Source organism: Apteryx mantelli, chromosome Z (assembly GCF_036417845.1).
Source record: "Apteryx mantelli isolate bAptMan1 chromosome Z, bAptMan1.hap1, whole genome shotgun sequence".
Taxonomy (NCBI): Eukaryota; Metazoa; Chordata; class Aves; order Apterygiformes; family Apterygidae; genus Apteryx; species Apteryx mantelli.
In genome coordinates this window covers 40,789,166-40,931,312 of record NC_090020.1, presented here as the reverse complement: position 1 = coordinate 40,931,312, position 142,147 = coordinate 40,789,166, and the positions used below count along the sequence as shown (strand labels likewise).

At 38.5% G+C, this 142,147-nt stretch overlaps 1 protein-coding gene across 1 annotated transcript; it reads left to right on the top strand.

Annotated features, from left to right (window-relative positions):
• The first annotated feature begins 20,458 nt into the window (after positions 1–20,458).
• Positions 20,459–104,244, top strand: SNCAIP (synuclein alpha interacting protein). Its single transcript, XM_067316013.1, has 11 exons — positions 20,459–20,535; positions 55,820–55,922; positions 61,556–61,628; positions 71,462–72,324; positions 73,973–74,152; positions 77,433–77,546; positions 83,168–83,293; positions 87,264–87,433; positions 93,540–93,632; positions 96,113–97,175; positions 103,675–104,244. The coding sequence occupies exons 2-11, from the start codon at positions 55,866–55,868 to the stop codon at positions 103,678–103,680; spliced, it is 2,745 nt and encodes a 914-aa protein (XP_067172114.1). The 5' UTR covers positions 20,459–20,535; positions 55,820–55,865; the 3' UTR covers positions 103,681–104,244.
• The last annotated feature ends 37,903 nt before the right edge of the window (positions 104,245–142,147 follow it).

The window sequence follows — 142,147 nt, the reverse complement described above, 5'->3', positions numbered from 1 at the left end:
TAGAAGTGATAGCCAATTAAATATTTTGCAAATATGGAGTATTGTTTGAGAAGGAGAATGGAAATTAAGAATACTTGATTGTCAGCAAGCTTTTGCCAAACACATGCCTTTTATCTTTATCCATATCACAAATTCTTAATTCCAATCTATGTATCTGTGCAACATTCTAGGAATTATAATACTTACCAAAATGTAGATACTCTATAGCACTAATGTATTTAATATCTATATTAATATTTAATATAAAGCAGCAATGCAGGCTGCTTGAAAAACTTCAGGTGAAAGGGATCACATTGTTATGGAAAATTAGGCTTGCCGGCCACCATAACAGAGTCTGACCCTAGGTTCCCGCAGAGGCAGAAAGTCAAAGTCAAATTGGAGCAAAATAAATTTTAATGATGCACATGTGGTAATTACAGCTCGAGCTGGGTATCTCCAAAGAAGGACCCTGAACAAAGAAATCCCTGGGCAATTATACCCTTACAATCTGAATTCCCCACCTCTCATGCGATAGTTCAGACCAGTCATGTTTAGACCTGGGGTCTTCCCCTTCTTCATTGGTCCCTTCGTTGTCTCTTAGGCAGGCTGCCCCTTGTCTTATTTTCAAGGTTGCAGCTTCTGCTGTTGGTCATAATTTCTCTGTCTTTCTGGCTTGAACCAGCTCTGGGGCCCTCCTTTACTTAACTAGGTAAAAGTTCATCATATTATCTAAGTGCTGCCTAAGGCTTCAGCAAATTTAGCTACTCATGCTAAGCAAGTTTATATAGGTAGTGTTAACTCATGCTTACATCAGCTTATGTTTGCATAAGTAAGAAGGATCCATCTCTAATACACTTCTACAGCCTAATGCTAGCAATTAACCCTAGACAACTCCTGTCCAATGTTCTCTAACAAGATAAACACCAAGTATTATTTGCTATTGTCAATTTGATGCCTTAGAAATATTTTTTCTTTAGTCATGAAAATGTTTCCCTAAAATATGTATTTTTTATTAATCAATCATTGCTAAAAGCCAGTAAATATCTAAACAGAAAATCACCCAGCTTCCGGATTTAATAGGTATCCCTCTGTATAGCATAAGGTAATGCACAGCGGTGGCATGTATGTGTTCCTGTGTGTGTGTGTTTGTGTAGGTGTGTCTATTAGGCAAAGAAGGGAAGGAAGCAAAAAGTACTTTAAAAATGCACTAAGGACATGAAACACATGTTTTGTTATGCAAACGTGTGTATGAAATACTTCTTCTATGTATTTGTATGACTTTTGTTTCAACATCTTCAAGGTTGCTTGATAGTTAATTTACTACTTTGTCTGAAAGGTCCTCACAAACAATTATGGGTGCAACACAAACGTGTCACTCTAAAAGCTGATACACAGTGGCAGGAAACACCACAAGAATGGACTTTATCACAAACAAGGACTGGGTGAACCTGGCAAGTAGCAAGAGATCAGTAGCCAAAAGATTATCATTCCTGAGTGGATTATTTTCTACAATACGAACTCCATTTCTTGTTTGTTCTGTTTGAACATGAAAGATATGCCGTTGCTGGGAAGGGATACTGTAGTTTGAAAACAGGGACAAAAGCTCTATGGCAAACAAAAGAGTGTTTGCTGAGACTGAGTCTTGGTTGTCTGAAGTACTCCAGGAGGGTCTGATCTCAGCTCGGTCACTAGTGTGCCATGTAACATTAAGGAAATGTAGTGCTTCAGTTTCCAAACAAGATACTGCTACTTAGCCTCTTGAGTGATGTTATTTCACTCTCAGGCATGCACATTAATGAAGCGATAGCTTGCAGAAGTTCAGTTTACAGTGCTGCTCTTGTTAGCCACAAAGCACAACAAACTAAAATCCAACCACTTTCTGGAGTCATTGGAATGACCTTTTCCATTCTTTAAGGCCTTGCATTTTATCTGTGTATCTGTTGTGCCTTCATGTAAGTCAGTCTTTGCAAGCAGAAACTAGAGCTGAAATCCTGGCCGTACAAGCTAATAAAAATTTTGCCATTGATTTTGTTGGAGCCAAAAGATTCTGGGGCATTTACATGGCATAGTTTTCTAATTGACTTGTACTGTATTCACTGATTATTCTGTGGACATTAAAATAATATTCTGTGCTTCCAGCAGGAAAGCAGCTGTCATTTTCTTCTGTGGCAGTGTTGCAACACAATCTTGGATCATCACACAAAAAAGTTATGATGTGTCACTAATAAATGCTTAAATGGCACAGATCTCTGCCATTAGATCTGTGAAACAATACCCGTAGCCTGCGTATTTTTGAAGGCTCAAATTCTCCTTGTTTGGGTGCGTCCATATTTTTTGCCATACCATTTCAACTAGACTTTTAGAAATTGCTGCAACTATCCTACCTCAAAGACATGATTTATTTAGCTTGATGGATGGCTTAATGTAGTGAGTTCTTGCCTAGGTGAATACTTTGTTCCTTTAAACCACAAATTCAAATTCTAATAGCACCAATTCACCTCTTCATCCTTCCAAATCAAAACAGAATTTCATGGCCTCTCCTTTGTTAGAAGGATATGAGTTATATTAATTATTCTCAGGCATTTTATGCAAGATGAGATTTTCCAGTACCTTTGATCAATCTTCCTTTCTTCTCTTTATTGCCTAACATGTTTCATGTGAGTTACTTTTCTCTCCTTCATGGCAAACTGGTGATGCTGTGCAGCTATAATCCCTAAAGTGCTTTGTAAATAAAACACAAACAAAAGAGTCAATGCTATGTGAAATAAATGCAAAATACCGGTCTCTTTTAAAATGGTTTCATGGGACAATAAGAAGCTTCAGAAAGAATATTTTTCAAAAGCAAAGGAGGAAGAGGAGTGGTCAAAGATTATCTTGGTGTTCTCCCAATGCACCAGTACCCTTTGTGACTCACAGCAGCCTGTAAAATATAGTTCTGATTTCATCCTTTTTATTATTTTTTTTATATTCCTAACTTACCAGTGCACATAGAAACTGTATTCATTAGAAGCTTGGAAACAATAAGACTTGTATCCCTCTTAGACTTATACAGTGTTTATGCTATCTTAGAATGTTTATCCAAAACATATTTGTTTCCACAGGATAATAGCACTCTGCCCTTTCTTCAGTGAAGTGAGCAAACCAAACAGCATAATTTTTCAAGAAAGCAGGGTCAAAAAAAAAAAAAACAAATGTTCTAAGGAAAGTACCTGATTTCACTGTTCAGTCACACTGATTATTTCCTTTTAACTTTCCATCTCTTCTGATTTAAAATTATGTCTATTAGGGCCTCAGTTCTTTGGCTCTCTCTCTCTGTTGAGACATCAATCCATGAGCAAATGTTAGCACAACAGAAGTCATGACATATTTCCTTTATATATAGTGTTATGCACTTACATTAGTCTGTCATATTTGACACATTCTGTTTGTGGTATATGAATAATAAGTTTTGTAACTGTGACTGATTATGCATCTTGCAAACTTTCAGTAATAATTATTTCGAAAATAATTCACAAGGAGAAACTGCATTTGGAAACTGTTTCAGGTTTGCTAGATGAGAATTTAAATTATTGCAATGACCCTCATTTAAGCTACAAGGCATATGCTGCTATCTTTACTCCTACTAGTGTTTTCCCCTAGAGTGACAATGGCATTTTTGTGTAAACAGAATCAGACTTACTGTGTAATTATTTAGAGAACTCAGTGCAAAAAATAATTTTTTCATCTTATTGTGTAGATTTAACAAATATTATCTTATATGTTGCAATAATTATCATTAAGATATGCTGGCTGATTTCTCCTGTTCTGCAGCTACTTTGTGTCAAGTTACTGATAGAGAATAGCTCTAAAGCTGCTGTAGTTTATCACAGAAACCCTACTTCTACTATCTCAGAATGATAGTCAAGACTTGATATCATCATGGCCTGGATGGACCTAAAATAGATGAACCCAAAAAGGCAAAAATATTTTGAGTTTGCTTGCCAAAAACCTCTCATATCCAGTATTTAATATTTCAGGGTCTTGTGGCTAAAGAAAATAAACACAATGTCAGAAACAATGGCTTTCCATTTCGGAGTACTTTTAAAAAATACTAAAATGGGAAAAGATATGTCAGGCTGGGCTGCTTAACAGCATCCTTTTTCATGACAGCTCAATTATCAGAAAATCCACCAAGATACAGCAGCTCCAGATTCAATCCCTTCCTCTGCCTTTGGGGATGGAAACAAACAGCTCCCTTCGGAGTATCTCAACCACTGTGCAATACAGTACCTGGGAAGGTTGGAAAAGGTGTTGTGATCTGTCTTATTTTAAAGTGTTCCACTTTGTGTACAGCACTAAATAACTGCAGGAAGGCAAAGATTCTTCCTCTCGAGAGAACGTCAAAGCAGCCATCATGGGTAGGGCAGAGCCCAGCTCGAGGCTGCCTCACACCAGGAATAGGTGGGCAGCCAGGGGGGTCAGAGACAGATACAGAGCCCTGGCACCGGCTGAGGGAGCAGCAGGGGTATCAGCCAGAGCTGTGCAGAGGATCCCTGAGAGGGGAGCAGCCCTCATTAAGCTGGAGATATTGGGGGGCCTAACAAACACCTTTCATCCTTCCCCCCCCAGAGACAACGGCAGCATCTGACGGAGCCAGAGAACCCCAGAAGTACCCCTCCTCACTGCCTCCTCGCCTGGGCTTTAGGGGTAAGTGAGCTCAGGGCAAAGCAGAGTCTCAGTGTAACAGAAAGTTGTTGCTATTGCTGCACGCTTCCCGCCCCATCTGTCTCCTCTTCTTCCCCTCTCATCCAGTACACGTGTACCTATGGCTCTGTCCCTGGGATGGTGGCACTGTGGGATTTCTGGTCTGTGCTGGGTCAGAGACACTAAAATACTACAAATAATATCAGTATAATAAAGAGCTGAGTACCATGAACAGGAAGAAAGAGCATACAAGTAATATAATGATTGGTACTGAAAGTATCTCAGTTAGGATGTAATTTTATGTAGCTTATGTACTAAAATATCTAGCAAGAGCAGGGTGAATTATGGCTGGTTTTGCCTTTTTAAGTTTAAATGAGACAGTTAACTTTAATTGCTGTAGTTTTTCCTTACTTTGGAACATAACACTAACAGTAAAACAAAAACAACTCCTGTTGATGTTGTACCACTTCCAAAATCCAAAAGGATCAGTTATATCCATAGAAAGCAAAGCCCCTGCTACTGACACCATATCCTGCCTGCAGCTTCTTTGGATCTGATATGTCTGTGGAGCCATTACAATGAGTGCATTTTATGAGACATTGCCTCTGATATTATTATCAGGCTCTCCAGACATGATACCATGAGAGAGCTGTCAGTGTGGTGCTGTGATACAGTATGTCACTGAATTTTTCTATAATGTAGCTGAAACTGTCACAAGAAACAGCTTACTACGGGTGGTATGTGAGTGCACACAGCTTGTGTGCTGGGGCAATTGTTTATTTTAAAGTAGTGAAAAGCATCATTTCATAGTAAGAACTGAGGGACTTAGTCTGCATTTCTTTTATTGTTGCCAATGGCAACTTCTTTTATCCAAAGAGAGTAAAATATGCTTTTAAGTGCTTGCAAAGCCCCGGAATGTTTGGTTTACAACAGTATTAGGAACTGACCTATAATTACAACTAGATGTGGCAGTAGTAATTTATTTGGTAAGCTCCTGAAGTGCTGACTATTTCATTCCTTCTTATAGATTGAATTTAGGTTGTACAAAAGCAGGCAAAGCAGAGGGACGTGGTTTCCCCTCACCTCCCCTTCCCCCAGGAATTCTAACAAAGCATGCTGTTTCTGGACCCAGTCTGGATCTAAATGTTTTCTTTTCTTCTGAATCCATGGAACTCTAAAAGTAGCAGCTGGAAGTGGAAGATGGTTATACTGCCTGTTAGAAAGGAAGCTAGAAGTGTGTCTTCTTACACAGGTGTAAACTCCACTGCTGGTGCCCAAAGCTAGATGGAGATGGGTCTGTTCCAATTTGGAAGTCATTTTTGTGGTGGTAGTCAAGTGCTGTAACTAATTCAGTAGGGCCTGCTGAGAGTTTTGCTGAAAGACAAACATATTATCTCAGGCCCACTGCCATGCCAAAGAACTATATAGCTTCAGCTATCCAGAGTAAGCAGAGCAAATACTGGTCTCCTTGAAACCTCTAATACAGACATGCTTTCAGAATCGAACTCAGAATTTTAATTCTAATTTTGCCATTAACTTGGGGTTTTAGCCTTAAGAAATTGTAACTATTCCATTCTAGACTTTCCCAGGAATAAGAAAAAAACAGACAGAAGCCATTTGAATATTGCAGAGGGTTTACAGAGAATAATTCAGGTTGGAAGAGACTTTTGGAGGTCAACATGAAGACTTTTTTAGGCTTGTCAGCTATTGAGAAATACCTACTCTAGATCAAGTGATTTGGACATACAGCTAGGTAGACATAGATATGTATATTTTAAGGAGAAGAAGCAGAAGAAGGGGTAGAAAGGTCCAGTGAAGTGTGCTGTCCACCATAGCAATAGTAAGACCATCTACCCCCAGTCTTTGGCCAGAGGTATGGCACTGAAAAGACAAATCAAGAAACGTATAAATTGGTGAGTATCTCACTCAAAAATGACCAAACATCTTCAGTAAAGAGTAACTATTTCCATGAATGTGACAAGGGAAAAGTTAATTTACGTTTTTCTATACATCTTTTTTTGAATTTTGCTCTCAGTGGTTCATAGCTTTCTATCTCTCTCAGTTGAGAAGAAGAAAGGTGCTTTTGATTCTTGTATCCACATAATTGGACAGAATATAGTACCTTGCAGAAAAAAAGCCAAGGAAAAGCATGTCATATTCTTTCTGATACTTCTTTATCTATACTTTATCTCACTTAAATGCTCTAACCTTCCCTGTGAATGAATATAAAAGGCATAGTCACACAACACCTGAAAACAAAGACGATACCACAAAACTGAATGCACTGATTACATAACTCAAATATCAAACTGTGCCTGTCAAATGCTTACAGCAGTCTTCACAGAGATCAGTTTACAGGTAAGCTCTTGGCTGTAATATCTTCCTACAAATCATTTGACGTTAGGTATTGCCTGAAATAAGTATATTCACAAAGGTTTTTTAATGAGAAATTCACACCAACAAAAGAGAGCTAAATTTGAAGGATAAATTGTTTGTTATAAATAATTAATGTAAATTGTTCTGCCAGTAGCAAAGGAAAGGCAATCTTCCTCACCTTTGTTGTATGGATATAAAGCACATAACATGGCCATCTTTAAAGAAAAAAATAGATCACATTAAATTTCCAATAGTAAATGAGAAAGTAACAGGAGAGATTTAAGTTACAAAGAAAAGTTGTCAAAGATCTCTAGAAAGAAAGAGTTTTAGGTTCTGAAATATGGAAGAGCCATACTCATTCCAGTTACAGGCATGAGGAAAAAGTGGGTGACAGGAATAGCAAATTTACCCATGAAATTTCCATAGCTCCATCTAGAATTATTTCAGGTACCAAAGGGTAGTACACAAATAGCGCTGTGAATATTTTTACCCCCATGTTATCTAACTTTGCTCTGAGCTCTTTTATAATGCATTTCTTATTTGGTATCTTTTCCTTCATTTTCCTGCCTGTTTTGCCTGTGTCCTGCTTACTCTGGTTGGTTATCCCTTCAGTCTTCTGCGTTGCCCAGTTAATAGAGAGCCCTTCTTCTCTATGCTAATAACCTAGTTGCGACTGTACTTCATGGATCTCACTTTGAATCAAATTTCATGGGAGGATATAGTGAAAGATACCAGTGGCTTTTTGGACAGTGTTACTGGATCTTTTCAACGTATACTTTTCATTTGTGCTGTGGTGATCACAAGGGACAGGTGAACTTGCCATCATTGTATTTTTTGTTTTCCAGGGACACATCATTTTGTTGTTGTTGTTATAGTTGGCCAGGAAGTATGTAAATTCTGCTGTGTTTTCAACAATTCAATACACTCAGTGGGATCATAATATTTGTGGGGGGGGGGTGTCTGTTCCTCTTTCCCTTTCTCACCACCCCCAATAATAATTTACACAATGCATGGAACCATTAGGGTCTTCAAAATTTTCCACTTATCCTAGAGTACAAGTGCTTGAGTTTGCTTTTCTTATGTGCATGTACAATTTACCACACCAAAATAGCAGGTTGGTGTGATGTTGTTTGTCCTTTATTTGCCACAAAATTTTCTTTGTTAAAAAAGAATGTTGCATGCATGTTCTAACAAGAACTGATAAATCTTCCTCCTGCCCTACTTTTCAGACTGTGCTAGTCTCCTTGAGTGAAAATCTCATATGATAAACTTTTCATGAATTGGACTTCCAGGATTATAACTGAGAAAAACACTGACTTATAAAGGTGTTCTTTCATGCATAAGGAGAAAGGTTTATCCAGCTTGATCCTATTATAGACTCTGTTAGCACAGCTTATACTATTACCGTGGCAGTGCTCCTTAATATCTCTGAAGTTAAAAGTCTGTCAGCATTTCTTCAGCACTCTCTTTGAACAACACCCACTCTTCTTCTGCCTCTCCTAAGCTGCACAAATATATGTGCTTTAAACAATCTGTTTTGCCTAAACAAGGCACATAGATATTTATAGCTGCTGTTCTGTGAGATTGTAGGCTGCATTATGTACACTGAAAATGGGCAATCACATCAAAGGCATGTGAAAGAAAAAATAGAATGGTGATGAACTTACTCCATGGTTTTAAGAATGACAGCTTCATGGAATAAAGTAGTGTCTATTTCCATCAACTATCTCTATTTTTGTGTTACCGTACAAGGGCTTGCCTGAAACTAAAAAAAACAAATCTAGGCTTAAATTCCACTGTAAAATAAAGCATTGTTTTTAAAACTGTTTGCCTAGCAGAACTGAGGGATCTGATACTTCAGGACTGATCTGCAATCTAACTCCATTCCTACAATCCTGAAAGTATCTTGTTATTTTAAACAATGAGAACAGTTTCATTATGGAAGTATAGAATTACATCAAATAAAAGACTTCCTATATAAGCAGTGTTGCACTCTCTGGCTCCCTCAGAAGCCAGATCTGACCTTTAAGACTCTGCCTCTAAGGAGATGCAAAGAGCAAACACAGGATAAGTGGCAAATGAGTTGACTCCTGCAATATGGAAATGTGGCATCTTTGAAGGTAAAATCCTGACCAGAGTGAAGCCAGTGGAAATTCTGCCTTCTTTTCAATAAAGCCAGAATTTCACTCTGCATGGAAGTTTGCAATACTTTGACAAGCTCACTTTGAGCCCTGTACATCCTTTAAAAAAGAGAGAAGAGTCTCACTGTAAAGGATTGTTTTAACTTAGTTGACCCACTTCTTTTCACCACTACCCACATATGAAGTGACAGTAAGTAGTTCACTCTGAACAACTGTAGGATTGCTCCATACCTTATTAAAGATGGAATTATGTGATTGTGTGTCTCATTCACAACAAACAGAAATGAAGAACCTGTGTTCTTCATTGCAGTCAAACTCTTCCATCACCTTTGAGCATTCAGAAACAGTGAATTAAATTCACTAACTGTGGATAAAGAGAATTCAAAAAACCTTTTGTATACTTACTCTTATCTCGAAGTCTTAAAAATAGTAAGGTTTGGGTAAGCAACCATAACTCTGACACTAAATCCCCATCCACTTATCTTATGGGATAGTATTTTAGTGTATCAGGAAGTTCACAATACATGTAATAATTTCTATATTACTGACTACTTATTGAAAATTTAGTTTGGCTCTAATTCAGAAAGAAATAGTAACAATGGACAATGCTGCCCAAAAGACAAATGTGTTGAAAATATGAGGAATTTGCCTTGCCTATTGTTGATGTAATTGTTGAAATAGCAGGATAAAAAAATTCATTCCACTGCATTATGTTCACCAAACACTCTAGTACATTTCTCTTAAAGCCACTGTTCAGTTAGAATGAAGCAGAGATTCAGCTTTAAGCAGAATACGTACTTTGACATTATTTCCCATATCATCATCATGTGGGAAATGAAGGATAGATATGGAATGAAAGTATGGAAATGCAAGTTTCCACAGCTGAGATATTGAAATAAAAAGAACTAAAGAAAGAGAGAAGGGGTGATGAATAGATCACATCCACCCCAGAGAAATAAGATGTGGCAAGTAAATTTCTTATTTCCTTTAGACAAGAATTACCTATGTAGTTAGATACAGGATTTTGGTTTGGATGAGGTTGTTTTTGTTTTTTTGCTGATGCTACTCTTGTTTAGGTTCTTGTTGTTTATCCTTGGTTAGTGTTACATATGAAAGAATGACATGAACTGAAAAAAAAAGGAGCAAATAGAGCAAATGGAAGACATGTTGGGTCAAGGATATTTGATGTAAAATAGCAGCTGGCTGAAAGAACACTTAGAGAGGCAAAGAACAATGTCGGAGATATGCATCTTGGTGCTGGGTCAGAATTATTTCGTGTCCAACTGCTTGGAATGTTTTATTATTTCCTTAAAGTCAATAAGGCATTGAAAAGCCATCCCAGCAGTCCAGGGACACGTGCTATTTCTATGCAACATTTGAACAGATGGTTAACAATGACTTGTCATTGGGAACAAAATTGGATCTGTAAAAAGACACATGAAAATAATACATGAATTTCTTTACCTTATAAATGTCACGTGGGCATCTGTTTGGGCACTACTTTCTGTTGTCCCCAACAGAAGAACAATACCTTTTGTAATTAGTTCATATGACTGAAATTCCTTTAAGGTATTTCACTAAGAGTTAACGCTACTCTGACCTATCTTATCTCTGGATCTGCCGACTGTCTTCCCCACCTTCTTATATGTCATAATCAAATTTTCACCCTCTTATACTTGATGCCCTGTATAATTCCTCTTCTGTCTGTATCTTTGCTATCAGTACTTCCTATTTCTCTCTATTCGTTGGTCCTTCTTTTTCTGCCCTCAGTTTCTGCCCGCCTTCATGTTCCATCATGCATTTGGAAAAGCTTTGTGAACTCTGGGTGTTTAACCTTGACAGATGCTGAGACTGCAAGTTCCATTGCCTTCCCTAAATGGGGTGGCTTCAAAAGAAAATGCAGGGTTCAGGCACTTACCAGTGTCAGGATACAGGTACTCTCTTAGTTTTGTCTATTTTATTCTAAAAATTCACAAATCCTTTCTTTTTTAATTCATTATTATCTCCATTGTCTCCAATATTTGAATTATTGTTTACATTTTGCTTTTGCTCATATCATCCTTAAATGATAAAAGTAACCCTTAGGATGACTTTAGACTAGGCCTTTTCATGCGTTACTATTACTAGATATCATAAAAGCAATAGCTGGCAGAGTACCTTGATCATTGTGGCTGGCCAGGAGACAGCCTGTTTTGGCAGATGGAGATTTGGCTAGGATAATCAATGAGTATGTGAGCTTCCATTCTTCATTATTGCACTGTACCATATCTGGCCTAGAATAATTTTCCACAGGGTGAAGGATGTGACAGCCTATCTCAGTAAAACAGGGACCTAACAAACTCTGATAGTGCAGATACAGCATCTGATCCAATAGGTTTCTGGGTTAAACTCCAAGTTCTTGATTCAGATTTGCTGAGGCATTCAATTTTGACTTGGCAATCACATAAAGGGGTGTGTGGGGAGGAGGGCTGAATAGCCTGATCCTTGTGTTGGTCCAATGCCAGTTCCCAAACAGTTTAAAGCGATCAAAAGGCATTTCTAAACTACACCAGCTGCTAGCAGCTCCTGAGGAGCCATCTGCCAGGTTAGTGCATCCACAGCACAAGCACAGTCTGGTTATGCAGCTTCCAGTTCCTGCACAGGGAGTAGAAGTTGTATGCAAGACACCAGCTAGGCATTAACGTAAGGCTTCCTTGGACATCAGGCAAATTCTTACCTGCCAGATGACAAGTTTCAAGCTCTTTTGCATTGTTCTAGAATGGCAAAGATACTAGATAAAGGAGAGAAAATGTAATTCCATGTCTTGTTTTTCAAAGCTCTCAGCAACCTAAGTATTCTGGAGTTCCCCTCATTACTCTGACACACCACCACAACAATGACAATCTAGGACAACGGAGTTGTCACTAAGAGCAGAGGCTGGTACTTCTATGGTGGCCCATGGGTGTGGAACACTTTGCCAAAAGAGATTCAGATAAATTAATCTGTTTTCTTCTGGAGAAAAAATTGGAACTTATTCCTTTGCCAGTTCAAATAACAATAATAGCTCAAGGGAAAGACACAAAAGAAAGAGGAGAAGAAAAGGAAATGCATCTGGAGAAGACAGAAAAATAACTCTAAAGCAGTACACAAGGATAAGAAGATAAAGACAAAGAAAATATGAACACTGCATAAGATGTATTATCGTTGACTACTACTATGATCCTTATAGACATATTGGAAAGAAGAAAATGAACCATCAGAGATAGAATCTCCACTGGTGTAAACCAGCAACATTCTTCCTTGATTGCAAAAAGCTATGCCAATTTAGAACAGCTGTTATTTGGCCCATACTTTTTTTTCTGGTTTTATTTTTGTAAATCACAGTGATGATCATGGGACAGAGGGTGGATTGACAATATGAGCTGTGAATCTCTTGGGACATGTCTGCTGTTTTGAGTTTTCAAAGCCTTTTGAATGCTTAATGCAATGCTATTTGAATAACTAACAAAGTTTTCTTTGGCAGAAACCCTATTTGGTATCAGAACAACTAAATGATGACTTCAAATGATAATTACCAGATCATGTTGTTGCTGTTTCATAATTGCATGTTTGTGTGTTGGGAGAGGGAGAAATTAAATTCTGTATCATTGACCATGTCAGGAGAATTGCTATTCTGAGTTCGGAGGGAGTAAGTTTAGACTTAAACTGAGCTTTTCCTTTGAAAATATGCTTTCTTCTTAATGGAGAACAACATGTTGTTTCTTAATTAGATTTTGGTCTGTTTTGCCCCCAGTCTTTATCCATTTGTCAAGTATATTTACAAAGAGTACCACAATCCAACAAGATTTTACAATTGTGATTTTTTTACAGATGAGTTATTGCAAACAAATAGGCTTGCGTATTATTCAGCAGCAATGGCAGAGTTGCAGGAAAAAGAGCCTAAATTATTTCTTCTTTAGTTCACAGACCTTTTAAGTAGATGTGAACTAGATATCAGAGATGACAAACAGATAAATAATTAAAACGGAGAAGGGAAACAACAGCGAAATACAACAAAGCCAAAGGAAAATACTGTCTGAAAAGATGTTGTTTTTAAGTAACTCTATACAAGGAGAAGAAAGACAGGCTTTCTGTAGAGAGCCATTGAGTATAGGTTCAGTCAGTCTGAAGATTCACAAAATAATTTACTTTATCCACTAGGAATGTATGCCAGTCCTGACTTAAAAATCTGTAACTTGCTGGGTTAATTATGGTAAATGAAAATATGATTCTCCTGTGCTTTTCTTTGTTCATATTACTATTTCAAATTGTATCATATGGAAGTTCAGGCAGGGAGGTGTTTTAGTAAGCTCTGGTGTGCTAAATAAGCTCATATGAACTGGGATTTTTTTTTTTTCTTAACAAGAGCTCCAATTATGTTCAGAAGCATCTTGATATTGTCAGCAGTTGAGGAAGGTGAAAACCCTCAACAGGTGACCACAAAAATGAGACTGCCTTTTCCCTGATGCTACAGGTGAACTTCCTGGGACAAAGCAGCATCTCTAGAGAACACACCCTTAGTCTCTTGGCTGTCGCTCATCTGTGAATGCCTCTATTCTACTTCTATGCAGCTGCCACATCCATCTGCTACCATCCCATTTCTGAAAGTTTGTTATTATTTTTACCTACATATTATCTCTGACCTTGACACGAATGTTTTGAGAGATTGTTTAAGAAGGGATCATGATGAGAGTGACTTGTAACTCTGTAGTATGGGCACTATATTAGCACCCTTACTTCTTTAAGAAGCGAAGCAGACTACTGCTTAATGTGTCTTCCTTTGAGTTAACCCAGCAAAGAATCCTTCTGTCTTCTAAATGATTCACAGAGAATTAAGAGAGAGAAAGAATTGGTGTTTACTGCCAAGAATTGATTTTCAGGGGCTACTTTTAGCTATCAGTGTGACAGGTTCCTTTCATATATATAGATGGATGTGTGTGTGTGTGTGTGTGTGTGTGTGGTTGTCTGAGATCCAGCTGGCCTAGGAAAGAGAAAAGAGCCACCTATCCCACCATTTAAAAATTCTTCATCTCGTTTCTGTGGCCCCCAACCTGCTTCCCCTGAGACTGATTGCAGAACTCTTGATTTCAGCAGTGAAGTACCAGGTTGACTCCTGAAGTTGAAGCTTTTTCACCCTACCATTTTAATAATAAATAGTCCTCCTCTCTTGTGTAGAGATTCATTATGAAATAGTCGAGAAGTCTTCCTTTGCCTTTCTCCTTGGCCTGTATTACACAGTCAGTTGTTTTCCAGAGATTTCTCTAGAGTGTTTTTCATATTGTTATTTGAGCAATTACTTAAAGATTGTTTGAAATGTCTTGCTTTGACCTAATTCAGGACATAGAGCCTTCTGTCAAGTAACTAACAGTAAGTGTGGATTTAAAAATTCTTAGAATCATGTAATTAACTGGGGCATCTTCAAGATAGTTTAATTAGCAATGGTTTAATATTGATTATAGTTTATAAAATTTCGCATTAATTTGTAGGATTACTGTGATTAGAATTCACTTCTAGCTCTTAAAATAAATTTATGATGGTGCAGCTTTTGCTTAAGGCCCAAGTCAAACACACTGTTTGGTTTTAATTCAATTAAATGTGTTGCACAGTCAGGATTTCCTCTAATGACTCATTCATAGCCCTACTGAATTGAAAAGGATATGTGTAAATCGACATTGAACTTAAACTCCAAGACTTTTGACTTCTTATCTTGCCTCTAAATTGGCACCATACACCATGTTTATATTCTAGTCATATAAAGAAACAGCTCTTCCTTTTTTCCCCCTTGTTTCTCTTCTCTAATGAGGTCATATCAAAGAATGCAGGTCATACATACAGGATGGGAGGAAAGCTGAATGTAAAACTTGACAACGACCTGCACATGTATTCCCGGTATAACCTAGTTGCTAAGTGAAGGAATTCCCACGAGCTAGTTAGATGCCATAAACTAATATAGGAACTTACAGGATTCAGCTGCTTTGCAAGATCTGCTTGCGTGTGTGCCCTTGTTTTCTGGTAAATGCAAGCCCACCTGCCCCTTGGCGAGAGAGCATTCCCATAGTGAGCAATCTGGGTTTACAACTGGAGAGAGAAGAAGCTACACCAGGAGAGTTACGGAATAGAAGATATGATCTGTTAATTCAGGGTCCAGTCAGTTTATCTTGTGGCAACCTGTTTGTGTGGCTGTATCCACATGTGATCTTTGTATAGCTAGCAGAGGAATATCAAATAGAAGAAAGGAGATATGTTACTGTCTGTAACTTGTTTTGAGGACTACACTTAAAACTTTTTCCAGTTTGTCAAGATTTATTTTCCAAATGAAAATCTGCAACTTCAAATATTCACAAATTCAAAGTTGTGGGCTTGTCAGTCTCAGGAAGTTCAAATGAATAATTTACTTGTCTACCCCAAAAACTTTTGAAAGGTGGCTTGAAGATATACTGGAAATATATGAATGGTAAGGAAATTCTTGAGAACAGAGTTTTGTTTTTACAGTAGGCAAAAGTGTAACTAAAATCAGTGTCAGAGTTTTGACTCAAAGAGCCAAGCTAGAAATTGGACCCAGCATACATAATTTAGCAGTGAAGCTAATTATCCATTACAACAAAGTAGTTAGGAGCGCAGTGATCAGGATTAGATCACTTTCTGAAAAATATTCTCTAGTTCAGACAGGAATTATGGGCTTTTATGCCAGAAGCTAGAGTAGCTGATTATGATAATTTTTTCTGACCTTTTGATCCAGTAATGCCATGTGCTAGCTTTTCAACCGTATGTATTATGTTCAGTTCTCCTGCACAGTTCTGCTAAGTGTGTGAGCAGGAGCTTGGATCTCATGTTGTAAAATTCTCTGTATGATTCACACAACAGAATATGTCAAGTCAGTAAATATTTAATAAAACCCACGTTTGAGATTTCTTCCCTCACGCTAGTTGCCAAGTAAATGACCTCTTAAGATTGCAGAAAATACCTTCATGCACAATCCCAGAAGCAAAGCTGTATGCATTAAAAGATGCTTTCAAATTAATTATTCAAGTTTTCTTAATCCCATTTTTCCTTATGAATGGGGATCCACCCTGCATTCTTTTCAAGGCAGCTTCTTGCTCTCTGAAATTTATTGACAGCAGATTGCCTCAGTGTGGGCTAACAGATCAGGTTCAGACATTATGAGCAACATGAAAAATAGTACAAAAACACGGCAGAAAAATAATTCATTTTTATTGCAGTCCCAGATACATAGTCTCATGGTTCCTTCAGATGTAGCACTTACATGCTGAAAAATAAGTCTACCATCAGATTCATGAAATGAGACTGTTTGTTGTAATGTAAGCTAAACAACAGCCAGTCAGTACTTCTAGTAGCTTATGACATGTTTTCTTTGTTCTCTTAATCAAACAGAACGATGCCTCTACATATATTTGCTGTATGTTTACATGCTTTTCAGAATGGAAATGTCTTTCCAAACTGAGTACAATATTTGATGAAAATATTGAAATGAATGAAAAAAAAGTATGAAAAAAAAAGAAGGTGGGAAAAACTGAGAATTACTTTTGGAAATTTAAAGTAAGATTAACTGGGATCTGTGTCCCATTTATCTCTGCTCAGAAACTGAAGGTAGGAACAATGCACCTGCTTTGGGCTCACTGTTTTGAAATGAGTACATAAATTGTGTAATGCTTTCAGAATGGGAGCTATTCTTACTGACCCTCATAGCTGGATGGGATCTTATTTAAAGAGAACATTTAAATGCCACAATGACTGCTCTAAATGACCATAAGTCATCATAGATCATCATATGACGAAGTTAAAATTTTGCTCTTTGTCATTTCAGCAGATACATGGTAGTTGCTACTTTTCACTTAATATGATACTATAGGTGATGTTCTTTAGTGGGGATATCACACCCCAGCAATTCTAGGTCACCATCTGGAAGTCCACAGGCTGCCTTTGTATATGAAGTACTTGAAAATCCCTAGGGCTTTAGTAGCTGTTTACCTATACAACAGAACGCTGATTCCCAGCCTTGCTGTAATCAAGCTGCACTGAAGAAAAGTGGCCATGTACTGCACCGTACAGGGGTCATCTCTTCAAGGTCCAGCTGCCTCCTTTCCATTCGTCCTCACCTTTGCCACCTCAGGATTGCTGCGCATTTCCAGAAACAAATGTAGAGGAACTGGAGTTGGTCCTGCACAAGAATAGCAGAGCTCTTGCAAGACATTTCTATATGGGCTTCGCTCCTTAACCGAAATATGCTCATGCCTTCATGGGCAGTATTAGCAAGCAGTACAGCATTTGCTGTTAAATCTACTTCAAGGTTGTCTCTAATAGGAGTTTCAAAACTAATGGACAGTTTTCCCTACTTTCATTAATATCAGTGGAAGGATTGCTGTGATTGCTACCGACTTCCATTGGCACTTGACGAGGGCCACAGAGTTCAGTTCTGCAAGGTGGTGCTTGTCTGCAAAGGATCTGGCTTTTCCTGCATGCATCCAACCACAAGCTTTATAGTTATGCAAATACCAGCCTCAGCTTCATTGGGTAGGAATACTGAGGTTCAAAAACCGTGAAATGATCCTGGAGAAGCTTTCTGGAAAAACAATGTGCAACACATTTTCAATCCGTCTTTCTCCTTTGTGAATAAGGTTACAGATGAGAAGATGCTTATATTTCAGCAAAATTTTGTATCTATTTGTGCATGTGGTAAAAACAGAGCTAATGTCCAGTGATTTTCTTTTAGACAAAAATAATGATGGTGCCATGTAATTGGCAGTAAAAATAAATACATCCTGAAATTATGATGTACAAGAACTGAACTTGTATATCATAATTTACTTTTTGTGCAGGCATATAGCCTAATCAGCACTTCTTATTCAAACAAAATTTCCAGCAATAAGTTCAGAAGTGGATATATAAACAGGGGTATCAGCTCTAATTGAGATACTATCATAAATAACACATACAAAGACACTTGGCAGGCTTTTATCTAACAGGCTGTATTTGCATATGGATGGTATTTATAGCCTCTAAATTAAAATAAGGTTTTTCTGGTTTTGTTTTTTCATCAATGCTGTTCTTCAAGCAGGCCATACTCCTATATGACATTGTGTTCTGGAGTTGACCTGCATTCCTATCAAACCATTTAATCACACACAGCTGACCGACATTCCTTTAGAAAACCACCTAATCAAATGCATTACAAATACCCCAAATGGTTACTTAATCTCCATATATGTACAAGTGTGAAACATGCAGTGTCCAAATATACCCTCTCATAAAAGCAAAAGACATAAAAGCAAAAGACATTTCCAAAATAAACCTTTTAACCTCCTCAGCCTCAATCAACATAGACCATTTTTATGGTGCTTAAGATAGTGCTGTTCCCTGTATGCTTGCCTGGTGTAGGTGGTTAGATTCACTGTAATCCACATTCAAGTTTCCTTTTAACACATCTTAAAAATGTGGTTTAAGAAGAAAGAAATATAACAGCGTTTCCATCTTTGGGCAAGGTATCAAATGAGCTGAAAAATATCTGAAAATACATGAAGTTGCAGTGCCTAGATAGCTCGAGGGAAATACCACGAAGTACTGTGTTGCCTTTCATCTCCAAGTCTCTGGGTTCAGATGAACGGTGTCTCGGGGTTGTTACTGTCTAATGACTGTGTCTCAGGATTAAGTGGAAGTGGGAGTTAGCGATTGCTTTTTTATGCCCAACAGGCATGCTATGATTAGTGGCTTCATTACAAATCCCCATAGGAAGGACAGAGACCCAGTGAGTTGGACACTGAAGTGTTTTCCCCGTTTCCGGAGATATTCATCCAAAACAGTGTTAGGAGCTGACTGATGTGGGCATACTTGCAGTACTGCTGAGTGTGCTGTATTTGTTCTGTGGACAATAGTTCTCCATAATGCCGAACTAGCATAAATTCACTTTAATTTACTACTCACATCTTCGGGGGGTTTTTTGCAATATTTGCTTATCAGAGAAAAGACAATCTAAGAGGTTCCGATTTATCTTTTGAAATGTAAATGCACACAAAAAGGGGGAGGGGAAAAGAGAAGGAAAGGTATAAAAAGGGAACATTTAAGAGGCAGGACGGAAAATGTGCATAAGAACACGAGGCGAAAAAAATCCCCGTTAATGCTGTGAAAACACGGCACAGAAAGGCCAACAGTGAATTATGAAAACGAGGAGAAACGCATGTAAAAGACCCTCCAGCACAGCCAAAGGTTCGCTTTTCTGCCGCTTTCCCGTTCCCGTCAGACGTCGTGGTGGCAGGACGCTGCTCGGGTGAACATCCCCCTCCCGCAGCGCTGCCGCTGGAGGCACCTGGCTCGTCCGCGGCAGAAGCCCCAGCGCGGAGCAGCGGGTGCAGAAGCCGCGCAGAAGCCGCGCTCGGGGCCGCGCTCGGGGCCGCGCTGGCCCCGCAGGGTGAAGCGCAGCCCGGCTTTCTCACAGCGGCAGGTAGGACGAGGCCGATGCAACGGGTCGTGCCGCTGCCGCCAGCTAGCTCCATCCGCACGAACTGGAAGCGAGCAGAGATGTGCGCTTTCCAGGTTTTATAGTAGACCAGAAAAGCAAGGTTTTATTTTAAACAGATGTGAACGAACTGAGCTCAATATTTTCAGGTATTTTTAGTGCAGCGCAGTGCCGTGTGCTTAATATTTTATACAACAGCATCGTATTTTCGCGTGTTTGGGGTGGCTTTTTACACACGTATAAAAAAAACGTGGGATGTTGCCAACAAATTGCAGCACGGGAGGATACACCTACTGCTTTTAGCACGTTTTGTTAAGTGCCTTTCTTAAAAGAAGAGAGCGCCGCTTCCTCGACAGACCCGAGGGCGGCACGAGTGTGGCGTGCGGGCATCGAGGCAGGGCGGCCCCCGCCCCGGGCGAAGGCGGCTGCGGGCCCCCGGCGACCGTCCGGCCCCGGCCCCGCTCGGAGGCAGCCGTTACTGCGGGGGGGCGGGGGAGCGCCCCGGGCACAGAGCGAGGGGGCGGCCCAGGGGGGCGGGGGCCGCCTCAGCACGGCGGAGGTGGGAGGGCGGGGGGAGCGCGCACTCCCGCCCCCCGCCCCCAACGGCTGCGCCTCGCGCGCTGGTCACGTGGAGGCGCCCCCCGCGCCCTCCCCAGCGCCCCGAGATCCAGGAGCACGGAATGGCCGCGGCGTTATTGTGACGCAGGCAGCGAGGCAGCCGACGGCCGCCTCACGGAGCCGCGCCGCGCCGCGTCCCCCCGCCGGCGTCCTGCCCCCCCCCCGCCGCTGCCGCCGCCGCCGCCGCCGGAGGAGCGAGCGGCGGCGCCGCCTGCCCCGCGGAGCGCTCGGCCGGCCGGCGGGGACGCGGTGAGTCCCGTCCCGCGGCAGCCCCGGCCAGGCGGCCTCCGCCAAGTTTGCGGCGGGGCCGCTCGCCGGTGGAAGGGGTAGGGGCTGAGGGAGGGGCAGGCGAGGGGCGGCACTCCCCGCCCGCGGGAGCGTAGAGGGGAGCGGGGCGCTGCGGAAGCCCCGCACCGGAGGGGAGCGGCGGCGGCGGCGGTGGCGGCGGGAGGCAGCCGAGAGGCGGCACCTGGGTCCTTCTCCTTCTCCATCACCCAGCGGCTGCCGTTAAACGGCCGCGTCCGAGCGGCGCGGCGCGGCGCGGAGGGGTGAGGTGAGGTGAGGGGGGAGGACGGCGCCCGACCGCGGCGGCGCTGCAGCGGGGCGGGCGGGGGGCGCCGGGACCCGCGGCGGCTGCCCGCGGCGGGGGCTGCGTTGCTGCCGCCGACGCCGTCCCCCCGGCGGGGCGCGGAGCGCGCGCCGCGTGGGCGCCGCGGAGCCCCGCGGGGGGCGGGGGTGCCGGCAGCGGTGACCGTTGGCGGCCGGGGCGGGCTGGGCTGGTGCCCGGCGCGGTAGTCGGCTTTTCGTGTCAGGGCCGTTCCCGTGGGGCAAGGGCGAGCCGGGCTGCCGCGGCGGCGGCAAGGGGAGCCCGGCCGGGCTGGGGGAGCGAGCCCCTTCTCCTGACGGGGAGCGCTGCCAGCCGGCCCCGGGGAAGTGCTTTCCCAGTGAAATCAGGGCTGAATGTGAGGGATTTTATTAGAGCTAAGTATATACATGATGTCAGTTCTCCGAAGTGCCACTGTAAAAATCATTCTAGTGCAGCTTCTCTGTGAAATCTGAAGCCAATGCAAATTTATTTCTGTTCTGTTCAGAGCCAGACGTCTCTTGTGGGGAAATAGCCTTAAGCACCGTATGTGTTTCACTAGCGCATATTAAATTTTAAAAGAGAATTAAGTGGAAGTTGCCTGTTTATAACTGCAGGGAAACGTTAATGGAAGCAAATACTAAGTTACCTGTTAGAAAAACTGCGTTTTCGGTTACACTTTGGTCAGTCCAGGAGTTTGTTTTTGCAACACCAGAGATCAAACCTCTTTTTCCTACTGATATCAATGAGAGTTTTTTTTATGTGAGCAGATGCATTTTATATGAAGAAAAGCTTCAGGATCAGAACCTGATTGTTCTGAATAGAGATTAGTTCCCGAATAGTCTCAGGTTTCATTGTCAGTGTTATCACCTCATGGGATTTGCGATGTTTGGCTTAAAGCCACAGCTTTAAGAGACAGATTAATCGGTCACAAGTGCTTCTCCAAAAAAAAAAAAAAAACCAAAACAAACAAAAAACCCACAAAAAACCCGCCCTCCTAGTCCTTATGGTTCCATAGAAAATCTTGGAAGCATGGCCTCATTGTCTACCTAAACAATCCAACCACAAAAAGTAACCAGAAAAGTTAAAAAATATTCTGAAGCAAATCACAGGATTGTTGGACCCATTCATGATATTTAAAAAGCTGAAGAGAGGAATACAATCATAGCATTGGAAAATAAAAAGGATTTTCTGTCTTGTGCAAATAGCTCTGATCCTGCAACTAGTAATTATGTTCAATTATGTGCATGTTTTGAAGTCATTGTACAGTGTGCTGTTGCAGACTTTCATGGGATCCTCCCCTAAGCAAGTTCAGTGAGTATGTGTACTGTATATACTCCTAAGGAGCCACAAATAATATGATTCATCACCTTACTACCACCCATAAACGTGAGCTCTTTCAGCCAAAGATCCCCTGCAAATAGCTCACGGAGCTGCCCGGTAGCATGGTAAGCCACCCAGTTTTCTCTTTAACACTAAGGGTGTGAGTATGCCTGTGTGTGCTGTATCTGGGGCCACACTTTGAGGTTTTTGCAACTAAACTTAAAATCTGATTTTAAGAGCAGGGTTGAGGTGTCCCTCAAGAGGGAGTTTAGACACATTCAGAAAGACTTTTTATGTGAATAATAAAATTAGAGTTTAAGCTAACTTATTGTCAAAAACCCCTCTATCTCACCACTGTAGTTATGCTTTCAGTATTATGTCTTTTTTCCTTTACACATCCATTCAGTTAGCACAGAGGCTTAGCACCCATGCCTAGTGTAAAAAGGAATAATTTTCAGCACTCTTCATAAATTGTGGTATATTTAATTTCTGCACATTTTCGCATGTCAAAAACTGACCTATGCAAACAGGGTCATCTTTTTCACCCAATCATTAACCACATCATAACCCAGCAGTTCAGTCATCTTTCAGATCTTTATGATTTCTAATCTCTGTCCTTGACTCAATGTGCTGCAGAAAGCAAATGTGGCTTGTAGTTTGGCCAAAAGACAGATAAAATAGAACCACTTCAGAGGAGCTGGGCAGTGGAGAGTGATCTCCTAATCTGAGGAGACTCTAAGGAACTGGCCTGTTAGGAACTCCTTGCTTGAGTGAGTGGGCTGTGCTATTTTAAGTGGCGTTTTAGAATAAGGAGATAGGCAGTCTTTCAGATAAGCAGATCACATAGTAGGTAGTAAATTTATATTAAACAGAAACTTACCAAAATTTTTTCTGTAATAAGAGAAAATGACATAGTAAGTATGACTTGATTTCTTTTGAGACCGCTTCTAAGTTTACAAAAAGCCACATGTAAAAAGATAGACCAGTTGGACAAGGTGACTGAATGGTGTCTTTGAAGATGCAGTTCCTCCTTTGAGTGCGGGGAATAAGTGATTTATTTTTTCTTTATTTTTTTTCATGATTCTGAAACCCATAATAGTATCACCTTGGCACCAAATATCTTCATATTATGTAATCATTTCTGACAAGGCATCACCAGAGTTTCAAGGAACTGAAGTCTCTCTTACTGCGCTTCTGCTTCCCAATTGTCTGGTCTTTCTGGGAGCTGAAACCTGTCCCCATGGTAAAGTCTGTAGCACAAGGTGGCTCTGGTATGTTGGGATCACCTCTTCCTCCATGTACCTGAGGTATGATACTACTCGTGCTGGTATGGCTCTCATTCTCACACAGTCCTCTTCCAGGACTTCCTGGGCCTCTTGTATCCACATCCTCAGCAGCTGTGCCCTGCTTGAACACTTTGCTGATCTGAAGCAGGAAGAGGAAAGCATGACAGCCCCGCTGCAATCGTTCTAGTTTCTGTCCTCTGAGATGGAGACGTGCAGGTAGCACTCTGTCGGCACTGAAGAGATACTAGCAAGTCATGGAAGCACTGAGCCAGAAGCAGCCCTGTGTGGGGGGCACAGCTGTCACAGAGAACAGCACAAGAGTCATACCGAGAATAACGCAGAAATATTGGTACATGCAGTTGTGCATCATTTGGCGTTGTGTGTAGTTGGAATGGTGATACAGATATCAGTATACTGTGCGTCACTGGCACAAGGAGGATTAGTTCCAATGGGCTTTGTGGGCTGCAGCGTATTTTCTCCCCTTACCCTATTCTTAAACACTTCAGCTGACCTGATGGGACATGCAAGTAGAGCTTTATTTCCACCACTGTCTGTCCCTCATTCCCCTCTTGAAGCTCCAGGAGCAATCCATAAATTGCTAACGTGGTTACAGGAGCGAGGAGAAAAAGCGAGGGGAGAACCTACCATTTTGATTTCAACTTTATTAGAATAAACATACAACTATTTCAGGGTACAGTTAAAAGTAAAATTTCAGGTTCTTCCCTCTCTCCTCCTCCTTCCTCTTGCAACCATGTTAGTTAATGTTAAGTAAAATAAAGAAATTTTTATATTTTTCAGCTTAAAATATTTGTGAGGAACCAGTTTGCCCATGCTTTACTGTATATGACTTGGAAAATACAGTGATTTTATACAATTGAAATGTATATTTTCACTGGTAAGATGAAAAAAATATACTTCTCAACAATTTTTTTAAACATGAGATCTTGGAAGGGAATGTAGTTGTTCTTTTCAACCTCTGTCAAAAGAGGACCATAACTAAATTAAAGGAAATAAACACGTTTTCTTAGATATCAGCAAGAGGACTTGGAGGGTTGTGTCTAGGGTTGCACTTTTTCTGGCAGATGTATTTTGTCTCTCAAAGAAGGCAGAGGAGATAAGCTTACATGGAGCAGGTGCATAATAAACACAAGGGAATTCTCTTTGAATGCAAATGTCGTTATGTAGTAGATTTATTTGCACAGTGGAATTATTGGAAACATTAAAATAGAACATATGCATCAGATAACTTATTGATTTAAAGTCCCAAGAGAGTTTTTAACTGAGAGAGAATCTATCAATTACTGTAGTAGAAATATCACCAGCTGCTTACCTGTCTAAGGTGTAATTGTAATTTCATCTTCTAAGATAAAGTTGCAAGTGCTTCCTTCACAGGTATGAAGATTTTACAGTTACCAAAGAGAAGACAAGTACAATCTAGCTTTCATAGTTTGGTAGTTGGGATAATCCTTCATTAAGCATATTTTTTTGTATTTTAAGGAGCATTTACAGAAGTTTTATTTGGAATATGAATTTGGTGGATTTTCAGTTTGTAAAGAATAACTGAATAACGCTTGAAAGTATGCTTGTTTTTCTGGCTAAAATGTTTGTAAGGTTTGCTCTAAGCATTTCCTTTGCTTTCCATTTCCTCCCCAGTTCTTGTTTGCAGTCAAAATGCTGGCATTATTTTTTCTTCGTTTACGCTGGAGAAAAAGGCGTTGTCTCACTTTATCTTTTAAACTCAATACAATGTGTTACATGGCCTCTCCTAGTGGATAACTCCCCCTTCTTCCCGTGTGCACATGCGCACACAAGCGTGCGCGCGCACACACATACAACCCCATCTGTATTATTGTTTTTCTGTCAATCTGGGATTTACCCTTTAAAATGAAATTACCATCAGGAACTTAACACTTCCCTTCAACTCTCCCATTTTAACAAACTTGTTTATATCTGTGAGTAGAAATTAGGCTCTTCTGCATAGCTTTCTCACACGTGCATGACAGCACTATACACAAGATTATGTGTTGTAGTTATGTTGCTCCATGGTTATTCACCCATGTAATTCTTTTGCAGGATCTAGCCATAATGGCTGGCATTTTTCTTAAGTAATGGGGAAATACATTAAACAACCCAGACTAAAAAAAATAACACTGCTGGCATATTTATACATACATGTACACATCTCATGTTCTCTTTTATAAAAATCTGTTATAGAACAAGTTGTATTTTAGTACATATTCTGCCTTTAGTATGCTACACTGGGAGTTCCAGTGGTAGTCACAGTAGTAAACTTATGAAGAGCCTAAGAATTACTTTCAAATTGGCTCAAGCTTTTCAATATTGAAGTTGCCAGCATAGTGAGAGATTTATTAGAATATATGTAAATGTTGTCTATAAACTTTTTTTTTAACTTTTTTTTACATTTTTAAAAAGGAAAACCAAACTTGGAAACGTAGGGTACTCAGAAGAAAAGAGTGCTAGCAAGGTGTACAGACCCCATATATTCTTTGACCCACACTTCTATTGTGCTTAGACTAACTATACTCAATAGATTTTTTTCTCCTCTTGTACATTCAGATAGTCTTAAGGTACGTGCTTTAATTATGTTGAATACTAGAATAGTATCATTTTGGAAACTCATATTTTGAGCACTGGATAAAGTACAATATTTGTCCATGTTGCTAGGACATGGGCAAAAACTTGTCTTGAGTTACAAAATGGAATCACCAGGAAATAGAGATATACTTACATCATTAATTATTTGCTTTTTATTAACCTAAACCAGATTTTAAATTAGAGGTAAGGGAATTTTATAGTGGCTGAATATAAGCAACTGTGAATAAGTACTGTAATCTTGAACTCCATCAATGCTTTTTACTCTGTATCTGTAGAATCGTGGTTGCCTGGACCCCTTGGCTGACATTGTTCATGTTTTGATTAATGGGCATTCTAGTGATAGATGTGACTAAAGAGAGGCAGTGTACCCGCAGCACAAGCAACAGGTTAGGAAAAGAAGGCTTCAGCTATTCACTGCCCTTTTGAATGTGATACATTCTAAAACATCTTGATGCAGTATTTGCTCAAAGCAATTTGATGGCATAATTTTCAGGAGGCTGAGTTTGTTTGTATTTTTCCATATGCATGCTTGTAGTTATCTGTGTATGGTGTATTGGGTTATCCTTAGGAAAAGGAGAACTGCCTTTTAAAATCCAATTATGATAACAGGAATAGACGTTATGATTGAACAGTCCAGATCTTGGAAAAAAAACACTGGCAAACTGGTTAGCCACAGGTAAAAAAAGTACATTTGTGATATACTGTTATAGAGTGGATGGTGCAGTTCCAAAAGTTAAAGTTTGGAGGTTATGCATGTAGTTTAATACATTTATGTTGGCTAATTTTCATTTGTGTTAGCGTATCATGTTGTATTTTTGGTGAATGGTAGTGATACTACTTTAGGTGATACATTGATTCTTTAATTTTAGATTCAGGATGGCTGTATACAAATAGCTCAATACAAAAATCTTTGAAACAGATATTTTGGGGAGCGTGAACATCTCAGGATTAATATAAAGTTGTCATTTATTGTTCAGCATTATGAATCTGCACTTGGTAAGTATGACCCAAATTTAGCAGTTATCTTAACTGCTCAGTAGTGCTTTGAAAAGCATTGATAATTCCAGTTTAGTGGATAGATTTTGACACCCTACTTGGTACCTAGAGCTGTCATTCTCCAAGACTGAACGGAGATAATTATTAAACTCTTACCCACCTCCTTACAGTTGTTCTTGAGGGTCGTGAATGAAGCACATTTCATTACAAACAACGTAATGAAAATTACTGTTTTGTCTGCGATGTTCCCCAAGTGGATGGGTTAACTTATTGCCTCTTTGCGCTTCCTATTAAAGCACTTGGTGAATCAGGTCTTGAAGGCATTCCATCCAACAGCATTTCCTGAGTGTCTGGACTTTCAGCTGTGATCATGTGCTGAGGTGCCTGGGTCTGAACAGCTAAGCAGAGCATGACTGTGCATGCACTTAGGCTTTCTGAAGAGAGAAAGAAACACGGGGTTCTTATCCCTGCTCCCAGAACTTTCTGTATTTCACTAGCCCGCTTCTTCCCCGGTAGATTAGCCCATATGTAATCCTGGCTGCTGTGGGTAGATTGCTACCAGAATTTTAATTGTTTGGGTTAAAACTAGCTTGTGTATTTTTATATTTTCCTCTTAAGGCAGTTAAACATGCTGAAGAACTACATTCCTTCTGAACTTGTGCTGTGGTCATGATTTAGCAAAATGCACACAAAATCTCCTTTGAGCAAATCACTTGGTACACACTCAGTTTAAGAATGTGCATAAATCCTTTTTGTCACTTGCTGGACAAACTGTGATAAACTGTGGTTGAGGGGCCTCTGTGACTTCTCTGTGTTTGTGGCTCCTTGTACTGCAAACCAGTTGGCACCCTCCCGCATAAGAAAGTAAGTTCAGTGTTGCTGCTGTTTGTTCCTTAAGTGATACTTGGGTGTTGTGCACTGATCCCAAAACTGCTATGTGCTGAACACTTTTATACTGCTATTTTATAATTGCATCACTGATGAATGAGAGTAGGAGAACAACAACTGGGTATGATGTTTGTGTTTGAGAAGGTGAGGGAGGGGGGTGGGATGACAAGGATATTGCATATGCAGAAATGGTTTTCACAGCTGTGAGGGACTTTGGCTCTTGTCTTCTCACTTTCAAGCTGATCTAAATTTGATAAATTTGGAGGTGAAGTCCTGAACTTAAAGGACTTATCATCAACTGCTGGGTCTCTGCATCACAGTAAGTTCTGCCCCTATTAACAACAGTAGTGAATGAAGACATTATTGATATCTTGATGTTCTTCTGAAATAACTGGCCTTGAAACAGTAGATAACTAATGTGTCTGCTTAGATTAGGATTTAGGCATACAGCATTAGCGTCTCATGAAGATGAATGAGTGCCATTTACACTTCCTTTAACACAGTTGCCTCCAACTGCCTGCACAGTATAACAGTGTCTCTTATACAATAAAGCTAGGTGAGTCACTGTACCTGCACAGTCAGGTTAAGCTGGCCTGGCTGCGTGAATCCCCACAGAAAAGGCCAGTGCTTGTTACTGTGTTCTCCAGGAATACAGGGGAACAAAGTTGTGCAGGGAGAGGAATTAGCCCAGCCAATACAGTTTACTGAAATGGACACACTCTCAAGCATATGTTCCTCATCAGGTCCCCCATATGCTTTGCATGTATGTTCCAAAGCTTTTCTATTTGCAAATACAGATTTTAGATGACTGTAGCTACAGTAGCACAGTTCTCTGGATGTGTACACTGCAGTTGAGATGTGTGACTGCAGCACATGTGGACAGATCTATACTAGCTTTAATCTATAAGTGATGCGAAGACATGCCCACCTAGACTTAAGAAAGGGCTGTCCAAGTCTGCTGGACAGATTGTTAAGCCATGCTGAAGTCTGCTTTCATCTGTCTTCACTGCTGTTTTTAACTGTACTATTTAGATTACCACTAACATGGAGATTCCTACACATGCTGAAATCTATTCATGACTACACGTCCACTGCTCCCCTACTAGTGAGCTTAGTTGTTTATGCCGGAATTTGTCATCTTGTTATCTGAATGATTTGGGACAACAATCTCACCTTTGAATGGAATTATAGAAAGGGTGCCAGAGCGTGGGAGAGATTTCTGACCGTTTCCCGCTGCAAAACTCATGTTATGATCTGTTCCCAGAGTGATTATTTAGTTCAGCCTTACAGAACCTCCAAACCAAGGCCACAGATTTTTGCAAGAGCTAAAATCCAGGTAAGAGTCTAAGTTGACTGAGCAATGTTATAAAGCTAGCATTTTACAATGGTCTTTGAATTTAGAGCACAATTATGTGAGAAATTTTGCAAAATTATGTGAAAAATATCAGAAAGGGCAGTAATGTGGCTACTTGTGAGTTTATATAAAACGTATTTGTTCTATTTAAAGCACAGCTCAACTTTATTGAAGGACTTGTATTTATTTTTAAGAGAAGTTATCGTGTATTTTTTTTCTGTGTTTTTCTGCTAAGAACTTTCCTTGAATTTTTTGTTTGTTTGTGTTTGGTAATGGATGTAATAAGGGTTAGTTTTGCTTTGTCAGTCAGATTAATTATTAAGTTATTCCACGGTCCTGCCTATGAAGTATGCTTATGATTAAGATATTGTGTTGCAACAACTGTGTCTGACCACAGCAAGTACACTTCCCCATCAGCTTTTAGTATCTTTTTTTTTCTTTTTTAATTTGGAAATATACTTTCCCTTCCTCATTTAAAAAAAGAAAAGAAGAAAAAAAAGAAAAGCTAATCTGTATCTAAGAATATAGTCTGAAAAGATCTGTTGAGTATCAAATTCTTTGACTGTGCAATTTTCATGCTATTTAACAAAGGCAAGGCAGAAAAATCACTTAGAAAATGAAGTTAGGGCATAGAAAGATGAATTCATGCAAATGCTTTCATGCCGCAAAAATATGTCACATAAATGTGATTATTTTCAAACAAAGAAAAATAGAAAATAGACTATAACAAGGCATGTTTCTGTGGCATAAGACATGTCATAGAAAAAGGTGAAGCTGAGCTTTTCAGTCTGGTAGAATGTTGCAGCTTACTTATCTGCCAAGAAAATATTTTGTCTCTAGATAAATGGACTGAAATAAATAAAATATTCTCTCATCTTTTCTTAAACTGTTCTTTAAAAAAGTATTTCTTATGACTGAGCTTGACACCCTCATGAGGAAAGAGAGCAGCCTTGGTACATTGGATGCAGCACAAGAATGCAAGTATATAGCTACAAAGCCTGATTCTTGCACCAGGTGATCTTGAATAAATTATCTTTTTCATTTATCCACCTAAAAAAAATGATGATAAAAGATTTTAGAAAGCTGGGGTAGCAGATATTTTAATAGCAACATTCTTTTTAAATGCAGAGATCTAACAGTGCGTAATGCTTTTCATCATTAGAAAGACTTGGCCCCTTCTTAAACAGCTCCAGCACCTTCATAGTTTGAAGCAGATAACTGGTAAAATGTTTTGAAGTCCATAATGTTATTTTCCACCTTTTTTGCATATAGATTCTGTGGGAAGCTACTTTTGCTGGATATGGGACAGTTTTCTTGTGAGCCGGTCATTAATATCCATGGTCTTCAGACTTAGGCTTGCAGAGATTACCTCCCCTTGTGTACTTAGCCTTCTTCAGTTTCCTCTGCTGGCCTGCGTGATGCTAGGGGAGCCTTCCTGCAGGACTCTGCTCTAGACTGAAAGCTGGTTATGTGCTGGAAGCGGAGAACTTGCTGTGTCTTGTTGCCAGTCAAACTGTTGAAGAAAAACAGCTACCATCAGCAATAACGTGAGTGCTTTAAAAGACTGTTATGACAGTTATGAGGTTAGGTACTCTTAAATTTAAAAAATGGGAGAGGTAAAGTTTACCATGCAACTTTATGCTGTCTTTACTCATTCCCTTTCTGGCAGGTTGGGTTGTGGTCAGGGATGTTTAGCAGATATCCTTGACTCATCTGCAAATAGTGCTAGAAGGCACATAGATACCAGAGTAAGCAACACTGGGAAGAGAAGAAATGACATTGTAATTAATACAGGCAAGTCAGCATTGATCAGTTAATATCCCTGCTTCTGTGATGGTGTTCTTGTATGATACTAGGCAAGCAACCCAAACCATTGTGTGGCAGGTAGCTACAAAAACTGTATGCTTTCACATTTGGGGTGCCTAATCTGATACGTAGAAGAAAGGAACACTCATAACTGCAGCTGAAGCCAGTGAGAGTTGACTCGCGCTCCTTGCAGTAATCGATAGGGTCTGGAGATACTGACAGATATGCAGGTACCCTCATATGCTGTTTCTAATCCTCGCACTTCTTCTGTGTCATTTGGTGGCTTCATGTGAATTCCTATGTCTCTGTTTCCATTTTCTAAATAGGGATAATAATACTTTCTCATCTTGCAATGGAGTTTATGAATAAATTAATGAATGGTTGTGAAACACCCAGACAATATAGATGAGCATCCTTGAAAAAAGCAGTGAGGAAATAAATGATCTTCCATTCAGTGTACGGCTTACATAGACTAAAATAAGTAATACAAGCTAGCTAAATGTGGGATGGGGGGGAGAAAAAAAACACAAAAATTGGAAATAACAATCTAATTTTTGAAGTATTGATTATGCCTTGCATGAGGCAGGGATCCTTTTGTAAAACACTAAAATGCAATCATGCAATTAGATTCGGTATCAAAAGGACAAAGAGGTGAACAAAGGGATGTCCCATATTCATAAATCTTATAACTTTCTAGTTTTTGATGTAGTGACATTTATTTCTCTAACAGAGTTTCAAAAATGTAGTTTAATACTTGTAAAATGTTTTAGGAATCTCTAAGACAAGGCTCTGCAAAATCACAGCTTAAAATAATATTACTGCTTTTATAGTTAGTATTTCTACCATCAATCTCATCCCATCCTTTGGTTAGAGCATTAACATCTGTACCACTAAGTGCTAATAGTGAGTCATATCTGCTGCTTATATTGTTTAAAACAAATAGTATTGGTATCAACATAGCAGTGCTCTACATGGTATAGTATTGTCTAGGTGCAGAAGTTCAGTTGCAGTCTACTTCTGATTTCTGTAATTAAAAAAGTTGATGACAGTTTCAGAAGTCCACATTCTGATCTCAGTGTCACAGATGTAAATCAGGAATAATTTGACTGTTCGTCACTAAATTTTCCAGTTTCCACCAAAATTCAACTGAAATCGAAAGTTCTTGCTATCTTTATTTTTGACAGTGTTTGAATTTACCACAGTTTACACTGTTTAACTTTAAAGAATTATAGCAAAAAACATCATAGGCTTTGTCTGTAGAACCAGATATGAGAAATGGTCACTTTTGTTTGTCCTTTCTTCATTTTAAATTTATCAAAATATTTATCAAAATAAAGATATTTGCATAGATGTTAATAGTCAAGTGCCAGGACAAATTATGAAAAAAAGTGAATAATTTAATTTGCAGTAAAATTGTTGAACTGCTTTTTAATAATATTCATTGGTTTTAAAAGTATATACCTGTAATAATACTTGTATACAACCACATTTATGTAATTCATTAAGTAGTCTCAAATGAAAGTGGGCTGATTTGCGTGACAAGAAAAGTGAGGTTTTTGTGAAAGAACTTCTAAGTTCAAGTTATGTTTTTTTGGCCCATGGCCACAATATGCTTAGACATATGCTCTTCATAACGTGCCCTGCCTGCGGCTAACTCACTCTGAATAAAAATCTGTTGCTGGTTACTCACCGATGCCCCAGATCCCGAGTATAAGTAAAACCCGCTTTACATTGTTGAGAAGTTTCACCTTTAAATTTCGAGTATTTCAATTTGTATCCCTTTATATTTTGCTTGTTAGAATTTATCCTTTGAACCATCTAGCAAATTTTGATGTGCAAATGGTGGGGCAGTAGACTGGATTATCCAAAGGTTTAAGAAAAAAGCCAGGGCAGAGTGAAGACTTAATAATAGAATACTGAGGACAGAATAGGAAAATGGTTCAACCCTGGTCGTGTTGCAGAGAAATAGTCCTTTCATGTGTGAGCAGGGAGATGCAAGATTTTATGCAAGTGGTGGATACACCTGACATACTGTGACCCTTGCAGGGAGTGTGAATTGCGTAAGACTTTTCCCTTGAATTTGTAGTTAAAGCTAACATGAAACAAAAATTCATCATGGGACTAAATGCAGGATATGTGTTTTGGCAAGCAAATGTAAATGAGGCAAGTTCTAAATTACTAACTTTTAATACAACATTTGAATGTTATAAACTTAAGTGAATGCCATTTGGCATTAGTTCTTTCCCAAGATGTTTCTAAAAGTAATTGCACAAACCACTGTGGGATTACAAGGTGTTGAATTTCTAATGGATGATTATTGAGTTTGGGTTGAGGAATTTAAATGAGAAAATGAAAGATGCAGGGAAGTGTTTGAAAGATGCCTTTTTGTGATCTTAAAAATCAAAAAACAAAACATGACCTAACAGATGCTATCAGCATTCAAAATATATTGAGCAAAATTATCTCAGATTACTTAGTCTGTTGAAACAAAAGTTATAAATGAAATGTGTTCTTCAATGAAACAAGAAGCTTAGGAAGATTTATGGGGGTGGTATACTGACTAAATTAATTCCTCTTTTTTCTCTGATCAGTGCCAATGTAGGAGATAAGGTTAATAAGAGTGTTGCATGGCATTAAGGAGACCAAAGCAAGGATTTGAGCACTGTATTCGCAAACCAGCACAAATGCTGTGAATTAACTGAACTGGTTTTACTGCAAGTAGATGCCTCTTCTGAAAGATCACTGCCCCCATGGTGCTGTCATTGATTCAGTGGAAAAGCGAGAGACCTCAGTTTCTGATTTAAAATGAGAGTGCAGTGAGTCACATCTGCTTTATTAGAGACCTTGACACAGAATTCCCCACCTCCTCCCAAACCAGCACATGGTCTGGAAAGACTGAGCTCTGCTATGCTTGATTTCACCCTAGCGTAAGTGCTGGAGCTTACATAGTAGTGGTAGTTGCAGTAAGCCCTTTGCTGCTCTGTCTTATTTTGGGGCCAAGTATCTGGTTCCTTGTGGATGCCATTACTAGGGTGTATTATTTTTGGATTTTTACACAAGAACTAGGCTACCAAAAGAAGGCATCTTTTTTTATTTCTGTAGTTCATGAACTTGTAGCAGCGCTACAGATGTCGAATATTCATTACCTTTGCCAAAATACTTTAGAAGTTGTGAAAACTTTTATGGCACAGTACTTTTCAGATTGTACCTGGAGTAAATTGTGGCTAAAGCTAAATAACATGCATGTCCATATGCATCAGTTTCTTCTCAAGTTGATTGGAAATGATACGTAACCATTAATTTTCTCAGTGTTATGTTTAATTTTCCTGAGAACTTGTGTTTCTGAATTCTTGCTCTAGTAAATATAAGCAGTGTGTGTACACTCACGCGCGCCTTCTCAAGTGACCTTTCTTTGCTTTGGTAAATTTTTAGGTTATCATGAAGTGTTTTTAGGTCATGCCTGGGCTATGCATTTTCAGCAGCATTCAGAATAAAATGGTTGAATTTTTGTTTTCCTGTACGTTTTCCATACAGGACAAGTAGTGATTGTTGTTCTGACTAATGGTTCATAATGGAATCATGTTGGAATACTTGATGGGAAATGTGTATATGTGAAGCAAGACTTTGTTAGTATTCAAATAGTTAATTCCCTCTTATTTGACAGTGTAACTAAATAGCTGCACAAGGCTGTCTTGTTTCTTTGCTTACATTAGCAGGATACAGACCGTGTCAAATAATTTAGGAGCACCGTAAGTTGATCTCCCAATTGTCATTTAGTACTTTGCCTCCTGAATTAAGCAAAAGGAATAAGCATCGGTTTTCATGTGGAGTGCACTGTATTTCAGTCACTAGTATTCTTTGAAATAATAAAGTGAACTGCAAATAATCTTGACATGAAATAGCACAGCATTTTATGTCTCTCTTTCAGTGGTCCAAGCAACCATGACTTGATTCGTATAAGTCTTTGGTTCAGTCTCAAATCGAAGTTTGATGGAGGATTTACAGAACTGTTGGACAGCACTAGTACTTGTACATGATTGATGCAGTGTTCTATATATATTTTACAGTTCTGCATTATAAATTATTTGGTGTTTTAGTATTAAAAACAGATGACAACCTATAGCTTTAGTATTATGTATGCATGGAAGATGGATATATACCCCTATATACTGTCTGTATTTGTGATTGCTGAACCTCTATACTGTATTAAAATGTATTATTCATTTCTGCCAACAAACATGAGTCAGTGGAAACTGATGGGTGCAATCATTTGAAAAATGCGCATTCACAATTTGCCTGTATTCATCTCAAAGTTCAGGCTGCAGATGTGTAACCATTCATTTTACTCTTCTCAGTGATGCGTGTAAGCCTCCTGAGGATTCACATTTATGAATTTCCTGCATTGTTATTGATATTTAAAGTAGACCAGATAGGTGACATGAAATAAAATTTGTGTCTTACTGATATGAGAAGTAGTTGTAAAAAAAAACAAAAACAAAAAACCCTCAATCTGATTTTGTTAGTTCATCTGCTGTGTGTTCATTTGTAAAGTTAGAAATTTAGTTTGCAGTGGTTGTCTTTTAGTAATCACAAATACCACTGTATATGTGTTTTCTCCAAGGGCTCACACTTTGCAATAAAGTGTTGGTCGTCTCCCCCCCTCCCCTAAAATTCTGTAGGAAGTAGAGAAAAAAGATGGGTGTCTTTTAAGCTTACTTTGCTAAGCGAGATTTTCAGGTCAGAGTTCACATTTCTAAAATGACTGAAGTACAGATTTGCTAATTCGTGATGTTTCTACTCAATTTTTTGTCATACACAATCTTGTGATCTGTATGTGAATGTATTATTTTAACCTAGGTTTAGTGTTGTAATTAAATTACTGATATTCAAAACAAATATACTTGAAGACTTCTTTGGGTAGCTCTGTTTAAGAAAATATTTTCATAGAGTATAGGAGGTACAATGGACTAGTTACTAGCTGTCCAATTTAAACAAGAGACTTTGTACGTTAATTGCTCCAAAATACATTAATGGCAGAGATCCCACTGTTACGCATGTTCTATTTTATTACTGATTGATCCAGATTGTGCTTCTAGTCTAATTTATTCCTATTCATAGCTTGATAGGAAATCTAATTATTCCTTTCCTTGGTTCAGTTGTTTTGTTTAGTTTTAGACCATTCGTTGATCTCTCATCCTTCATGTATGTTCACCACTTCAAGCAAAGAGTTTAAAAAAAAAAAAAAAAAAGGTCCCATAGACCTTCTTAACAGAGCTGCTCCTTATATGTTGTTGAGACCTTGCAATTTCAGAGCTTTTTTTATTGGGCCAGTGCCATGTGGTTAATCATAAATTCAATGTTACAAGAACTTGCATAAGAAAGGATTGCAGTATCAACCCATTGCTGTGATTTTGGCTCCTGAAACAGAAAGTTGGGACCCAGGAACAAGTTTTTTTTTTTTTCTTCCTTTTTAAGTTTAAAAGCATATGAAGATTGATTGCTGTGATGGGAAAAAAAGTGAAAACTCTATTTTAGCTACAGTGTAATAGTGTATAGTGTAATATAATGTCCCCTGAGTGTGTTCTAGATTTGCAATTGCAATGTGAAAAATAGTTTTTGTGGGTTTTTTTGTTGTTGTTGTTTTTTGTCTGTTGGTGCTGGTGAAACTTATTTTTCCCTAAATGCAGTGGTTTAAACCAAACAGGATGCTTGAAAAATTACAGCATTTACAAAAACTTCTAGAAAAATTTGCAAATCATAATCTTTTCTAGACGTGGGGCTCCCAGATGGGAGCATAATACATAATCTGCTTTGAGGGAAATGGCTTCCATAAAGCTGAAAAACTGAAAAAATAGCCAATATTGTATTTACCTCACCATAATTCCGCAGAGAGAAGAAAGTCATTCCCTTTCTAGCTCTGAAAACTAAATTTAGTGTATGTTAATGAAAAGATAGTCATCTTTTTTTATTACATCCCTCACTCACACCCTATGGAATACTCTGAAGTGCCCTGTCCTGGCTGAGAGAGATGGTGATTTGGAGCCAGTGCAGCTAATGCCAGAACTGCTACTTCATTCCTTGGCATAAATACAAGGATAATCAGCACCTACTCTCTTCTAGACTCAGAGGTAGCTTTTCAAAGATCTGAATTGAGAAGTGCACACATCTCACATCTTTTAGGGTCTCAGTTCTCTGCCCCTGAGTTCAGTTTTTAAGATTTACTGACTTGACAGCACTGTTCTTCAGTCCAGTAAGTGAATCTCAGCTACTTTAGCAGCCAGTCCTTTTTAGCTGTTTAGTGTAAATCTGAAGTTTAGTCTCTGTAGCATATAAGGTGGTGCATGGTATTCAGTAGAATTTCTTGTTACATGCATTCCTGTTTTCCTTATATACACAAACATACAACACTATTTTCTGTCATAGTGGGCCTGCCAGCTGATTCTAAAAAAACACATGGATCTTAATTAGATCCAGTTTCTTCAGCATGGAAATAACTGCTTAAATGGTCCTGCTTTATTTTTAGAGAATTTGCACAAGTCTTGAGTAACTTTCAGGCAAATGGAAAGTCGGGTCATCTTGCAGAAGAGAATGTGATTTAGTAAGTATTTTGGTGATGGGCTCTGTTAGTGTGTGAATCTATCAATTAGAAAGACACATTATTGTCTTTAACATTTATGGTTCTACAGATGTGCCTAATCTCTTATGGAAACTCTCCCATAAGTCCCTTAGTAGTAATGGTGTTTCTTTGTGTGAATCTACAGTCAAGTAGTCCCTTTAGTGGAATTGGTATAATCTCTATGAATTATAACTTCTTTGCTCTGATACTGACCTGAGATGCATATGAAAGAAACTGCTTTTTTATGGTGTATTAAATATGAAACTATTACAGTTTGGTCATGAAGTAGTTTTACATCAGAACTCCATCTGAAGGTGGACATAAAACACCTGACCAGACAGTTTCATTGAAGAGTTTTTCTATCTGGAGACCTTGTTAAAATCTTGTTGTCAACTGGTAAACCACCTATTTTGAAAAAAATGATCATCTCTAGCATTATTTCACAAGAAGGTCTTTGTGTTAAATACAAAAGAAAGAATTGAATTATAGGAAGCAATTCTGTGTTTTATTGTCTTCATAGATACTAATTTTCTCTTGTTATGTTAAATATAACAGCTTTTTTTACTATTGTTTTTGTGGTACTGAATTGGTATGAACTAGATGGCTTTGTCCTTTCAGACTGCATACCATGTTTTGCAGTGATGTCCAGATTCATCCCACTTAACTGAGATGCCTAAGTTAGAACTCATGTAGGGTTCCTCTATCACAGATAACTACAAATAGGTGGACACCATGAGCAAACAGCCCACCTCATTCAAAATCTGAATTACCTGTGGATGCCTGCCTTGCATTTACTATAGAACAAACCTACTGTGATTAGCTTCCTCATGTAAACTTCCCAGTTGCCTAAAATGAGGTGGAGTGAATCCATGCCCAGGGTTCCCATAGTGCCTTGGTTTTGCTTATTAAGGTGTATGTTTCTGTAACAGTTCAATGATAGAATACTTGCACTGTGTTCAAACTGCTGTACCCAGTAGTGCTTCCTAGCTCATCTTGTAGATCAGTTGTATACCCACCCAGCTTCCAGGTCTGTGTGAGCGAAAGACCCCGGCTCGCGCGCTCCCTCCCATAGTGACTGGCTGCTGTAGACAAAAAGCCCAAGTGTTTGGGCAGGAAGAATGTAATGCTGAGCTCTAGCCAGTTCACTGGAGGAGTTCAGGAGAGCTAAGTTCACAGAATAGCCTTCAGTTCTCCCATCAAGGGACTGCTCCCACCAGGCAAAAGGAGGAAAACTTGCATGTGGCTTGCAATTCCTACTCAGTCCCAGGTTTTGCAGGGAAAAATAGCTCATGCCTAGCGCAGAGGTACTAAAAAGATTGTCTTTCCCCACAGTTCATCTGATTGGTCTGCTTTTGTATAGCGTGGTTCCTCAGAGATAGAGCCTCCTGTTTCTGGTGTTTTGCCTTCTGTTCCCATCTGAGTTAAGACTCAGTTAAGAGCAGGGTGTTAACTATGTGGCAGTAGAAGTGTAGTAGTTCTTCATGTGTATCATTGTAAATCCCACTGTTAGGTTGCATATGCCTCATGTATGTGTGATCCAGGTCTTTTGGAGCTGCACTTCCTTTGCTTCCGTGTGCTTTTCTGCAAATCCACAGCAGATGTTACTGCTACAAAACTCAGTTTCTCATCTGCGCCTGTGACTGTGCTGGATCTCTGAGCATTTGAACAGCCGCTGTTGCAAGTGACTAAAATTCTTCATAAACTGTCAGAACATTCAGAACATGGCTGGTAGCAATAGAAATTGTGTTGGGTCCAGAACCTTGGGCAGATTCAGAATTCATTTGCCTGTGTTACTCTACTTCTCTAAATTCAATATAAATTGCTTTAAAGCAAACCTTGCAAAATATACGTCTGAATAACAACCTATTCTGTCCAAGATGTGTAGTGTAGTTCACATAGGAAAAACCCTATGATATTGTGACTATTCACAAGAAAGAACTGATGGTGGTGACAAAAAGAACATGAACATTTTATGTGAGCTTGAGTAGCCAATTAGGAGACTGAGCATGCTGCAAACTAAGTACTCTTTTCCTTGCCCAGCCAGGGCTCTTCATGAATTGTAAGGCCTCGTATCTTATCTCCTAGGACTGTTCATAAGAACTGCAACTGACTTCTGACTAGCAAGAGCCTACATACTGGAAGACAGATTTGCTAGATAATAGGCAGCCTAAGATCATATTTGTGAGAAGCAGTTAAGTGCTGAATTGACATTGCAGTCCTGAGTTCTCTTCCAGACTGTACAACTATGATAAAGATCAGTGAATCATCTGTAGAATTGAAACTCCATATGAACATCCTGGACCAGAGAAGGTTCCCAACTGTGTTGCAGTGTTCCATAATGCAAATTCATGGATTGGCAACCTTTTCTTCTGTGTAGCAAGATATATGAGCCAAGAAATCCTTGTTCCTCCCTGCTTACCAGATGTAATACCCCCTTTACCTTGCAACAAGTGAATGGAAGAGGTTGAGGCTGGTTTGAAAGGAACAATCTCTTAAACAGCTGCAACTGTCACTGATTTGTTCTGAATAGTATTAAAGCTGTCATCTCCTGCTGGAACTGGGACAGATCCTACCTGGAGTGTTGTTGCTTGTTTCAGTTTACGTGTATGGGGAAAAATAGGTAGTAACAGGAATATTCCTTTGTTGGAAAACTTGAATAACAGTCTTGTAACATTGCCTAGCCAACTGCACTTATTTCCAGTAAAGCGACTACACTTGTACGTTGGTCACATGCCAAGACAGATGATGTGTTTTATAGATGCCGAAAATTATGTTAATAAAACTAGAAATTATATAATGCTACTATCCCCAAACATAAACTTTCCTATGACAATATTGTTTACTTAAAAACTAAACATTATAACATTAATGCTTAATTATGTGCCCAGATTTTAAACTAAATCTAACCAATCAGTGTTTCTGCTTACTTGTCAGTTGCAGATAACTAAATATTTGCTAGTGAAGTTAAGCTGCTGTCTGCCAAATGTTCTCAGTTAGACTTTTTTCCTCAGTAAATAGATGTATTCCCAGTTTCTCGTTTTATTCTTTTATGCCCTCCTAGGACTAGAAGTGAAATGTTACTTGTAATTTTTAGTGGAAAAAATGGAGATTGTGGTATTTGGACATGCATGCTTTCAGTAATTGCTGTCAACAGATTGTACTAAACATAACAGCTGTTCCTGGTAGGCCCAATAGTCATTACTACAGAAGAGTTCAAGAGTGCAGTGCAGGCTATCTCAGTGGAGGTGGAGGAGTTGGAGGAACTGGAAATGAAGATGATAGCTCAGGGATAAGAGCTTTCTGTATGATAAGCAACTCAGGCATATAGTTTGCGTAACTTAAAGCACATTCCCTTTCAGAGCTCCTCCTGTGCAATACGGTTGCCTAATTTTGCTTGTGAAGGCCAGAGGCTAGGTAGGAACTAGAATTTGAAATCAGCTAACACCTGCTGGAGATCAGAGCCATCTGTTTTTAGCACACTTTCTTGTTGCATTGAGCTGAAATGTCGTAGCTGTAGAGGAAAAATTAAGCTACTGATAAGAGGAAGAACACTTAGTCTTACAAATCCGTCACTTCAGAATTATATCTCTGTTGTCCTTTTTTGTTTTTTCACTTAGGCATGTCTGTCCTTCTCTATTGTAAAACTACCTAGTTCCCACTCTCTAGCTCGCTATTTAGTTTGATACCTTTATGAGTGTGACATTCCTTATTCAGTGAAGTTTGAGTAGAATATATAAAAAGAAAATAGAATGCGTCTTTTACAGTTTTGAAGGGTTCATCCTTATTAATATTTTTGGGTTTTTTATCAGTTACCTTCAAAACTTTGAAACCAATACCCCAATTTTTTCCTCCATTTGAGACTAATTTTTGCGCCATTCAGCTTCTTCATATGCTTGAACAAGAGGCACTTGACTGTTCCTTTCAGCTGCAAACATTTCCTGTTATCCTTCTCCAATTTTTCCTACTGTTGTCACCCTTGTCCCTCTATTCTGGTGATTTTCCAGACAGTAAGGCCGCTTTTTGGCTCCTTCGTTTCTTTTCCATGTGTCCTTAATTAGCAGTGACACCCACTGAAGTAGCTGGAGTCCTTTAGGCAGAGCACTTAAAATCTTGGGCTTTAAGGGAGTCACATGTGATGGAACAGAGAAGTCTGAGTAGTTGTCTGGAGAATACAGTCCTGGATGGAAAGTAACAGAAGTGGGAATGATAAGTTTTTCTGACTGTTTGTTTTAATAACTTATGGTGTGGAGTCAAACCCAAGAGATAGATTTAAAATTTAACAGTAGGACATCTGTGGTCTAGTTTTGAACTGTAGTAGCAAGTCATTGTGGCCAACAAGCATCCAAAGAGTTCAAAATACTATTGCAATATTTTTGTATGTGGTGAAGGAAAGCACACTGGTATAAAAGCTAATCTTACCATCTGCAGTGTCTCAACGTTGAGGGCGTCAGTTATAAATTTCTGTACGTTCATTAAAGGTCTGATTTTTTTCTTCTCCTCCTTCTGTAGCTTCTGTATCTTCTGCAGCTATTTCCACTTATACAAAGTGTAAATGAGAATAAAATACCAGTAAGTCAGAATGGAAGAGTTCTACATCTACTTTGTACAAGTATAGTAAATTACGCAGTGTATAAAACAGGAGTGAATCCCCCTTCTTGGTATTTCCTTATCTTTATTGCCTTTTAAACACAGGATGTAAATACAAATAGTAAAAGTTAGTATTGCTCCAGTGAGTGGAAGACTATGAAGCATGCCTGTTTATCTGTGTGAAGTATAGTTTTGGAAAAAGTGGTTAGGAGGGGAGTTGATACATTCTTTCAGAGACATGTACAATAGTCCTAGCAGATTTCCGACTGTTACTTGTTCTGGTTTTGGTATAAATAGATAATTGCAGTAGATGATACTGATCTGGTATGTTCAAGGACCACATATTTAGAATAAAAGTTCAAGATAGTTCTTGCATATTTGTTTTTCTCTGGTTGCATTCAAAATGCTCCCATGTCTCATGTGATCTCATTTTCTTTTTTAATTGAATTGTCTTGTTTGACACTAGAGGATGAAAACTCAGAAAAGAAGTAGTGAAGAAAATATATCTAGGAACTGAGGGAATCATGCTGTCCATTTTAGATTGCAACAAGTGATTACATTGTTCAAGTGGCAGAAATTTTTAAAAATTTTCATAATGAGTGTTCCTTATTTACAAATTTGTGACTTTTATATGTCCCTAATGGCTTATAGATATTTAACTGAAAGACAATTAGTAAAGGAGCTGTGTTGATCTGTTTGTGTTCTTTTTGATATATCAGTCAATAGTAATAAAAAAAAACTGTAAGATCAATTTCAAAACCTCTTAGCAACCACATAAAAAAAATAACAACTTTATTGATTCTCAGATAATTGTTCTGGAAGGTACGGTAGGAGCTTAATGACACAAATGTAATGAAATGCATTTATCAATGGATTGTGTGGTGGTTATACTGCATTAGGAGCCTCCGTTAAGGTACTGACAGTGGGGGGGTCTGGCGGTGAGCTTTCAGGGGCTCTTTCACAGACTTACGAAAGTGGAGAAGTCATGCGAATTGGGGAGAAAACAAATATTGCAGAATACCTGTAGGAAAAGGCAGAAACAGGAGGAAACATAAGAGCTGTGTTGTCTTTATTAATCTAGCAAGTTCCTTAAAAGGGCATGAAACATAGTCTGTTGTACATATGTTCTAGGTTTTATAGGAGAGACTTTGTGAGAAATATTTTCTGAGCCTGCTGGGATGTAGTCAGGATTACGGCAATTTCCCATAAGAACATGTGTTTACCAGCACCAGCTTCCTTTTGAAACGCTGTAAAAAGTTGCTTTCATGAATAGTGTTGTTTTTTTCTTTTTGAACAGGCGAAACAAACAGGATATCTTGGTCATAATGAGCAGCATAATGAAATGATAAGTACGTCCTAATTGCAGCTTGTTTATTTAATGGTTATGCAAACAATTACTTTAATATATATTTCAGTTTCTACAAAGCCTAAAAAGCTTTAAGCAATGTTGTCTCTTTTTGTTCTTTTCTCTGTTAAAAAAATACTGTAATTTTTAAAGAAGGACACTAAAATGAAAAAGCACTGAAATCATGGCAATCTGTAAAAATGTATACAAAATGAAAAATCAGTGATCATTTCTGCCTTAAGTTTAATTGTCAGCATCAGATATTCTACATTACTAGTGTTATGATATCCAGTAAGCGTTTGAAATGTAAACTTTTTTTTTTCACTTTTACATAAATTTATAAGCTAGCAAAATACTAAAAAATAAGATCTTGGAGAAAGCAGTAATGGTTAACAAACACCCACCAGTACTAGTGTGTACACTACATAGTATTTTCAGGTACGTTTCCTGCTCTCATTTGGAATGTGTCAAACAGGGAGATTTCCATTATTTCTTTAGTAGTTTATTTTACAGTCTTAATAGATGTTACCCATAAGATGTTTTCCCAATGTATATTTTTTTTGTTCTTGGAGAAAAATGCTAGCTTGCCATCATCTTCCATCTTAATTAATGACTCTTCTTCCTTGATGTTTATACCTTTAAAATACTTTTAACATTTACTACTTTGATCCCGCTTTGTGCAGTGGGTTTGGACTAGCTGATTTCTGGAGGTCCTTGCCGACCTGAACAATTCTGTGATATTTTGGGGGAAAATGTTGTTCAGTCCATGGGTTATTTCTTAGGGTATATAAAGCTATTAGAAATGTCTTTCCTGATTTTCCCCCCCCACATACACACTTTTTCCTTTTGAGAAAGTAGTGCTTTTCTGAAAATGGATTTTTGTTGACTGAAAAAAATATCTTACTGAAACAAGGTTCGGGGTTAAAATTTCTGTTTGTAAGTGCACTGTTCCACTCATGCATCCTCCTTTTTGAAAGCACTGGAATGTCTCATATGAAAAAATAAAGCGTATTTTTAGGGGGGAGATACTGACTTTTTGTAAGGAAAAAGTGGCCCTTTCATACCTGAATGGTAAGAACATCATACTTTGAGTAGGGGTTTTTTTATATATATATTTTGTATATCTCCAGATGACAATTTTAAATTTACAAGTAGATAATTTTAAAGGAGACTTCAAATTTCTGCTACAGCAGAAATACTAAAACTAGTTCACTACATATTGAGTAAAATCACTTTGTCGTTGTAGTGTCGCACTGTCACAAAATTTTTAGTTGGAAGGCTGAGCAAGTTCATTTTGGGAACAAGTCTTAATTTAATATGACATGATTAAATATATAATAATGCTTATATAGCCTATATAACCATTGATATTAAATATAACATTATGTAAATTATAATTGTTAAATAATATATAATCGTTAACATCATTAATTATGTTAAATGTATAATCATAAAATGGTTTAAAGGAAGAAGCAGAAGCTCATTACTGTTTAAAGAGTCTTTTTTAAATGAAGTGAACAGCCATCCTGCCCAAATAGGATGAATCTTTGGCAGGAGGTAGTAGTCAGCAACTTAGTAGGTAGAATGAAAGTAGAAATGGAAGTAAGTTAAGTAAAACTACAGGATATTTTCTGCTTTTGGCTAGTTTGGTGTGCTTTAACAGAAGATTGCTGAGACAAATGGATAGTGCATTGTTTCATTTTATATTCCCTCAGAGGGAAGTTGGCTTTTTAGGTGGAAAATTATTCAATAAGGAATGAGCATACAGAAATTATTGCTTAAAGTTACTCTGTGGCCCCTGTATGCGGGTAGTAGAATGACAGGTCATAGAGGAGAGGAAAGGATGCTGCTGCGACGCGCTCAGCAGCACCTGTATCGCTGGGCTTAATACCTCCGTGAAAGCACTGCTGTTCCACTGACCTGGCTGGCAGGTGGGTGGGTGGCAGCGACAGACCATGTTCCAGATCTCATGCAAACGTGAAGATTGTTGGAAGCTGAAGGAAATCACACTTCCTCACAGTTGAGCTTGGGATTGTGTCAAAGGCAGCAGTTGTACGTTCCCCTCCACGTGTGCAGAGAATCTCTAGGGCAGACACAGTCTCAAAGACTACAGAAAGAATTAGCTGACTGGAAAAGTTTACAGATATTTTCTGCATCTGCAGTTGACATGAAAATCATCCTGCCTGAAAAAGTTGCCTTACAGGGGAGAGTACAATGAAGCAAGCATATTACTCTGAGTGTAGGGTATTTCATATTATCAGTGAGTAGCTTTGTAGTAGTTCAAAGGGAATACAAACATAAATTAATCAAAACGGCAAATCAAAGGTCAGTCTTTAAACAGATCACTGACCTCTTATTTATTTTGATAGTTTCATTGAGAATACGAGGACAGTGCATTAACTTTTGTACAGTCCTTGAATCATGTATGCTGTTACAGTTTTAAGATAACAAATACTAATTTTCAACTCCAAAGGTTTCTCCTTCAAGGCTAATTAAAACAAACAAGTTTATTTTTCTAGGCCCCCTTCCAAAATGCAAGTGCATGCATTCTGACTTAATGCTTTGAGTCCAATATTCTTTATGCTTGAATCTCAAAGGAACTACAAACTGTGGAGTGGAAAGGATGGCACTTACTAGGAAAAATTCAGAGTTATTCTCAGTGAGCTTATCAGATGTCTTCATAGCTATGTTACAATGCAAACAACTTTTCAGCTAGCACTGAAACACCACTCAGTAGCCTTGAACACTGCTTTCTTTTTGTTAGGTTGTTTTCTTTTGGAAGTGAAGAAATGAATTTAGGTTCTTTAATATTAGAAGTAATGCTTGTTCATGAGAGCACTAAATGGAATAATATTTAGAAAAGCAGGTAAAGGAGTCTGTAGGGAAGCACCCTCTAACAGCCAGATACTCCTTGCCTCAAGGTAAGTAAAGTCTTAGCCACACAGGGATTAATGGCAAAGCTTTCATGTACTTTAGTGGAGCTCAGATGTCATCCTCTGAGCTGTACTTTGCTTTTGGAATAAGTAAATTATGTGGAGTACTATTCAGGGTGCTAAAAAAGCATGAGGAATTGACTCTTAATGAGCATACTTTATCCTTGCTCTGTGCCTCTTGACATACAGATTACTTACAGACTGCATATCATCAGTCATTGTAATTGTTAAAAACATTTGATGTTAACTCAAATTGTGGTGAATTTGCTGTGCAGTTCATGAAGGTAGAAGATAAGGCAGGTGAACCACACAGTATTTCTATCTCCACATGACTTCTTTAAATAATCTCTCTTAAGACTCCATGGAGTCTGAACCCAAGTTGTTTTATGGTCAAGGTTGGATAAATCTGCAATCTTGAGGTCTAGGTAGATAGCTGGGAGAGGTCTGCCTCTGTTCAGCCAGAAACAATTACATTTGTTCTCATCTAAACCCAATGCTAAATGTGCATGGACTTCATTAGGAACAGAATTGGGTTGGGTATTTCTGTCTCTCCAAGGCTGTGGATGGATTGTTTCTGTATGCCCATAACGCAGGGTTTTTTTTCAGGTAAAAATTAAAAATAGCATCTTTTGGTTGTTGGAACAACATTGAGCTTTGCTGCATTCCCTACTCCTGTCCTATCAGTGTAACTTGTGTAGTACTTGTGTGCTGATTAAAAGCAGTGCTTTTACTTTGACTTGATTCATAAGTACCGTACTATTATAAATTGCTGCTGCGAACTTTTGAACTCAGGGAAACTTCTGAATAAATGTGATAAGGGATAAGGTAATCCCAGTCTCAGAATTCATTCCTTCACTGAAATAAATCACATCATTTTTCAGTCTCACTGTTAACTTCACTTTTTTTTTTATGATAAATTGTTATTTCAAATTCATCTTTGCTCTTTAAAATATCTCCCCTCTCCCATTAAGCTTCCCTCCTTTATATTTTTATATTTTAAAGTTGACTGGGCAGATAATTTCCTTTGCGTGATATATTTTTCTTGGCTTACATAAAAAGAAGAAGAGTAAATAAAACAAACTAGTACAAAAGAGGTGCTCAGTCAGTGAGAGAAAATCCAGACATTGAGTGGGACAAGTAATAGAAACAATGTTATTTCACATAGTGAGAAAAAAGGCTCTGGGAGCCCTAGAAGGTAACAAAATTGGTTGAACAGTGCACTGCAGACTGCATTAGAGTATCACAAACCCTCATATGACTTATTAGTGTCAAAATAGTATCACAGTATGTCAGGTTGTCATTTTATTTGAATGCATGAAGCTAAAAGGGAATGCTTCAGTAGCCAGTGAACCTCAGTTTGAGCTGCAGTGTCTCACTTTACAGTCTCAAGTTATCTGTTTGAATATGTATTGATTAAACCCAAGTAATTTCCCCCTTGGAGTTAATAAAGAGAATGTAAATATGAATGAGAAGCTAGGGCTTTGTAAGAGCACCTGTATTTATAGTAGAAAAATTATTGTTCATGCATGTGACATAAAGATGGAGCTTCAAGCTTTCTATGCTTTTGGTGCTGGCTTCTTCTGTTCTGCATTTATGGCCTCCAGAGCTACCATCTATATTTGGTGAATAAAGACGTTTCAGTTGTTGCGTGGATCTTCTGCAAAGCTTCCGATATGACCTTTTCCAAAGACTATTGCAGCATATTTGCATCATGTTTATTGCTTAATTGGATTACTCTTGTAACAAGGAGCTCTGTTCATAGACAAGGATGCAGACTATGTAAAAAAACCAGACAAACATAAAATGATTATATGATCCCTGTCCCAAAGAACATACAGTATTTAGTATGAGGCAGTGCACAGATGAACACCAGGGAGATAAGAAGCGGTAAGACGGTGTATGACAGCCGGAAAGGAAGTGGTCTTTGCCCAGACTAGCTTTGTTAGGACCCGCTGCCCAAGCTTTCTTGCTTACATCAATAGTGCATCTTCACTGTTTCCGAAGTATGGTAGTGGTCCTGAATATATTAGAGTGCTTTCCTTACACTGCGTAGCAAATTAGGGCTACAGGGCCAAATACGTATTTGGTAGAACTCCACTATAATGGGGGAATGAGGAGGAGTGGAGGAGTTGAATTCAAAGTCCCAGTTATTTCCAGCTGCTGAAAGAAAATGTGCCTTCCTGAACTGTGGATTTTAACTGGGTGCTGAACTTTTCACTGTATGCTAAATAGATTTAACATAATGAAAAATTACACTGTTGTATTTGTTTGAACAAACTTGGTTTTATGCTCTTAATATTTCTAATGTTAGTCAGGGAATAAAACTCAGACACTTCCCAGGTTTCAAGCATTGCTTGATACTTCTTTATACTGTATACAGTGCTGAAATTAAAGACGTAAAGCCTTGCCTTTCTGCCTGTAAAGTTTGTTCATAATGAGCTACTGTAGCATCTGATGCTCAAGAAAAGGCAATATGTGTGTGTGTGCGTGTGGGGGGGGTGTTTTTATCTCAGACCTATAATTGTAAAATTTAATGTTATCCTGTAATTAAAAGCTACCATCACGACATTCTGGGATTTAAAGCTTAAAACTTGAATATTAACTGTTGCACATGTGTGCTTAAAGAAACCTAGGCTTTTGACAACCACTATAAAAGTATTTACAACTGATTTACTTTATATTTGATTGAAAGTTTAAGTAGATCCCCAAATATTTTGGTGTAGTAGTATTGGGATGCAGAAAATAACATACTACATGGCATTTAGCAGCATCTTTTTAGAGTGACAACTGAAGTATATATTTAATTGAGCTGATCTTTTTTTTTTGTTCCTATTGTTTATGTATCCATAAATAATTAAAATGATGCATTCTCAGTTACCAGTGGTTAGTTGTTTGGGGGCAGGGGGGAGGGAGGGCTCAATAAATATTTCCCTTTATATACCTCTGTGGATTTAGTCCGTCCTGTGCAGTGCTGAGACCCTTCTTGACTATGATATTGGATCGGATTCTTTTCTGAAGCTACCAGATTCCCTGCATCTTTGCTACAAATAGGTCACTACAATCCGGTTACACTTTTTTTACTCCACAGCATTGCACTGAGCGAACAGAACAAGAAACTGAACCTGGTGCTTATTTGCTTTCTGCCTGCCGTACCAGTGTTTCCATTCGCTCAAGTTAATCAACAAAGAGCAGATGCTCATCTGTATGGCCTTTCTGCTGCCTTAAGTACGTGAGCGTGGCTAAAAGCATGGCCACAGGCTTCACAATACAAGGTCAGTGGCGGGACTGGCTTAGTGTTCCCACAGTCCCACATCGCGTCGTCTTCATCCTCGCGCTGCCCCACAGCAGCTCCTTGGCTTTGCTGGCGTGACTACTCGCGAGGCTGTGTTGAGCCACATTGGAGGCTTGATCTAGCTTGAAAAGGAACCCATGAAAAATGTCACCTGTGGGTAGCGCACACCATCAGTTTACATTGGACTTCTACTTTGCAGAAATTCTGACTTGTTCCCTGTACCTATTACATTGTTGCTTTCTTTTTGCCTTTTACTGTGAATTACTTTACTCTTTTTTCCCTACTCACCTGATTGTATTTTATTTTTGTCAATAACAAGATTTCAGTTCAGAGAAACTGGTTTTAGCTGGGAAGAATAATAGCAGAGGAAATGCTATGTTTTGGGAAAACAGAGCTCATGTTTGAAAAGGAGAAGGTTAATTTCTTTTGTTCTGCTCTGTTTTGCAATCTAATCATTGTTTAGTATCTGTTACAATACGACATATGCAAGATATTATTATACCAGTGCTACTATTACTGCATTTCTGTGTGCTAATTTTTGGTTGGATGATTTCTTCATGATTTCCTAATGGAAATGTGTCATGAAACAATAAAAACACTTTTTCTTGAATACATATGGATGAAGTATTACAGGGTTTTCTCTTTTCAGCTTTGAGGTCTATGAGCAGACAGGATTTCTTTTACCTGTATAAATATATGTGTGTGTGCATCTTTCTCTCCAGGCTGAATTGCCAGAGAGGAAACACATTTTTCTGGCTGAAAATTTTACAGAATATTTAACATCCAGCTTTACTTAGTTAAATATCAGAAGTTTCTGCTAGCATTTTAGAGAAAATAATCTGTATTGCTCTGATGTTGAAAGTAAGTTGTTCATCTGTTGTCATCCATTGCTAGCAGTTGCAAGTTTAATTGCAATTAATTTTATTTTGAATTTGACCAGTTGCTCATGATCTGCTTGTGAATGCTGTTCAGTTTGTTTATACCTCTGGTGATATGCTGGATTCAGCCATTGCAAAGCGCTCAGAATAATCGCAGCTCTGAGTACTATCCTCACCATATGGTTTGCATTATATATAGCATAGTTTTACTATGTTAAATTGTATCAAGAAGCACACCTCCTGAATAAGATTCCAAGTATAGTCATGGGAAATCTTATTTGGTCATAGTATTTGTTCTCTGAGGTGTTGCCCAGTTTCACCACATCAAGAAAAGACTGAAAAGCTTATTTTAGAGAGCAGAATGCATGAGTCTTTTACCCTTTCTTTACACACAACTGAAGACTGTCTTCAGACAGAGAAGTTTTCCATAGAGAAAATGTGTTTGTGTTGGTTACCAGTTTTCTCTTCAGAGTTTTGGCCTTTCTGTGTTTCACATGGTCTTTATATTTTCAGAAGACAGAAGATACCATTTGGGGGGAGGCAGTGTTGCAGGACTATCATGATGAATTTTGTGCATCTCCAGGTGAAATGCAGTCCTGCCGTCAGCCACTGACGGAGGCACAGTTCTTTTGCTTCTGTGGCTTCTTGCATGCTCAGTAGCACCAGCTGATGGAAAAGAATGCAAATTTAACAGCTAAGGGGAAATATTCAGTGGGAAAATTGTTGCCAAAGGTATAAATTCTATACAGCATTTCCTCCTTCTACCCTACTTTAATTGCCATAAGTCAGCTCCTGATGACTGTTTTGCCAGCTCCTGACTTCTAGCTAAGCAGTAGGAAAATGAGAGACAGTTCTGTTCACTTTCACCATCAAAGGGAGAGGACAGTAGCAAATCTTCTGTGTATTTACTGCTGGCCCGTTTTGCCAGGTTACCTCTTCATATTCCCTGAAAACCTCAGAGACAGTGAATTACAAGAGTTGGAGTTTGCAGGCAGCCTTTATTTAAATAAAGAATCACAAACACACTTTCAAATGCACTGGATTTTGAAAAAAATAAAAAAAAATAAAAAAAACCCAAAACTATTAAAACTGTTTTTGAAATATGGCAAACTTACATTGAACCCTCAATTTATTATATTTAAATTAGCAAAAGAAATTAACTAGGCTGTGCCCCCTGCTAAAGTTTTAAAGAAAAATGAATATTTAAACTGGTGGACTTTGCTGGCTAAGCACCTGCAAACAGACTTGGTTGAAGTGTGAAACAACTTTTGACCACAGTAGTTGTTTCTGTACCTTTAGAGAGAGTATTTATTGTGTTTCTGTTTATTTGGGTAATAAAACTCAATGATTAGTTCATTTAAACTTGAGACATCTTGGGGGGTATACAAAAGAGAGTATATTTTCATCTTTCAATTTGGAACTAAAAATTAGATTTGAAAGGACGAAATCTTTTTCTTTTGAAATCTTGAAATGTGTGGTAACCAGGAATAGCCAGTTCTTTTCTGTTGTTAAAGCTATGCTTCCTTTCCAGTTAAATTCCAGTTAAAATTCCAAGTTAAAAACTCAAATTCAGTGAAGCTGCTCTGGCTGTTTTTTAAGCTATTTGTATGTGATATGGTCCATAGATGTCTTTTACCGTTAAATTTTGGTATTTTGATTTTCATTCTTAACTTCCTATATGTACCACCTTGTGGAATGATACAGGGTAGATTCTGAAATCCTGTAATTTGTGCAATACAGCACATATGCTGTTGGCGTTTATTTTACTTCTGAAACTGACTGAGTTTGAGGTTGTATCAACAGCCACAGTGATAAACTGGCAGCTCGTCTGTACATCTATGGAGGACACTTAGCAAGGTTGGTGAGCTATAGAACCCACCTCAAGAGCAGCATTATCCTAAGAAGATCTGTGTGTTCCCACCCCTGCTCCCCAAAGGAATGGCAATGACAGAAAAAAATGAGAACCGCCCAAACTGCTTGTTGTGGGAGCATGTTTTGACAAATGTGCTTGCTTTTTGCAGAGAGTCTATGACTCAATATGTTTTAGTGCATTGGATAATACTGTATCTTCACTTTTTGAAGAATGAGACAGTGGTATGAAAGTGAACTTAAAGCCATTCTCCCACGAAGTACTCTCTGAAAATTGTCTCAATTCTTACAGTAGGAGGCATACAGAAGTCTCAAGTGACAAATCTTAAATAAATATTACTTAAGCAACTAGGATCTGAAATTATGGATCTCTGAACCTCTTGCTCTAATGCAGATGATCACATCCCTAAAATGAGAATGAAGTTCCTTCTCTCATTGCAGGTGTTACTGGGATCATTCTTTTCCAAAGGAGTGATGTTTCTAGGTAGTTCTGGACAGAAGGGCATAAACTCATTTCATTTTAAAGTTTCAGTTTTCTGTAAGTGCAGTTATTATTTGATTGTACTAACTTATATAATTGCATTTTTTTTTAACCAGTAGACAAGCAACTTCTGAAAAATATTCTTCTTCAAACCATTCCCCAACTCTGTCACTTTTACTGATACAGAAATTTTGTATTGGTAATGAAAATGATCGTATTTAAGAGATTTCAGAAATTTTCCTTGTGCAAGTTCTCTAGAAGCCCGTTGGTTACTTTAATGGTGATATAATTACCCTCAGGGGAATAAAGTAGCCTGCTGTGCGTTCTTTTTTCTCCCTGTTTCTCCAGCCTAGTTACTCTTGCATACTCTACCTTCTGTGTCCTTGGGTTAGCCTCTGTTCAAAGATCATGCCTTCACTTTCTGCTTCAAGCAGCTTGCAAAGCTATTACTCAACACATCAAAGTCTCATTTCCTATTTCTCACTGCTCTCTGGAACATAAACTTGGCTAGGTTTTAGGGAGGTGTGTAGTGTACTCTGCAAATACCATTAAGCATGTCCTTGCAGTCTTGTGCCATACTAATTGTCACCCTGTTCCCTTGCCCTAATCTGCTCATCTGCAGGATAAAGAAGATTTAGTAGTTCTGCAGAATCTGTTTCAGCTCTTACATTGCTCACTATCACATGGTTGACAATAGAGGAGAGGTTCTGTATGATGAACACAGTAGATATACATATAGATACAAACAAAGCAAGACTTTTTTTTTTTTCCTGGGTCTTGTGCTTGCAAAAGCAACTTGATTGTTAGTTTTGTGATGGTATAGATGACAGAATATTTTACTACATGTAAGCATTAATGTCACCCCAATACAGCATGTTAAAGCACAAAGTTTAAAATATGCAGAAATTTTATGTTTCTGTTCATAAAGCACAACAGTTGATTCCTTTCACTGCAAGGATTTTGTCTTGATTTTAGTGGTCTCCTCTAAGAATAAACTTGGTATTTGGGGATTGTTCAAAATGAACAGTTTCTAATTAGGTTCACATTATAGCCACTTCTGTTTTCTCATATAAAGTTGGAGTGAAGGCTTTACACTGTTCTTTTTTCCTTTTTGTAGCCATCTCCTTTCTCTCTGCTTCACTCAGATCTAACAACTACAGTGAGAGCCAAAAATAGGTAGGTGAGGTGGTTCTTACACACTGCCTTCCTCCCCAGCTACTCCTTACATTGCAAGGAGGGGAAATATCTAATACATTAAAGAAAAGCCGTGTTTTTTTCATTTAAAGAGAAAATGATACTGAACAATCCTTTATCTTCAGTAATTTGATGAGAAATAAAAATTAGGTTTTCCAGCTTTTGCAGTTCTGCAGCAGAAAGCCTGCTTCTCAATTCTTCTTTTAATAGTTTTTCAAGAACAGCTGTCTTAAGACCAGCTTTGTGGTTGGGGGGGTGGTATGAAGGAGATAAATGATTGAGGTTTTGTCTGCCAATGAATATAACACCTGCAGAAAAGTATTTTCTTCAAAATCCTTATGTTAGGGCATTCTTAACCACATATTAGTGATTCATACAATGATTTTGTTTAGACCTGCACAGCTGAATTTTCATTATTCATAAACATGTTTCTTGCCAGTAGTCATACAAATAAAGTGGGACTGATATTTTTTTTTTCCTTCAGGCATTTCCTTTTATTTTGTACAAGTACTAGAAGGATTAATTTGCTTCCATAATAATACTTCTCACATCATTTAAAAATGCATTATCACCTTTCTTTATTGGCTGACTTTAAAACAGCTTCCTTTTCAACTTTCAGTTCTGTTCTACTTGTCTTTAGTGATAATGCATGCCTTCATTCTGGTTAGGATTGAGAAAGTTATAAATGTTTTATTGTCCTTGATCTTCTGAATTGTTTAAGCTCCAATATATTCAGTACTCTATATTGAATTTTCCAGTCAAATTTCTTGCTTTGCTCCCACGTAGAATTTTCTCTTCTTTTTGCCTTTGCTGTGAGGAAATGATGAAGAGTCCTGAGAACAGTGCACTTAGATATATTTCTGCTTTATCCTTGCTTATTGTTTTGAGGGAGGTGCAGTCGCAGACTGAGGAGAGAGAAATCATCCATCTGTAAAGCACTGTCGTCTTTCCACTCAAGGATGTTCTGCATCGCGTGTTAGTCTGCTTCCGTGGAGAGGTGGACATAAGGTGTGATAGGATTTTCCTTCCTGTGGACAGCATGCTTCTCTCTTCTCTGCCATCCTGAACTATAGTAACACAAACTTTGGTAACACAAGTTGCGACGTTCAGGCCAGTAAAGTAATAGCATCCTTAGGAGAAGGTACATCATTAGTACATCTATAGTTGCAAGTCAGTGAGAGATGAGGGTCCTCAACAGCTTGGATGTTTACACCTATATTGAACTTCTGGGAGGACTGAGGGATGCGGGATCAAGTCTTTATGACTTCCAGTTTAATTACTACATAGTTATCCTCTCCTAATAATTGGAATGGCTTCTTCAGGTATGCAGATTATAGGAGACAAATCATGTTTAGCTTTTAAGATAAAGTTATGAAAGACTTTGCTATGTAAATTAAATGTTTTCAATATTCTAGTAACTCTGTTAAAACATTTCTGTGTGTTTTTGACACTCTAGCAGATAACCCTTTTCTCTTTTCTTAATTAGGTCTTTGCTACTGTTCTGACTCACCCAAAATGTCCATAGAAGAATAATGGAAGCCCCTGAATACCTTGACTTGGATGAAATAGATTTTAGTGATGATATATCGGTAAGTCCAAGTCTTATTTTATTCATTCAAGTTGAGACAATCTTAGGTATCTTGGTCGTGATACAACAAACAACACTTATTAGAAGCCACATTTCTTTTTGCCTCATATATAGGAAAGTTTAAATTGTTTGAATCCAGAATAAAAATAAGTTATCTTCTAAGAGAAGTCTCTTGTGACTTTGGAAGAACTACTTCAGTTAGTAAAAGTTACTTGCAAATCAAATTAATAAATCAGTATTATTTCTGCATTGCTTATGTACTCTGTTGTCTTGAATGAGTTACATGCTCACTAAAGCCTTAGTCACCAAAATGATACTTTGCCTGTTTCTTTTTTAATTGTAAAGAGTTCCCAAAGTAGAAACCTTCCTGCCTCTCTCACCTCAGAATTGCTCCCCCTTCATATGATTTGTTACTCAGCCCTTTTCCACAGCAGCCATCTTCAAATCCAGCAAGGTTTCCTAAAATAGGTGTGATGTTGCTACTTGTGACATTGTCAAGTGCAGCAAGAGGCAGAAGGACTTTTGGGGATTCAGAGACAGCACTGATCCTAGCGTTACACCTAGCAACTGTAATTGTAAGCAAAAATACTGCTCTTGTAAGTTAGTAGTTAGTGCTTCTTATAGGAAGCACTGATACAGTATATTACCTTATTCTTAATAATACTTCTGCCAATGTTTCTGCTTTATTTGTACCAGACCTGCTAATATGTTGAAGGTCTGGTTAACCAGGGACTTGAATACATAAATTAAGTCCACCGTTATCAGAATTTATTAATTCAATCTTCAGGTCTTGTTTACTGTCAAAGACAGTATGACCCTATCTCCCCCTGCATTCTTTATATACATATAAATATATAATATAATATATATTTATATTTTAACCAAAGGACCTTGCTTTCTCTGTAGCATTTGGGACTCTTGATTCATTTTAAAACATTCCAGATGCTTTATTTGCATACAGATTCCTTTTGGAGAGGATTTCACTTCTACCTATTGTAACACTGAATTTTTATGAAAGCGGAAGAGGGCAAATGCCTGAGATATTACAAGACAATGAGCCAATCCTGAGAGGATACCTTATTCTGGGCAACTTTCTTTTTATTGCTGTTATATGGTAAATCGTGTCTTGGTATCTGTTTCTGTACTTAATTTTGTAAAACTCTAAAACATGTTATATGTAACCTCTCCATGTCTCTCCCATTGTGACTGTTGCTGCATACTGGTGGGTTAGGTTACTCACTTTTCCTCTGAACGACTCAGACTGCCTTTTAACAGGCTGTTCTCTGATGTGATGCTGAACCTTGAATTAAAAACTAGCACAAATTATAGAGGTAGCAGTTTTACTCTCCACCTTTAACAGGTAGGGGAACAAAGATTTGTTGCCAGAAGCAACATAAAAAGGGAATTCCTGGTTATTCCAATACTGTCCTCATCTCTTAGTGCATATAATACACAGATACCTGGTCTCCACATTTTACTGTTAGGCAGCCATGGAAAGAGCAGCTGCACAGCATTGGTGTTAGCAATTTAAATTGTTCTTGACAGCCCTCTGGTTCTAATCCATTGCAAAAAAGTACTGACTAAAAATAATGGTGGCAAGAACACTGCTATAATGATGTACTTGTAAAAAGTACATGCATTAGAAAGCCACTGTCTTAGCCCTGATCCTTGTAGACCATTTAAGCCAAAAGGACCAGAATGTAATAATTGTAGAAAATAGACCAGGATCTGTTTTAAAAGGCAAATAGAGACTTAAATGTTTTTGGTTTGGTTTTGATTAATATTGCATTTGTAAGTAAATAAAACTGCACATTTCTGAAAATAAGATGCTTATTTTGCAATCTCAGATGGTGCCATTGCACATGAATCTGATACAGTTGATTTGAGTGTAGCTTAGACAGAATAGGTTTATGGGACTCTTGCTTACATTGCACAGAAATAATCTGTTCACAGTGACATTAAGCAGCCAAGCTGAATATTTTTGTTAATTTCTTCAAGAGTCAGTAACTATTCACACAAAGGAAGAAATAAAAAAATTAAGACCTGTGAGCTGCATTACATGTTAGATACACTTTAAAAGTATATTTTAAACTTTCCCCTTTTTCCTTTCACTGCTCTGATTTTGCACATAAAATTATCCCTGCTCATAAGTTGTATGGTGGTGCTATAGTTACTTTAAGGTTTCCTAATCCTTTTGCCGAAGTGCGGGATCTTTATTGCACTGGCATATTATGCAAATTGAAATGATTTTATTTATCGGTTTACAGAAGTAATACCAAATGACCTATAGCAAGGGCTTCTGGTGCTAGATATTTGTAAACTATTCAGAGCTGAGTTCATAGGTTATTGCTCTGATTATTCAAACAGCTTTGTGTGAATGAAAGACTGGCTCTGCGATGGCAGTGCAGAACTGGACCTAACTTGCAAGTTTCTGCTATTTCTTGGATACAAGTGCATCTTGCACTCGAGCGGTGCTGCATAGAATGGCCTTGCTAGAGACTGATGTTTTCTTCATCATGTGTTATGTTGTGTTAAATGTATTCAGTGTGTTAAAATCTGAGAACCATGTTAAATTTAAAAGGTTGGCATTTTTATTTACTGAAATTCTGTAGTCCAGTTTACATGACTAGTTTTGTTTGACGAGAGAGGTTCAATTCCTCCCCTGAAATGATAGTGTCTGTTGAAGAAAAACAGGTTTATCTGCATTTGCATTAAATACTTGTTACCATCACTTGTCTCTTGTTTGCTGTTATTACTGTTCTTCCACCTTACAGAGTTCCCAAGGGGTTTACTGAAATTCACTATGTCAGGTTGGAGGCATGCTTTAAAAGCAAAAAAACCATCACCACCACCAACAGAAACAAAAACAAATAACCCAAACCCCAAACAACAACCAAAATGCTATTACAAGCATTAGTCTTGTAAGAAGCTCTTTCCTGTTTCTGAATTCCACCGTCGACCACAAAATATTTTTATAAAATAGCAGAAAGCAGAGTATGCATTGACTAACGAAGCAATCTGACGTGCTTATCTCTCACACTATCACTTATGCCTTGGGGCATGGCCCTCAATTCTTTGTTGATGTGGTTACTCTTTCTCTAATGGGGCTAAATAGAATAAACATCACTTTGGAGAAATGGAGCTTAGTTTGGTATGTAAAAATAATTTAAGATTATTGACTGAAAAGTGGAAAATAATTAAAATGCTATTTTAATGTCAGTGAGACCCAAACAGTGTACCAGGGAAGGGTTGTGATTTCCACCTCTTTTGCTGTCACTTTGTGATACCCCTAGCAGTCTTGAAATTTTGGCTTGAAGAAAAGCTAACAATCATTACTGATAGTTCAGAACTGGAGCTAGAGTATGAGAGAAGTTAATTACAGAGGGAAGCACTGGCAATGGATTGTGCTTATGGTTGGGAAAGGTCCATTTTAAAGAGTAATTTCAGTTGCTTCCTGGCATCTTTATAGTGTTTCAACTGAAAGCCAGTCCTCTGTCTTGACCACAAAATACAGATGGCAGAAATGTAAATGTACAAAAGTCTTCTTGAAGACAGAGGAGAGTAGGAGGAAATCTGTTAATGAAATCAAATCAGTATGAGTAAAATGCATAATCAAATTTATAACTTATTTAATAGATTTTTGTTGTTGGTGGGGCTGGTAATTGAATACATTTTAATGCAATGTTGAAGCAGAAAGAAAATTTGTTCTTCTGGGAAAGTATAGAAAAAAGAAAGAAAAATGGCTGTCTGCTTTTGAGGGTGCCTGACAAAACACATAGCAATGGAATACAAAAGGCCTAATTCTAACTGAATTACAGACTGTGTAATAGTTTAAACTGCACCAGCTGGTCTTATGAAGCTACCATATTCCTTGGAGACATGTTCCTTGGATTCTCTTTAAGAATCTTGCTAGACCAGTTGAGCTTTGCCTTCTGAGTTGTTGTGCTGAAACAGCAAGATGTATAGCTTAACAGCTCAATCTTTATTAAACAATAACTACAGTGAAACAAAGCACATGGTGTTTGTGCATGTGTATGTTTAACTTGTATTAATTTGTATTTAGTAGCATCTTTCTCCCTGTCTCCCTTCTTCTGCTGTTTGTTGCCTTAGACTGTCAGATCTTAGAGCAGTCATCACAGCCTTATATTCAGCCCCGTGTTTAACGGGGATTGGAGACACTGGGTAGTTCTGTGGAGTGCTGCTATGCATTTTAATTAATAAATTCAGTGTTAGATACTGGGAATGCTTATGAGAGATTCCTACTGTCATAGCTGAGTTTTCTCAGTATCTCTGTGAATCGGGCTGTCAAAGAGAGAAAAAGGCATTGGAAGTTTTTGAGGCTGAATAAAGTAACTATGATCTGTTGAGTAACAGTCTTACTTAAACTCACTTGCATCAGAGAAGTAAATTACTTCTGCGATTGGTCAGATGAGGTTTACATTATATTATTTTGAAGTAGATTGCCAACTGTTTGTTAGAAGCAAATTAAACTTTGAATGATGAACTGTCAACAAAAAGCCAGGACAATGGATGACTATTTCTTTTTTATGTGGAAAGCTGATGTTTTTATGTATAGTTGTTTTGCTTCACTGGTCAATAGCACACCAGCTAAAAATATCTGCTTCTTTTAAACCATATGGTGCTTATATATTCTTCAAAAATTTTCAGTTGTGCTAATCCTAAATGCTTTTTTTTCTGTTTTTGTTTCCAAAATACTGTTTTTAATACTTTCATATGTTCAAAGCCATTGATTTTTCACACACATAATGATTTTCATTTGTTTAAATGAAGATTTCTGTAAGACTTAAGCATTAGATTAAGGAAGATTTGGTATTAAGTAACTTAATTTCTGTATGTCAGAACTTGTAGTTTTATAGCACTGGTACATGTGCCTTATTCAGGTTATTCCACAGGTTATAAGAGGAAAAATTGCTGTTTGGTATGTATAAGCATATGCCATCCTTGTTCTTTCCCTTTTTAAGGTTGAATTCAGAGAATAACATACTGATCAATATCAGGTGTATCTGTCACACCAAAGTAGTAATGCATATTTGCTTTAATAAAACCTAGGTTAGAGAAAGGAGCCTGTGGCTTGATATGTTTATGTACATGCAGCACACTGAAATCAGTTCTCCAAGGTGAAAATATTCTGCATTACTTTTACCTACTGCTTTGTAAAGGCTTGAACTCCAAGTCTGTTACGCATGAATTATCATGCAAAATAAATGCTGTAATAGGTGCCCAGGTGAGTGAAGTGAGACCCTTGAAGTTTACTGTCTAGCCTAGAGTTATTCTCGCCTTTGATATATCTATGCATCCCATGGAGAGAATGGATATGCAAAGGATATTTGTGACTTGGTCAGTGGTAATCTACAGGAAAGAGAAATCTGAGTTGGGAGGGCGCTCTGCTGTAGCTTAAAAAATCTGTTCGATATCCTTTGAGGTAGGACATGGTTGTGTAGGCCAATGACACCTGATTTCTTTCATGCTGCTTGTGAATGGCATCAGACTGACAGAAGTACCCTCAGCTTGGTAAGTCTAGGCTATGACCATGACATTAGGAACCAGTTGAAAAGTCTTAGTTTTTACCTTTTTAAATGAGTTACTTCATATACATTTTTGCCTTTCTTTCAGTATTCCATAACTTCTCTCAAGACCATCCCAGAATTATGTAGACGGTGTGATTCACAAAATGAAGACAGATCAGGTATGATGCCCACTCCTGTCCACCCATCATTTTCCAGACTACTTTTAACCATGTTCAACTTGGCAACAATTGCTTCTTGGCAGTGTTCTGTTGTTTTGTTTTCTTTCATTTTTGTGCAGCTTTCTGGAAGCATGTTTTTTTTTTTTTTTCAACAATGTTAGTTCATTAGAAGGAAAAAAGTTCCAAAAAAGGATTTGGCTTTATACAGATAAATGTAGGGCTTCATCTCAGCAGCTCCAAACCGCAGTATATGCAACAATTTACTTGAAAACCCGAGAAACCATTGGTGACAAGACGTAATAATGTAGGCGCCAATGAAAAAATGTTGGATACATTTACTACCCATATGGCCACGACTAGTTTGAGGGATGATGTTTTGCCAGAGTCTGAAACTCTATCAAGGATGCTACATGTTAGAATCTACTCAAAGGCATACTGTAATAGTTAAGATTAAAGCAGGGGTTTTGAGTTTAATAGTGTAAACTAAATGAAGAATCATGGCATATAGATGAGAACCAGCTGGGACCCCGCCCCCCCACCCCCCCGACAAAAAGTGCATTCAGTGTTGTTTTTCACTCTGTAAATCAGATTAATCCTCTTTTGTTTTTCTCTTCCCAATGGACCAAAATGAATTGGTGAGAGGTACACTTTTTTGTTGAGCTATGAAAAGTTTATTATGCTTTCATTTGATGCTTTAATTGCACTTCATTAATGTTGTTGAATCTAAGACATTTATAACAGAAACCTGAGACCTGAAATTCGTGGGAAGATAGAAGGCTTTAAGAACTGTGCTGTACTTTGGCAACTTTTATTTTTGTATTTCCTTTCAGAGAGTTGTAAATTACCAAGGTTTGTAACTAAGTTGAAACTTTCTAAGAGCTACTTCTTCTGCCAGAATCATTAAAAGCTAAGTCATCACAGCCCTATGCCGCTGCCCTGGGGAATAAAGGGAAGTGAAGCTTTCCTTAACATGTATACTCTGAATGTTACTGCCTGCACAGGGGTGGGCAGTGATTGCTCACATAGTGCTACCTGCTGCAAGCGGAGAGGCAGAGAAGTGGAAAGGGAGAAGACCCTTGATTTTTTTTTTTCCCCTCTCTCCTATTGCTCTCTCCCCTTGCTCTCTTTCTTTGCGTGCCCTCATTCTTGCTCTCACTCTTTTTCTCTCTCATGCTCTCTCACTCTCTCTTCCTCACTTGCTTTCTCTGCCTATCAGTATGAACAGCTGATTATGTGCTTGTGGGATGTAGATTCTGCAGAAAGAGATAAAGCAACAGATTCACTCAGTTGCTCCAACAGCAAGGTGAACTGGAGAAAGAGGGCAAGAATAGCCACTAAGCCGTTTTTTGCTGGTTGGTCTTCATGAAGGCTGCTAAGCCAGAGTGGCAACTTAACTAAGTCTGCTCTGTTTTCAAGAAGTGTTTAGTTTTAAGAGATTATCCTTAAATTAAAATACAAGCCAAGAGCAAGGATGGAGCGTTGGTTGTGAGCTCTTCTGAAAGACACTTGGACATTGACAACTTATTCTCAATTGCTCAATTGTTTCATGATCCCCTCTGCAGGCAGACATTTTCCACTGATGACTTTAATTACATCTGCATTCATCTGTTGCTTTGAAGAGCAGTTGAGAGAAGTAACTACAGGCATTGCTGGAAGACAGTGGTAACACCAGGGAGTCTGCCAATGAAACTTACTTCAGAGCCTTGTTTGAAATTCTTGAATCAAAAAAGGAGTTTTTAGCACTGATAATAGTTTTGGCAAACTGAAAATAGTACTAAAATCTATTTTTTCATTCTTTTTATCACTTACCCATTTTGGTGAACTGAAAATAATACTAAAATGTATTTTTTCACTCTACTTATCACTGAATAAACATATACACTGTTGAACAGGAAGGTATCACTTTACATCCCTGCTGAGACTTCACTGAAATATCAGTCAAGTTGCATTAATCAACACTCTACAAGGTTCCCATCTTCTGTTTTTCATAGTTGATTTTGATGCAGTCAAAACGATGCATATCATGGACCATTAAAAAAAATCAAACAAACACATTCCCAAAGTTATTGTTGCTATATGCTGTTTTTGATCAAGATAAATTTTATCATAAATCCTTAGTATGCATGGCAGACCTGCAATTGTATATTTATATTACATTCACAATTTAAATGATTACATATAGAGTAACTCAGAGGTTTTACCACAAACTGGTCCAGCCCTCTACTTCATACCCTCTCCTGTTTAGTTAAAGATTGTATTTTTCTTTAAAATAGAGAAGAATGTGGAAGTAGAACTATCCAAGAACTATCTTATAGATGAACTAAAAGTTAAGTGTAAGTTACTAGTAGGACTACATAAGTTGAGGTCCTAATAGCCTTAAAAAATAAGGATCTCTGAGAACTTTGTCTCCAAAGAATATCACTAAGACAATTAAGTCAGAAGTATAGAGAAAAGTTTTAACTTTGTATTTAAATATATATATAAACATGTAGACAACCATATTCATCACAAGATTGTTTGCACTGATTTAAACCATACAGCTGATCTTTGTGGAGTTAAATTTTTTAGTTATCTTACAGATAACATGGGGTCCTTATTATTCATTGTTCACAGTTAAGTTTAGTAAATAGCCCTGAGATCCCACTTGCTTTCTCCATTTCATTGAAATGTTGAATAGTATGTTAATAACATAGGAAAATGTTAGGTTACATTGTTTTCAGATTGCTGTAAGCTCCTTTAATCCTAGGCAAACATATCAGTGCTTACCAGTCAGTCTGTTTTCTCATGGATTTCACATAGACTTTTCAACACACTTTTTTTCCACCCCATTTCTTTCTGCCTGTAATTTTTGGTCAAATTACTTATTCTTTTGGACAAGAAGAGATTAGAAAGTCTGAGACATGATTTCCCTTCATATCCCCTCTTCCTGCTTATATCGATCAGCTTCACATTGTCATCTCCCTTTACAGGAGCAGACTGGTTGAGGATCTGTGCCAGCGGGAAAGTGCTGTATTTCCTTCCTCACTTCTTTACAAGATTTGCATGAAACTCATGCTGTTAATACAATCTCAGTACTGACTTCTCTGTGATCTTCCTTGGATATAGGAATTCTGACTCAGGAAAATTCCAAGGGATTCTTGAGATCAAAGTATATGTCTCACTACCCCCAGGTTACCAGGTGTAAGATTTACAGGGTAGGAGAAAAGGTGTAGGGCAAATGCTGGCTTATTCATCTTACATGGACCATAATGCATGTTTAAGGGCAAGCATAAATGTGAATTAAATATGCATCTAGCTACCTCATTTTTCTGAAACGAAATGACTGACCAGCCTGTCTGTTGATTTCCAGTATTGTCTAATGCAGAATGATGAATTGAAACAGAAATCAATCCTTTATGCCTTTCTTCTTAAGCATGAAATTAGTTGCTTGCTTTCTGGGTAGATTTTCTAAGGGCACTTGAACAAATGGTTCAGGACATCTGTGTTCAACAAGCTTCACTGAACCATATCATTGTGTTAAGGTATATTCTGTCAGTTAGGATGACTTTTGGTTGTCATTTAAATGTATGCCTTGAATGAGGACAATATTCTACTTGAAATCTTTATTCACATGTTGATAAAGTTCACCTTTGGTCTCCAGAAGGTATCCTGCTGTACTGCTTTATTAATTGCCAAATTAACTGTGGTTCACAAAAGTATTCAGAAGGTTGCTTTCCTATTTAGGAAAATTAATCAGTGAATATGGTAATTGTATATTCTCCAGTGTTTCAGGTTGCACACAATTCCTGTCCCAAGCTCTTGGTAGTTTTTTAACTATAACTTAAATTATAGCAAAGCTTTGATTTGGAGTCAGCATTATTTATATAGCATTAACTTCTGAGAGTTGTGTTCCAAATATGTCCCAGGTAAATATGTCTGAAACAATACAAAATTGATTGGGTAGTTCCAGGCTTTGAAAAAGTCGTAGAAGACTGAAGGGTTTTCTCAGAAAAAACAGTAATTAGAATCATGAGTATGCATTGAAACTTGTGATAGCTATACAGACTCTTTTCCTAACTAGTTTTCACATCTTTGCTTTTTCAATTTTACACATTATGTGCCATGATGAGCTCTTCTGATTTTTCATTAGAACTTCCCATGTTAGTACCCATTTATATCCCCAGATCAGTCTGGAGAAGGGTAACACCAGTTTGGAATTGGGAGACCTCAATTTGTCCATTCTGAAAATTTCTTTCCCTCTTCTACATTCGCTACTTTGGAAATGACAGCTTTTACAGTGTTCTTCCTCAAGCCAAGATAAGAAAAATGATTCATTTGCTAAGGCTTGTGTTAATGTATGGATCACCTAGAAAAGGTGCAGTTTGAATTGTTATTTATCTCTATTGCTGTCATTTCCTAACCCTTTCTTTCTTCTTTATAATAGCTTCAAATTTCACTTACAAAAGGGAACAAACCCACTCTGTTCCTCTCTGTTCAGGGTCATTCTTTTTCAGATTCTCGTGCTGTAGAACTTGCATTAAAAAAAACAGAAGTACTCTTGGAAGCTATTAATATATTAAAACTGTAAAACAGTGCCACCTTCAGTTAAAATTGTTAAATATTATTTCAGTGATATTAATGAAATAGTAAACGGAAAGATAGTCAGAACTGGTTTTCATTATTTTATTGATGTGTGAAGGACATCCCTTCCTCCCTCTCTTGGAGTTCCAATACTGCTGCCATTGTTGGAGATAAATCAGTGTTTAAAAGTGTGAGGAATTTTCTGAAAACTTTCATAGTGCAGACAACACCTTGGTGTCTGTAAACAAAGTCCAAGTCACAGTGCTCTAAACGGACCTGGAATGAGTACAAGTCTTAATTGATTCAAGAGGCTCTACTGAAGTCCTATCACAAGGAAGAAGGTCAGGCATTTCTTTTAAAGGACAGTAAAACTCAACATGTGAAACTATGCATATACTTACTGCAGGCCCTCAAATGATTATATGGTGAATTACTGCATTTAAAAATATATTTTATAGACATAGACAGCTGTCAATACTAAGCCCAGGTTTCCTTAATGATGATGGAAAGTGGAGTAAACCCCACAGTAATAGAAATTTTAGAGCAAGGAAGAAGTGTTTCAGATATAGGAAAGTCATTTGAATCCATTCATCTTTCAGTAGTGATGGAGCCAGTCTAACAGAGAATGCTCTTGTTTGTAAACAAACAAAGCCTAAATGGTGAAGAAGCTCATTGCTGTGTTCTTAGCAAGGGTAGGGAATACCTCCCACTGTTTTGTACCAGAAGATTTCTGGGCACATGTTGACAAGTTCTTAGGGTGAAAGCCTTCACCCAGCCTCTTCTCTTGCGTCTTTGCAAGTTTCACACATTATTTGCAGTCTTGCTCCTACCTGGATGCTGGTTGTGCTCTTGTGGGATGGTTACATTGTAATCATAGAATAGCTTAGGTCAGAAGGGGTGTTTGAAGGCCATCTTGTCTGGTTACATCAGGTTGCCCAAGGACCTATTCTCCCTAGTGAATGCTGCGATAAGAAACATTGCAACCCAGTTACTTTGAGGAAGTGTGCTTAGGGAAGCAATTATAGTGCTTCCAGTTCTTTGTCAAAAAGAAATAAGCGTGATTCAACCTCAGAGATTCATAGACATTTGAAAGATCTATTAGGCATGATAAAAGCAGCAGGTGGTTTCATCATATTCTGCAATTGGCTGTGAGCTCCAGGCCCCAAGCAGCATGTTGTTCGCCATTACTCACAGTTTTCCTCTGGTTTGTGACTGCTCAGGTATGGAGTTTGCAGAAAACAAAGGTTGAAATACAGAGAATTTAGAATTAGCACAGTTTGGAGGCAGATCAGGCTGTTGGGCAGAAGCAGCATTAACAGCATCGATGACTGATTCTGACAGCTGTTGGGATAAAAGAAAGTAATCTGTCTTTTCCTCCTGGACAGTGGTTCAGCACAGCTGAACATGAGATACTGCTGTTTATCCTGAGAAAGAACAGGGATAGTAGGCTAAACAGTCTCAAAGATTTCAATGAGGGATACAGTGTAGCAATGGGCTTGCCAGATCCAACCCACAAAAGAACAGGAGTGAATCAATGTTCATTTTTATTCCTGTTAAATGTTGCTGTGTAGCTGTCCCGTGACTGAGTAGAACAACATGACTCAATTGCCAGCTCGTCTGCAAGTGGCTCAAATCCTTGTTTCCGCTGAGCTGCCTGCCTGTGCCACTGCCAGTTGTATGGCCCAGTTGTTGAGCAGCAGCAGTCATGACTACAGAATGTTGGTCAAAGCTTAAACTTAAATGAGTCTGTGGTGATGGTGACAGAAACGCACAGTTAGAAGTTTGACCATTCCCTGAGAACCACAATCAGTCAGTGTTCAGTGACTGGGAATAGATCCCGATTCCTTGTTAGGTGGATCCAGAAAGATCTTGCATTGCAGCATCTTTTCAGTACCACTTTTCAGTATCTTTAGTTCATCTCATCACGGTACTGATGTATGATATACAGCCCTTGCCACCTCCTGTTTGTGTCACAAGTGTTGTAAGCTTCATGAAGCCGTCAGCAATAAAAGGATGTTACTGCACACTTTTGGCAGGGAGGTGACCTCTTGCATGCACATCAGCAAAGAATTTCAGTTGTACGTTTCCTATTGGACTGAGTAAAAGTTGAGTCATTTGTTATCTTCCTTTATACTCAGGGCAATTTAAAGCTATTCTAATATTTGAGCATTTAAACTGTAAGCATCACAGAAACTGCCTGTCACAAGGGTAAGGTTTCATCTGTGTATGACAATCATGATGACTGGACAATGCACAGGCACTCACATACCAGATGAAATCTCTCCCTCTCACCCCTCCACTGCCTGGATTCAAAGATGGCATCGAAGAATGCTCTGAAGTCAGCTGATCCTTCCAGTTGAAAACATAAAGATCTTTTTTAGAAAGTTCCAGATAGATAAATTTTGATTTCTAAAATCAAATATGATGAAGCAATTAAATTGCCAGAGAAGTTGCTTCCTAATTGTCCCCTTTTCTGACTATTCACCCCAAAGCAGCTCTAGGATGCAAAGAAAAACAAACAAACAAACAAAACCCCCTATGAATACACCTACAGGCCTCTTTATTCACTTCTTGTATTTTGCCTTTTTTAAGAGCAGAGAGCACAATATATGGTCAAGAACTACTTTTGCAAATTTGACCCTTGCAGGTTTTTATCAGACACCATTTTCTTTAGTGTTGAGGAAATGCTTTGCCACCTCAGCTCTGTCAGGCAGCATTATACTTCTTTATTATGTCGGTGAAAAGTCTCCTAAGTTCTTCTGTTCTTCTTTCTTTGTACTTGGATGATCCCATGGCTGTGTTGACTAAGTCTCTGATCATTAGTGCATAAAAGTTAGGGTCAGAATTTTGACAACATCTTTGGAAATAAGAAATTTTGTCATCTTTGAAATATTGGTGCACAGAAGCAATATGGCTCATCCAAGATGATATTAGTATTATTTGATGGATTTTGGATTCAAGTTAGCTGCTCCAGGTTCTAGTCCCCTGCCTTAAACACAGACCATCCTGTGCTGTTGTTTATAAAGGAATCAAACAGTATTTATTTGACCCAGACTTTCAGTGGCCCCTGCCTGACTTCATAAGTGTGGAGAGATGAGCAAAAGGCTTTTTCCCCGGAATGACTGTTAGGACTACTTGCATAACAACCCCTGCCGTACTGGTGCTTTGGAGGACATAGGCACTGCTTGCTTCTGCTTCCTCAGGAACAAGCATTCAGGGTTTCAGCCATGCCCTAGTCCACTCTGGCCCATGGTCTCAATCTCGTGTGTAGGGGGAGCCATGCTAAAACTGCCTAAGCTTGGGTGCAGCATATACAGCACCCAAGGAGCAGAAAATAGCTCAAAGAACGATTGAGTCTACCAGTCTGATTTGCATTACTCCCTCTCCTTATGTGGTTAAATGCCACATTCTAATCCTTTATTAAATGCACTGTAAATTCATCATCCTAATTAAGTAAAGAACATGTTCCGAAGTTGGTAAAAATATTGCTAATTGTTCTCAGTGTTCCAGTTTGCTTTCCTAGTGCCAGTGTTTGTAAAGAGTTGCTCCACCAACATATTGGGGAGAAAAGCAACAAAGAAATGTCAGTGCCTTACTCCACTTGTATTGGAAGAAAAGAGAAATACATGACTGTGCCATGATCGAAGACAGATTTGTAACAAAGGTCATTGCTTCTTTGCAGTGTCAAGTTTTACAGTTTTATCATCAGTGGTTTATGTAAATATGTGTTATTAAGGTTAGAAAGTGGAAGAAGCCTGTTCAGCCTAGCAACAGAATAAATGTAAGCTTAAAGAAAGTGACGACAAACAAAATGTTGATGACTTTTTCTTTGTCTAGACCCCTGTGTTGAAAGCAGTGTTTTCATAAAACTCAGAGAGAATTCATTTCCATACAGAGTGCTTAATAGTTCCTGTCAGAACAAAACAGCTGGGAAACATATGGTATCCATTTCCCTGTATCACTTGGAAAAAATTTCACATGTAAATAAAACCAACATAAAAGTGTAGGCCTTTGAACTTAGAATCTTATACAATGCATAAATAAGTCAGTACAATGCGTTCTTTGTATTGGCCCACTGTTACATGCCTTTTGATTATTATTTTTAATTTTTTCTGGGGAAATATACTTCTGAGCACTTTCAAAAGTATTAAGATAATTTTCAGACCATCATAACTACTAAGCTATACTAATCTTTCACTTCAAACATTAATATTTCACTGAAAGTGCCTATATCTGTTTCTTTAGGAAGGTGTTCATGGCAAATTGTGTTTTTTGACCACAAATTAGATCCCACTGATAATGTAGTTAGCGTGTGTAATAAATCTGCTATGTTTAAATTGTCTTCTTGCCTTTGAGAATGTGTGAACTCTTGGTATACATTAAAAGGGCCATAGAAAGGAAAAAGAGACTAAGGGCTTTAGTAGTTTTATTGGAGTCACCCTACTGAAAATAATAAAATAAAGAAAACTCTTTGCTTGTGTGCTGCTGATTATGGAGATCACGAATATCACAGAGTGGGAATGTGAAAGAGAAAAGTTCAAAAGGAGTAAGCATTCAGGTGCATTGAGCTCCCTTCCTTCTCTGCAACTCAGATTCCCTAGCTGAGCTGTATATCCTGCAGTGCGCTGAAGATAATGCACTGGAAGTTCCAGAGCTCTGTGTGTGTGTGTGTGTGTATGTACGTACGTACATTATGGGATGGAAAGTTTGACTAAGAACCCCAAGATACAGAGAAGTGGAAAATGAGACATCATACCTGACTAAATAGGTTTAATTTTCAGATGAAAACAGATTTTCCAGTTCTTGGAAGGAATATCCATCTTCCAGAGAAAACAGGCCGTTAAAAAAAAAGATAATTGTTGCTGTTGTTAAAACAAATCCACTAAAAAAAGTGCAAGGAAAGAGAATTCTGACCAACCCTGTTGTTGACCTCCCAAAAAATCATCCTACTTTTCTGATTATCTCCATGGAATAAAAATAGCCGAAGGCAAATTAACATAGTCTGGCAAGGCTGGCATGAATGCCACTAGCCACCACTCTTACTGGTGTTGATTAAAAATTACTTTTTTTGTAAGTAAACCTTCTTCCTGTAAAGGTTTCTTTTCTGCAGTGTTAATTTCTTCAGCTGTTGTAATAGAGTTGTCATTAAATCTGCTTAGATGTGAATGCAGCATGCTCTGTGATTCTTGTTTCTAGTGTTTGGCCAGGTCTATCTTTAAAGATGCTGTATCATGTAATAATAAACAGTTCTCAATCCCATTGCTCTGTTTTAGTTTCCAGCACCAGCTGGAACTGTGGGGTCTCAGCTCTTATCGGAAGTGCACAGAAACCAACAGGCATTGCAGATATGTGCAACAAATTCAGACCGGTGAAGAGGGTTTCCCCATTAAAGCACCAGCCAGAGAGCTCCGAGAGCAACGAAAGCGATGACCAAAAGAACCAGAAGGGGGAATACCAGAAAGGCAACGATTCTCAGTCTGCACCTCCGAATGATGACCAGAGCCCAGGAGAAGGAGAGAGCCTTAAAAGCAAAAACATTGAGCCTGCTGTTCTGCTTGGGGAGCTCGAGCACTATGACCTGGATATGGATGAAATTTTGGATGTGCCTTACATTAAGTCAAGCCAGCAACTTGTTCCTTTTACAAAGGTGGCTCCTGATAAAAAACTTTTGGGTGTATGTTCAACAGTGAACGGTGTCAGTGGAAAGAGCTGCTCTGCAGGGAACGCAGAGAACTTGCCCGCCGGCATGACACAGTTCTGTGTTCTGTCCCCCGTGAAAGGCTCTCAGCTGAGAAAAACGCAGCCCATTGTCCTTGAGCAACACAAGCATTTAACAGAAGAATTGGAGCTTTCCCAGCCTTTAGTTAAGTGTAGCTCCATCCCTGAATCTGAAGCCCAGGGCAAGAGCTTCCTCAGCAGGACATTTGTTGATCCTCAGGCTCATAAAACTGAGAAGAGTATGCCAAACTGCCATCTGAGGACTTTTCAACTGCAGACTGCAGTGGCAGAAAGCAAGCAGCTTGAGGAACTGAATAGGAACTGGAGCAGCGCAGGGGGCCCAGAAGAGAGGAATGAAGAGGTGAAAAAAAGTAAGAGCATCTTAAACATTGTAAAGGAAGGCCAAATATCATTACTGGTAAGTATCATCTTAATTTCATAATCTGTGTAGGGTAAGAGATTTCAGTGATGTAGTTGATAAAGTCAGCAAAGCTGATGAAGTACATATTTTGTACTGCTGCTCTATTTGTCTGGTATTCACCTTAGAAATTGAGCATATGGGTTTCCAAACAGCAAGGTTTCATCTTTAAATCAAATACGTAGCAAAAACAATATATCCATTTTATGTAAACATGGACAAGATTGCTAGCTCATGCAGTAAATTGATATCATATAAAATGCAGGGTTTTAAAACATGAGATCATTTGAATATCAATTTTAAATCTTAATTGAGTTCTGCCTTTCACAACATTTGTGAATTACTTTGTTTAGTTATTGGTGGTTTACCTCAGTTGCTATTTAGAGGCCGACCATGGGAACAGAGGGGCTTCTGTTGTATTCTGATTATTATTCAGGAGTGTTAATGCTGGCATATTGCAACAGCATTCTCGGGCAGGAGCTCTCTCTAAAGCCTCCTTGGCCTCTGACCCGTATGAAGTTTTTAGTTAGGTCTAGTGCTGTGATCAGACATTATCAGCGATGGTTTCCAAAGTAACTAGGTGCAAGTTAGCACAATGATGCTAACAAGCGATCTCCGCTCAGAAGGGCTGTTGGAGGCACAGTGTATGTGTAAGAACTGTTTTTGTTAGATTTTTGTTTAGCTTTTCTGTTTAACAGCTAGCTCAGGCGCAAAGGCAGACTTATTCAAAGACTAGACAGAGGCAGAAGAGTGTATCAGAGTGCTCAGTAAGAAAAAAAAAACAGAGAAGAAAAAAAATTCACCTAAAAATGGGAATTAAAAAAAAACAACTGAGGTTATCCTAGGTAGATAGATAATACATATTTTTTCTGAACAGGCCAAAACTTCTGACTGAAGTAGACTGAATGAGTTGTGTGCTGGCAAGTCTACGCTACTCTAGGAACTTATTGCTGTTACTCCTTAACTCTGTCTTCCTTCTTCCATTTCCTTTCTGGATTTTCTCAATCCACTTGTTTTCTCTTAAAATTAGATTTGGGCAGGATTATATATTAGGTCATGGTTATGTAGTACTTTGTTCAATATTCCAAGAGAATACTATAATACAAATTTTATTATGGAAACAAACTACCAAATAAAAGCCTTCTGTCTTGTGTTTTAACTATATTTTAGATTGTGCTTAGCACAAGCTGCCACTTTTACAGTGTGCAAAGTATGAACTTTTTTTTAGGAGTCATGGATGTTTTCTGTTCAATTACTCATCAATATAATGCCAAAAAAGAAAGAAAAGAAACCAACTGCAAAATACACAGAAATTACAAAAATGTGGGAGTGTTTGCAGTTACGTTATTGAACACACTGGTATGGAGATGTAAAGCTACACAAGACCTTGTGCTGTTACATGGCAATTACATTATGAAGAGAGAAACTCCACAGTGAATCAAGCCAGTAGGCATCCTTCCTCTCTGTCCTATCTCTAATAGTAGCTAGGGAAGTGGAAAGCTCCTGGTTTTGAGAGTTATAAAAGAACGTGCCTATAGGAAAATATCTTTGGCTTGTATCTTGCACAGTGAGGCTTAATGTTCTGTGTATGTTTTTATCACTAATTGTAACTGATATAATGAATTTTTAACCATTTCTTTTTTAACAGCCACACTTAGCAGCGGATAATCTGGATAAAGTTCATGATGAATATGACAACAATCTGTTGCACATAGCAGCATCGCAGGGACATGCAGAATGCCTGCAGCATCTCACTTCCTTGATGGGAGAAGACTGTTTGAATGAACGAAACATTGAACGACTAACTCCAGCTGGGTTAGCAATAAAGGTGACTTAGTCTCTCTCTCTCTACTGTGATGTGATATAAAGGTGATATAGTCTCTTTCTGTGATGGCTGTAAGTAATACATCCAACAGAATGTTTTTTTTCAAGCGTTTTGTTAAATTAGAGCAGAAAACATTTCTGCCATTGGCTGGTACAACAGAAGCAATTAAAAATGCATTACTGTGCAAGATACAATGTCTGTTGTAAACCACTGGCACTTCATATGTTGTTGTCAGTGCATATGCATTCACTTTTAAATCAGTTAACTGGCTCCAAAAATATTTGCTTTATTTCAAGGAGCTTTTATTTAATTCAGACCTAATCGTTTCTTTAGACAATGTAACAGTTTCTTAGGGTTTTTTTTTTTTTAAACAAATAACTATATAACCTTGAAAGACAAGCGTGAGAATGTATTTGCAAAGCCTGATAACGCTTTGACTGTTTCTAACAATGGTTTTTGTCAGTGTGCCGCATCTGAAGGTGAAACTTCTTGGGAGTCTAGAGCAATTGCATCAAAGTTAAAATTTACATCTTGCAGAACAACCTGTCATAAACTGCAAAAATTAATGCCCAAACTTACAGGAAAACCTATTATGTAGGAAAATGGGAAAATGTACAGTGTTGCTGTGCTATAGTAAAATACAGTGGTGTACCAAAAAGCTGAGATTTTAACCATACTAATTCTGGGTCTTCAGCAAGTAAAATTGAATGGTTGAATGCTATCCCTCAGCAAGAAACAGAAACAAGCGTTTCTGTCTCTTCAGGGTTTTTAATTGTTATTTTAATAGTTATTAATAGTTGTTATTAATAGTCTTTTTGGAAAGACTTTAGAAAATGATGGAGGACTGGTGGATTCCAACCTGTGGGAAATGATTTTTATTCTTTGAGAGGTGTCAGTCATTCCAGTGACATAGTGTCCTAGGGCAGGAGTCAGGGATATATGTATGTATGTGTATGTGTGTGTGTGTGTGTGTATGTATATATTTTTTCTTTTTTTCTTTATTTTTTTCTTCGCCTGGGACAGGCCATATGAATGAGAAATTAAACTGATATTTAGCTGGTCTGTACTACTGAACTGCTGTTATAAAATGAGGCATTTAGCTTCAATATTCTGGCCCATGTCTAGTCTGAAGAGCTATGGTTTGCCAATCTAAAGTTGTTCTACAATTTCAGTTGGAAATGTTTTTTTCTCCTGTTTTTTTTAACCTAGGTAGATGATGTATTTATAAGCTAGTAACATCTTGTATTTTTTCTCCTGAAGGTTGGCTTTCTTAACAATAAGCAAAGGGTTCCTTTAGAGTCTATAACATTTTGGGCATGCTTTCACATTTCTAGAAATTTGTGTAAATATAGCTGAATTCTCCCTGAATGTGATGGTGCTCGGGCACAAGTGTTACTAACAATGACCTGCATGGCCAGAGTTGTCCTGGGTCTTTGCAAATGCTGTCTCAAAACCTTAAAATTATTTGGCAGAAATAAACTTCATAGTTCCTGCTCCTTATTTCCAAAATGCTTTGGGCCCTGGTAGAATCAACTTTATTCTTCTTGCTCTTAGATTATACTGTTATAACTGCAGTGTTCTGTAAGAATCATGAGTATCAGAATGAAAGAAAATTTGTATGCAGGAACATAGATTTCCATGGAAGGGGGTTTCAATAGGCGATTTACTGATGATGTGCAACACTTTTCAGTAAGGAATGAGTTAATTATAACAATCTCGTTTAAATCAGAACCTCTTTCTGTGCTTGAGTTATGAGCTAGAGTGAAAATAAAGCGGTGTGTTATGGCCAGTCATATTGCCATGTTGACAGTTTGTTTTATTCATTTTGTTTATTTAAAGCGGCTGTGGAAAAATCCTCTGCAAATTAGCAAAATTGTGTTATTTAGTAGGTACTTCATTTTATTAATTCATTACCTTAATTTTAAAAGTACCATAAGATTATACTCAGTTGTGATACAAAGGAAAACACAAGGAATATATAAAGTTATCTGTGCTAACTAATATTTGAACCCTGATTTGATGTATGAGGGTTTTTCTGGAGTGGTTAAAAGAACACAGTAGTTTTCGTTGTTTTACTTCATTTTGGAAATTGAGAGAGATAGAAGAAAGTAAGTAAAGTAAAAGTGGTGTGTGTGTCTATGCACATGGCACATATGCAAGGAATAACATAACATTTTTATGTTATTCCCATATCATTTTAAAGTTGGTTAATAATTATTACATTCTTTTGCTTGTTTTTATAAGAATCAACCTGAAATGGAAGTTTCTTTCCTTCCCAGGATATATTTTTTCATTTTATGCATGCAAACAGCTTTATATGTTTCATGTGTTGACCCGTGTGAAGTCTTTATCAAGCACTTGAAATGTTTGTGTTAGCTATAAGGAATAACGTGGCCTTTATGAAAATGACCATAGAAAAGTAAGTAAAAGAAGGCCAGAACGTGGTTATGCCAAACTGCATTTACTCAGGTATCATCACTGAGAGGGGACACTGCAGCAGCAAGAGAAGCTGGTAAAAGCTCTTGCCTTTACACTGGGCCACAAGCATGCTCTGCAGGAGATGTTCATCTGTTCCTGCAGCATCCACATCCTGCTTCATAGTAACTTGCACGCTACTACCAGTGTGCACAGCAGCTTGGGAATCTTGTGCCCAGGCTGTAAAAGGTGTTCAGGGCAAGAACCATCTTCTTGTTTGTGTTTGTACAGTGTCACGGTTAGGTCCTAATCCAGGAGGACTAGGTGTTCAGATACTGCAAGTAATACATAATAATAACCGAGCATGCATTTAATTACTGAACAGTGAAGACTTTAGTGTGTAGGGAGAGAACCTGTTCACTCTAATCCAGCGAATAGTCTCATTTAATCATTGAGCCTTGCTGTATGAGTGATGGAAGCAGAACTATGTTTTTTTCTGAATGTCTGAGAGTAGGGGGCAGATAGTGTGTAATACCATTTCACTGCCTCTTGAACTGGTGTCCCCTGGGGTGCCACTCAGCAAAGGTTCTGTACCAATATGTATACACAACTGTAGTTTTAGGAGGTTAAAGATGGAAAATGTAGGGCAAATTTAAACTGACAGAGTAATATCAATAGCCAAGCTATATTTGATCCAGGACAGCAGGATAAATAAGTGCATTACGTGAAAGCAGATAAAAGAGCACACTTTCAAACAAACTATAATGTTGTAACATATTAGTGGTTCTGATAAACCCTTCCCTGTTTGGTAGCTGTGTTTGGAACTGAAACAGGTGGAATTTTTTACTTTGTTTTTTTCTTTATTTAGAATGGTCAGCTGGAGTGCGTTCGGTGGATGGTGAGCGAAACAGAAGCTATTGCAGAATTAAGTTGCTCAAAAGATCACCCAAGCCTTATTCATTATGCGGGTTGCTATGGTCAGGTATGGCTTTCATTCACTTTTTACAGAGATTGATATGCTCATACAACAATTTCAATTAAAAGCATCTCTATAGCCAAATAAGCATTCTGTGGCTTTTAAATGCAAGTGTTCATAATTATTTCAAAGTAGGAAGATCCAGAAGACTTCAAAGAAAGCAAGATCCTTTCCCATTTAATCTGCTTATTTTTTCAGTATTTTCTCCCTTAGGTCATTTTTTTGAAACTTTAAGTAATGGCAAAGAAAAGATTAGATGGCATATTAGGCTAACCTATCAATCGAAGAACATCGAGGGAGTTTAATCATCTCATTCTGGTCCATAGAGGGCTCATTGGCCACATCAGAAAATCATCAAACACTCTGGGATAGTTCACATTCCCTTCCCAGGAGAGATTCATTTCAAAAAATTTTGGCAAACTGTGACAGTTTAGGAATTCAGTATATTGGCACTGAAGTCAAGTGTGGTGAAACTTGAACATCATCTGTCTAGCTCTAGCCAGTTTTATTGAGAATTACATATAAAAATGTGTTGTAAACCAATCCTGGTCCACACCTAACTTATCTGTAAATCTAATGATGGGAAACCTCAAAAATTCAGCTTTCAGTGCTCTGCTAACATCTGGGGAAACATACACCACTTAATCGCACCACATTCTCTTCCCACAAAGTCTGTTTTTCCTAAACAGACCTTGCAATAACCCCTCTTCAAAGGACCTTCTCCAGGATCTCATATGGAAGGAATAGTGATCCATTATTGTTCTCTAATCTCTTTGGTGGATGGGCCACTTTCTCACCCGATGCTATTTTTTTTCTCTCTTACCAATAAAGAGAGAACAAGCAAAATATAGCCACTCATCTTAAGAAAGTTAGCTTTTTATTGCGACATGTTTCTGCTTTTAATTGGTCCTGTCCAACGATGGGTTTACTGGAGGCAGAGGGAAGGAGAGCAGGCAAGTGTGGGAGGCTAGAGAGCTGGAAGTCCTCCCTTTCTCCTGGTGCTTCCTGAGGCAACACAGACACCCTCATTCACACACAGACCAGAAACCTCTATTCCTTTTCTGCCTCCCACCTACTGTGCATATTACTGGTGCAAATTAGAACCCTGCTGGAGATGCCGATTGATTCTGTCCTTCTGTGGCAAGTTGGCCTGTAAATCTAACACTGAATATAAGGCAGCTGGGTGTCTGGTCAGAACTGGGTTCGAGAAAGGAGTGTTTGTTACTGGGAAGAAAGTTTGGAAGAGAAAACTTAATGTGAACTTAGGTTCATGTCTTCATTTGAGTTAGCCTAATTTTGCCTTCATCTCTAAAGATGTTTACACAAACTAAATCCAGTGAAGCTCTGTTTTTTTCAATGGATTTATGCTGTCTACTGCCAGGAGCAGATCTGGCACACTGTAACTATATTCCGTTCAGAGCAGGAAGGAAGCTCCACCAGTTAAGAAACACCAGCTACAATCAGCCACCCATGAAATTTAAAAAGGTGATATAAAAATTGCTGACAAATTTTCATAGTTCACTGAATGTGAAAGAAAGTTCACATGTATTGTCAATTATCTTTTTTTTTATATGCAATCCATAAATGTCTTGCAGACTTGAAAGAATACTGAGGCTGAAGGGAAGCCAGACTATCTTACCCAACTGTATTAAGAAAAAGTTGTTGAGAAATTCAAATGTAGGGTTGGCGCTAGAAGGTTTAACTTATTTTATCATTACTTACATGAGAGATAATCTGTGTAAACACTGATCTTGGCAGAATTACAAGAGTGCTATTTTTACAAGGAAGACCTGTTGTTCAAACATTTTCTAACGGAGTCAACCCATCCATTATTTCCCAAGGCATTACGCATACATGCCATATTCTTCTTCAATAAATATCATTTAGTATGGGCAGCAAAAGGGAGCTTATTTCAAAGCTCCTATGTTAATCGTGGTCAAACCACAGTCATGGCCAGACTCCAAATACAGCTCAACAATACTGTGTTCTTCATCTCTCTCTTATCTGCTTTTATTCCATGAGAGAGGGACTGTATAAGTTCATGTGATGGGTGAGGAGAAGAGCTTAATGCCAGCCTGCAGCCTGGTCTGCATACCTCCTAGCAGCAGCCTCTTTTTAATTATGGAGCCATGCAACCATGGAGGGATTTGGTGAAGCAACCCGGTTGACAGAAATCCCCGTATCGGGTGTAAGTTGTTGGTGTATTGCAGATCATGGACCAGCTATGTCTGGCACAGGCACCATGTGGTAGGAAGGAGATGGTGCTGCAATCCTAGGTGCACTTAGTAGGTCCTGACTAAGAGCTTCACAGGGATGTAGTTTCTTTCCAACACAGATGCTGCAGTAGCAGGGACTGCACAGGTTAGAGAGAGAGGGTGGGGAACACTGAAGGGTTTGTTACCGCTGGAGCTCCAGTGAGCCTAAAGCTTCAGGGGAACCAGAGCTGCAGCTTGACTGAGAGCTTAGGAAGGGTTTTGTGTGCCTCTTGGGGGTGGTGTAGGGCTGGAGGCTGCAATGGAGAGGAGTGTGTGGCAGTCAGGCACACAAATGCCTAACAATGCACTTCTTTGCACCTCAGGATGTTTGCTTTTCCCTATCCAATGTCATTTTTGCAGGGATAATTTGTGACCTTTTCACTCACCCCATAGTTCTCTATTCAGAACACCTAATACCTACTGTGAAAGCATACTGGGAAAGGGAGCTAATTTAGTCAATATCAAGTAATGGGGCTAGGGTTAGATGCAGAGTCACTGCTTTTCACCATGCTAATCCTTCCATTTGTAGTCCAGTTAGTATTAAAAATGCTCTTTGTTAACTGTTCTTTCTGCTCCAGAAGTCAGCTGTGGGAGCTGAAGTCTGCAACCTGTCCCCAAACAGAAAGAGCATATTGTGACATTTTTTCCAGAGTCTTCTCTTTGGGGACATTTGACTTGTAGCTCCAGAATATGCCAGAGGGTTGTTAACCACTGTTACAATATAAGATAACTGCAGATCTTAAAATTATTAAATATACTGAATAACTTGTCAGTATTTATCAGTTCCTGTTGCATAACAAGTATATGATTATTTTCCATTATCTTAATCTTATAAATGAATTTTCTTACTATCTTTCATTTTGTTTGAATAAATTGAGTTGATGATAATATATCTAAGAACACTTTTCTTCCAAATACATAATGTGGGTGTTACTAAAACAGTCCTTTGATGCATGAAGTTTTCATTTTTTCTATATGTAAGTAAAGAAAATGGTAGTTTTCCCTGTCTATGTCAAGGATACATCTGTGGGAAAACAGTCATTTGAGAGAAACACAAACTATTTTAATGGGCCTCTAAAGTTGTGCCTGTGATCGATTGATGCACAGACACTTCCAAATACAGATGATTTCATTTAGCCATCCAGGCACTTGATTTCTGTGTCTGATAAGATAAATGCCTAGAAAGCATAGTTTGTTCCATGCTGACTGTGGTCATAAAATTACAGACCATGCTCAACATTTTGGTCCCTATTAAATTCTGATGAAATACATAATTTCAAAGCTTTTGTTGTCTTCTCATTCTACAGAGAAATTTCTCTAAAATACTTTTTTTAAAATTATTGAAACATAACAGCAATTCACAGGAGCAGCATAATCCTTCTCCGCTGCTGGCTAACACCACAGACATCTCTAGAAATTGCTCCAAAGTATTTTAAAAGGGATATGTGATCTGAAGTCATCCCTCCATGCTGGCTCTCAGCTGTATTTGGCATTCAGCCAAGAGAAGTATGAGTATCTATCCCTTCACCCCGTAATAAAACCAAAACTACTGTTAGAGGGGAAATACAAAGAAGATAAATTCCAGAAAGACTAACCATCTAAAGTAGTGAATGGATATCAAGCTGTTTGAATGGGCAGAATCATTTGGAGGAGACCTAAGAAGTCTGAGGTCCCATCTTCTTTCCTTGATGTTAAAATTTCCGTGGCCTTTTTTATACAAGAAGGGACTTGTGCCCAAGATACATAGGCAAAGCTTCCTTTCCCCATGTTTATTGTTTCTCTTTCCTACTTGATTACTGTTCAAAATCCTAGAGATGCTGCATTTCAGCACTGTTTGTTTAGCTGTGCCTCAGTCTTGCCCACACATGTGTTTGCCTGTGTGTGAGTATGTACTTATTGCCAAAACTACTGAAGTGCTTAAGGTTAAGTGTTTGCGCTGGTGTTTGCCAGCAGCAGCATCTACAAAGCCATTTGGAGCTAGAGCTCCTAGCCAGTATTGCACATGACAGATATAAATAAATATATAAAAGGCATAAAATAGTAAAAAGATATAAATTGCAGATAATAAAAAAATACATGTTTAGGTAAAAAAAATTGAGATAGAAAGTAATTTATTCTTTATTAAGATGCAAAAACTGGGAACACACCTGCAGTCAGTTATCATCTAAGGGAGCTAACATTTTTATGTAATGCATAGCAGTGTTATAGATTTTCAGTACGTATCACATTCAGAAGGGCACAATCAAATTTAATCTAGAGAAGCATGGAAGCTTGCTAGGGTAGGGAGTAGAACAGTTTTCTGAAGAAACCTACTGGAGAAAATAAGAAATAAAATAAGCTTAGTGCAAATATGTAAACTCTCCATTGTTATAAAGGAAGACCCCTATAAATTGTATATTACACATGTGTGCACACACAAAAAGCAATGTTAGAAAGAATTAAGATGGCAAAGTCAAACTCAGGAAATCTAAAGTCTGCCTTCTTGTGTGTATGTGTATGTTCCCAGTCCCCTTTCTGGCTGGTCATAATTCTTGCCTATGAGCAGCTTCTTTTCAGGTCTCCTTAATTCATTTTCCTCTTCCCCAGATTTTCAGTCCTAGTCTCCTTTCCCATCTATGACTAGATTCTTGCCAGATCCTTAATCTAATTTAATTCCTTCTTCCCATTCCTAGCTACTAGTGCTTCTTCCATATTGCAGATTCCTGCACCATGCAGCACCAGCTTGTTTTCTCTCTCTCTCACCTCAGCTCCCAGGCTTCCACCTGCAAGTTTGTGGTCCAAGTCTCCCCATCCTTCTCAACATGCAGGCACATACGTATCGTCCACTGGTCAACACACTGAGACTGCAGGATAGACAGATTTCCAGCTTTTAGTTCTGTTGCTTCTCCTCCTACACAACAGCCCAGAGCTGGGGCATGATAATAGCTTTGGAGAATCTAGCTGCTCGGCTCTGTGATCTCTGTGCATGCTCCTGTTACAGTTTTTTGAAGGGGCTTATGAAATTTCACCAAATTTTGGCAGATTTTCAGATTGATCTACAGGCTGTTTTGCCTCAGGTCTCATCTCCAACATGAAGACACTCATGCTTTTCAATGTACAATTGTCAAAATGTGTTACGGTGCACATATTTTTCCTAATACATCTTGTCTTAAAGTGAATGAAGTATTTTTGCTTATTTTCTTGAAAGATCCAGCTAGAGTTAGGCCCATGCTACACTAAGTCTGACAAAATTAAGAGGGATTGAAAGCAAGGATTTATAATAGGAAATATGGGACAGATTTAGTAACAGGTGATGCTACCAGTGTTCCTATAGTACATTTAATTTTCCATTATTTCCTTCTTTTTGTGACTTTTCTTTCCCCCTCCCCCTAGGAGAAGATCCTTCTGTGGCTTCTTCAGTTTATGCAAGAACAAGGGATTTCACTGGATGAAGCTGACCAAGATGGTAATACTGCTGTTCATGTAGCTGCTCAGCATGGCTATCTAGGATGCATACAGGTATAGTACTAGCTACATTTACAGCAGAGATCTACTTCAAGTCAAACTTGAATGCTAACAACCTTTAAAATGAATATGGAAGATCTTATAAGTAGGAGAAAAACTTAATACCTTAAAATTTGCCAGAAGAACAAACTTTAAACCAGTAGAACTCAGACTGAAACACCAGAAAGCTCTATATTTTGAATTCTGTTCTCAGTTATGCTGTTGTAAATCTAAAGTAACCTTTGCATTGCAAGAAGAAAACATCGTTATGTTGTTCATACATAAGCAGCCAATGAGTATGTTTTTATGCTAAGAAGGGGTGGCCAGAGTAGATATGCGTACTTTGATATCAACCTTCTTACTATTCTGACATTTTCTTTCTGTCTCTTTTTCTTGTAAATAATTGCAGCTCTCCAGCTTAAAGAAAATCTAACAGTTATGCTTTATTCCATGTTAAAAGATTTCCACTTTGAGCAAGCCATCCTTATCCTTTGAATATATCTGTACTAAAAAACACAGTGTGACGATGATTTCTAATAGTTCTCAGTGAATAACCTTGACCACTGAGAGCAAAATAGTTCTGTTGTACAGGGCTGCTGAAATGGTTAATTTGCCCTGCTGAAAAGGCTGACACAGCTACAGTGCTTTTGGGAGCTGGATCTGAAAAAGCTAGTTTGGATGCCTCTATATAGTACCAGTGTTCAATGTAGACATACCAAAAAAGCTGCAGAGTTGAACTAGATGGCTAGGTCAAGCATCTCTACTTTGCATTGAATCATACAACACGGATGTACCCATTGCTCATGAGAGTCACTAGAATCATTACTCACAGGAATACTTTCCAATATTTGTTGTCATCACTTTGAAAACTGTTTGGAGAAGAAATAATAATAAAATTAACTTAGGTGGTTGCAGAAAAATACTTGAGAAACAAAGTAGTCATCAGAGAAGAAGAGAGAAAAAAGTGGATAACCCCATGGCAGAAAGCCAAGAAACAGAATTCAAGGTGGGATTAAGTCAAGAGGGGGAAGAAAACATGTCCAAGAAGCAGTAGTAATTCTGAGCGTCTGAGACCTCAGGTATATACAGAGACTCTGAGAGCTCAGATAAACATGTTAAACTTATTGCCACACATGAGCTGATAGACAGCAACCCTTAGAGCATAGTGAATGCAGGGGATATTTTTTTAGTTCAGTCTCAAAAGAAATACAGCTAGCCAAGTCTAGCTAGCTAACCTCTTTAGAGAGCTAAAAATATTTGTGTGTGCTGTTCCATTGAATCTACTGATGTACAGCTGCTTATTACTATGGCAATTTATTTATATGCCTGGACACAGAGAAGACCTAATTATATGAAAACCAGTTTGGGAGTCTCACACAATAAAAAAAAATAAGTGGGTGATAACTGAGCTGAAGGAGTAGACTTAGAAGAAAACAGTTGCATAGGTTTGGAGGACATGGCCATCTCTGCATTTTCTCAGCTGATGGGACATCTTTCTTTTAAAGATGTCAGAAATATCAGAAATCCTGTACAAACTCTTATGAGAATCATAGTAAAGAAATCAGCACATTTGAGCTAAAGCTAGTGTTTTTATTATTATTTTCCAGACAATTGCTATGATCAGCTGGAAAAAAAAGTGGATGGAGGAAGTAGTTGAGAGTGCTGTTGTGGTAGATCTGTGTTTAGGGCTGCTAATTTTTACAGTGTCTCTTCAAGATGTGCAATGGATTTGAAGGAGAAATGAGTAAATTGTTTTAAACAGAGTGGTGAATTCTGCAGGCTATTCTCATGGATAAAGCTAAATCAAAAAGAGAATAACCCTGCTTTCCCAGTGAAGAATGAACTTTAATAAATGGCCTAGAATTTGTAAAACTGCTTTACTGTAGATCAATTTGAATATCAGCAACAAACGTTTAGTGTTGGTGAAGCAAAGTCATAGGAAATAAATCATGAAAATATCTATTCACAGCAAGAATATACAGTTAGTGTATGTCACTAACACTTCAGGGTGCTAAGTGCAGCTGATACTCTGTTGTGCTATGAAACAAAATAAGCCCGCTGTCCAGTGAGCTTAACAGTCTAGTTTAAAACAAATCACAGTGAACAACTGGTAAAAAGGAAGAAGCGATAAAGTAGGGGGAATGTAGGTAGCCATACAGAGGATGCAGTGTCATTGGCTTTCAGTGATCCCTCGGCCCTCTTAGTCACTGTTCTTGTGAGCAAGTGACATTCTTGTCTTGTTCCAAATTATACTATTGTTTTTTACAAGGTCATAACTCCCCACTTCTTGATATTCTTTACCAGCAAGTTAACCCCAAATCGCTGTCATGAGCTGCAGTGCAAGACTGTTCAGAAGTTTTCTTTCTATACAGATTCAGTAGACAAGAGAGACTACCATTCCTCTCTCCTGTGAGAAAATGTAATGGTCTCTGTGCCTGCTATTCTGAGTCAACAAAGCCACACTAAACTGTAGGCAGACTACCAACTCCCTGGCTCTGCCTGGAAAAGTCAATCAGGAGCTGAGCCACCCTCTTCCTCTTCTGCATGTGTATATTAATGATGCTGTAGTTGCTGGATACATTATGGTTTTCTTCAGCATTTTTTCCAAAATGCTACAAGCAATGTGTGTGTTTGAACATTACTGAGTACAATTAGGTCCTATTCTAGGCATTACAGTAAAGCAAATAGTATATAACAGTGATTATTACAAACAAACCAGAAAAAGTGAAGGTTTGGTTTGAATTCTTGTTTCAGTTATTGCATCTCTTGAGGTCAGCCTGGCAGAACTTCTTTTTCCCTTGCAACGCTCTGGATTCAAGTCCCAGAGGTCACCCAAATGCCATGCTCACAACCTGAACAGTTCTCCAGAAGTAAGCTGGGGTCCTCCACTAGGACCGTGGGTACCACGGGGTACACATCAGACTGCGAGCTCTTATTTCACCTAAAGTCTGGACGCTGACAAATATTTCAGGATCTTTTAAAAAGACATTAGGGAAAAGCCAAGCAAGTACAAAGCAATGAGACTTTCAGAATCAAAAAAAAAAGATGGAAAAAGTCATTGTACATATTTCTTTCTGCAAAAAGGAAGTTGTGGCTGTGTGACCTACTGGAGTTATTGGAAAGTATGTGCCATGCCTTTCATATCCAAATGTCCCTTGGCTGAGGAATCAGGACATTGAGACTGGTATACTGATTGTTTTAAACACAGGGATTCTGCTGTGGTAGGAAATTGAGAGCTAAACCACAAAAAGAGTCAGCAAATATTGTAGCAAAGGAGTTCCTAATTCAGATTCTTAGGATGTGTTGCAATATGCTGCAGTGCAGAAATCCCCAGATTAGCAGGCACCAGAGCTTGTAAGCATTTACAGCTCAGCATCACCCTTTAAAAACCGGCTAGCAATGTGTTGGTGCTGCCATGGGCCCTGATCTTATCCAGCATGGATGTCCTCTGAATTGCGCTTGCTTGCATCTCCTGTACTAGCATCAGCATGTGCAAATTTAGCACAGTGTTCAGTCATACATAGAAAAGTTTGTCTGAAAAAGTGTATTGTTGTATCTCAATGGAGAATCAATAGATACCCAAATGCAAGTGCTCTCTTTTCATTCAGTGGTCCCCATCACAGTATGAATGGTACAAGTCAGGCTATGCTACACAACAAGTTAGCAGAAAATGCCTTAATTAAAGTGGAACACAGAAGGCAGAGGAAGGAAAAATACAGTTTTTAATAATCATCTGAAAGAACAGCACACTCTGCTGTGCTAGCCTTGGACCTCAGCGACAGATTTTTTGGTAGTGTACGTTGGGAGTTCTGGCTGCATGCAGACTTGTCAGGGTGATTGAGTTTTAAAAATGGTCAGCTTGGACCAATGTTTTCAAACATTTTATTCAGGAGTGCTCTGGGCCCAGCAGTTCGTGTTGTAGACGAAAAATCACAGCAGAGATTTACGTTTACAGCTCTGTGTGTTTCCTTCTGTGTCTTTACAGACGTTGGTTGAATATGGAGCAAATGTCACTATGCAAAATCATGCAGGAGAGAAACCCTCACAAAGTGCTGAGCGACACGGGCACACCATGTGTTCCCGCTACTTAGTGGTTGTGGAAACTTGCATGTCATTGGCCTCGCAGGTTGTGAAGCTAACTAAGCAACTGAAGGAGTAAGTGTTTAATTCTTAACAGAGGGATCGTTGTGAAAACAAGAGCCTGGTAGGTTGAAACACTAAATATGCAATTGCTTGCTTTTACTGTGGGAGCAGTTATTGTGACTGAGCATGTCAATTACCTCATAAGATGAAACTCTCAGAAACCATCAGCATTGACCTAACTTTTGGTTCCCACTTAAGGACATGATCAAGTGCTTTTTGACTACCACAGACCATGAAAATAGCTTTTGAAAATCCCATATTTCATGGTGACCATATCATTTTATGCAAGCAGCATGTGGTTGAAACAACTTTTTGAGTTGCAGACTGCATATCTTGAAAATAAGGGTAGAAATGTTTATTGTTTTTTCTCACTTTTGCTATAAACATGCATATATTTTGTATTGTATTACAACAGAAAGAATATGTAGTAGCAATCTGCTCCCTTGTCATTACAGAATACCTTACTGCATTTGAAGTATGCCTTTTTTTGTTTGTACCTCTAAGTAGTTATGTTATAGAAGCATTTTCTCTAAGCTTCACTCTTCTTTTACGCTTATACTCTCACAAATATGAAACAGTGAAATCGAAATTATCATAAGTTCCACAATTTTGATAATTTTAGTCTGACACAATGTAGTTGGTTCATTTGCTAAAAGACACACTGAAATACACAAATCAGCTGCTATAAAAAAAAACAACAGAGGGTAGGACATTTCCTAAGTAGCCTACGTCAGCACCTGACTCATCTCAGTATCCAATGAGATTTATATTCCCTATAACTTAGCAAAAATAAAAACAAGAAGTAGAACTGGCAACCATGAGTTTTCCATGTTTCAGTTCTATACAGTGCTCTCTCAATATTTGATTTAACTGTTACCTCTCATATGGAAAAGAAAGACTTGTTCTGTTAGTCATGTTTACTCCCATAGACATAGAGCCTAGTTCTGACTTTCCTGACAAGAGCATTAACACTTTTCAAGCCCCCTCTGTCATCTCTTGGGCTACAAGCATAGGAAGTCATTTAAATGGTTGTTATTTGACTCCTGATGGGTTCCTTTGCTTGTCCCAGCTGGAATTAAATCTGCTTCCCTTCAGCAGCCTATTTTTTCAGGCTTCAGATTTAGCTCTGCAAAGTGCAGCAGCTGCCTTTTCTTCCTCTCCTACAAAGACAAAAGGCTGTGAGTCTCTTGGGCAACCCTGTTGCAGTTTACTGAGGCAGTAAAATATTCTATTTTCTGCTTGAAAGAGCAGCTTCTGCATGGCTGTTTTGCCTACCAGCCTCAGGCCCCAAGTAGGCTCTGATAGAAGCAGTGCACTGTGCTCAGAGGCCTGTGCTCAGGAGTCAGAAGGGATGATGAAAGAAGGCTCCTGCCCTGTTTTGTAGCCCCATCAGAGGGAACTACATAAAAATCCAAGGATGTATTCATGGCCTGAAGGAAGTGCTTGGCGCAGTTTCTCAAGGAGCCTTACCTCTAGCACAGTAGGAAGATAGAATGGCCGTAGCACCTCTGAAGATCCCAAAAGTATCAGATGGCAACAGGCAAAAGACCAATCTGCAGTCTAAGGTACTTCAAACTGCTATTGCATTGGAAAGGCTGCAATTTGGGTAGCTATGCTGGCTTTGCTATATTTTCTCCACCTACTTCTGCTAGTGTTAATGGATCTTGTTCTAGAGGCAGAGAAGTTATGGCTGGATCATGACAGATTACTTGACTGTTCAGGACAGCTCAATACGCCCTGATCTGCCTCCCAACCTTTCTTCAGCTGTTTTAAACATGAGAAAAGCTTTAGAGCAGCTGAGTGTGCAGGCTGTCTTTAGACATTTTCCTGGGCTCTTTATCAGCCAGGGATAAGGCCCTCCACGTGGTAACACTGTACATCACCGCAGAAAGATGGGAATCGTCGATGTTGCACTAGAACAGCATCACGCTTGACCATACTTTCCGTAAGGAAAGCACACATCCAGACTGCTTTCAGAACAAACTGCCTTAGACGAGGACCTAGCAACACCTACCTTCAAAGGCCCTAAAACAAAGAAGGGAGCGCTTCTGTGATACTCACTTTGTGAGCACGTCTAGCCATCAATGCAACACTGAACAGTTCTAGAGAGAAATTGTCCCAGTTTATCATGCTCTTTGGAGCCCTTCCTGAAAAAAAGGCACAAAAACAAAATGATAAGATTACAGTCTGACGAAGGCTTCACATCTTGCGACTCCTGATGCAAAGCAACTCAGATTAAAGATATAAGAAAGTATGGCAAAACCTTTTGAGTTGGATCTAAGTCTCAATTCAGAGGGAAAAGCTTTGGTATTTGAGAGAAGGAAAGACATGATAGCTAGAAATGTTCCCTTGAATCTTCACAAGAGAATAAACTGAGACCTTGCCCCACAAGAGAAAGAGACCCAAGAAATTCTTTCCCTAGGTAAAAAGAAAAATACTTCACAAAAGCTGCTCTTACTGGCTCTAGAATAAAAGCTTTGGTTTGCCTCTCTTGCTAAGTATAGAGATTTGGTCAATTCAGTAGGATTTTCAAACTAAAGAGGATACCCAAGACAGTCACACAAGTTTCTAACAGAGCCTACGCAAAACATTGGCTTCCATTTTACTTCCTGAGGTCTCTGTAGGTCTTACAATTTTAGTTATTCCCTCACTGATCTCATCAGTAGCATATTTATTATCTAAAAAAGCCTTAGAGACCAGAGTCGAAAATTCCTGCTTGCACAAATACATGCTTTTCATCACTGACAATATTAAGAGTGATGTATTGTTTAGGCTTTCCTAGCCTGAAGAGATGCAGTCAGAACCAATGACATAAAATAATGCTTCTCTGCACTTCTTTTACAATGCCACTTGATCACAGACCATCCTCCCTGGATTCCCAAAGGATTGGAGCTGAATGTGCAAAGCAATAAATGAACCAGCCCCTTACTGATCTTTTTGATACACTATCAAGCTGAAATCTCTAGCAAGGCAGTGGTCAAAACAAACCTTGAGTCAAAAGATGAGGATCGGAAAGTGGCTGAATATTCTCTTTTGCCATCTTTCTATGTTCTGTAGACAAAATCCATGATTCTCCTGAAACTTTATAGGAATAGCTATACAAATAGCTGAATAAATAAAAATGATTATAGTGGTAAAATATGGTATGTGCATGTTGTTTGGTTTTTTTGTGTGGTAATAAGAGCTATATAAAAGTATAATAAATAAATAAAAGTATAATAAGAAACTCAATATAAACTTTACAATGTTTATCTCTTATTTACTTAGATGAGCTGTTTTATTTTCAGCTATATAGAGTGGTCATTGTTTGTTTCATTTGAAACCAAACAAAGCAGTAAGTCGGAATACCACGAAAGATATTTCATTAGTGCCCAGTGCCTCAGCATGTTTCATGTTCAGTGACTGAACTCCCTGACTTCATTAGGAGCAGGCTTGGGTCTATAGTTATCTAAGGAGACATGCCAAGGTCCTTATATAGTGCTTTCACTGTGAGGGTGACAGAGCACTGGAACAGGTTGCCCCGAGAGGTGGTGGAGTCTCCTTCTCTGGAGATATTCAAAAGCCGCCTGGATGCGATCCTGTGCAATGTGCTCTAGGTGACCCTGCTTGAGCAGGGGGGTTGGACTAGATGATCTCCAGAGGTCCCTTCCAACCTCAGTGATTCTGTGATTCTGTGATTCTTAGTGGGAACATTATCTAAACTAAGTAAGACCTTCAGAATTTGGACATTAAATATCATAAAGTAAATCTGACCCTTAAAGCTACAGTGATCTTCTTACCTACTGAATCTGTCTGTTTTTAACACTTAGCAATATTGCTGTCCCAAGAAGTTGTGATCCTTTAATTTTCGATGTTATCTTAGATATGTATATATAATTTCATATATATTTATTTATATAATATATAGTGTATATATACCTATATTGTGTGTGTGTGTCTATATATACACTACGTGCACACACACACACACACACACACATATATAAAATGTATCTTCAGGGATCATGCTGGAAGGATGTGTGGGTTTCAATGCTGGAAAATATATACTAAATAGTCAAACTGAGAAAATGGAGGAAAATAATTCTTTTAATATAATAAAATGTTTACCTAGAATGAGGGCAGTAACTCATTAGAAGAAGTGTCAAACATTTAAAGGCATAAGAAGCTGTTATCTACCTCTCTGGAAGAATTTTCTTTCACATTAATTCTCACTGTATATAATTACTAGACTTCACTATTATTTAGATATTCAGAAATAGATGTTGAGGAAATCATAAAAGACAAGTAAAACAGATAAATTGTATCACAGTCTAATCTCAAATGAAAATTTCCCTGGCTTTCAAAAGAGAGTAACGGGGGAGTTGCAATATAAGCCAATGCTGACAGATGGTAGGAGTGATTTTAAAATAGTATAAGGAAATGTGTAGGTGAGAGGAAGGAAGAGGGGAAATTAAAGGAAGAAAAGATCTATATAAGGCATGGTTGTGTTCAAAAATGTGATGGCAAGGCAGTATGTCAAGATCCCACCTTTATTTCTTCAGTACTTTTCAAATCCACTTGGATATTTTACAAGGAAAGATGTTTATTTTTTCTCAGCCCTGCGAGTACAACCCACAGCCTAAAAAGTCATCTGGCTTCTTTCTGGTGTTGACGTTGCCAGCTATAAAGACTCTGCATTTGGAACTTAGTTAACTATTCTGCTGATGGTATGTGAGCTAGGAAAGAATCCAGCTCACTGTCGGAGAACTGTATAAGTTCTGCAGGTCTACTAAGATTAAAAGTACTAAAAACATATTACTTCTGCAGCAACAAAAGCAGAGACTGGAGGAAACAGATAAAAAGTCATTTTTACATAGTCTTTTTTTATAATCGGAACCTCACTCAAAATAACACATCTTCATCCATGAATGAAAGACAGGAAGTAAAACTAAATGTGCCATTTGTGTTCCAAGTAAAAGACAGGATATACACAGTAGTGAAAAGCTGGAAGTCTCTGTTTTCCAGTAGTTTCCCAGTACTTGTATCTGTGCAGTGTTTAGAGGTGCTTGAACTTAAAATATGTTGCTAAATGAATAAATGTTACCTGTTGTAATCCACAAGCTAAAGTGATATTTACATCTTAGAATGGAAGGTCAAGATTGGATGCGGCAGGGAAAGGGAGAATTTTTGTGGCAAATTGATTTATTCATTTATTTTCCTAGAACTACCTGAAGATTTGCAGAAGATAATCTTGTTAAACCAAGTGAACTTTTTTCAAATTAACTTTTGTGTTTATAGGTATGTTATCCTTGATAAGGTTATGTTCTGCTAGATTCTGGTGCCAATTTATACCTACTATTATTTTTTTTAAACATTGCTCTCTAAAATTGTTGAACATAGATCACAGCGTCACACTGAAAGTGATAAACTGCAGTACATACAGCACTACTAAATATAAGGTGGGTGCAGAGCACGCATTGGACCTTTGGTAAGATTGTGCAGCAAGCAGATATGTTTTTTCCTACTCTGCTGGAATACAGAAAGGACATACTTAGACCTGTCCTGAAGGCTGAAGCAGATTGAACCAGTCCTACCCAGTGGGCAAAAGCTCCTCTCTGAGTTCATTTGCAGTAAGAAAAGGAGAGAGCAGTTTTGAGAGCCATTGTTCAGCTGAGTAAAGGCCATCCACCAAATGTGGGAAGAGACTTCTTAATCTGTCCCCTTCCCCCTCCTTTATTCAACTGAACAAGAACCAAGCGGCCCTAAGTTCACTCTGACATAACATGCTTGTTTCTGGGATATTAATTTTTGTGAGTCACTCAGTTCCAGCAAATGGCTGCTTATGATCCTACACTTATCCTTGTATGTAGTATAATAAATAATTCTGGTAAGTAAGCATCTCTCAAATGATGTTGTGCAGTGATTACACAATGTGCACAGGGATTCAGAGACAACTTAAAGGAGAACTCACTCCCTCTGTTTATGTTAATATTTAAAATCTGTATTTCCTACTTAAATTATAGGTGAATGGAGCTTCTCTTTTGAATACGAAATTGAACAAATGGTATCATTTATCCTTTACTGTACTAAGGCTGACAATTTTAAGATACAGGTTAAACAATCTTATGTTTTCTTGCAGGCAGACAGTGGAACGTGTGACATTACAGAACCAACTGCAGCAGCTTTTAGAAGCCCAGAGGTCAGAGGGCAAATCACTGCCCATGACTCCAAGGTAACATGACTGGAATTCTCCTGTATCTTAGATTTGAGCAGTTTCATGATATAATTATTATCAGGAGAAGCTGTGACCTGACTAAATATTAAATGTGTTCTGTCAAAGTAAGCGTGTTTCTTTTACCTTATGGGCTTGAAGCTGAGCTGCTAGAATTTGACAGTGCATGAAGTGGTATAAATATTGGACATTTTGAGTATGAAATTAATAGTCCCTGTTCCCCAGAAGAGTAAAAATCAGATTTACAGTGGAACAGAATATATTTTGTATTAGATGAATAGCAGAGAATCGTAGAAACCCCTAGAAAAGTTGTAAAGTTTGACCTTGTGGTGGTCCACCATACGTTCCTGCCAGCTGTAATTTATAAAGTCAGTTACCAACAAAACCTGCTTTCAGATTAATAAGACTCCTTACGCTCATTAAATTTTGCCTGTAGTAGCTTGTGTAAAAAATCAAAGCTCCAGAAATTTTATGTTTCATTTATATTCTGTCAGTCCCAGTCCCAGAAATAGACGCAAACTGAGTAACCTGAAAGAGGAGGAAAGGGACCCTTCCAGTAAAGGTACAGGACTGGAGCCTAAAGTCTCCTGATTCTGCCATAGACTTCCAGTGTGATGTATGTAAGTCAAGTAAGCACACAACTTCACTTGGGTAGCAATCTCAAGCAGATACTGAAAGGGAAAAAGTAACTCAGATGCAAACAGGACTCATTTCACCATTATTTTCTAATTCAGTTTCTCTATCTAAAAATATATATATACAATGTTTTTCCTTGTTTCAGAGTTGTAGGGAGCTAAAGACATGTTAAAGTATAAAGCCAGCACAAAAGCTTCTGCTGGCATCAATGGTCTGAGCTTTGGGCCATCAAGTGTGAATGTGTAGGAACAGTGACTGCTTTCTGTTCTGTTTTTGTTAAATCTAATGCACCGTGTGAAACAAGTGCTCCAGGTTTCTGAAGTAAATCTGTCAGTGCTTCATGCAAATGCAAATCATTACAGAAACAGATGACAAGTAAAGACATTGGGTCTTTATTTGGTGGCTTTATTAAAACCACACTGGGAAGAGTTGTTCTGTCCTTTTTTTAATCAACTCATGGTCTTTGTCTTCCCTGTCTGCCAGCTCAGCAGAGACAATGGGACCAAACGCTGTCTTCCAGCTCATTTGGTTTCTGTGATTTTTGCTGGCTGGAATTTCCAGGTGATTTCACCTCCGAGTAGTGGTGAGCACCAGGACTGTTTCAGTATCAGATAAGGTCAGGTGACCTCTCATCATTCATTATTTTTGTAGAAGCGTAGGTTTCAACACCTTTTTAATTAAATGGGTTAGTCTGAAGATGGTACTGTATTATTTTAGCTTTGATTTCATAGTTGGTTGCTGCCTTTCCTCCCATCTAGAACTCATTCATGGATACGATCATCTTTCAAAGAGGCAGTAGTAGATATAATAGAATCTAACCCTTTTAGTAGGAATGTCTCTTCTAGATACATGTATACTCTTTAGTGTCATCATTTCAGTTTGCATATATTCCCACATAAAAAAAGCTCATATGGATTGAAGATGAAGTGGCTGGTAATATATGTGAATTTTGTACACTGTTGGAACTATGGACTCATCAGAATAGAATTGTCTTGGAAATGGGAGGAAATGAGATTCATGGATTTAGTTGCTAACACTAACATTAATTTTGCCACTTTACTCAGAGGAAAAGTAGTTTATAATAAGAATGTGGAGTATCATGAGCTCTCAGATATGTCATGAGGAAAGAAATGGTCTCTGTAACTTACATTCTTTACAAATCAGACTTGAGACTGCTGTTTCCTCACTTTGTAACATTTGGAGTTCTAAATTTAATTTATTGTTCTAATAGTACTAAATAAAGTCTTGTCACCTTTTTCATGCTTTCCGTATTTCATGTCTGAAAAGGTTTCGAGTGTGAATGACCCTGACTTTTTATGTAGTCTTATATGGCTATTATTAATACCGGATGAAGTTTAAGATTTATGAAATCACTGCTATGCAGAGAGCTGGTATTTTTGCTGTATTTAGAATAAGCTACTTTTGTATTATGATGTGACTTGAAGAGTAGAGCATTTTGCTTTATGTTTTTTTTTTCTCTCCTTTTTAAACATGTCAGCCCTCACAGAAATAAGAAACAGTAGTTCTTCTAAAACTATCCTCAGAAAGTCATCTTTGGTGTTGAAATGACCATTCTAAATTTTGGTTTTAAGGGGTATTCTTTGATTAAAAAAAAAAAAAAAGGAGACTCAAATCCTAATTAGGAATGGAAGCAGGGTCACCTCCTTCATTGTGTAATCTTCACTCTAGCGTCAGAATAATGAATTCCATGTGAATAACGATGAAAAGGATAAGTAACAATAAGCTGAGACAGACGTGAACACTGGAAATGGCAGTTTCACATTTTGTATGTTCATTGATTTGGCTGTGGTACTGAAATTTTCTCCTCCCCTTTTTTCTTTAAGCTCACCATCATCTCCTGCTTCTGGCAAACCTCAGTGGAAACCCTCTGAAGCAGATGAATTGTCTCTACCAAAAAGTAAATTGAACAACCAAGATGGGATTCAGATTCTTGGCAGCCTGGGAACTTCTAGCCGCACTCGGGCCAAGATAAAAGATGAGGACTCAGATAAAATCCTGCGCCAGTTGTTGGGAAAGGAAATCTCTGAAAATGTCTGTATGCAGGAAAAGCTTTCTTTGGAATTTCAGGATGCTCATGCTTCCTCCAAGAATGTGAAGAAGATTCTGCCAGAGAAAAGGGAGCTGAAGTTAGCCAGGCTGAGGCAACTTATGCAGAGATCTCTCAGTGAGTCTGACACGGACTCAGCTAATTCTGAGGACCATAAGAACACTCCTGTGAAAAGAACTGACAAACCAAGGCCTCAACCCATAGTGGAAAGTGTTGAGAGCACAGAAAGCTTGCATGTGATGATTAAGAAACATACTTCAGCAGCAGGGCGCCGCTTCCCTTTCGGAATCAGAGTTTCTAAGCCTGTGGATGGCCACAGTCCTTCCCCTACTTCAGAGAGCAGCGATCCAGATAGCGAATCCCAGTATCAGTCTGGTACTGTATCTCAGAGCCAGTTTTCTGGAGACAACTCTCTATTCAGCTCTGACAGTGCCGCTGCTCAAAAGGTTGCCACAAGCCCTAAGAGTGCTCTCAAGTCTCCATCTTCAAAGCGCAGAACCTCCCAAAATTTGAAACTCAGAGTAACCTTTGAGGAGCCTGTGGTGCAGGTGGAGCTAACAGAGACAGAACTGAATGAGGAAAAGGATAAAGACCGGGGTAAAGCACTTTTGCGGACTCCACCCAGCACTGGAGAACCAGCTGGGGACCAGCTGAAAAGGCCTTTTGGAACCTTTAGATCCATAATGGAGACACTAAGTGGTAACCAGAATAACAACAACAACTGTCAAACAGCAAACCTGATCAAAACCTCATCAACGCTGCCTTTTACCTCATTAGGAAGGAAGACAGCAGACAGCAAGGGAAATCCAGCAACTCCCATGAAAAGAGGAAACAAGACAGTGAGTGCATTGAAAAAAGCAAGGGCCTTTTCTGCTCTTTTCTTTTTAAGTAATGAATAGTTTTGAGAGTGGCTTATTTCTACCTTACTATAGCAAAAGGATACACACAAATACTCTACCGTATTTGAGCAGTGGAAAGCCAGTCCACTCTCTTAATTTTGGAAGGCTTTTTCAAGGAGTGGCAGGTATTGCTTGTATGCAGAGTCTGTTCTCTAGCACACACAGTGCACTTGCTCTCTATCAAAAGCTCTCCACAAAGATGTGATTCATCTGGAATGGATGTTTGGTGTTGTGAGAATGTCAAACTTGAATCCCTGGAATTTCTGAGGAGTAAATAACTGAAGGACTAGCCCTGTCCTGTAGACATGACCAGTGAGGGCAACAGGATAAAAATAGTTATCAGAATATAAATAGGAAAAATAGCAGAAGGGGTCCTTCCTGCTTTTGTGGGAGTTACAGCCATCCCCTAGGTGCCTAAGCTATCAGTGCCCAATCTCTTTTGCCCACCTTCTCCTCACAGTACACAGTCCTCTCTTGGCAGAGCATATGGGTGGTCTGTAGTAACACGTGCTGAACCCAGATCGTCCCCTTAGCACAGGCAATAGAGTGCTCTTTCTAGGATCACAACAGAAACAGGGGTTGCTCCAGTCAGAAAGCTGGCTCTCTGGTCCAAAGAAGGGAGAAAAATTATTCTGAACAAATATCTCTTCCAAGAGAAAGGAAGAGGTATTGAATGAAAACAGAGGTAGGAAATACTGTGAGCACAGTGTGTTTGTGTATGGCAAAGAGGAGAAGTATGGATGTCTGGAGATAGAATAAAGAATTGAGTGAGGGGGAGTGGTACATCATTTAATCCTCTGTGAAAGTGAGGGTGGGAGGGAAGGAAAAGGATGGAAAAACATAAAGTGAAAGAATAATTTCAAGATGAAAAAAAAAGACAGAACATAAAGCAGGCCAAGAGAAGGAGGAGGAATAGTGAATTATATACTGTAAAAAGTATGACAAGGTAATGGGAGAAAAACACAGGAAAATCTTAGGCATAGAGAAGGCAAAATGAGTATGGAAAAGAAAAAGTGGAAAGAGAAAATTAGAAAATAGTGAAAGTGTTTCATATTAATGGATCTGTGGATAGAACAGTGTCATACCAGAACATTAAATGAAAGTAATACTTCAAAGCAGACCTAATAGGCTAGACTGAAGTGGAAGTGCACTTTATTAAGTTTACCATGAATCATAATATGGACTGCTGACTTGAGCCTTTAAATAACACGGATTGTCTAGATGAACTGCCAATTTAACATAGAAATATTTTCATAACATAACAGCAAATTTATTTGAAAGGGTGATTTGTATTTTTTAGTGATAGAAAAAAAGACAATCTGTCTTCAAAGATGTTCTGATAGGCAGTAAGCTCATGAATGGCTTTCATAGTTCCCTAAGAACCTTGAAGAGCTGGGTGAGGGAATTTTAACAGTATTGACACTTGCACTGTAGAATGCATGTTACCTGTGAAAGAGACACATTTGCATGTTACTGTTGTCAAACATCAAAATTATAGAAAAAATAAACTTTCATACCAGCTCAAAGAACCTCGGCACATACCTTGTAGCAGATTTAGCTTCGTTTTATAACTTCCAAAAAAAAACCTGTTAAAAAGTTACTGTGGCTATTTGACTGCATGTTTTAACAGACTTCCACATTATGCATGTGATAAGCTCATTGCATGTTTTCAACTGATTTGTATGTTGTACTTCCTTAGCGGCCTTACTTCAGCTACACCAGTCTTTCCTCTAGCACGTTGAATGAAGAACATCTGTGTAATTATGCTTGGTATGTGCTTATGCATGGGGCAGTTCAGCATCTCTGCCACTTGTTTTCTCTAATTGCATGTTTACTAAAATTATTCATAACTGACATAATAGGATTGATTGATTGATGCACAAGAGGGGAAATAGATGAATATTTAATTCCTAGGAAAATATAAATTTACAATGGATTTTTGCTGATGTTACCAGTGAACTGGCTACGAGATTTCAGTTCTAAGCATGTATAAAAAGTAGTCGTAGCCCTAAATCCACCAGGGAGTTTAGCTCACTTTGGCTGAGTATTCAGCCTCTGTTGAATGGAAGTCAAGTACCAGATGAGAATGGAAATTAAATTTCCTTTCATGAAGACAGCAAAACCACCACAGTTCTTCTCTAACTATAGAGTACAGAAAAGAACATGCAGTGCAATGCTGTTCTTTAAGTGCAGTGCTCTCCTATTTTTGCATGTTTTTCTTATTCTCCCTCAGACTTTTGAAGTTAAATCTGTTTTTAAAAAGTTTGATAACTTTGACTGTGTTTAATCTCCTGAGTTTAGGATGTATTCCATAGGGAGTATCAGGCAGATAGATGCCAGTCTTTCAAGATCCATAAAGACATGTTGAAAAAAACAGTACTTGACAAGGCGTATGTTTGTTTTATAAGCAAATGCTTTATAGTATTTGTCACTTTTGTTCTACTGTAGCATTTCCAGAATTAATGCAATGATGGGTTTTTTTCTGTTAAACTGAGATGTAAATTCTTTCATGAAGCTTGAAAACAGTTGTTGTTCACACCAAAATTACACATTTGAGGGTACTTCTGCAGAAAATTATAAATAAATCATTCTCTAGTTCAGGAGCTTGAATTACTTTGAAGTTATTCTTTTCTAAATGGCTAAGAGATTTCTTTGCTCACTTGTTTTCTGATGCCAGGAACTTCCCATATTTAAAAGCACAATTTTCATCATTCAAAAGGGAGTCTTGTTCTGAAATCATTGACACAGTGTATGTGAAACCTGAAACAAAACTGTAAAGTTTCCGGAGTTTTCATTCTCTCCTGAAAATATAGGGAAATTCCAATGTAGGAAACTGCCTGTACTGCAGCAGTTCCATGTAGCATGTGTGAGCGGTCTCCGGTCAAAGGCCCGGCTCTCCATCCCCACAGTGGGGAGATACAAGATCTTTAATCTCATCTGTATGTTTGAACCATCGCACGGATGGAGCCAGTTCTTGTAATAGGGTGTTGCCTCACATAAATGCTGCTGTGTGAGAAGTCCCTGGCGGCGTGGCATTTCCTCTTACTTTTCATTGTGAGAGAGACTGCGGGTCTGGCTGCGGCTTTCAGAGTCGCCTGCTGGGAAGACGAGGGTCAGCGTTGGGCCTGCGGTTCTAGCCCTCCTGGCAGGCGCAGCTGAGCCACCATGTCCCCACTCTGCTCCCCTTTATGGTGCTCCCCTGGCAGCGGAGAAAATCAAAGAGTCAATTTAAGGGAGATTTCCAACCATCCCCAAAGTGAAAGGACTGGCGTAGGTGGTGGCAGAGAAAGCATCTCAAGAGCAAGTGTGTGCCTGACCCATTCCTCCTTTCCTGTTTAAGGGAGGGGGAAAGGGGCTGAGCAGGACTGTCTGGGACTGTCTGAAGGGAGCAGGAAACAAGCAGCTGGATACAGTGAAAGCACGGCTTGAAGAGGTTCTCTTCATACCCACTTACTAGGACAAAAGTGGGCAAATTGTGTGCAGCACTGTGTAGCATGAGATTTCCGAAATTCACATAAAAATGGAAACCAAACTGTGCTTGTCAGAAGTCAGAACGCAGACCTAAATGTGCTCAGAATTTCCAAGCCAGCTTTTGTGATGCTTTTCAGTCTGTTTCATGGTTTTTGAATAAGCAAAATGGACGGTTTAAATAAGCAAAATGGACACAGTCTAAACTTTTCTCTGGATGGTGTGGGGAGCCTGCGTAATTATCATTTCAGAGCTACTCAAAAAAGAATCTTTCTGCAAAGTGGTGCAGTCTTTGCAGTTTTAAACCTTTGTAGGTGATTATATTGACAGGTTACATTACTGGACACAGTCCCAAACCCATTTTAACTCAAAGCCTTATATAGGGGGTTTTATTAGCGTGTTCTGAAATCTGAAAGCATTATAGGAAATCTACCTGGAATCAAATTACATTCTTGTCCACCAGATTCCAGCTGCTTTTTGTTCAGCTTTTATTTCTTTTGTTTGCTTATTTTTTCATTCAAAATACCCACTTACCTGAAGGTCTTGTAGTTTGCTTTTTCAAATTGTTCATAGCTTAACAGTAGAAAATTACATTAAATTTTCTAGTGTCCTTCTAAAAGTAGATACACCCTATTTTTCGTAAGAGCCTAAGAAAGAGCTGTGGAGGATGGGTTGGGGTATTTTTTCCCCTTTTGGAAGGATTTGCTAGTTTCTTGTATATTATAATTCCAGGCAAATATTTGTAGTTATTTCCATCTTACATGTAAGTGAAAGAACAGTGAACTGTTCTTTCCCACATTTTAAATCATTTGAGATCTGCAGTACATTAAAGTGAGCACTAACTCACCTTATCAGTACAAAGCCTTGTATTAGCTGCAGCTCTCAACAACTGAAGATGCCTAATACTTCAGGGTCAATCAGCAAAATCTGCCATCAGAGTTCTGTCAGATAATAAGCTGGACACTCTTAAAATAATAAATGGGTCTAGTGTAACAGATTTTCCACTGCCAGATCTAGTGCTGAATAAATTACAACTTTGCTCCAAATCTCTGTGCTAGAAAAAAGATCTTTATATCTAATAACATTTTAATGATTCAAACTAGTACAGTATAAAATCAATATAAAAATAATTTAGGCCTTATCCCAGACAACTGATAGTAGTTCTGTTATAAACTCTTATGATTACGTATCAATGCCAGTTGTGTAAGGAGATGGCAAGTACTTACCTGGTGGCACAGGCACCAGGAGATACTAGAAATTTGGTTAGTAATTAATAATATTACTAATGTATTTCCCTCAGGTCAGCAGGCAGAGGGGGCAGTTGTAAAAGGCATGTCTGTTCTGCGTTGTCACCTAGAGATACCTGCAGTAGCTAGAAACAACCCTGTTAAAGATCATGGTGCAACTGCAGGGCTGCAAAATGGGGTGTGTGGAGTGCCAGTGCAGCCTCTGCATGGACAGAGCTATGGGGACTCACCCATAATGTATTTCAGTGCTGCAAAGCTAAGCTCACACCGTAGTTAATGACATTGTCATAACCTTACAAAACATCCTTTAATAGAGCTCCACAATTAACACTTAAATGTGCTGTTGATAACGGCAATGCATGGTAAGTGTCAAAAAGTTATTGTGGCAAAAACTTAAATGCTCCTGTTTTTCTTCCTCAAATTCATTTCTACCAATTCTACCTCATCAGACTCAGTTCTGTGTCTTTTGCACTTACTTTTGGTGTGCAGGCCACAGTAATTGAGATGAGTGGAGGAGACTTTAAAATAAAATGGTGCCTCATGCCTGCTTACTCGGATCTGCAAGTACAGTCTCTGAGAAGGTCAGCTCCTGTTAAATCCTGTAGTAATCACAAGTCTATTTAAGCATACTAAGTATCAGTCTTTTGTGGGTATTTAGCTTTTTGTGGTGATTGTAGACTGGAATAAATTAAAGCAATCTGGTTTACAAGAATCAGGCTCACAAATATGTGAGCTTCAGGCAAGCTTTTTATAGACATACCCTTTGCCCTTTGCTGTGGGTTTTTAACCTCCCTGCAAGATCTGTCCTTTGCAACAACAAACCAGTCAGTCATGATTGTATAGTAGGAGTTTTGCTGTTAAGCAGTAATAACTAAAAATAAGACATTTAACCCTTTTGAAAGTTGCTGTGGCCTGGATGCTTTATCCAAAATCCTTCACCTGAAGGGAAGAGTGGGGAACAGGTTGGGGATTCAGAACAAGGACTTATAAAAGGAACTGAGGAAACTTAGATGTTACAGATGATGAGGATTTGTTTTTTCTACTTTAATTGGAAAGCTGACATTTGTGTCACAGACAGAGTAGATTTTTAAAAAAAACTTACATGGTATGGAAATGAAGATACATTATAGAGAAGGGGTCTTTATCTGTGTATCTAATAAAAATCTTAATGATCTGAATTAAGATTTTATCTAAATTACGATGTTAAAGAGAGATAGGCCCTGCCTCAAAAAGCTTAAGTCAAATTACTGCTTGCTATTTTTCCTACTGCCTGTGCCACCATCTTCTACTTAAGCAGACACATAAGTAAGGCCTACAGATCATTCATTCACCTCATTTGCACCTACAAATCAATTCATTAGTTGTAATGAATCATTTCATCATTATGATACTTTTCACTAAAGGATCTGATAGTTTTTGTACATTCTGTCCATTACCAGAACATTTTGACAGTGTCCTAATTCATGATTTGACTCACAAAGCTCCTGGTCTTTCCATTGGTTTCCAGTTTTGATTGCAGAATAGTAGCTTAAAGAAAGTTAGTAAGAATATACAGTATTGAAAAATACTGTGTGTAGTACATGCCTAGACAAATAAGCACAGAGAGAAAAATTAATTCAAAGTTCAAAATTTGCAAACTGGATAAAACAGAATAAACAAAAACAAGACAAATCCTTCTATATTGTTAGTGTTACCATGAGTAATTTTATTCTTTTTCTCTCCAGGCATGATGACATCAATAGGAAAAGCCAGAAATCTTACAGTCAAAAGAGTACTGAAGAACCAGAGCTGCAGGAATTCTTCCTCTAAACCACATCTCATGATGTCTTACTTTGAAATGCCTGAGATATATCCTTTTGAAAAACGCTAATATGAGACATACCCCTCACCAGCAAAACAGCAAACTGTTAGGATGCCTTAATTTGTAGCAGTTAGACCATATACAAAACTTTTTTATGATATATGTGTATATGTAACTTGTTTGTAAGCTGTACTGTGTAAAGGTATGAGTGAGCAAGAGTAATGGTTTGAAAATTGTTATGACACAGGCAACCCTCCAAAATGTTTGTTGGGCCATAGAACACGTTTTGTACTATCTATCTATTGCATGGATATAGTGTCATATTTCTTTATTTCCCTTTCTCAATGACATATACTGTAAAAGTATAAGCCAGGACTCTGCCTGCTCAGCTCCTCAATGAGACCAAGGCAAAAGCATTGATTTTTTTGAGTATGTTTTGTCTGTTGTTATTTCTATTTTTTGTATAAAGGAAATAAAGACAGTGTAAATAGGATACACTGAGTGCAGATACTTCTCATATTTCAGTCTTCCTTACTTCCATCTTTGGATGGTTTATTGGTCTTTTGGGTGTTCTTTTTGGTGATAATGGGGCAATGTCCAGCACCAGGACTTCAGTACAGAAAATCAGTTGGGTCAAGAATTGCTTTAATGTTTAGCGGTCCTTTTACAGCTTTGAAATGTGAAGAAATCAAAAAATGCATAAATGCAATTTTAAATTACCATTTATTGTCATTTGCTGAACATTGGCAATGTGCTTAGCACTTTTTAAATCGCCTGGTAGTCCTTTAAGACCCAGTTTGATTCCTTCAAAGTCGTTGTGATCCTTTCATTGAATGCACTTGGAACCTTTTGGAAAAAAAATGAATCTTTAATCTCATAGTGAATTAACTCTCTTTCTTGTAACTGTCAGTATTTGTTAGGTCTGTCACACAGCACAAGATCCCAAAGCAGGCTACTAGGCAATTCTTACTTGACATATTTATTTATACCAAATATGTATGTATATACTTGATTTATTTTGATAATACTGATCTGTTTCCATCTGAAGACTGCTGTGGTTTGATGAGAAAGATCCTAATACATAAGAATTTATTTCAGTAACTGTTCTAATAAAACAGAGGGAAATCATAGGAGGTTTGCCAAAGAAATTTTGTATCCCAAATAAAATGTACCACAATTCTGAAATTATACAAATTAAATTCCTACAATTACAGAACTAGTTGTAAATAATGTGGAACCCCAAGAGGATTTTGATGAAATACAATGGAGTCATTTTCTGTGTTCTCTTGCCTAACTTTTGCTTTGTAAATCTTAATCATTGGGCTTCATCTCTAGTCAGTGGGGAGAGGTAGATATTTCCTGAATGTGATTCATCCCCCCTATTTTAGATACCTCATTTATAGAAGTTCTGGTCTGATCCCACTGACTACAGGGGAAGCCTAGGTAGCTAACTTGGAAGAGTTACTTAGCATTTGGATACCTGTAATTAAATGAGAAGACTATCTTTCTTTGGGTCACTCTTCAGAATGATGTCAAGTTTGGCCTTGCAGCTGCCATGGACCAATATGACTGAATGCCCCAAGCACCCTGCTTACAGGCTCTGGATAAACACTGAGTACTCCTGAATGAAATGGAGGCAATTGAGAGATCAGAAAGAAAAAAAAAGAAGTAAAAAAAGCAGGATCTTAGAGAAATGAAATTCTGAGTCTTCGTCCACAGCCACAGTTCTTATCTGTCACTTGGCAATGCTTTGTTTTTTTGAGATAGAAGTAATAAACTTAGCACTCTAGCTGACCCGAGCTGTGTTGTTTAAAGAAACAACAAAACCTCCAAAAATATCTGTCAGCCAGGAACAGCGGTACCTCTAACAGGGCCTCCCATCATCTGTGTGCACATGAGAAATCTAAATGCAAAGCAGAAAGAGACACATGTGCTGCAGTTGCCAGAGTGTTGAAAGAGAGCATGAGGAAAGAGAGATCCTGTGTCTGCTGAACAGGCTCAAAACAAATCAGTAATTTGTGTTTTTGAGAATGTGAAGAGTGTTGACTATGACCTTGTGAATGGCAGAAGTGGGGGTTACGTAAGGGTTTGTGAAGGACATAGTCAATTAAAAAAATCAGATATGCGATATGTTTGAAATGTATTAACACTGAGTTATTGCTAGCTTGTTAACTGCACCCTTAAAATGACTGATCTGAAATTTTTGGCTTGTGTGAGACAGTGGACAAAGGCTTGAAGGACAGTTTGAATCGTAGAGACACTGAGTTGACAAAAAGGTAAAAACAGTGATCTTGACTGACTGGATATGTGTAAAGCCCACCACAGCCATCTGTAATACTAGCTGCAGCAGGGGATAAAATTGAGCTTCTGTGAAAGGATTTGCAACAGACTAAGGTGTAAGTATCATCAGATTCTGGAAGGAGGAGATTGCCTGTTCTGGAGACTGGGAATTTAAAAGTCGCCTGCTCTATGCTGGGTTGCAGTTTCTGCAGAGTATATTTATTCTCTTACAACACATGGTAAATCAAATTATGCAAATTGGATATTACTAAATGAGGTGGGATTGGGATGCCAGATGATGTTCAGGGTTTGTTGTTAAAGATATCCACTAGGTAATCAATGTAGTGTCAAAGACTCCCATCCCAGATAATTGGATAATACAATACAGCTGGAAAGACCTGGATGTTCTCAGGAGAGCGGCACATACCCTTCATATGCTTATCCACTGTTCTGAGCATATTGGGGCAAAAAGCAGTTTCAGGACTGGCTAATGCCAAAGAAAGGCCAACTTGATGTAAATGTGAAATGTAAAGCCAGAGGATTTTATCTCTGGAGAAGATGAACTCACATTGTATAAACTGATTTTATCATTCCTAATTTGTAGTTTGTCTCCTGCCTAGGGCCCCAAAGCCTACAGGCGATAACACTCTGTGATTTCTGTAAGAGAAATGCTGATTCTGTGATCTTCAGCTGTCTGAAATGTGTACTCTGTATTTTTGTATCCTTAGTAGCTATAGAGTCCAGGTGCCATGACTGCTGCTGTTTGGTTTATAATTCTCGAGGCAGATCCATCTTGGCATGAATCTAAGTCAGACTTCTGTCAACAAAGCGTAAGCATTTCCCAGAGGCAGAAGAGCTGAGCAGGGATTTTCCAACAAACATCTTCAGAAAATACTAGTTGATCAAAGCTTTTCAAAGGAACACAAAACCCTTTTGATTACAATCCTGGTCAAAAAGGGTCATTCCCAGTCCACTGGGAAATTTCTGATGGAAAGGAAGCAGTGAAGTAATTTGTTAGTGAACCATTGTGATCCTGCCCTAATAAAACTATTTCCATGGATGCCAGTTTTATAAAAAGTGGCAGTTCACGTTCACTCATCCCCCAAAATTCAGGAATTTTTCTGTGACCCTCTGTCCCATGAACCTCTGTGTGTATGTCCTGTGATTCTGTACCAAAGCCTATCTATAGAGTATTTGAGAGATTATTAGTGAATTCCTAATTTTAGGTAATCTCTAGCTATTCTCTTTTTTGAAGAATGAAAATCATTTTTTAGGAGCATCATATTTCTTGGCTGGCTTATTTTTTTGTTTGTTGCAGGTATTTGGGAGGGTCTTTTTGGTGGACACCGTCTGGATATGTGCAGTTTCAGGACTGTGAGTATGGCTCCTTATTTCATCAGCAGGATGCTGGACTATGCTTTGCTCTGCATTAGTACCTCAGTAATACAGCAGCATTTTAGTAAGCTTTTTGTCAAAAAAATTAGAGATTGAACCTCATTCACTAGGTTACTAATGAATAAAATATACTATATTCAGCATAGCTGGAGTATGAATGAATTGAAGGAGACAAGTTAGACAAACAATTTAGATTTAATATTCATGCCACCAAAGCTGTCATTCAGAAACCTTCTTGTAACATCAAGCTGACAGAAGATCAATGGCATAAGAAAATATGATTGACAGCATAACAGTAAAAGTATGCTCTAGCATCCATTTATACAAAATGGTTACTGGCTTAGAATGTGTTCACTGAGAGCTGATTCATAGCATGTTTCATCACTTACCATTAGAGCAATACCAAAATACAGCCATGCAGCACAGTTGAAAGTAAACTAAAAATGTCATTACATCATGTGCTAAGAACAAATTAGTAGGTTAGTGAATGGATTTCATGCTGAAACAGCTCTTGTCTGCATGTAGACTAGGATTCAGCTCTGAGTACCCCAGATGTATTTCTTAACCTTTTAAAAATCTACTTGATGGAAATCTGACAAAAGGGAGTGTGCAAAGTGTAGTCCCTACATTAGTAGTGTCAAACTGCAAGGCTTAAGTATCTGTCATGAAATAGTTTCTCAATGACAAGATATAATAGGAATCATTTCTGTAATTATGGTGCATTTCCCATTGTAACTTCAGAAAGATCTTTCTAACTGTACATCAACTGTACACAAGTATAGCATGTTATATAATTTGCTTTTGTATAGCCTTGTTTCTGTGTTTATAAATTGTATTTTGAGGTGTAAAGACAAAGTCTCAGGTAAGTGCACAATGGTGCATGAGAAGTAAATAACAAAACTGACATATGCACTGTAACCAAAATGTGTCACGCACAAAAAACTATGTTGAGTATGAATTGCCCAGGTGAAACAAGCGTTAGCACAAACACTAGATAACCCCCAGTTCATCTTTCTCTGCACAGCATCAGTGTCATATCGCCTTCTTGCATACACCAAGTGAATTACCCAACCTCTGTGCACATCTTTTCTCCATTAAATTGACCAGTCAATGTGTACCTTTGACCCAAGAATCACAGATTACCACCAGGAGAAATAAGGTAGGTTCTCATTATGCCAAATTACCTCTTTCAAATAAATAAGGGCTAGACAGCATCCACCATTAATCCTCCTTGCACACAGTTGATAATGCATCGTCAGTTTTCCAGACACTCCAGCCCTCGTAACATCGACTGTTTTTGTCTAACATATATGCACAGCTGTAAACACTAGTTCAAGTCATCTGCTTCCTGAAGAGAACAGTACTGTCTGTCATTGATATCTGTACAGCCACTGCCTTTCCCACTGTAACTGGTAGGTGTTTTGGTTGTGTGCTTACTAGCAAGCAGTGTAAAGAAGGAAGGAAAAGAATTATTCTGGGTATATTTGGGAAATTGATGAGAAATCCTGAGGCTGTTAGAACACAGAGCTACCTTTTATATACGTCTTTTATCAGAGTCAGTAATACTGCGCCAAGAAAAGACAAAATAATATCATGCAAGTCTGGAAGAGGCCTAAAAGGAGTTTACCCTACTTCAAGTGGAGATGTGAGCATAATCTGACACGTAGATTATGTACAGATAGCCACAGAACCTCCAAAATAGAATATAGAATAGAATAACACAGGATTTTAGCAACACAAAAAGCTATGGCCCTGCCATGCACACATGTATCTGTGTATGCAAGCACACAATATATGTACGCACGCTAGCTATCTAAATGGAAGTGTTACTAGCAAGGTAAGACAACCTTTACCTTTTTTTTCTCAGCTGTGGATATGGACAGCAGACTTCAAGAAATATGTTAAACAGTGAAGCACAAATGTGCCAGAGGTCCCTCAGAGCTTTAAAGAAGCACTGGAAAAAATGACTTAATTACAGCAAAAGAGAGAAGATTGAGGAAGACAAGGTAACTGCCTTCCAATACATAAGCAACTAAAGAAGAGGATGGGAATAAATTGCCCCTCTCTATGGCTCTACACATTGTCTACTGTTTGTAGAACAAGCAGCAGTGACTATAAAACTATAGCAAAGGGAATGGAGGTTACATGTTAGGAAAACTTTCCAAGAGTAATGATAGCTCGGGAATCAATAGCCTGGGGGAAGATGTGGAAGAGTCATAATTGGAGGATTTTAAGAACAGGTCAGAGAAGCAACTGTCAGGAATGAGATGCCAGAAACAACCGTCAGAAATGCCATAGGGCAAGGGGTTAAACTTAGATGACCTCCTGAGATCGCTTTCACTCTGCGCTCTCTTGATGGGTCTGTCATTCAATTGTGGCAGAATCAACTTAAGATGTGAAAACTGCTGAGGTCTTTTTGCCAGAGATCTGTAATATGACATTTCTTCTTTGAGAACATTGATCAAATAATGCCCACGTATGGGTTTTCTAAGGAATCTAGTAGGTCATATAACTCCTTTAGGCTCCCTCGAAAATGTCTGCCTAAATTATGACAGCTTCTAAAATAAATTTCTGGTCCATTAAGAAACCAGATAAAGATTTCTTCTCAACAGCACAGGGCTGCCTGTCCAGTTTTCACTGAGTACCATCTTCCTGAGCTGAAAGAAAAGGTTCTTGTCCAGGATCCTCAGACTTCATTGCACACACAAGCTAATGGTGCTGAAGAAAATAGGAGAGAGATCACTCATTGAGAGTGGCCCAGATTTAGTGAAAAGGGAGAGCATCCAGCAGCAAGCAGAGTTGCCTGTTTTGGTGAAGAGAAGCTGCTGTTGCCCATGCAAGCTACAAGGGCAAATGCAGGGTGAGAGGGTGGCAATCCTGGAAGTGATCTTAGTTCTGTATTCAGCCCTTTTTCCTTAGTTCTCTTCTCTGTTGCTGAAATGTGGGTTCTGTCATTCCCCTGCTGGAGACATGGATAAAAAAGCAAGCTAGGGATATCAGCAAGGTAAATGTGGCTTCTCCCAGCAGTAGAGGAAAAAGTTAATTTTGTCATCCCATTGACACAGGGTTGGGTTCTTACCATGAAAAGGGTAGAAAGAAATGACAACACTGGGTCTGAGCACTGGTGGAGGGCTCTTGAAAGCCAGACTTGCTGCTGCTGCCAGATTTTGGGAGGAACAGAGGGCAGGAGAGCTGTATCCTCAGTGACAGCTGCTGCCCTAAGCACTTCTGCCTCTCCCTTAGCACTAGCCACCCTTTTCACTGCCCTGACACTCACAAATTAGCAGCAGGACTGCAGTCATGCTGCTCTTCTTAGGCTAGTGCCCTAGGCAGTAGCCCACTTTACCAACAATTGGAGTCAAAGAGTTGCACTCAGCAAGCATATGTGTAAAACAGGCTGTTGATAGGGCTTTTTTGTTTTTCAGAGGGAAATATTTGTTAGATACAACTGGTAAATCTGTTAGAGTTACTGCTAGCTCTCTTGGGACCTTATTTTGTGGCACACATGCTGCACCGCTCACTGTCTACTGCTACTGCCAGGGGCTGATTCATTGATGTTGCTGAAGAAGGTTTCACTTAGCAATGTACAACAGATGGCTGGTTACATGTTTGTCTCTCCAGGTCCTTTATTTACCTGGGCAGCACCAGGTGTATCAGCCAAGTTCTCTTGTCTTCTGCGGCATGATGCCTGACAGTTCTCCTAGAGGAGACAATAAACTTCATCTCAGAGTGAAGATATGCACCTCAAAACAGTAAGTAAAGGAAATGGCTGAGGCAGCTGCGTTTATATGAATTGCTTTCTCAAATGCTTAATAATGAGCATACCATTTCCTTTAGAGCACCCCCTTACAGATGATATTACAGTTCACAACTGTACTTTAACTTCATAAAATCATAACAATAGGAAGAAACACTTTCAAAATGCATAACCTGTAATTTGTGGATCCCTTATTTTTCTTGGGAATAGGTTTGTAGGAAAACATTTTAAACAGACTGCTTTTTAATAAATTAACAGTGCTTCTGGGTTCAAAGTACTGACTCTTCTCAGCTAAAAGGCGCTTGCATATGTCAGTGACTGTTCCCCAGCATCCTTTCCTAAGTTTCTTCTCTGAAGTTATTTTCTCACTATATTATGAAACAGTTAGAAAACAGTCAGCCATGTTCATGGGCAACTCTAATTCTGATGAAAACCTGATGATGGAAAACTGCCTTCAACAGTGACAGCACTGGAGATAATTTCCCCCCAGTTCTCAGTAGAACTATCTGCTATGTCTTTACAGACCTGTAGGTGCTGAAGGTAGATACTTTAAAGCGTACTTCAAAGTATTAAAAGACACCACCTAAAAAGAAAACTTCCAAAGAAATTCCAATGTATGTATCCACACTGGAAACTTCTGCTGTATTCACATGAATAAAGCTAAGCAAACGCGTAACTGCAGCAACAGAGACCAAAGTAAAAGAAACAGAAAGAAATCCCTTCTCATGCTGTAGCAATAAAAAGCATTCTCCTTCTTTGCTTTTTATTATACTTTTACAGCAAACATAAAATTTGCACACATTTCATGAGGCAACATTAAATAGACAAAACACCCGTATGGGGATCAAATGTTCATATATACTCCAATTTACTTTGAGATTTTGTTTATAGAAGCTCAGTTTTTTCCACTACTAGAAAACTAGTAATGCTTGCTTTTTTAGAATTTCCAGTTTTCTTGGGTAAAAAGAATTGCCACACTGGGGGGTGTGTGAAATAATAGGCATCTTTAAGGAGGTATTGTTTACCCCATTCTAGCTTTTTTAATAATAAAAGGGGAGAGCTCTACTTGAGCAGAAAAATTTTAGGCCAGAAATTAGGTATGCTTAACATGTGTTATCTGCTCTGAACAGCCTTTCTAAAATAGGGACCAGGCCATATCCAACAGAGACCTAAGGAGTAGAGAACTAGGTGTAGATTAAAAGCAAAGAAACAAAGCTTCTTGGGGATCTCCATTGCTGTCTCTTAGAGAAGTGCTTGGCAGTCAAGAGGCCACTTCATGCTCTTCCTGTAACAGCACCTTTTCAAGCTGTTGGAAGTCACCATCTCTCAGACTATTAAGTCAGATATGAACAGAATGGATTTATTCTGAGAGCAGATAGAGCACAAGAGAACTCCATCTCTAACAGTAATTGATTTTGCACTTCTGCTCTGACAATGATCTTAGGTCTCTTCCTTAATATATTTAAAAATGTATGTGTATCAAAAGATTTTAAGACATAGCATAGGTGTAAGATAACATGGCAGTTTCCTGTTAAATTAACAAGTTTTCTCTGGCATTTTGTACTCTTCATATACATTTTTGTAAAAGAACATATGCCAGTCAAACATGGCATGTTCAGAATAATGGTAGCTGGCTTCAAAGCAGTGAAGGTACACTGTGCAAGGCTCCAGGGACCTGTATAGGTATTTCAGAAAAAACAAAAACTCTTAGGAGCCAGATTTTTCCTAATGATATATATAGGATTTTATTTAACATAATTTTGGAAAGCTTTTACATATAAATTGTTACAATGTAAGTTCAAACATGTGAAACTCAGTAATTGCAAAATCATAAGTGAAAGGTATGGCCATCCAGTTAGCATATATCCTTAGAGTATTAGTTTTTGTATTCCAGATGCTTTTTGTGTGCCACTGCAAGTGTAGTGTGCTCCAACTATTAGAGTGTAGCTCTTTAATATGATTTCCAGCTTCTGGCATTAAAGTATTACAGGAATATATTTCAGCAAACTATAGACAAAATGATTATTGCAGGGAGTTGTTATAAATTGTTATGGAGTTGTTATAAAATAAGGTTTGCAGAGAAGAATGCAGACATTGCTTGCATTCAGTCATTTATTCATTAAGCGTAAAATGAACTGTATCCTGCCTGTAGAACCCAAGCGACAGAGGAACTACAGCTATAGACAAACCACAGCAGCACAGAGATGCTTCCTGCCATGTGGCCTCACTGATCGCCAGAGGGAGACAGAGTGTGTAACATTTCAGGACAGAACTGCCAGTGGCAAGCAGCGCTCAGGACAGAGGTAGCGTATGATTGTGCCAGTTTCTGAGACACTGATAGAAATGCATAATAATCAGAGGTCACTGCTTTGCTCTGTTTTCCTCAGGGTGGGAATGCATGTGACAAGAGAGATAAGAGTAACTGTGTATCACCTGAGGAAAAAGTATTTCTGAATACAAGAAGATTCATTGGCAAAAACTTTTCTAAGTTAGTGAAATATTTATGCATACACTTATAGTTTGACTAAATCAACACGGAAGCATGTGCCTGTGTGCTTTGTTGGAGTGCAACCTTATTAAGAGATAACTAAATGGATATTAGAGATCTCATTTTCAAATGGAAGGAAAGTTGTTATTAACAAGGGCACACCTACACTGATATTTAACTGTTTCAATACTTGTTAACTAATGATAGTGTCGATTTTAACATGGACAGTATATGAGGGAAAAACATGTGCATTCTGTTTTATAATCACAGTAGTAGCGTTTGTTGGAACACGACTGAAAAGGCAGTAGAGATGGTCTCTGTCTGGGCTCCACAGCCTGACACCTGCAGAGCAGTGAGATCAGGCTGTGAATTACAACCTCAAGCCTTCCCTGTTTCATCAGCCAAAATAATGATATGGCAGTGTACAGTGGCTGTAACAACGACTGCTGGGAAAAAAATCCAGCAACTGAAAATCATATTAAAAGGTTGAGACAAGTGTCGTATTCTGTCTGGAAAGGTATGCTCATCTCTTGCATTAAGTGAAAAATAGCAGTGAACTAGAGGCATACCTAAATGTGCAGGCTGTCAACATACCATCTGATCATGAGCCTACATTTACACACATCAAATGCCACTATAAGCTATTACAGTTTGCAGACCAGAGTGTATAATGTACATACAATATAACGTACACATAATATGTCTTTTACTCTGTGAGGAAGCCAGTCTAACTTATTTCTTTAAACACTAATCTTACCTCAGAATCAGGAAGTCCAAATATGCATTGTAGTCTGTTAGCTGCATTTGATCAGTTGGGAAATTTTAGAGGGCAAAGAAGGACAGAGAACTGTAAATTTCTGAGAGTTCTGTTGCTACCAAAAGTGCAAAGTTAGTTTGAACTCTTTTATTTTAGGAGAAGGTAAACCTTGATTGTTTTCCTAGGAGAACAGAAATAGGACAAGAACAAATTGTAGGAACATTCCAGTTCACTTCCTGCCTCAGCCAATAGACCTGCAAATCTCAGAGGCATCCTAATTTCCTGGATGAGGTGGCTTCTCACAGCTACCAAAATTAATTAATATCCTCTGCTCTCAAGAATTAAGATTTGCTAGTTACCTGTCTGGTTGGACACCTCCTTTCTGGTTTCTTTCTTATCTAATTGATAGGAAAAAAAATTTGATGTCTTATTTATCTGTACCTGGTTGGGCCATCAGATGCTGTTTTTCACTGAAAGCCGATTCAGTATCATTTCCCTGACATGTCTCAGAGCAAAACCACTCTTTCATGGTCAAGATAATGTGGAATCTCAGCTACTCACTATTTCAAAACACACATAGAAAATGTATTTGTCTGCCCCATGAATGTGGGAGGAATAGACTACTAGCACAGTACTCAAGTTAACAGATACAGTACAGTTTTCATCTATTCAAATCTGTTAATATGAAGAGGTTTTTTTAAATATAGGAGAGAAAAAGAAAGACACAGAAGCTTCCATGGCACGGAGTTGTCCTTTAAAGTAAAGAAAAGATCTTCCTTTTAATCAGATAGCTCATTTTGCTCCTTTCAGAAAAGATGACTCTCGCCTTAATTCCTGTTGGCTATTGCAACTGTTTCAGTTTTAGTTTGGAAAAAGGTGTTCCATATGCTGCTTTCATGAACCATTTCTTTTGCAGCATTTAAATGAATGCCATTTCTGTATTTTTCAGGCCAACAGTCTTACCTGGTTGTTAATTGCTTGATTTTGGCTGTCTTGGAAGTTTTTTCACTTTAAAGAATAAGCTTAAACAGATGAGCAGGCACATACTATTCTATTATTCTACTGCTTCTCAGATTTGCTAAGTTTCTGCTAGTTCTTACATCAGTTCTGCATAATGGGTAAAGAAAAGCCATATATTTTTAGGGGCTAATACGTGTATTCATCTCTCAATATGAAGTGAGCTGGAGGTTTTTGTGTTAGTGCTAGCACAGTTTGCTTTAAGAAATCTCTATGTTGGTGTAAACAGAAAGTTAAACTGAGGACACAGTTTTTCCTCGAAGGCAAAAGCATAACACTTTTACCTATTTTGAGCATCCTTTCTAAGAGTGCTCTGGAAAACATACAACATTATTGCTTTTATTTCATTATTTCTTTTCATATTCTATTTCTTTTATTTAGTGATTTACACTGTTTCCATCTCTATAAAATTTAGCCATCTGTTCTATGTCAAATGAGCCAAATATTCCTTCTAATGAGGTCCATGGGAATTCTGTCATTAATTTTCAACTATACTGGGAGTTTTTCCCAGTATTTTACAATTAAATAATGTCTTTTATCTCCAGAGATCCTCAAAGTTTTTCACGTGCTATAGACTAGCCCCCAGTATTCTTAGTTCTTCAAAGAATTTTTTTCCAGTTAGGAACTTTAGGTTTTTATTCAGCACATGCAGTTGTATGTAGTGGGTTTTTTATCAAAAGCAAACACAGTTTTGTGTGAGTTTTTGAGTCTGTACATGTACAAACACAGGTTATGTGTTTTAAAGAGCTATTATTTCATTTACTGGCAAGGTGTAACACAGGAGTGGCTAAGTGAAGAGAACTAAGATACTTAACTATTTTGGACTGGGAGTCAGGAAGATAGCTGTATCCAAACACAACAGCAGGGATAGATCAAAGCAGCAATCTGATGTTTTCTCATCATCTGCAAAAAGATTTTCTCAGCTGGCTGGTATAGTCTGTTACAGACCCTGAATGAGCTCATGTTTATGGCTGTGACACAAAGCTTCCTGTTACAGTATGTGGAAAGCCCATTTTCTCTCACTACAGTTTCAGGCAACGCTGCTAATGAAAAGACCTCTGGCAACATGAAAGTGGAACATGCGAGCCTTCCTATAAGAGGTCAGCTTCAGAAAGTTAGTTTTATGCAGTTTATTTAGTCTTTTGATACAGAAGTTAAGTAACATTTCGATAGTAACAAGAAACTGCTAATAACCCTTCTTAAATTTTCACAGTTCTTGTTAGAATCTAAACTGTCTCAGTGACAATTCATGAATTGCAATTCAAATTCTTCTTCGTCTTATTCTGTGTTCTTTCTCCTTCCCCCTCTTTCTGGAGGGAAGGAAGGGTTAAGCTGATGTCCTCACAGAGGAGCAATAGTTCTTTCTGAAAGACAAGTCACAAGCAAACTATTTAATTGTAAATGTCTCACTGAAGAATTGGTACACGACTGACACATGACTTCATCCTTTAACCCACATGCTTCACTGGTCTAGGGAACCCTGGTGGATTTGGCCCATTTTAGTCATAGTTGTCATGGAAGATCCTTAATGACTTAGTAAGGTAGCTTAAAAAATCTCCATACAGAATCCAGCATATGGTATATTTATTGGCAAATGCTAATCCCCCTAGGAATGAGTTCTGTAGTAACAATTGATGAATTATGTGGCTTCATAAGCACACGTGTCATCAAATGCAACATTGACGTTTTTACATTTTCAGGGGGATTTTCTGCTCTGTGTAGGTTCTCTGGTTTGGAGGTGAAACAGTTTAACAATGTGTCCTGAAGGGAACAGGTAATCAATAATTTCAGTTTTGGTTACTGTAAAAGGTAAATTAGATCCATGTATTTGTTGGGCAAGTAAGCAAGCCAGGGTTTAGTGAAGCTTAAGCAGGGGCTACGGAAGAACATGAATACTCATAATACAGGAACACAATTAGAATTCCTTGTCACTAGGAAGAAAGTAAGAGTAAGTCAAATAGGTCTTACAGTGCCAAAGAATAAATTGTTTATTTAAAGTGTGCTTGTTGGGCAAGAAGCAGATTTGGGCAAGAGGCGGATTTGGGAAAATGTCTCACTCCAGTGAAGAAATTGGTTCTGAATTTTGACAGAAGATGCTTATAAGGTGGCCTGCAGTTAACATCCAAGAGGATTGGTCCCTATTTAGATTAATCTGATAGATGGGTAAAATCAATTGCCTGGACGCTGTGATTAGAATTTTGGTCTTGGGCTTGCTAAGACATGGAAACTCTAGGAACAGTGTGGAGAACAGGAGAAGAGCTGCCTTTAATGACAAGACCAAGCAGAGAAGATCAGATATGGTCTTGGCTGGCTGTCCTCACAGCTCAGAGCCAAATCTGCCCACAAGAACGGCAACTGAACCATCTATCCAGTAAAATAGTAAGAATGCTGCTGGAACAATAGCACAGTTTCCAGCAGAATGGTTTTCCAAAACTAACATTTTAAGATCTGATAGAAAGGACCAGGTATTAATATGTGTGTATAACAAACACAGATCTGCGTGTGCAGTATGCAGTCTGTGCTGCATGGATACTCACTGACTGCAGTATAGACAAAACTGGGGGAAAGAATGCTTTCTTTTTCTCATTGACCATAGTACATGTGAAATTCAAAACTATACCCTACACTGAGCTGCCTGGTGAATTTGAGCTGTTCTGTCCTTGCGTCTATCACTGCCACAGTCTCCAGTACCCAGAACTATTTCTGCAGACTGGGTACTAGAGCTGGTATCAGGTCAGGGAGTTCACTTGGGAGAAACTTCATCTGCTGCCAAGTGAAATCAAGGCATTGGTCCACCTATATAACAACTCTGGATATTCAAAATGTAGTTATTTTTGGTACTGGTCTCTACCTGTGCACTGTGCAATAGCTGAGATGAACTAACATAACACGGTATTGCTATGCATGTATGTGCTGCCTCAGCTGTGGGCAGGAGACAGTTTACTGGTAATACATTTTTTTCTTGTGGCTGAATCTGTAAAAGGCATGTAAGTAAGCAGTAAGTTACCCTGACTGTAATTTAGCCATGAGCTAGATGTCAGCAGAACTCTGCAAAAAGCTAATATTTATTTACCACAAGTTGCACTGACACACTATATCCCCCTAAAACCAGTGCTAAAGAATTGTTTAATAATCAGTCAGAGGGGAGGGTAAACTGTCAGCTGGACTGCCACCAGCATTTCTTTGTGTTGCTCTTTTTCCTATGGGGTTTTTCATCTGGAGCCTGATTGGGCCAGACCATGCTTTGCTGCAGAAGTTGAGCAGGGTCTCAGATAAAGTTGAGCTAAAAGTATTACCTTTGTTACTCTTGTCAGGATTGAGTATAAGCGTAGTGCAGGTACAGGCAGTTGGGCCGTTCTCCCATCGTATGACTCAGACTGCTTGTCCACCAGAAAGTGCTCACCAGAGACCTGTCAAGCCCTTCTGCTCTCCAAGAGATGTCTAGCCCTGCTTCTCACCCTTTCACTCCTTCGATCCTGAGGTAAGTAGGTGCCTTGTCAGCATCACAGAAATGATTCTAAAGGTCCCACTTGCCCTAGAAATATGAGGCAAACCACACTAGACTAGCACAGGCATACTGGAAAACAGAGTAATTTAAACAGACTGAATTGCTTGGAGCTCAGGCTGCCAAGAGAATTTTTGGGCCCTGAGAACATTTATACACCCTAGGCCTAGACTGCCTTCTTCATCCAGTCATGACTAATAGTCCTAATTGATTGGAACTGCCAAGTACTGGTTGCCAAGTAGAATATTTTTACAATCCTGGTTCTATTTATGTGCTGATAAATACAAAACTCAGTGTCAGAAAAGAAAGTGCAAAGCAGAACTGAGGGAAAAGCAAGAAATCTACAGAGAAGACCATGAAACAATGGACAATGAGAAGGCATTAAGAGGTGATACCAGCTGTGAATGCTTGCATTGCTGTGAGTGTGAGTTGATAGGGTTTCTAGGAACAAGACTATAAGGGTCTTTGAAATACCATTTGGCACATATTTTGAGAATTAGTTTTATTTTGAAATATTCACTGGCCTCTGCTGGAGATACCCTTGCTTTTCTCCTTTTAATCTTTTTCAGGGACAAATGCCACCCAAATTTGTCACCTTTATGGAAGCACTTTGAAATGCAAAACCAAAACTGTTAGCAAAAGCCACAAAGGAGCTCAGTAACGCCGTCCCCCCCCCCCCCCCCCCCGCCGCCCCCTTCAGAGCAGCTTGGTTTTATTGTTTGTGACAAAAAGAATCCATTCATTGGAAAAGACCATTTCTCTCTCACAGCAGGACTGCAGCTTGTTTAACTAGGCAGAGAAAATGGTTGTGTCTTGGTTTCGTTTCTTCTGCTAGCCAGAATAATTAGTGCATGTCCAGACGATACTTGTGAGAGAAATCAGTTTGGGGAACATGGTATTCCTGGGGCTGGATTTTACAAAATTGAGTGTCTAGGAGAAGACTAGCAGATGATGACACAAGCATTTACTACAGCTGATCTGAGCTAAAATATATTTATCTCTCTCATTACTACCTACAAAAAAGCAAAGGAATAGTAACAGCTTCCCTCACAACAGCTCCTCAGTTCTGCTGCCTGTGTCCTGACACCAAGTCTTCACAAGCCCATTTGACTTATGTTTGTTCACATGAGGCTATCCCTTCAAGTATGCTTATTATAGTTGTATGAGCGCCTCAAGCTTAAATAAATCACTTGGAAAAAGACAATATTTCAGGTAGAACCCAGGAGGCAGGAAGATGAGGATAATTTGTAAGATGGTAACTCTTACTTTATCTGAGTTTGGATTCTCTCTGCTTTTGTTCTTTTGCAATTTGGTATTACAGCCCATTGCTTCCTGCCAGTCTCTGAGCACAACCCTTTCTATAGCAGAGGCTGTCTGCAACTGTCCATCAGTTTGGCAAAGTCGAGGAGCAAAAGTGAGAAGTGGATGCATTTTCAATACCTGGCAAGAGCTTATCTGAGCTGTTACATTGTTTTCCTCAGGTTTCGTGACTGCAGAAACCAAATGATCTCACAGAGATTGGAAACAGATAAACTTGTCAAATGACAATAGCAAAGCAAGGAGGGCAAACTGAGAAGTGGTGTTACCCAGTAAGTAAATGCAGCAGCGGTCACAACAGGGAAGGCATACTTGCCTAGAATTGCCTTACTGTTGGAAGATGTCCTTTCTCATGCATGAAGTAGATGACCTGATCTTTTAAGTGATCCACCAAGATGATTTTATAAGCAGAACTGTCACACAATCATTCCTATTACATTGTAGGGTTGGGAAGATGACTGCTGAGTTTTGGCCTTCTGTCTGCTTCCAGATATGAAAATTGATTGTATATTGATTGTATGTTACATTGGCTTATGACTAACATCATAAATAAGGGCTGTAAATCTGCCCACTTGTTCAACAGCACTGGCTTAGTTAAGGGACTGCCTACACAGGATGAGTGCCCTACTGTGTTTTCCCATCTACACACTGGTAGCAGCAGCAAGGGGTAGGAAAATGACCAGTTGTCTCATACGACATAATGGGAGATTATGACATGTCCAGGTAGCAATGGGCACTGGTGGGAAAAAATGCTCATGAAGTGACCTAATCATTTCCTTCCACAAAACCATGCTGAAAAGAAGAGATATCAAACCTTCCCTTTTGCAGACCTCCAAGTTTTAGGGTTTAGTGTTCCCTCTAAAAAACACCGTGGTCTCCAAGAGTGCCAGCCTCAACCTAAAAGGCTTATTTTCCCAGGAAACTCATTTCTGCTAGAAAAGCAGTAGAGGGAGCTGTTGTCTTGTTATGAGAAGATAGTCCTCTAACTCCTGCCTGTTCCCTAATTTCGCTAAAATGAGATCAAGCGTCAGTGCCAACGCAGTTAGTATAGATGCTCCACTCTGCTTAGAAATACTCTGAACCTTTTCATAAGGCTACCCTCAAGAGTCCCGTATCTAAAGTGCTAAGAAGGGGTGACAGTGTAAGAAGGCAGAAGAAATGGAACAAACCGGTTGCCTTTGGTTAACCAGCCTGTATGGTGTCCGGCCACCCTGTGAATGCAACAACAGGGGCTGCCTGGCCTGGTGGGGTGATAAGATGAACTGCAAAGCTTGAGATTTGGCTTCTCACTACAGCTCTGGCAGTAACGCTGCTGCTGGTCAAGTCAGCTCCTTGCTTTACCTAATTATGTCCCCTAATCCATTTATTTTATCATCTGCAAGTGGGGAGGTAGTAAAGATGAGGAAGAAAATAAAATTTGTCAAGTACTGCCTCTGAGTTAGAATGCACAAGGACACATGGAAATTTTTCCATAACATGGGAAATAGTGCTTCCCAGACTCCTGTCTATGTTGTCCCTTGCAAAACTAAAAATTTGAAGTTAGCACACCTAGTGAGGCCTTAGGCTGAGCAGCTGTGTCTTTCTTCTATTCTCTGCATCAAAGCCCTTTCACTACAACAGGCAATTTGGGAAGATGCTCTTTCTCATCATGCCCCTGCTATTAGTACAGGCATGTTTGATGCCTTTATTTCCTTTACTAAAGCATGGTTTGCATTTGCATGTTTTTGGAATGGGCAGGTCTCAAAAAGAAAGGAAGCAAAAACTAGTGAGACTGAATTTTCCCCTCTGTTTTCAGGAAAAATGGTCAGTTGAAGAAAAAAATTGTATTTTTAATCTTGTGCAGCTGTGGCAGGAAAATCCAGGCAGAAATCAGTGTACTACATAAAGCAAAACTAAAAGCTGGGCAGTTTCTACCCTACAGGGCTTTATAGTTTCATAAAGCACAGGAACAAGGCAAACCAAGCTCAGTGAAAGAAAAAAGTTGACTTAGTTACCATGCCATAATGAAAGGCTGTGCAATCTGAAGAAGTCATTTGCTGACCACCAACCTAACAAGCAGGTTTTTCTAGCGATCACAAAGAAACTTAGGGAAAAAATATGAAAGACTTGAGAAGAGCAATGTTACGGATTGTGTGTGTGTGCGGCTCTGCTTAGGGACTATGAAGTCTGCTCTACCTTTTATAGTTGGTGCTGAATTTGATTCACTTAAACTATTGTTTGATCCTGCTTGTCCATCCGATCAGAAAACCATTACATGAAAAATAGCATATATAAAACACAATGTACAAGATGGAGACGCAGGGATTCATCCCATAGGGCTCACTGCACAGAAAACTCAGAAGAGGATGTATCATATAAAACAAGAACTATTCTTCCTTTTCATGTATTGATTAGATCTTGTGTTGCTCTCAACATCATGCCACAAAGGGTGGCATGCTCTCTATCTGATTTTCTGGGGAAGTAACTTAGAGCAGCATGTGTTTGCATCCGTTATGAGTCAAGAATGACATGCCATGAAATTTGAACTTCCCTTTGCATATCAAGTCCACAGAATGAAATGAAAATATCAAGTACAAAATGAATTTTTACTAAGAAGGTAATAATTTCTTAAACACATGTAGAATTAAAGAATAGGTATAAAAAGGTGATAAATTGATTTAGCACTCGTTATCAGAGTTCATATTATCTTTCGGCCTGATCCAACATTCTAGCATTGGTGCCAGTATGATTATCCACAGAAGCAGTCACGGTGGAACCTAGTTGTGAAACCCTGTCTTCGTAAAGTATGACCCTGATAACCGCTATCACTGCAGAAATGTTTGTTTTAGTGATTATTATTTCCAGAGGTTTCATGTCCTATACGTGAATAAAAGAGTGAAGAGTTCTCATATATTGTTCACATTTATTCCATTAGTGTTCATTAAGCAAGAACTGTGCACTTTAGCATAAAAGGCAATCAATCTCTGCTCCAACAGGAGCATTTAGAGGCAAGAGAGAAGCAGAAGGGAAATGAATAGTGCGGTGGCAGCAAACACTGTTTTGATTTACATGTAATGTTTGTCCTTTCCCTGGCATTCTACCATGTACAGCTCTCTCACTTCTCAAGGCTTTCCCTCTTGATGTGCAGTGTAATAAACTATATTTGATTCTTCAAATGGGCAAAAAAAATCATGATGACCTGGAAAAGAATTTGCATGGAAATTGTGAAGTACTTTGTTGTTGCTTTTTTTAAAATGTGTGGACAATAGATAGACAGTGAGGGGAAAGAAGGGATAAAAGCATCAGGCTAAATAATCCTGTTTTAATATCAGTTTAGATTTTTTTAGAGAACATAATTTTCTTTTTAATCACTTGCTTATTTAAAAGCTATGATCAGCATGTATTTCCTAGCATTTTTTTCTCTACAGGAAAATTCACAGGAATTATGCAAGTTACCTTGCAACTGATCTTCATGAAGTATAATTCTTGAAGTATAAGGAAAATATGTATTTTTGGAGGAAAATATTTGTGATTAATTTTCTTTGCCAAACACATGGAGGAGAGAGAAAGGTGTTGGGCATGCAGTAGTGATTCAGCTGGAATTCTTGAATTGTCAGGACTGTCAGTATATCAAGACAGCCTACTTTGGATAAAGAGTGAGAACCCAGCAGGAAGATACTAACTTTTAAAGACTGCTAGAAGGAAAGGTGACAAAAAAATGTGGAAAACAGAAGACAGCTGCAGAACTTGAGGCAAAAACTACCTTTCTTTTCCGGAGTTAAGCAGCAAGTCCATCTTAGTGAAGGCATCACAAGGTAGCATCAAGTGAAGCTTGCTTAGAACTAGCTGAAGCTTCTGTATACCACACCTTGCTGCACAGCATGGCCGTGCCCTATGTCTAGCCCTTGTGGGGCCCCATGCCAAGGAACATAAATTCTACAGAGATTTTATTGCCCCTTGCAGCTCAGGAAACTCAGGGCCTTTATGCTGCCCTGGGTTCTGGTGACTGGGCAGGAGCTACTGCTCTGCAGATCCCTGGCTGTTGCGTGTTTCTCAGCTGCCCGTGCTACTGTCAGCTCCTTTCTACTGCAAGCACAACATCTGTCTCTCCTGCACTTCTCAGGAGGGTGTCTAAGCAGAGAGCATCGCAGCAGTCATGGCAGAAGTGGAATCACCAGAAGGAGGAACAGGTGAGCGTTACCATTACCAGGAGGGAAATAAGCAGTTTGGGAGAGTCATACAGTAGACTGTGGACTTGGGGAGACTTAAGAGGGGTTAAAGAGAGAGAACATGTAGAAGTAAGAAAAAGCCAAAGGCTGGCAGAGAGAGAAATCTAAATCATTTGCTTGCATCTGTGTTCCTCTGTAAACTTTTGGCTGCTTCATGTTGCCCCAACTGTCAGACCAGAACTTGGAGCCATTTAATATCCCCAGGTTCCAGTGAATAGCCAAAAAGTGCAAGGAGGCTGGGACTCAGGCTAGCAATTTTCAACCAGTGATAGAGTAACACTGAACACGCTTCTAGGGGCCTCAATGTTCAGTCTTTCACAGAAATTAGTTACTGCTTCTAATGCTTTTCTGAGCTGGATAAGGAAGCACTGTTATTCCTAATTCCCTAATGAAAGAACAGCAGTAGAATACTTAAGTGATTCGTATAGCCTCAAGCATCACGTCTGCAGTGCCCTTCCTCCCAGTCCTTTGCTCCCCACTGTACCAGGTTGTTCCTTCTGCACTTGGGATCACACACACAAGATGGTGGCCCTCCATTGTAGTACATGGGCACCTGGAAAAAGCTAAATCCTCTTTGATATTTACCATATCATCAATATTACTGGGCATTAGAATTTTTGCTTTTTGTTAGATCCTGGCTTTACAAAAGGTCATGTGAGAATTGAGTAGGAGTAATAAATGAACAAAAATATTGTGCAGTAATGATGTTTCCCTGGGATGTGGTCTTTCATAGTGTCCAAGAAAACCAGCTCTTATTGGTTTGCCTTATACTGCTGATGGCGCTGCTAACCTGAAACTAATTTTTCTCCATCTTGAATTAAAAGGTAGCATTTAATTTGGAAACAGTACATTTTTTATTTTAAAAGGAATAGAAAAAAAATTGATTTTAAGGCCTAATTGCATGCATGTCAAATAACGTGTCACATTTAAAGGCTGTTGTGGGAGCCAACCAGTGTAATTGTATATGGACAGTGTTATCTAATTTACCCTGGTTTGTATGATTTACTGGTATATTTTGCTGTGGGTTGCATTATTTAGTTGTTTGATAATCTCTTTTCTTTCCTTAGTGATTTATGAGGTGAAATTTCTGCTTGTTTTATATCAGCCTGTTATTTTGTCAATCACAATCTCTTTATGCAGCAGGGATATACAAAAAAGGTAGTGGAGAACAACCCATATAGTATCTCTAGATATTTGCTTGAAATGGATTATTTATGGGGAAATACATTGGCAGAACCAATCTGGACAGCAATGCCTGGTTATATGCAAAGAACGAAAGCTGTGGTCAGCACTCTGGGTTTGCTTGTGGATCTGTATAATTGTCTAAATGATTAATGAGCACAAAATGAAAATTCTTCTGCTTTCTCTTGAGCCTTTGTACTTTTCCCTTCTTTCTCCTGATGGTGGAGTCATCTCCTCTGTCTTTGCTGCATCACATTTCTTCCTCACCTTTCTAGCCTTGGCTGGTACAAGGATGACAGAGGGCCTGGCTTCTCCACTAGCAGGCTGCTGCTGCTGGCTGGGGGAATTGAAGGCTTTGTGTGTGATTGCGTTGCTTTGTGCCACTGTGCAGGAACTGAGCAAGGAAAAGGGGCTGGAATATATCCTGAGCATACACTGTGCATATGTGCCAAAGGCTAGATGTAGAAAAATAAGTTAATCATGGTGCTTAATATCTCCTAGTGAGATGGGAATGCAGATGCTCCACTTGATTTCTTTCTATATGGGTATCAGATTTTGCATTTCATAATGGGTAATTTTACAAACTTTTTTACCGACCACTTACTAAGATTTTATTTGTGAAAATAAGCACAAAACCCAAGCGTTTACTGAAATGAAATAAAATGTATTTTAAAACTGGGAAACACATGGTTAACTGTGAACTCTCCACAAAATACAGCAATGTAGTGACAGCAATGCCAATATGATTATACAAAGCAAAGAGAACAAATTTGTAAAGGAACCCAATGCTTAAAAGAAAATTTCCTATTGAATGTTTTGCATTTTATTAGAACAAATTCTGCTGAGAGAGGGACCCACTCAGGTAATTCCCTTGAGTCCCAAACACTTGATTGATGATGCAGGCCTGCAGGCAGCCCTCTTAAATCACTACAGAGGGCATAAGCACAACATTATATCAGTGTTTTTTCAGTTTTGTACATGCATGAATTCATGGTCCTGTTTCTGGCAATAGCACAACTCAAGTTGGCTTCTGTACACAAACTAACCTGCAATATTCATTTATCAGCTGAAGCCTTAAATTCCTGGTTACAATCTCAATACACTAAATATGATTCAGATGTCAGCATGAAATAATCAGGACTTTAGATGTTCATAAGGAAAAGAAAGGAAAAATAAAAAGAAATTATGTTCTTGAAATTTTCCTCTACTAACAGGGAGCAAATACATATGTTTGAAATAACTACGGTTATAGTCAGCTGGAGCCTTTTCATTGATTTCAAAGAGCTTTGAAAGGAATGTAGAGTATTTAGTACAGTATTTCATGAGGTGTGCTTATACCTTTAAAAGCGCTCACAGATTTGTCAGAGAGAAAAAGTAATGCTATTTTTAGAAACAAACTTTACTGGAGAAAAGGGAGCATGAGAAAGTGCAGTTCCCAGCCAAGTTGTGAATTGGCATTTCCGGGCTAAGAGACTAGAAGGCTTGATGGCCCATATGCTATTCCTAGCCAAAATTATGTTTCCATGTTTTCTTCCTCTATTTTTATCTCTGTGTTTACAAAGTCACTGGATACTAGACATATAACCAAAAGATGACTGTTTCTTTCTGTGAGACAACACAACTTCACAGGTCCAAATGACTTATAAACTTACAGCGCAGACAAATGCAAGAGTGAAAATAAACAAGCATAATTCTGTAGCATCAGAGTTGCTGCTAAGAGAAATTCAAGCGTATTCTTATTTTTATAAAAAAAATTTCTGGGGTCTCTAAGATCTTCCTCCAAGGATATTAGAAGGCAATCAGGGTGCTGGCTTAGATGGAGGAAATAAACAGGTATGGTATTTTGTTAGAAAATGTAAAAATTCAAAAAATTAACTGCAAAGGAAGTGTTCACAGTGTATGTAAACCAACAGCTTTCCTTTAATCTTTTACTAATCCCTTACTTATCTCTCCTACTGTACATGCATTGTTAACGAAGATACAAATGGAGCAGAGACATGCAGGCACTCTAAAGGAGTTATATTCCACTATTTCAAGTACAGAATGCAGAATACACCCCATGGCTGTAGCATATTTAATTTTTGAGATTTATCAAACATTTTCTAAGTAGTTAGTAACTCCCATATCCATATTTCTGTATTACTGAAACTTTTTTTTTTTGGTAGATATGGAAGATTTTAAAGATAATGCAATGATCACTTTTGAATATTATATACCAGTTTACTAAGTTCTCATTATAGCTTTGGAATAAATAATAATAATGTAATTAAACTTCCATCTTTCTCCATGTATCTTTTATGAGAGACATTGAAATAAAATATTTACCTTTTGCTATAAAAATATTCCAGTAGAAGAACAGAAGTTCCCTAAATGATATTCCAGTCCATTTCTGGAGTTTAGCTCAAGATGAGGTTTGGTGGAAATAATATAAATTATTGACAGTGAATGCACTGCTTATATTTGAAGAGCAGACCATTCATAGTCATAATGAATTTGACATTTGAGTGTTCAAGAGACTTGCAAGTTTTTGTTAAAGGATACAATGCAACTGGAATTCTCAATCTGCTTAATGTTAAATGTTTATTTCTGACAATCTGAAAAGAAGCATAGCTACAAAATGAAGCACGACTTTGACTATTTAGCTCAATCTTGGTTTTCATTTGGCTTTGTAACTTCCATCTTTTTGACTGTAAATTTGCAGTGAAAGGGAAAACCTTTGCACATATGACTTGTTTAATCAAGCGTTGACTCCACATCCCTTGGTGTGTATTTTAATGTCTAAATGTGAAGGATTATCAAGTCATCAAGTGTGGAAGTGTCTGTGATTATATTATTTAATGCTAGATATTTTTATGAGAAATCTACACTATTGTTCATTTTGCATATGATTTTGGTGCTGGAGGTGGTGTGAAGCAGAGTTACAAACAAAATAAACTTAAAAAAAGCCTCTTTAGAGACTGGATAAATAGTAAGAAGCATGTTTAATACAACTAATTTATAGATGAATGTGGTGCCAAGCCAGAATACATTAACAACGTAAGGCTGCAAGGTCTCTAGGTGAGATAATATATTGCTTTCATTAAAAAGCAATCTGCATGGACCATATCCACTAACACTGGAAACTCTGCAGCTGTCACCTTTATCAGGGGAACAAGAGCAAGCCACTACATTTTAATCACTGGAGTTTGTCAGGAACAAAAAACAGCCTGCTTCCCACAAATCAACAGACGTGTATCCTGATAAGGAGAGTGAATTGGAAAAGGACAGCTACACCCCGCACTACACCACCTATTCTGGAGTGATCAAAGCACTGTAATTGTAGCAGATAAATCTACTGAATTAGGCTCTGGGATGAAACACCCGTCTTTTCACAAAACAAACACATGCTTACATGAGTCATCTGTGACATAATTCACTTTTTAGTTTGAGTATTTCCAGTAGTTCACAAAAGCAGCAGAAGAAAAAGGAGGAGGGCCCTTGTATCCAAAACTGGCAGCATTTCTCCAAAGTCTCCGTCCTGATTATTAATATCTGTGCTGCAGTTACTAAGCTATTCTTTTGAGTAGCTCTGCCAATAAAAGTAAACATAATTATTTTTAATACTCTCAGTCTTTGAATTTGTCATATCTGATATACTTGAGGGCAAATACTATTTTTGTATGATGGATAATTATTCTTCAAAGAGACGGCATCAAGGAATTTAGAGGGGCAATGCTTGGGATAAGAAGAGCTTGAAGATTCTTGCAGAATATATATTATGGGAGTAAAATTTTGGCCTTTAATGTAATCACAGTTATATGATAGCTATATGGTAGACAATGATAGTAGATGTGACCCCAGTAACGGATAATATGCTTATAACAAGCATTTCCTGTAATGAAAGAAGAATTAACTGTAAAACTGTCATGGAAGAATCTTTTGTCAAAGGGAAATAGGAATATATTTGCTTGTTTGCAGAGGGGTGGAGAGTAACTTACTTTTTAAGGCAGGGAGGAACTGATGGACAAGTGAAACAACTGTGGGTTTTGTAATTAACTAGCACAGTAACAGCAAATTAGGTTTTGGGGAGAAATTTCCATTTGTAAGAGGTTTGGAATACTGATTAAAAGCTGTATCATGTAACTGAAAGGCCTTTTAAAAGGAATAATTCTAACATAGACTGTGTATAATGAACTTAGAGGATATGAATATATCACCTTCCTAGGATTTACAGTTCTGAACCCCTTCGGAATGTATTAATTTGTTTAGGATTAGCCCACTTCCAGGAGCTGGTACTAGACTTGCTGGCATTGCAGGTGAGAGCGCTTAGCTAAACAGCTTATTACCATCTGCACTTCAGCTGGTTCAGTGGTTCAGCTTCCTAATCATCAGTGAGAGGGGAATAAAATAACTCTTACTTCACAAGGTAGCAATATTAACCTTGCAAAATCTAGTGCACCAAGGATCATTACTGTGGTCTTTATCCTTTACTGTGGTCTGCTCACCAGAAGATCAAATTTAGATGGTACATTTCTTCTCATCTGTAACATTTCAAAACTATTTAGCGTACAGAAAATACTCCAATAAATCAATTAAATAAATATTATTGGAAACCTTCAAGGAAATTCATATATGAGGTACATTATCTCACTGCATATTTAAACACAGTTAACAAAAATCAAATGTCAAAGCCACAGATCTCAGAAATAAATTTGAGTTCATAACTAGAAAAGCTGTTGTTAGGCTATACTCAGGCTAACCCTCAGAGAAATTGTGCTATGGTATAGTCTCCATGAGGACACGCATCCCACCTACAGCAATTAAAAAGCCCTGCAGAGATGCGCACTGAAAGAGATAGGCCACTACAGAGACTTAGAAAAGTGCCTGAGCAGTTAGGCAGAACAGGCATCTAAACCTCCATCCATCAGACATCTTGGATGTCAGGAGTCTAATTTCTGTGGCACATTTATAAATCCTTCTAGATGACCATCTGCATCTTTTGATAGTTTGTAAATGGTTTGTAAATTCAGTATTCAGAGCCCAAGTCTGTAATCCTTGTCACTGCAAGCTCAAAAATGTAAGTCATATATGTAAGGTGCTTTTAGTACAAGAGGGTTTGCAGGATCAGGGGTTGGTGAGAAGCAGAAAAGGGCTATCTGTCTGTTCTACTAACACGTGAGATGTTTTTCTCTTGCCCTTTCTCAGTTACCATGTAGCATTCATAAGCAACAGCAGGACTGTTTCTACTCACTTTTATTATCAATTTTACCATCATCAGGTATGAGATCTGTAGCTATGTAACTTCTTCCCCCAGCAACCCTTTACCACACTTAAACGTTTATGTCAGTGCAATAAAACAGAGGTCACAGGACTGTTCTTCCTATCTTTTTACTGCACATAGGCCTGGCCAGCTATCCATGAGAACTGTGCAAGGCGATTACAGCGCTTACATACAAAGCAGGTAGCGAAGCAAACCAGCTCCTGTCACTTTTCCTGTTGTAGTTATTCTTACCAAAAGCTGCACTATCCAGGCTCCTTATAACCTGTCCCCCATACACACAGCGACTGATACCCTCATGGTCAGGTGCGCTATAGAATAAATCCACAAATACATTATTTTCTCTGGTTTCAGTGAGGGATTTTTTTTAAATATTATGGTGGTTCTATATGTCTAATTGCTATTGAGGCAGGCGCATCATGATTTATTCTGATAGGTGTAGCAAGCTCACTGGAATGGCAAAGAAAGGCTACTCTCCTCTATTTTCAGTCTCTGTTTAATTCTACAGATGATCTCAAACTATACAATAATGATGTTGCTAAACTCTTCAGGAAAAATATGGAATCATATTTGCGTTTTCTAAATTCTCCAAAGATTTACGTATGAAAAAATCCCAGACTGAATTTTACCAGATGCTTGAAACCTGTTGGTTAGCTGAAGACCAGAAAACCAAATGTGAGGACAGTTTATTATTACAGGTTTCACCTCTCAGAATCAATTACTTTTTATCTCCTCTGCATTTCAGCAGTGCTTTAAAGAGTATAATAATATCTAGAATGGAATGAGAATCGAAGATTTCCTTTTGGCTATCATTTTCTTTGGAATAAAAATTCCTGTGCTCCATCATCCAGAAAGCTACCTAAATAAAATCACCAATAGTCTGTCAACCCTGCTAAGAAAGTCCCATTGTCTTTCTGTTTTCTTGTCCTTTACAGGAGAAGATCTGAGTATTTCATGTTGATTGCTTGATTGGCTGCACTGGGACTCTTTAAAAATACTAAAAAAATTGAAAATCTAGTACAAACCAAAGACAAGCTTATATCAGTCATGCGCTTGGGGCATTATCTGAGGTTTTTACCCAAGAACATGTCATTAAAAGTTGCAGAAATTAATTGGTGCCATTGGCTGTAATGGCCTTTCCTGACACAGTTTCTCAAATGTAAAGAAAAATTATGGATAAGGCAAATTCCTCATGGGATTTTTGTAGATGTCTGCTTTGTTCTGTTATTGTTTATTGCAAATGTTATTACTGTGATCTATTGCCCCATCATGCTTTGTCTATACTGCTTATGCCATTTTGCAGCCCGCAACAACTGAGGGCTTCAGTCACTGACCAAAGTAGCATTTATTTTTAAATTCTATGTTTTATATATTCCTGTAGCACTCTCTAGGTATTAATTCTGTGTTTAAAATTTCATACTTAAACAGGTCTTGTTTTGATTGATTAAATGTTGCCAACGATCTTCCTTGTACAATTGTGAATCTTTTCTCAGTATGTGCATCTTCTTTTACAGTTGGTTTAATTAATTTATTTTGGTTGACACATTTTGCATATCTATGAAACAGATCTGTTACAAGACAGTTTTCATTGTCTTCCCTTTTAAATTTCTTAATTATAATCTTATCTTCTTAATTACAAATTAGATTTTAATCAGGGCTAATCTTCAAGAAAGGTAAATCCTCTAGGACTGAAAAACTATGGAATGCAGCCTATGTCTTGCAGAACTGCAAATACAGTAATAAAAGAATGCAAAAAATTAAATTTGAGATTCACAAAACGTTTCATATTTAATGCCAGCAGGTCTTCTTAATACCATCATTGGAATCGGATTATGCCATTATGCTGCTTTGCATCTTTCATTCTGGGGTTTGAAACATCCACTCAAAGGCACTTGGGAGCATAAATCTTGCTTTAAAAAACTGCTGTGAATTAAACTTTAAAGCATACTCTTCCTCATTAAACCTCTTCAAGTATGCTGTGAATAATTTGTTGGACCTTTAGGTTAACCTGTTCAGAATGTTTTCTGTAAAATGCCATTGATTGAGCATGATATTCTCTGGCAGTATAACCAAAAAACAACAAACATAGGGGAAGAAGAAAACCTACTGCTGTAATACAATTACAGCTATGGAAGGTGGGGTTTTTTTCCCCCTAGGCTAGTGCTTCACGCTTATCATACGCACATCTGAAGCAGCATAAAAGGATCAAAGCTTTAACCATCTGCCAAGCCATTAGTCTGTGAAACAGTGGTGGTTAACCTGTCCTCCTTCAGTTTTAAACTGCTTCTATTGTGTGTATTAGTCGTTACGGTACTCTGTTCTCTGTCTGGGCATTTTAACTGTGTGTCTGGTGATGGAACAACACTACTCTATCTAGTTCTAGTAACTTCAGTATCTTGCTTTCAAATACACATTTTATCTGTTTGTGACTGTCGATTTGTTTTTGTTTGGATAGTTTCAGAGCTGTGCTTATTTGAATTGATTATCCTGTGCTAAAGTTGTAAATCCTCTAAGAGCTTCAGCAAGAGTTCACTGAAAATGGGAAATATGGGTTGCATGGGCTCAAGGGATCAGTAATAGAAACACAGCTTTTCTTTTGTACGTCAGGGGTTTGTGTGGTGCGCGCTGTCTCGCAACTGATATTCTTACTCTAGGATAGGTCTTTAGTGCCCTGTTTTACGTGGCACAATAGTCACAGCCTGGTTCTAATAGTCAAACACCCCCTTAGCAAAAATGACTGTTGCCATTTACACCTTTGCTGTAGTTCTCTGGAAAAAAATTCTACATTTAATAACTCCAGAGGCAAAATATGCCTCTCAGAAAGGCAAATCTGCATGATATTGTTTATTCTTAAAGCAGCTGGCGTACATGTAGTTCTCCAATGCCTAGAACTTAAAGCAATGCATATGTCATGGTGAGATCTTGCTGCCCTTTGAGCATCTCCAAGCTCCTCACTGTTTTTCAGGTGCTCATTACACTTATGATGTTGAAGAGAGAGTGACACTGCTTGTCAAGTGATTTGGCATGTATTTGACCATTGCAACAAAATCTTGTAAGTACCTGTAGGCAGAAACATTTTTTACACTACCTATTCATCATATGATTTGGATTATCCATTATTTTGTGAAAGCTGTGAACCCTTCCCAAACAAAAATGCTACATTTGTCAAATTGTCTTCAACACACAATTCAACCCACTGTTACTGAGGCCTAGAAAGCTGAAGTGGCATGTCTGAGGTCTCACAGCTACTGTGTGTCCTTGATTGTACTGAAAACGGGGACTCAGCCACATGTCAAGTCCCTTACTCCAGTTACTTCATATTTGTTTAAATTCATAAGAAGGGAAACCCATGAACAGCACTCTATTTTTTGTTTCTCATTTAGATACCGTTGTTCAAATGTACTCAGAAGCAGTGCATCAGAGAGATCCTGGGTGCACATGTTAACCCCTCATACGTACCCCCTTCCTTTGGCTGCCGGCTCCCGAGCTGTAAAGTCCCTGGAGATGTAAAGGAAGGGGGGCACTTCTCTGCTATAGTCATTTCTACTATGCTGGTCATCTGCCCTTCTGCTTTCCACCAGGTTGCAGTAGCAGTGGCCAACAGGTCTCAGGCACATTTGCCCCTCCGTGCTGGTATTTCCCACACGGGCACACAGGCAGTGCCCAGGGTAGGCATATGGTACTCTACGTGTTGCTCTTCTGACAACCATTCTTAGAGAGAAGAGTTATAAAAATCAGCCTGCCAAAGTGCTTTGGAAATGGCGTTAGGTTTTTAGAGGGTATTGTTCTGATTTACTGAGCCTGCTGATCTCTTGACAGAATTAACAGAGAGAAATCTTTATGTTTATCAGGCCATCCATGTAGTGAAGCTAAAAGCCTGTGTGTAAAGACTCTCTAAGGTATAAAAGAAGCCCTGCTGTGCTACTGCTAACATTGAAATAACACGAAAAGTGTCCACTTTTGATTTCTCACTGATATAGTTCTGTAGTTCCTAGAGTAGCAGAGACAATACGTAAAAGCATAATCAGGTCCATTTAAAGTCCTGGGACAAAGAGATGCAGACCTGAACAATTTTTTTTTTTCAGAAATGAGTGTGGGCTTGATCCTCAGTTTGTGTAAACTGGCACAGCTCCCACTCGCTTTGGTAGAGAATTATGACAATTTAAAACAGTTGAGAATTTGGCTCCACAATCAGAGCAGGGAGAAATGTATGACAGCCAAAAAGAGACATAAACCATTAAAATTATTTTGATAATAGAGATTTTTTTTATATACTGTAGGTTTGACTTTAATCTTTAAAGTTTTAATCTTTTGCTGTCTACTAGACAGAACATGATGTATATTTGATACATTTTGAAAGGTCAGGCCCAAAGTCATGCTCCCTTAGAGGTCTTATGGCTGCTTGTGCTTTTTTGATGTTTGTACCATCATGCAGACCTGATAAGTAGATGAATGACCATGATAAATGTGCGTAATGAGAAAGTGATAAGAATTCCAGCATCTGACATGAGTTATGTCTCTGTTGTCCAGAAATGGAGATGCTCTGCTTTTATCTTTACTCTCTAATTTCTTAATTAGAAAGCATATTTTCCACCAGTGCATATGTATTTGGCAAGCATGTTGTCTAATAACTGGATATCTCAGACAATGACCCTATTATAGATACTGCTGTAATTTTTTGTTTAAAAATGTCTCTCCTCCCTGTAGAGCACAAGCCACAGGACCAAGCTTTATGCAGTAATATATAACAAAAATTGCTAGACATAAAATCTGATGGGATCCTGATGATTTGCAAAAAAAAAAGGATTAGGACATAATCCTGCAAGCTCTTGAAAATACATGCACATTTACTCATGTATATGGTCTGATTCAAGTTGCTGGGATTAGTTACATGAGTAATTACACACACATGTATTTTGAAAACCTAGCTATGCGGATCAGATTCTAATCTGAGATGCCCAGAAAGTCTGGATCCTGAAAGCCTTATATGGACAAACTTCCCTTTGATGAGATTTCTCCCATTGATAGCAATCTTCCTTCAGAAAGGCAACAAGATCAGAGCCATTAAAATATTCCTCTAAAAAGGAGTCATTTCATGCTCTTGCAGAATTATGGCTATGGATTTTTTTTTAAGCAAATACAGTTTACATTCAGGGACCTTAACTTCCCAGAAATCAAATGAATGACCTTAATTAATTTATACCAGGGATGCTTTCAATTCAGTGATGTTTCATTGCCTTATGCCTCTATTCTGCAAAGATTCACAAACTTGCATATTTTTCATGCTAAGTATTTTTAGAGAAAAAGTATATACATTTGTGGAGGCAGGGCCTAATGGATTCAACCAACTTCTCCCAAGGTGTATGGCAGAATTGTTGACTTGAGTGGGAGAAAGATAAAATTAGCAGCAACAAAGCTACACTGAGTTAAGAAATTCTGCATACTATAAGCAGCAAAAGAGTATTGGCTTCAAAATTATAGACAGAGGAATTAAAATGCATCTCTTAATTAAATGCTGTACAACTTCAGTAATAAAGTATTTTATTCTGCTGTTTAATTATTTGCATTATTTTTCTGTGATAATACCAAATTACTTGTGCTGAAAAGCAAACATGAATAGTTGAATGCAACCATTGCAGATAATTGCAAAAGCATATTGTGCATATTTTTTGTTTTATTTGCATCTAAAACACCAGCAATACTTTGTGTAGCAAGCAGGAGAGAAACATTTTGTGGAGAGTTTATTTAGATTTCCTTGGTTTCCTTTCAAACTAACATTTGTTTACTAGAGGCATTACAATTTAGTGAGACAAATTAGGCTAAACTTTTTATCTCTGGTGGTTTGCACACGCACTGATTGAACTAGTATTTCTTCTAAAAATTGCCTAGGAAGATAAATGAACAAGAGGAGCAATTAGAGTAAGGAAAAACTAAAGATTGGCTGACATGATCTAAGTTTACCGCTAAGGCAGTTTGTCATTTTGTCTCTATAATCTCTATCAGAATTGACTAAAACCGTAAACATAAATCATTATACTAATTTATTTCACCACACTGTGGTCTGGGAGAAGAAGATTTCATTTTTTTCCCCACAGACTTTGGGGGATTCAAGCATTCACTGAACTTTTTTTAATGTATTAAAAACAAGCAAACCTAAATAGTCATTGATTAGTATTTCAGCTCCCTTAAAATCTAGGTTTTTTGATGGTAAGCCAAGAAATGCTCCTGTTATTGTTGCTAAAATAACTATTAAGAATTCAGAATAAATGGGCATGGATTTTTTTTAACTGACCATATAAAGCTTAATGCATGACAAAATGTAATGCAAGACCATCAGTTAATACTTCACACTAGACCAGTTAATAAGCAGCCTTCTCTCTTGAGATACATCAGAATGAAGTCTGTGAGACTGTGGAATACCTTTGTGGGAGGGAATCCAGTAGATACCAGAGGACATCCTGCAGTATAAATCTCCATGGGCTGTCACTAGGCCTGTTACAGACTCTCCAAAAATAGAGCTCTGTATATCTTCATTAGGAACTACACTAACAACGCCATTCGCCTGCAATTTTATTCAGAAGCCACAGTAAAGCAAAGATTATATTATGTTGTTCTTGTCAAGTGAAATATTCCTTATCGGTGACTTTAAGGGATGGATTTTCAAATGCCATTTAGATGTCTGAGTTCTGCTGACTATCCTATTTTTAATGGTCTCATTTGGCTCAGTGGAGCTCCTTGCATATGCCAGTGGCATCAAGATTGCCACCTAAATTGTTCTCCCAAAGGAGCTCTGTAAGAGATTTTGCCTCCCCTGTGCCTGCACTCCCAAGAGCCCTTATGCTGCAGCCTGCACATTGCCTGACTTCACTGCTAACCAACCAAACCTGCCAAAAACAAAACAAAACACAATTAGCTTCTGGTTCCTAGATTCACTGAAAGGAGGGAGAGGGAATGTGTCTCTGGGTCTGGGAGGGCAGCCTGCAGTTAGATCAAGTTAAGCATATTGTGAATATTCTATTTCTGAATTTGGGTTAGGGGTGACATTTTCCTACAAAACCTTTACTTAAAACTAAATAGTTCTAGGAGCACCAGAACTTAGGGAGTCTGGTTTCCTGTGGATTTGTGTCTCCTGGTTGATTTCCTTCGGAGTCCAAGAAGGAGAATGTCTGGCACAGTCATTGCCTGTGTCAGATTATTTGTAGGGCTCTCTGCTCTTCTTCAGCACCTGTTTTCATGAAACCTTTATGAGCTTAATTCTCTTTCAGATCACTGTCTTTCCATCTACCATGATTCCAGTTACTCAAGCATTCAAACATTATTATGAGGGAATACACAGACAAACATTATGCGCACCCAGAGCGTGATTGCATAAACCATAGGAAAATATATTAAAACAGGATCCATCAGAAAGTATTTTTAAGCAGAAAGCTTTAGGGTTTGCAGATATCTAGCTTGCCATGATAAATGTTCCAGTTATCAGTCTTCTGTGTCTGTACTCTACTTAATTTCACACTAAAGTTGACACAAGGAAAATACAGCAGAAAAATGTGTCATTTCGTTACTTCACTGCTGCTTAACATAACGCACACATCATAGATATGCATATCTCATTGAGAAATGTATATAGAACTTAATGTTCTATTGATTTCGCAGGGACATCCATTGTAGATGGCAGTTTAGAAGGGGCATTACCCTTTGATGCATGGTGGTCCTCTGTAGTCCCTGCAAATCACTAGAGTGAATACAGGGTGGGTGCAAGCACTGGAATAAATGCTGCTGCCTTTATTTTTCTTTCCTCCATATGTATACTTTTCCCACCCCATCCCTTTCATTGGAAAGTAGAAGTAACTAAAATGCTGTTCTTACTTGAATTCCATCCATGTTTCTGGACCAGAGCAGTTCAGAATGGCTTTTACCAATTAAGTTCTGTGAACATCTGCAAACACAAACAAAAACCTATGGCTCTGAATAGTCAAATTGTCACAGAAGGCAATAGAGCCACAGGGCCTACTACTTTATTTCAACTTCACTTCCTACAGTTTTTCTCAAAAAAAAAAAAAATGTTGCAAAAAATTAGGTGAAGTGGGTTTTTCTGTTTTTTTCCTGTGATAGCTGAGGCTGACTATTAGAGCAGGAACAGTAATTTCCATAATTAATGGAAATGCGTGGGAACAAGAAGGAACGGGTGCCCAAAAATGCTAAAGACTTCTAAACTTCTTTGAAATAGTTCTAAAGTCAAGATAAGTGTTAGTAATGTAATGAACCAAGATTAGCTCCGCTGCCGGCTTGGCCCCAAAGCAAAAACCACATTTTTAAGGAGCAAATATTTCAGTGCTTTCTATACAGGTAGACCAGGGAGGGGGGGCTGAGTGGAAGCCAGAAAAATTCCTGCTCAATTGTAAATTGTAAAAGAGATAAATAATGCCAAGTCTTCAGCCTGAGCAGAAAAGACTTTTTCTGTTAAGGGAGAAAATGCTCATCCCAGATTTGAACTCCAGAGGGCAATAGCCCACAGCATGACAGGTATGGAAGGGTTGTTTATTGAAAAAACAAACATTTCCCATAGCTTTCCTGATACTAGCGGTAGCACTGTGGTCATACCAATATATAGACAATAATAGTGGCTGCAGAATCTATGGTCAGGATCACCAGAACCACAGCGGGTAATAGAGTTTGGGGCTAAATGGGAAAAAAGAGCTGTCTTACCACAGCAAACAGTCAAATGGAAGTTCAGTAGCAGGCTAGAGGGAAAGCAGGTTAGGACATAGGTGGGTAGAAGAAGTGTTACAGAAGCACGTCAGAAACATCAGGTGGTTTGGATAAGTCTTGATGTCTGATTTTTAATAGCTTTAACCTAAGCCTGACAGATGTGTAGAAACTCATGATTATTAATTCTGATTATACCTTTAAAATTGCAATTTTCACATGTTAGAAACACAGGAATTCTTGCAGGCATCATCAGAGTTGCAAACATTCTTGCATAGCTCTGTTAATGCAACACAGTTTGACTCTTGATTAGTCAGAAACAAAAGTATTTTAATACCACTAAATTTTTAATCTTTTAATTATTTTTTAAACATTGCACCAGATAGAGTCTTTTACAAGTACAGCCCCCAATTTTGGCTGTGTCACTGATAATGCCAGTAAGCAACAACAAGTTCAGAATCATAATGGCCTATAAATGGATGCACAAGTAGAGAAAACAACTGTGACTGAAACAAACTGTTCTCTAATGATTTAGCCCTAGAGAGAAAGCCGCATGGGTTTGTATGTTCATTATTGTACTTTTCTTCTATCATATTTACCTCAGCTACAGACCCAAGAGCAGGGCTCTGTTGCACAGGCTGCTCTACGGGCACCAAGCGGGGCGGCAGCCTGGCTCCAAAGTGCTGGGTCTAAAGAGAGACACCGAGGCAGACCAGAGAGAGTGAGACATCAGCATCGCACCATTTCTTTTGCAGATTACACAGAAATGAGAAAAGTAAATGGAAGCAGAAGTGAAGCAAGAGGAGATACTGAAGCAAAAATACACAGAAGGAGCAGAGGAAAAGAAGAGCGAAAGCAGGCAGCACAAGCAAGTGGGAGGGTGCCAGCCAGTACAAGCGCAGAAAGCCTTCTCAAACCATTCACAGAAGGTCCCTGCTGTGGTGACTCTTGCCACTGCCTGGAGTCTATGAACTGTTTTAATCCCTCACTGAGACCTCCCCTACTCATCTCACCAGCACTGGCCTTGCACCTCTGCCCCCAGCACTGAAGAGAGGTCTCCCTGCCCTCCTCCAGCCCTGAGCAAATGTAATCTTACCTGGGCACCATTATAAGTTTAGTCTCTGGCTCAGCAAAGCAGGGCTTGCTACAAACAGAACTTGAGCAGACAGTAGGCAGATGGAAAAAAGAAAGAAGCTGGTCAGAAGTTGTTGCTTTGAATGTCATTACTTTGTGCTGCCATGAGCCATCTTTTTCAGATAAAGACTTAATGCCTTTGCATTATTTGCTATTACATGCTAGCATCACCTGTCTTCCTGAGCATCAAGGAAGAGCTACACCTGCTTCCTAAGGCTTTGCTCAGAGAAAGAAAAGCTTTTCAGGAGGCAGTAGGAAGTTAGTCAATCACCCAGCAAGGCTTCAGAGAGGTAAAAAAATTACTCTACATAGATGTTTTTGAAAACTGTATTTTTTTTATCCTAAATTAATGGTGTATCTGGATACTCTAGATCCTGTGGCTAAGTGGTTTGTGTTGTCCACATGACTGGCTTTTTTGCTTTATTTTTTAAAATTTTTCTGGGCGTTGCCTTCCCTCAGTAGTTTGTAGAGTGGATACTGTATAGTTTGCTGTAGTTTTACAGAGGCAGTATGGGTATAAGCTCTATTATCTGCTTTTACATCAAATGTAAATAGCATTTTCTCTGCTGCTCACTGAGCAATTGAAAGCTGTGTCTAATTTAGGCTGAATACAGGTAAGTTTGAGATGAATTAAGTCCTTTTTTTCCTTTCAGCATTCTTTTTAAAACACCTGAGGCTTAGGGTTTCTTTTCTTGGAATGTTAACTGGACCAACTGCACCAGTGCTTTACAATTCCACAAAGCTATTGGATGATCATATAATTATAGAGGCAATAAACCTGAAGCCAGAAAATTTCTACCTATCCTGCTAACCACAGAAGTGGCCACAGTAATCACAGATTTGTGATCCCTGGGTGTGGATATTATAACTTACTATTTCTAAAACTGAGACCACTTTACATTAGAAATCCACTAGCAACTACAAAACACATTGACTCAACTTCTTAATAGGTCAGATTCATATTGCACAGTTTAATACTTCCATACTTGCCTGTAACTAAATCTAGACTGCCTTTGTACTGAAAGTCCTACATTTGCCTGTTTTAGATACCTGAGGGTCATATTTCTTTCTGCAGAGATAACCTCATGTGACAGTTGCATTCCACTGTATCTAATAAACTACTAACCAGTGATGAGAAGCTAAGGAGGGTTTTGTTTTTCTTCTTATTCTTCCTTGTTAATAAGGGCAAGGTTTAAGATGGAAGGAATGGCATGATACCTAGTGACAATAGGAGAAATGATCGTATCCAAAATAGAAGTTTCAAAGTTCTATTAAGTTCAAACTTGCATTTAGCTCTTTGTGTTCAATGCGAGTTTAAAATGGAATGAATAATCTCCATCTGACAGTTGTTAAAGCTCTGGCATGTGAGATCACAAGTCAGCTGATAAGTGTT

What these genes read in the sequence shown, in the direction of transcription:
- SNCAIP (XM_067316013.1), top strand. Translation starts at nt 55,866, where the DNA reads ATGGAAGCCCCTGAATACCTTGACTTGGATGAAATAGATTTTAGTGAT. An exon ending in ACAAAATGAAGACAGATCAG is followed by an intron (nt 61,629 to 71,461) that starts GTATGATGCCCA and finishes GCTCTGTTTTAG; the next exon opens with TTTCCAGCACCAGCTGGAAC. An exon ending in ATGCGGGTTGCTATGGTCAG is followed by an intron (nt 77,547 to 83,167) that starts GTATGGCTTTCA and finishes CCCTCCCCCTAG; the next exon opens with GAGAAGATCCTTCTGTGGCT.